The 128,189-nt window shown below is 35.4% G+C and overlaps 4 protein-coding genes across 8 annotated transcripts in view; 2 read left to right on the top strand and 2 right to left on the bottom strand.

The window, feature by feature from the left end:
* Positions 1-22,538: 22,538 nt before the first annotated feature.
* Positions 22,539-47,437, top strand: LOC145684794 (uncharacterized). Its single transcript, XM_081757167.1, has 4 exons — positions 22,539-22,662; positions 25,601-25,706; positions 34,459-34,643; positions 45,910-47,437. Exons 2-4 carry the CDS (start codon positions 25,607-25,609, stop codon positions 46,024-46,026), a joined length of 402 nt encoding a protein of 133 aa, XP_081613293.1. The 5' UTR covers positions 22,539-22,662; positions 25,601-25,606; the 3' UTR covers positions 46,027-47,437.
* A 7,861-nt stretch (positions 47,438-55,298) lies between these two features.
* Positions 55,299-91,018, bottom strand: LOC145684765 (deoxynucleoside kinase-like). Of its 4 annotated transcripts, none has more exons than XM_081757144.1 (7): positions 90,461-91,018; positions 84,600-84,805; positions 75,513-75,646; positions 74,065-74,183; positions 69,421-69,575; positions 67,684-67,892; positions 55,299-62,302 (listed from the first exon to the last, which is right to left on the bottom strand). In XM_081757144.1, the coding sequence occupies exons 1-6, from the start codon at positions 90,492-90,494 to the stop codon at positions 67,722-67,724; spliced, it is 819 nt and encodes a 272-aa protein (XP_081613270.1). In that variant the 5' UTR covers positions 90,495-91,018; the 3' UTR covers positions 55,299-62,302; positions 67,684-67,721. The 4 variants fall into 4 exon arrangements, with proteins under 4 accessions (XP_081613270.1, XP_081613278.1, XP_081613265.1 ...); XM_081757152.1 differs by lacking the exon at positions 55,299-62,302 and adding an exon at positions 62,309-66,195; XM_081757139.1 differs by lacking the exon at positions 55,299-62,302 and having other exon boundaries at positions 66,630-67,892; positions 90,461-91,016.
* Positions 91,019-106,360: 15,342 nt separating this feature from the next.
* Positions 106,361-110,472, top strand: LOC145681624 (protein GVQW3-like). Its single transcript, XM_081753275.1, has 2 exons — positions 106,361-106,947; positions 110,469-110,472. Exons 1-2 carry the CDS (start codon positions 106,361-106,363, stop codon positions 110,470-110,472), a joined length of 591 nt encoding a protein of 196 aa, XP_081609401.1.
* Positions 110,473-119,741: 9,269 nt separating this feature from the next.
* The window catches only part of imd (death domain-containing immune deficiency protein), a 23,082-nt gene continuing 14,634 nt past the window's right edge, over positions 119,742-128,189 (bottom strand). For both annotated transcript variants that reach the window (XM_081757124.1, XM_081757130.1), the window contains exons 4-5: positions 123,883-124,034; positions 119,742-122,418 (exon numbers count right to left, since the gene is read on the bottom strand). In XM_081757124.1, coding sequence (XP_081613250.1) covers positions 122,278-122,418; positions 123,883-124,034 — 293 coding nt within the window. In that variant the 3' untranslated portion in view covers positions 119,742-122,277. The remainder of the gene's footprint in view (positions 122,419-123,882; positions 124,035-128,189) is intronic.

The following is a 128,189-nucleotide window of genomic DNA, read 5'->3' as shown; positions in this document are numbered from 1 at the left end:
TAGAGTGTATTACGATAGAATTGAGGTCATATTAGTATGTTATTATATGTGTATTTTAAAGTGTATTAAATACACTTTACGATAAGGGAAAACTGTAATTAGGCATTTGCCTGTTGTTTTTCGGAAACAAATAAATAAATACACAAATATAAGTCGTTTAATTATACAGAATTTATTGCGTGACAATTGTTTTGAACTTGTTTTCGGACATACTAAATACATCTATTACATGAAATCTAATTATTTCGTTATATGAAGCACACATTCTCCACAGAGAAGACTTAGTTGTAGTGTTTAGTATTTTCTTAAGATCAGTTGAGTTATTTTGTATGTATAAAAAAAGGAAAAAAAGAAAAGAGAATTGAATTAGTGGTATTATATTGTAGTTGGATACACTGAGTGTGAAAAGAGAGTTCAATAAGTCAGTTGGAGAGGTACGACCCTAGTGTTAAGACGTTCGTGCGACATTGTAGCAATTGTAATATCTAATGCTAAAATATAATTATATAATATATTAATGAGCACTCATTTAACATACAAACGAATTAACCCGTCCATGCGAGCTTTTATTATAGTGTGCTATCGGAAGAGATTTATATAAAAGAAGTTTAGTGGAGTCAGATTACAGAAGACATTATCCTTTCGATAAAGAAGAAGACAAAAGGAACATTGCAAATTGGTGACCCCGACGTGATTCAAAAGTACGTGTTGGTTCGGGTGGTATTTTTGACGTTTGTGGCTTGTTCAAAAGTGAGTTATTCCCATTATGTTATTGTGTTTGAGCAATTATAGTGTTTCAGATTTAAGTGGCCACGTTTATTTTGATAACAATGTCGGACACGAGCACGGAAGCCGTTTGTTGTGACGATAGTGGACTTTCTATGGGTTGTGATGTTTGTAATAAATACTATCATTTTAAGTGTTTAAAAATGAGTGCAGAGGAGCAGGACTATTATTCACAACCAGATACTCCATGGAAGTGTGACGAATGTACAAAAGAAGACACACACAATGACAAGTCGGTAAAAGATGACAAACTGGACAAATTATTAAGTTTAATGACAGGACTCGATAGCAGTCTCCAAGAAGTTCGTTCTGAAGTGAAAATCAACCTCCAGGAAGTTCGTTCTGAAGTGAAAAACAACCTCCAAGAAGTTCGTGCTGAAATAAAGGAAGAGATGCAAGGAATGCATAAACGATTAGAAGAGAGTGTATTTGGGTTCCAGCGCCAAGTTAAAGATTTGGAAGTAAGAATAATTTCTAATAGAACTGTTTGCAAAAAGGAAAACGATCAGCTTCAAAAGGAAGTGGAAAAATTAACGGAGAGATTTGATTCCCTGGAAAAACTTGTCAAAAAGCGGCCAGACGACTTGTGTGTTCGTGAAAAGGAGACAGCCATTAAAAGTAGAATCTGTCAAGAAGATGAAGAAGTGGAAGACCAGGGCTCAGAGGTGCGAAATCAGCTCGAAGAAAAGCAGGAAGACGTGTTTTATTTGTGTGCAGATCAAGACTGCCGAAGGAGGAACACTAACCAAGTTGTAAGTACATCTTTTCAAGGCACATTTGGCAAACTACCGCGGTCTAATGATAATACTTTTGTTGCCGACTGTACTAGAAGTTTAAACTCTCATGTTGTGTCTAATAGCAGTAATAAGAATTGTTCTGCTTATGATGAGTCTAATAATAGATTTTATTTTCCATTTAATGAACAAGTTGAAGGGTCTGGTTTGTTGCAAAATTTTCAGAACGATAATTTTAAATCAACTAATTTTGAACAGGTAGAAAGTAATAGTTCTTATTCTGGTTCTGAAACTCACGAAAAATTAACAGAATGTATGAGATCAAGGGAGGAATTGTGCTCAGCTGTTTGTAAGAGACGTGAGGGGGAACATCATTGTTGCTTTCCTACTGACTCACGTGCAAGGGAGAGAAACTTGATACGGCCGGTCGAAGAAAGCAGCAGAATGCGATTGTTTCAAGGTGGAAAGGTCAAAGAAAAAATATAGGTAATTGTTGTCAACCAAGAAAGGGTTGTGACAAGGAAAGGGATTGTATGTGTGTGTGTAACCATACAGTGTTTCCTACTCACTATGTAGATAATGGTCAGTTTAATCCTAATAATGAGGTTTTCGATAACGATAGGATCTTATTTAATAGATGTTTTGGTAATAATGTAGTAGCATCTAGGCCAGTTAAACTCACAGAATTAAATGCTTACCCTTCGTTTTCTGGCGACATCATGACTGAAAGTCCGAGAAAGTTCTTGGAAGAAATGACCTCATATTTTGAGATGGGATGCATTAATGAAAGGGATCGTTTATTAATCCTGGAAAAGAAACTTACTAATAGTGCACAAGGTTGGTTTTTGTCGATGAAGAGTAAAATAAGGTCTTATAACGATTTTGTACACTATTTTCTTCAGAAGTATACTGATAAAAGGATTGTAGCTGCACAACTTCGTGCTTTGTATCAATCTAATTTTAAATCTTCAGGGTATAAATCACTTGTTGATTATGCATGGTCAGTGTATCGAAAGTATGTGAACTTAGTGTCTTGCCCTGACGAATTTGAGACTGTGGATTTATTGTTATCAGTGTTACCATATGATGTACGTAAAATGTTATCACTTGTTAAAATACAGAGTGTGTCTGATCTAATTGAGAGATTAGAACGTTTGGATATTCCAAGCTATAATAGAGTTGTTGATAGTTGTAAGTATTACGATGATGATAAGCGTGGTAAAGAATCAAGTAGCCAAAATGACAGATATGCTAAAACAAACAAATATGATGTAAGGAATGTACAAGTAAATGATAGGGGGACCCAATGTACTGATAATAAGAGTAGGCCTTACGCCAAAAGTAAATTTCGCGAAGGAAAGTATTTTCACAGAAGGAATAGTAGGTTTTCAAACAGAAATGACAGATGGTATTGGAGACGAAGAAATAGGCAAGATTATGAAAAGAACGATGATAATGATGATGAAAGAAGTGTACAGAATGAAACTAGTAGAAGTGGTGCTGAGCATGATAATAGTGTAAGTGCAGAACAAGATGAAAGAGACAGGGTTTCTAGAAGTTTCCCTGATCATCGTGTATTTCACACTAATGAAACTAGAAATGATTGACTAGGCGTAGAGTCAGGTACACAAATTTCTGAATTGAGAAATGGTGAGGTAGAGTGTTATCATGATGAAACAAAAGTACAAACTAGCACCAACTTAAAAATTTGTTTTGTTGTTGACGACGAATTGTTGCTTAGTTCTGAGGGAAGGAATTTTGAGAGATGTAAATTTTCTTCACCGCGATCGAGTTGTAGTATTGTAGGGTTAGAGTTTACATGTATTATTGATACTGGTAGCGAGTGCTCTATTTTATCAAAGAAAGCATGGGATAAAATTGTTGCAATAATGCCTAAAGCAAAACTGAATCCTGCAAAAAATGTGATATTGTCTGGATTTGTAAATAATGTCAAACAGTGTGTAAAAGGTTGCCAGGAACTAAATATAATAATAAATGACAGGGTGTTCAACATTTTTGTATTTGTTGTCGATGGTCTTCATGTAGATTTGTTGATTGGTGCAGATTTTTTGTATAAATACAACGCTGTCCTAGAGCTTCAGAAGAATATAATGTGTTTAAAGGATAAAGTTGGTACTGAAACTCTTGTTAACTTAAATAGTTTTAATGTGAGTAACTGTTTCATAAAGGAAAGTGAGAGTTCAAATTGTATTACTGAACAGAATATAATAGATTCTGTGCAAGCTAGGGATGACTTACCTATGTATGTTAAGCCAAAGTTGATAGATTTATTAATCAAATATAAAGATTTATTCTCAGATGAGCCTAGGTTAGCCAATTTGGAGCCATATAAGATTGTTTTGAAGGATGAAGAGATAGTCAATGTCAAACCTTATTCTATACCAATCAACTTGAAGGATAGCTTTAGAGAACAAATAGAGAAATGGTTAAGACTCGGAATTATCAAAGAGGCTACTAGCCCTTATAGTAACCCCATGTTTTGTGTTAGAAAAAGCGATGGTACAGCTCGCCCTGTTCTTGACTGTAGATTTTTGAATGAGAAAGTGGAAGCACCTAAAGTGCAGGTTGAGCCTATTCAAACTTTGTTACATCGATTATCAGGTAGTAAGATTTACACGTCTTGTGATTTGAAGGACTCGTATTACCAGCAAGCCTTGCATCCAGATTCGTATGCATGTACAGCGTTTCTTTATGAAGGTAGACAATATGTATGGACACGCCTACCCATGGGGTTAAAGAGTAGCGCCTCGATTTTTCAGGCGGCAATGAATCAATTATTTGGGTTAGAGGCTACCAAATTTCTATGTTGTTACTTAGATGACCAATTAATATTTTCTGATAGCTATGAGAAACATCTGGAACATCTTGAGTATGTTTTAAGTGTTTATCGTAAGGCAAATATAACTTTAAACTTTGCTAAGACGAAGTTTATTGTTAGAAGTGTAAAATTCTTGGGTCACATTGTTGATGGTAAAGAGATAAAAATTGATCCGAAAACAAATGATAGTATTTTGAAGTTTTGTGAACCAAGGAATAGGAGAGACGTTCGTAGATTTTTGGGTTTAGCAACCTGGAGAAGGAGACATATAGGTAATTTTGCAGAAATTAGTCAGCCTTTGGTGAATTTGTTACGTAAAGATGTGAAATTTGTATTTGGCGAAAAGGAAAGGAAAGCTTTTAATACTTTGAAAAATGCATTAGTAACAGCACCAGCGTTAGCACAACCTGATTTTTCTAGAGAATTTGAAATTTATGGAGATGCATGTGAGTATCAAATTGCTGGTTATTTGGCGCAGAGAAATGACAATAATGAGATCGAGGTAATATCATATGCTAGTAGGGCTATTAAAAATAGTGAGATGACACTTTCTATTTTTCAGTTGGAACTTTTAGCTTTAGTCTTTCTGTGTGAAAAGTTCGCAGATTATGTATTGGGTAGAAAGATTGTAATATATACGGACAACAAAGCTGTAACGAGAGCCCAAACTATGTTAAACTTAGATGCTAGAACAACCAAACTTCTTATCAGATTGCAAAGATTTGACTACGAATTAAGGCATTTACCTGGGCGTGAGAATATTATTGCTGATACATTGTCACGCTATCCTTGTAACGATTCTGTGGGTAAAAGTGAGGAACTGTTCGTAAACCTGGTATTTAGCGAAATGAAAGAAGAAGATGAAATTAAGTTGTGGAGAGACGAGCAGAATAAAGATAAAGTGTGTACAAAAATAAAAGAGAATATTGTAAATTTGAATGGCTTATATAAGCTCAATTTTGGTGTGCTATTTAAGTTCGAGAGGAATACCGGAAGTTGGTTGTTAGTTGTACCTCAGGAGTTAATTAAAAGAATTTTGGAATGTGAGCATAAGAGAGGGCATTTTGGGATAGCAAAAATGTACAAACATTGTAAAAGATTGTATTTTTGGAAAGGTATGCGCAGAGATATAGCACGATTTGTAAATGACTGTCTGGAGTGTTCAAAAACAAAGGTTGTAGCAAAAAATATTCTCAGTCAGGAAATACATGTAATCGTAAAACATCCTCATGAGCAGCTTTCTATAGACCTGATTGGTAAATTAGTACCTTCTAAGGGTTACCATTACATTTTAAATGTGACTGATGTGTATAGTAAGTTCGTAGTTTTATATCCATTAAAAAGAGCAAGTACTAAAGAGATTGTGACAGTGATGGAAAAGAAATATTTCTATCATTATGCCATTCCGAGGCAGATATCGAGTGACAGGGGGGCACAATTTACATCTAAACTGTGGGACAGTTTTTGTAAAGAACATAGCATCAAACACATTACGACTACTGCTTTCAATCCAAAGTCAAATGTATGTGAACGTGTAAATAAGGAAGTAAACCGGCTTATAAGATTGTATTGTCACGAAGATAATACTAAATGGAGCGAAACGTTACAGGAGATTCAACATTTGTTGAATAATTCTGTCTCATTGGTAACTGGATATGCACCTTGTGAGTTATTTCTTAATGCTAATGCTTTAGATTCGTACAAGAGAAGTATGTATTGGCCTCAGGAATTGTCTCTTATAAATGAAAAGCAACGATATCAATTGGTTGAATCCAACTTGTGTAATAGTAGAAATAAGAACAAATGTAAACCAAGTATTGGTCAGGTAGAATTAAGAGAAGGAGACCTTGTTTTTGTGAAGTCTCATGAGTTGAGTTCAGCAGTGAACAGAAAAATTAAGAAATACCTATTAAAATATATTGGTCCTTTTTCGGTATTAAAAGTCTTTCGAAATTCAGCAGCTTTGGTATCGTTAGATGGTAAAAAGCAATTAGGAACATACAGCTTTTCGAATTTGAAGAAATTTAATTGTTCAGAGGAGAGAAAACTTGAACTTTTGGGTAAAGATTAAAGAAAAGATAAATAGATTATAAGGAAGATATGTATAATAGTATATATAGACTTATATAATTGTTATTGTATCTTATAGTAAAGTTAGTATTGTTTTGAAGTATTTAGAAGTAAAAAAAGAAAAATTAACTACGTTAATTTTCTTCAGGCAGGGAGAGCCTGTAGTGTTTAGTATTTTCTTAAGATCAGTTGAGTTATTTTGTATGTATAAAAAAAAGGAAAAAAAGAAAAGAGAATTGAATTAGTGGTATTATATTGTAGTTGGATACACTGAGTGTGAAAAGAGAGTTCAATAAGTCAGTTGGAGAGGTACGACCCTAGTGTTAAGACGTTCGTGCGACATTGTAGCAATTGTAATATCTAATGCTAAAATATAATTATATAATATATTAATGAGCACTCATTTAACATACAAACGAATTAACCCGTCCATGCGAGCTTTTATTATAGTGTGCTATCGGAAGAGATTTATATAAAAGAAGTTTAGTGGAGTCAGATTACAGAAGACATTATCCTTTCGATAAAGAAGAAGACAAAAGGAACATTGCATAGTAATATGTTAGTTCTTACTTTTCTAAAATAGAATATCCCAGTGTTTGCTGTTCTTGTCTTACCTGTTGGGACACGTAATAGCACTTCTGAAACTAATTCTGGACAGTCAATTTTACCGTTTAATAATGTATGTAAGAACAACAGATCAAACATTTATATATATTTTTTTAATGTTTCAAAACTAAAATTCGTTACTTAGACTTCATAGGGGACACACTTTGGATAGAAACCGGTTTTCTTGTATGAAAGCATTTTTAAAAATTTAAACTATATATTTTCTATTGCATCAGAGTATTTAGTGACATTTGGTGTCCAAAGAGTACAACAGTATTTTAATTTTGACCTCACATACGAAAAATATAACATTATAAATGTTGATTTTTTGTAGAAATCCTGCCCTACCCTGCAAATTAAACCTAGGTTTCTATATGCACTACTCGTTATTGCTTCAACGTGTTAAGCAAAGATAAATTTGCTATCAAATGTAACTCCCAGGTCTTTGATAGTATTTGGAGTAGACAAGGAAGTGACACTTATTGTATAGGTAAAGTTAATTGGATTTTCTTTCCTCATGAAAGATATAGATTTACATTTGGACACATTCAGGACTAACTTTTTACTATCACGCCATATTTGAACTCTGTAGATCTTACGAGGAAGGTCCATAAACCGTGAGAGTTGAATTTGGATGAAAATTTGTGACAAGATTCAATTCGAGTTGCTAAGTGACGTTGTAATAGTCACTCGATGCGCAAATGCTTCGTTGAGCTGCTACACCGACGCCATCTTGAAATCCAGTAAGCAATGTCCAAGAATACCCTTTTGGCACAAAAATGAAAAAGCTTTTGATAGATCTGACTTCAGTATTGTAAACCAAGGTAGAGCATCTATATGTGGGAGTACTTCCAGTGTATGATGGCCATCTTGTAAGGCGCTATATTGAATCGCGATCAAATATGATAAATGGCAAGAGGGTCACGTTGGGTATTAAATAGCACTGGAATTTTACTTCTGAATCCATTTTCGTAATCAAAGTTTACATATCTGTTTTCACTTCCGAGTTAAGAGCTCTCTCGCTCACAGGAACATATAAAAACTGTGCAAGTAAAATTTGTGTTATGAAATGCAGTCGTGCCAGCCCGCGCAGAAATTTAACTAATGCAGTAGTAGTCACTTGATCTACAATAGCCACTATACCAATCAGATCTTGAGACTAGTGAGAGAAATCGTTAATTAAATTGAAATTCCTGTAGCGAAAAATGGAATAGCAGTACTGTAACAAATTATACCTATTTCAAAGTGTGCTATATATATGAGTCTGTGTGTGTTGCGATTATGCATAGCATTTAAATACTGTAATATAAGTTAGGTGCAACGGCACATATGACTTTACAAGAATATGTCTTGAAGTTATTAGAAAATTAATAGAAAAATAATATAAACTGATGCGTATAAGCAAATATTAACCTACTAACCTTTTGCTGTTCAGTTGTGATGATGGAGATCCGAAACGAAGTGATTAGCACACAGTATCGTGGAGCAGTACAAACACTTAACAAATGCACTTTCGTCACAATCTTCATGACCACAGACACTATTTTCTACTAGTCTCCAGAACAGAGCTGGATTTAGGTTTGTTGGGGCCCTTTATGTGTCCAGATAAACGTAGGACCCTATATACAGAAATGAAGAAACTACTGATATTTTAGGAAGCAGACTAGCAGAAAGGGCCCAATTACTTGCATCATAGGGACCTACACAAACGAAGCACTGTTGCTATATGTAGGTGTTATTTTTTGTTTTTCTTATATTTTGGAAATGTACATTCAATTTTTTCCTTGAATTTTTTGGGCTCCCAAAAGTATGGGGCCCTAAGCTATAGCTTGTTTAGCTTATACGTAAATCCGGCACGACTCCAGAACATTTGTAAATGAACCAAATATTGCTCCTGTGACGTATCCACATTTCTGCCATGCATATGCAAGCATGTCCTTTAGGACTGGCGCACAAAATTGATGATACACAACAGAATGCATTTTCATTATGGAAATTCTGCCATATAACTTGTACACCGAACAAGTGAACACCTGCTACAATTAGTTATTTATCACAGTTTTGATATGAAAACTAGTCTTGCCCTTATTATAAGCAAGTGTTTTATCGTTAAAGGTGGAAAGTTCCAGATATTTAATTATTTAATATTGAAGTTAAAAGCAAGAAAGAGGCTTGTTTTATGAATTGCAACTTGGTATTGAATCTTGTAATAATCTTTATTGCCATCTATTCTTAGCAAGTGTGTATGCATTCTCTTATCACTAATAACAGAACAGACACAAGAAAAGTGAATTCTAAGTTTCTAGGTGTATCTTCTTCTAAGAATGGGATGTGAACTGAATTTAAATACCCTTAATTGTTCAATGCGTTAGCAATAAATCTATTGTATTTAGACAAACTGGCCATAAATACATTAAAGTATTTTGACTTCGTAATATGCACGATGTTATCAAGTATGAGTATTGGAAAAGAACGCAATATTCTGCAACAATGGTGGTCTTTGCCTAAGGTGTCAAGACTGGAGGAGAAAACTTATCACACTATAACGGACCACGTAAAATTGCCTAAAATAGATTTTTGGTTTCATTCTGTCCAACATTCCACACTTATGCCTGCTATGCTAAAGGAGACGTGGACCTACTGATTATAGTGGAATCCGAACCATTTTGGTCGTTCAACTAATATTCACCAGTTTATATCATTTTTCTAATATATATCCGAATAATCCGTTTGGTATTCTCTGCTCATCAGTACTATTAGGCATGTATTTCAAGACGAGCAGTCTGTTCCATCGCACTTTGAAATAGGTATAGGCCTAACTTGTTGCATGCTGCTATTCCATTTTTCACTACAGTACTTTCAATTTAATTAACGATTTATCTCACTGGTCTCAAGATCTGATTGGTATAGAGGCTATTGCAGATCAAGAGACTACTACTGCATTAGTTAAAATCCTGTAAGTGCTCGCACGACTGCATTTTATAACACAAGTTTTACTTGCACAGTTTTTATATGTTCCTGTGAGCGAGAGATCTCTTAACTCTGAAGTGAAAACAGATATATAAACTTTGGTTACGGAAATGGATTCAGGAGTAAATCCCAGTGCTATTTAATGCCCAACGTGACCCTCTTGCCATTTATCATATTTGACCGCGATTCAATATGGCGCCTTACAAGATGGCGATCATGCACTGAAAGTACTCCCACATATAGATGCTCTACCTTGGTTTACAATACTGAAGTCAGATCTATCAAAAGCTTTTTCATTTTTGTGCCAAAAGGGTATTCTTGGACATTGTCTACTGGATTTCAAGACGGTGTCGGTGTAGCAGCTCAACGAAGCATTTGCGCATCGAGTGACTATTACAACGTCACTTAGCAACTCGAATTGAATCTTGTCACAAATTTTCATCCAAATTCAACTCTCACGGTTTATGGACCTTCCTCGTTAGTGAAGTTTCACGCAGTCATAAATTGAACTTACTTTGGAGTATAATTTGAGATTGTCGGCAAAATTAAAAACTTGAGAAGTTTTAATGCACAAAGAAATATCGTTAATAACAAGAAGAAACAACAAGGGACCTAGATTAGATCCTTGAAGGACTCCCGATATAGTATTGAACTTGAAAATTGCTGGTGACGTAAAACATCGTCTAGGCCTAGGGTTATTCAACTGGAACTCTCTCCAGCCCTCTGTGAGAAGAGATTTTTTTTTTAAATCTTGGAATGTAATACTTGTATCGTTATTTGTATATCTATGCTATTACTATGTTGGTCTGTATCTGGTTTAAAATAAGCAAGAATAGCACTCGATTTCAATAATTCAAAACCTGTTTTCATTAGCTTTTATGTTTTAACTACAAAAGCCATTCACTTTTTAAAAAATGATATAATAACTTTTTTTATCTTGCATTATCTTGATCTTACATTCCATATTTAAATCTAGGAATACAGAATAAACTCTGGTTGTTTTTCATAACACCCTGGGGGGGGGGGGAGCGCCTTGGAACAGTTATCTTTATTTTGAAACCAGACATTCCTGTTTGGACGGCAGTCTTTATATGACAGCCCATTTCAAGTTGAGATTCCAGTAATTGAATCCAATACATTCATTGCACGCTCAGAAAATTTACTGCTAGCTATAATCACTTATGACACAGAACACAATCGAGAGATTAAGTAGGTTATAGAAGAATTTTAAAAGTAAGATAATGCTCCTCTGGGAAACATGATTAACCAGTTCGTGCCACTAAGAGTCAGTGGCGGATCCAGGGAGGGTCAATCGCCCCACCCAGAAGAGGAAACTTTCTTATTTTATATATATAAAACCCATCCCAGAGTTTGGAGCTCTTAAAAGTAGCTCTAAGTAGCCGTATTACAACCCACCGTCCTGGATCCGCCCCTGCTAAGAGAAACTTTGAAGTTGAAGATTATTCTAAAATTATTTAGTGAAACTACTTGCTAGTTATATCCTCCCATAATGTTACGGGAAGTATGTGGTAATGATATTGAATCTATAATACATTTCGATACAAGATCTTCAGGAACATCATAAATTTTCCCTATCTCACTCAAGCAGATGAGAAATTTGTAAAACTTGTTACCAAGGCTTTAACCACTGTTAATAGGTTTCCGTAAGAAAATTTCCTCCAACTGACTCAAAATTTTCCCTAGTTTGTTGAGATTCCAATTTCTACGATAGAAGTTATGTAATAAAGATTAATTTAGCTATTAAGGGAAGTGTCAACCTCATTTGATTTATTCATTTCCTTTTTGCTTCTATTTTTTAAAAATTTTATCCTTCATTTTTTTCTTCAAAATATACACACAAGTACACTCAGCCAGCAATGGGTGCAGATTATGATACTTTCAACAACAGACACACACACGCGAACAAACTATCGCTAATGTATTGGTTTATTTCTAAAAAGCAATGAAAAATTTAAGCATTTATATCGGTCAATCAAGTTGGCATGATAATTTCCCTTGATTTTCAATGTTTTATCGAAAAATTCCCTTTTTTGCTAAATTAACCCACGAAATTTCCCTAAATTCGACAAATTTCCCTTAAACTACGAACACTGGCCTCAACTGAAGTATTTAGACACGAAGAAACAAACTTGGGGGGAACGGTAGGAATAGTTCCATCTTAGTATACAGTAAATTTTCGTTTCTAAAAAGTCAATTTTTGTGCACACTTTTCGCTTATGATTTAGGTATTTTTAACCTCTCCATAAATTCAAACACCACCCAAGTTTGTTTAGTCAATAAAAAGACGTTACAAATACAATCAAGGTTTTTATAGTGCAAAGAAAAGAGTGAAAGAGGCTACAATAAAACAAGAAATGTCAAATTTATGAAACTTTATCATACTTCCAGCACCTCAAAACATGCTCCGAATACTCTCAAATTTTATTTTTTCTTCTTTTACAGATCAAAAAGGAATTTAACCGCTCTATTAAAAATAGAAACAAAAAGTTCGCATTTCTTTCGTTCCACTATTATGTTCAGTAAATATACATGGTTTTCTCTGTGAATTCACATAACGCAGATGTATTGTGAAAGTATTCATCATCCAACAATGCACAGTCGTGTTTCATTCCTGGTAGAGTCCAGCTACTGACACACGCTTTTCTGATTACAGTTTTCATGAAACCACATGTTGCATTCCACACATCGAACCCAAGGTTTTTTGTCTTGTTGTTGATATTAAAATTCCCTACAATCGTTATAAAAATTGCTTTTCTAATGGTACTTCTTCTTTATAATAGGCCAATTTTCACACATAACTTCATTGACGGACGCCTCTTACGATGGTCTTCTAGCTATATCCATGATTTGCTTTGAAGTTCGTGATTTACCTTTGGAAGATTATCTAAACTCTACCAACAGAATAGCTGTTTTGTTGTTAAATGATAGTCTGTAAAACTTTGGACGCTGAATCGTTAGTATTGACAAAATCTCAGCCATACTCTTTCGATATGGGAAGTTACCATTGTGAGGTTGTAATGATCTCTGACGTTCATCATGGTGTATAGGATTCTGGGCTGGGACTCATCTGTCAGAAATGGACGTTTATCTACTTCTGAAGGGAAATCTGTGGAATCTGTAAGTTCTCTATCAGCTACAGATTTGTTAACATCAGCAAATGAAGTTCCCGGGAACACGTTTGGATCATAGCGACTGATTTTATTTGATTTAAACCCAGAAATGCCGTTTTCAGAAGCTGGAGATTGTTTTTTTCCTTTTTTAAAAAAAATTCCAGATACATACATCGAAATGTGCCTGCGATTTAATTCCAGGCTACTTCGAGAGGTTTGAGCCAGCTCACATCAAGTGGCTACAGTTTGTAACTGCAACGGGAGGGTGGCGACATTGCTAACGAGTGTATATGACACTATTGTCTGCATTACACAATTTTAGTTATTCATTACTGTACCCACAGTAATGAAAGGAAACATATCTTCTTTTTCACTTGCAATGACCTAAAATTTTACGTGACGACAATATATTTGGAGAATTATGTGTATGAAGCAGAACAGGGAAGTACTTACCAAACTGTTTCTGTTAAAATTGAGGATGTGTTTCATTCTTCAAAATATACATCGTATCTTCTTCCACGAATTCTCAGGCGAACTGACGGAAAGAGAATTTCCCGAAAACGCGTCAACGTGCTAACAGAACCAAACTCCACGAAAAGGTTAGTACCTTAGATGTTGGGAGGGCGCTACAGAAATTAGTCGGTATAGTGTTATTTACAGCTATGAATGTCTGTCTTAGAGATGTTTCATATTATGTGGGGAACCATATATGATTTTAACTATGATAGAAGATATAAAGTTGAAATAAAGATACTTCAAACAAAAGCCTGAAGTACATGATTTTTATTTTCATTTAACATTTATAAGAATTAATATCATGAAAACAACCTGACCTTAGAAAAATAAAATCGTTAGAATCAATCTTGAAACAAACTAAAATTTTCAATTTTCAACCTTCAGTGAACTATTCTTAATTTTTTTGGGGGGGAGCAGGAAGAAAATTGAAAAATCTCCTTCTAGAATCTTATACAAATCTTAGGTTTAAAATTTGGTTGAGATACGTTGAATGGTATAGCCTCTAGGTGAGTATACATCTGAACGAAAGGGCGAACAGGAATAGCCAATTGCAGAATAAGTTAAATTAGATTCTGAATTCTCTATTCCTCTTGTGTCTATAATGACAATTTTGTTGATAGTAATCAGTATGTCTCTTTCTGAATTCATCGAAAATAAAGATTCCGGATATTCGTCAGTAAGCCATAAACAAAGACTGATTTTTACGTATTAAGCTTCGCGAAAGATCGCTCACATAATATTTGTTTTACAGGCAATATGAGAACGTGTTTATAAACTGTGAATAATTCTGCGTAGAATATTAAGTTCACATTATTTTCCAGAATCATATCGAAGGAACACTTGAAACACAAATTGCACTTGACGACTATTGAGCATTTTATAGGTTTAAAGAAGTCCTCGGTTTTCTTTTCCCCCAGAAGTTGGGAGTGATTCTGCGAAATCTTCTATTAGTTGGTCTTCTCGAACCTAAAGAAAAAGTATTAGAAAATTGCTACCAGGAAAGTATTAGCGTTAGTATTTTTGGAGACGCATAAGACGTTCTCAACGATATCCTGTCTAAAGGACAGCTATTAATGCAGATTATTTACTCACAAGGAAAGGGTCCAAATGGATGAATCGAGTTGCCGGATGACGCATAGTGTGCCTGATAGAGGATGTGAAAAGATGTATATGTACAAAGTTATAAGAAACGGAGGGGGTTATTGAAGTACATCAAATAAACTGTTGAATCGTGAGAGTAATGAAAGATAGACAATGCAAACGATGGTATTTTGAAAAACCTTACATAAATTTTTTACAAAATAATTAAGTTATTACAAAATAAATAGAAACATTATTTAAAAAGTAGTAAACAAGAAACATAGACAGCATGGTAAGTCATCAATTACCGTTGAGTTCATTTTTCTAGTCGCTGCCTTTACCTAGATTTTTTAGTAATTCAAATTCTGGTTACACTGTAATTTCTATGGATAGCAACACTGAAAATTCTTCCGATTCGTATTTTCGAGTGTAGAATAACATTATCTATTATTGTGGTAAATTACATCTTATTACCTCTTTCCACTTACGAAATACGAGCAAAAGAAAACATATTAGTTTTTCAAAAATATTTAGTAGTCTGCCCCCTTAAGTGATCGTTATTAGTACTTATTTGGAAGATTTAGGATCATCCTTATAGTTATTTACGAAAATCTAGTAGATTGATACCCGTATGTTGAAAGTTTGCATTATCATGAAAACACATGTAAGTTAAACATATCTACAAGCTAAGAAAACAGTGAAATTTGATATATCAAATAAGTAGAACTTGATTCATCCATTTGGACCCTATACTTGTCAGTCTTGTTGTAGTACCTGTGGCAACAGATTCAGTTGAAGGGGGCTGGCGAACTGGAACGTGCTGTTCTTTTCCTTCATGACAACGCGTGCTGCCATACTACTCGTCAGGTCAGCTGCGTACCTTAGCTTATTGGCGCCCAGGGCGGAGTGCAATTTTGCCGCTCACAAAAGTCGTGGTTTACAGCCCTTGCCAGTCACAATCTTAATGCTACCTACTAAATTAGTTATCAGTTAAGGCAAGAAAAGGTCGCTATATACAGTAAGTAAATGCATTTACTTATTTATTTATTTGACATACCGAAGTTCCTTGAAGCTGTACTTAACAAACGTAAAGTTTACATCACTATTAACGAGTTTTACGCGGTTATATATATATATATATATATATATATATATATATATATATATATATATAGCAGAAAGCTCCTAAATCATCACATCTTTTTGCCAATTCTCTTTCAATCGTCAAAATTGTCTAACTACAACAAGTAATTCCTAATTAGCTTTAACTTAGATAAGCTATGTGTACAGCTGGTAACGCTAATTCTAATCACCAAAACAATCCTATTATTATGGCAACATTTCAAACATTTTGAGGTTAAATTGTTGGATAGATCGTAAAATTTCAAGAGAAAACTTGTTCATAATGTTTCCTTGTTGTTCTGATTTGTCAATAAAGGTTTGCAAATGTTACCTTTCCTGTTCCAACTCTTCTTGTTCTGTTCTCTTTTGTTGTGTGAACTCTTCCTGTTCTAACGTGATCACTTACATTATCCAGTTTGCACTTGAAAACAAAATTGACTATCCAGTTCATGGAGTTGCTGGAATAATGTAGAAAATCTCTTTGAGTTGATTTTAAATTTAACATCCCTCTCAGCAGCGAGGCTATATGAGACTGGCCTACTGATTAACGTGGAATCCGAACCACATGAGCTCCTGCCAGGAATCGAACCGAAGTCTCCCACTTCAAAAGGCGCGTACACTAACCGCTTAGCCACAAAGGAGCTCAGCAAATCTCTTTGAGTGGTCTTATCCAGGGAAATAAACATCTGTCTTCTAAGTACCTGCTCATGTCAGAATTTAGCATCTCCGGATCCATCACTTTGAATTCTCTACTTCTTTTCTGTTCGGCGTGGCCTAATCTGAATGCCCAGCTTCTCGCAAAGATTCTTCGCATACGTACTTGAGTTCGTCGTCAATAAGGTTAATTTTGTTCTTCAGTAAGAAAGACTTTAGTGCACGGACAATTGGCTCTAGAGCAGTTAAGTAAGACTAGTGCACGGACATTTGGCACTAGACCAGTTAAGAAATACTAGTGCACGGACATTTGGCTCTACTGCAGTTAAGAAATACTCTGGTGCACCGATATTTGGCATTAGAGCAGTTAAGAAAGACCCTAGTGCACAGAAATTTGGCTCTAGAGCAGTTAAGAAATACTCTAGTGCAATATTTGGCTCTAGAGCAGTTAATACTCTAGTGCACTGATATTTGACTCTAGAGCAGTTAAGTAATACTCTAGTGCACTGATACTTGGCTCTAGAACAGTTAAGTAATATTCTAGTGCACTGATACTTGGCTCTAGAACAGTTAAGACTCTATGGCTCTAGAGCAGTTAAGAAACACTCTATTGCACGGACATTTGACTCTAGAGCAGTTGGGTCATTCCATGTCAAATCACCTAATTTTACAACATGACCGTGCTTCAATGTCTCAAATTCTCTTCAATTTTTTTCATACATTAATACCAATGAAATTACGCTAAATTAATTTTTTCCGATATTTTGGATGAGAAATGGGCCAGGCAGAATATTTTGAAAAATGTGAATTTTGCTTCAATTTCACTTTTAGACACACATGGAACTAAAATTATCATAACGTCCTTATTTTTGAAGTTATTGGACTAATCCAGGTGTCAAATCAAAGCTTAATATTTGCTCTTTCAATAGATTTTAAGTAACCTTGCAAAAAGTTACACTGTCAAACATTAATGGCCATACAAAGCAAATTTTAGGGTTTATCACAAATTGTGAAGTTGCTAAAAAGTTTTGAAGCAACTATGAAACTTTTTTGTACATTCATCTTAACACGTACATGGTATGGTTAAGAAATAAAGAGGATGTTTTTTTGTATTTTTGTAATTATTATTTTTTATGTACGGATATATACAGTTTTATGTTTAGTTATAAATGTGTCATTGCTCGTAAGTTACAACTATGAAACTTTTGAAACTTTTTAATAGAATCATATTAGCACATACATGATATGGTTAAAATAAAAAAAAGGGTGCTTCTGGTATTTTTGTATTCATTATTTTATTTTTTTTTTATTTTTTATTTATTTATTTATTTATTTTTGGTATTTTACATGAATGGAAATATACAGTTTTAAGTTTTGTTACAAATTGTGTCATTGCTCGTAAGTTATAACTATGAACTTTTGAAACTCTATTAAACTCTATAAACTTTTGAAACTCTATTAAAAGAATTATCTTAGCACCTAAATGATATGGTTAAAAAGCAAAAAGGATGCTTTTGGTATTTTATTTATTTATTTATTTATTTTATTTTACGTGTACGGAAATAAACAGTTTTAAGTTTTGTTACAAATTGTGTCATTGCTCATAAGTTATAATTATGACACTCTTGAAGCTTCTTTTTATAGAATCATTTTATCACACACATGATATGATTAAAAAATATAAAGAGTGCTTTTGGTACTTTTGCAATTATTATTATTATTATTATTATTATTATTATTATTATTATTATTATTATTATTATTATTATTATTATTATTATTATTATTACTATTTGTGTTTTAAATGTACAGAAATATACAGACTTACTGTTGTTAACAGATTATGCCTTTCCTGCGAAGTAGAGATTTCCAATTCCAGAATTTTTACTTTCCGGATTCCGGAAAGTAAAATCGGAAGAATTTCGGAATTCGGAAAAATTCCGATTTCGGAAAAAATCTGGAATTCGGAAAAATTCCGGAAAATGAAATTTTCGATTTCGGAAAACTTGTGCCCATCCCTACTCTGAAGTGACAACTGTCACACTTTAAAATTTTTTCAAATAATCATCTTAATAAATATTAGGTATGCTTAAAAATAGAGCTGGTGTAATGTGTAGATTCGGTATTAGCATAATATTATATTTTTGTACTTTAACTATGACTTTCAACTTTCTCCCAATTGTACCACACTTACAACTATCAAACTTTTGTAACTTTTTATAGGATTAGTTTGCAAATACTTGGTATTAAATAACAAAAAAGGGATAGTTTTTTGTAATAATCTTGTGATTTTGTGAATGGAAAATATAGGCCAAGCAATGTAAGAGGTTGAGTGATTATTACAAACCCTATCAACAGAAATAAGAAACAATAAACTAATGTATATAGAGGAAAACAATAAACATACATACCAGTAATATTTCTTAGAATTACATAGATTTACATACGAAATGTTGTGTCCTATTTTTTAAAACTCATTCTTTTCATTGATGAAATAATGTCCTCTTTTAATTTTGCTTTCAGTTTTGTAAGTCCGGGCTGATTGGCTTGTAAGAGATGGAACAGGAACTTCCCATATGATATTTTCAAAAGGTATCCAACAAAAGTCTTCATTTTCTGGCCAGTAGAATATAGAAGGCCCAGAGCGATTCATGAATTGCAGTCTGATGTACAAAAATAATAATTACAAAAATACCAAAAGCGCAATTTTATTTCTTTAACCATATCATGTATGTGCTAAAATGATTCTATTTTAATAGTTTCAAAAGGTTCATAATTGTAACTTATGAGCAATGACACAATTTATAACTAAACTTAAAACTGTATATTTCCGTACATAAAAAATAATAATTACAAAAATACAAAAAACACCCTCTCTATTTTTTAACCATACCATGTACGTGTTAAGATGAATGTACAAAAAAGTTTCAAAAGTTTCATAGCTATAACTTTGAGCAATGGCACAATTTGTAAAAAAAAACCTAAAATTTGATTTGTATGGCCATTAATGTTTGACAGTGTAACCTTTTGTAAGGTTACTTAAGATCTACTGAAAAAGCAAAAATTAAACTTTCATTTGACACCTTGATGAGCCCAATAACTTCAAAAATAAGAAAGTTATGGTAATTTTAGTTCCATGATGCTGTGTGCCGGAAAGTGAAATTGAAGCAAAATTCACATTTTTTCAAAAAAAAAATTCTGCCTGGCCCATTTCTCATCCAAAAAATCGGAAAAAATTAATTTAGCATAATTTCATTGATATTAATGAAAAATTTTGAAGAGCATCTGAAACACAGCACAGATGCACAGATGCACAGTGCTCTAGGTGATTTTACATGGAATGACCCAGTTAAGAAACTCTACAGTATGGATATTTAGCTCTAGAGCAGTTAAGAGATACTCTATTGCAAGGACATTTAGCTCTAGAGCAGTTAAGAAAGTCTCTAGGTTCTGGACATTTGGCTCTAGAGCAGTTAAGAAAGTCTCTAGGTCCTGGACATTTGACTCTAGAGCACTTAAGAAAGACTCTCGTGCATAGACATTTAGCTATGGAGCAGTTAAGAAATACTCTGAGGCATTGACATTTAGCTCTAGAGCAGTTAAGAAAGACTCTAGGGTACGAACATTTGGCTCTGAAGCAGTTAAGAAAGACTCTAGTACACCGACATTTGGCTCTAGAGCAGTTAAGAAATACTCTTGTGCACTGATATTTGGCTCTAGAGCAGTTAAGAAATACTCTTGTGCACTGATATTTGGCTCTAGAGCAGTTAAGAAATACTCTTGTGCACTGATATTTGGCTCTAGAGCAGTTAAGAAATACTCTTGTGCACTGATATTTGGCTCTAGAGCAGTTAAGAAATACTCTTGTGCACTGATATTTGGCTCTAGAGCAGTTAAGAAATACTCTTGTGCACTGATATTTGGCTCTAGAGCAGTTAAGAAATACTCTTGTGCACTGATATTTGGCTCTAGAGCAGTTAAGAAATACTCTAGTATACCGAAATTTGGTTCTAGAGCAGTTAAGAAAAACTAGAGCAGTACAACGGAACGTAAAAGTAGATATTTTATTTCCTTTACAGAATCGAGTGAATTCAATTGAGGAGATATGTTGAATACGGTTCTCAACATCAATTCGACGGTACTTTGCAGCTACCTCATACCCCAAAAACAAAATATAACTTTACAGAAGAACAAAAAGTATGAAAAAGTCGCTGATCTCTAATATCCAACTTTTTTAAACGTTTCTTTTCTTCTCCTGTAAAGTTGTGTTTATTTATTTATTTATTTATTTATTTATTCACTAAGTTTTATGCAGCACAAGGCCATTTGGCTGAAACTGAACAACAACATAAGAAAAAAAGTAACAAATAGAAAAATAAAGAAGGTTCAATTTTTAATTTACAATATTCTCTTCAACTGAGTTCTGAAGTTTCGTTCAGAAGTAAAAATGTTGACATCTTTTGAAACTGTATTGTAATCTTGTGCTAGTCTGTAAAACAGGGAGCACTGAACAACTGATAACCTAAGAGTCTTATAAGTTACTAAATTTAGAAAACGAGTTCGCCTCGGAGGAACACGAATGTTAATCTGCGATAATAAGGATTCGGAATCAATTTTACCATTGAAAATCGTATATAAGTAAAGTAAGTCAGGAGCGCAACGTCGCTTGACATGGGTACTTAAGTTCATTAAATACATTAGTTGCTGTCTCGAGTGATCACGTAACTCGGGAATTCTAAATTTAACTATGGGCGAGAAAAAAAGTTTTAAACCGAGTGAATGCGAGATAAATTAGTAGGTACTGCCATATTCCATACAGGTGAACAATATTCAATAATCGGGGAGATGAGTCTTATAAAACATCGTAAGGGAAGGGATACTTTGTATTTCCGGAAACCTAAAAAGTAGACCAAGTAGTTTATAGCTCTGGGTGAGGTCGATATGATGTGATCCGCGATTGACAGTTTTTTTTTTTTTTTTTTTTATACGAGGTACCGTCGAATTGTTTTTCTCTTTTTAAAATAATTTAAATTCTTTGTGCTGAGTGAAGTAAAAGTTGCATTAAATAATTCTGTGTATATATAAGACAATTTAAAATGGTCGATTTTTAAAAATCATTCCAGCCGTTTGTTTTCCACGCTAATAAGGCGCTCTATGTTAAATGAAAACGCAACGTTGTCAGACCAGTTTGCTCTTCCCTTGGCATTCACCATACCAACAAAACAGCATTGTTGGTAAACACACCTGAGATATTCAAGGTTCCCCTCACATAACAATGTTCATGTTCCCTATGTCATGTTTGCGTTCCCTTAGGATTCCGTTCGACCCAATGTGGAACTCGAATGCCTGATGTAATTGGAAGAAAATTCCAACATTTTAGATTGACATGCATCTATTACCAACAACTTTCTTCTTTTTCCATTTTTTCACATCTTCTACTCATAACGGAGTTAACCTATGACCCTAGCCTTTTGATACACCCTGTATATTGAATATATGATTAAACAATGACACCTAATATCAGAATTTAATGAATGCTTTCAAGGTAAAACATCATTAGAGTTCCCAGAGTCAGGGGATGATTTTACAACGACAGAGGAGGTGCAAAGCCAGTTTCACCGCCATTGCGGATGTGATTTCCTTGTTTTAGAACTCGTGCCGCCACTGTTACCGTGTATCACACACACTTTTTTTTTTTTTTTTTTTTTTTTGCTTCTCATGCTCAGGGAAGCTACGCCACTGCTTCTTCGTTTAGAAGACCGTGATTATAGACTTATCATTAAAATTATTAAATTTTTGGACAAATCAACTCCTTAAAAATTAAAATCAAATATTCAACAACCCTCGCACTTACGAAGGAAAACAAAGGACTCGATTCGACCTTTGAAGGTATGCAAACATGTTAATCTAAAGAGCGCAATAGAAAAAAAAAACAAAACAAAGACAGCATGTACGTTAAGTCAACATTTTGTGATTACAATCAACCACAAACTGAATGTACGATTTTTCCTGTATCTTTTAAAGATAACATTCAAAGATAAAGTTTATCTTGTAACGTCAAATGTGAGCCTTTATGGATTACAGCAAAGGATTGTGCAGTAAACTTCTCAGAAGTTAGCCTAGTTCTGTTGGCAGTGATCAATACAAGTGGCAGGTAAAATATATATATTTATTGTTATTATTACTGTGTTATTATTCTTGCTTTTTCTGAGGATAATTTGGTATTTGTCTTTTGTTAATTGTAAACAAATGACTAGCGAAACTTGATTTGGAATAGATTAAAGAAAAACGTGTTATGTGTATATACAAACCTAGAAACATTATTAAGAATCAGATTACCTTAGAATTTAGCAATTAAGAATAAAACCAGCTTTAATTTGTTAAAAAGCATAGATGGAGCAAAGAATGTTTGGGTGATACTACCATTTCGTACACCAAAACATATGCTTATGTACTCAATTTAATGCAAAAAAGTTTTTATTATTATTATTATTATTATTATTATTATTATTATTATTATTATTATTATTATTATTATTATTATTATTATTATTATTATTATTTGATTTGTTGGGGGGCAGGGCAGCTTTGGGGGGAGGTTCAATACTACAAGCCACTAAGTCTATGTGGTATTGAACGAGTATTATTCGGTATCTGATAAGTATTCCACCTATGTTTCCAGAAAAAACGATTGAACTAGATTCTTTTTATAAGAGGAGTACAGATGAAGTGTTCATGCAACATTAATCATTTCCCTGTTAAACAATTATAATTCTATTGAGAAAGTGTACAAATGCATGTTGAGTTAAGAAGTTTCGGTAAAGTTTCAGATCCGGTGCACCCCCCTTGTCGTAAGTGCCCCCCCCCCTCTGATACACCATATTCCACAGGATATACCTTCATTCCATTCTGGTCGTGAATGTTTCCCTTCAAGATATTACCATATTAACAGGAATTTTATTATGAAATTAAATTAAATCTAAAGTTTTACGTTCTAAAATTAAAGTTTTACGTTCCACGATTATGCCGGCTAGGCTAAAGGAAATAGTGAGAAATTAATGAAATGGTGGAATGAAAAAAAGTAAGATGAAACGGGAGAACTCCGAGAAAACTCACGCACAAGGTGTTTGTAAAGGAGGTTCACTTTGTGCGAGCTGGGACCGAACCAACGATCTCAAGCACCAGAGGTGAACGCTCTACTACTGGGCCACAGCGGCCCAGAAATTTCATTATGTAACTACGTATAAAAAGTAGTTTATACAAATTTGCATTTATGGATCGCAATGGCGGTTCGGTCACCTTCAGCTTGCGCCAAGTGGGTTTTATGGTAGAGAAATGCCATGTGTAGAATTTCTGGTATTCTTCCTTTCCCTCCCACTTTCATCATTCTGCTATTATTATCCATTTCATCTTCAGTCTGCCTTAGCTTTGGTGCATAATCGTGGAACGTTAAATTATAAGTACACTTTGCTTTTATATATATATATATATATATATATATATATATATATATATATATATATATATATATATATGGTGTGGTCCAGAAGTGGGCGTACCTCCCTTTATTTAGTTTCAACAGTATAGTGTTAGTTATGGTAGAATGTCTACGCAGACTTGTTCGGAATATGTCGGCCATACATATTACTTTAGAACAGGGATGCAAATAACCACTGGCCCGGGGCGAGTGATTCATCGGTGCGAACGAGTATTTAACATCGTACCAAAGGTAAATGATTCCTATTGTGGAATCTGAGCTAGTAGCTTTTTTCCTTGGGCTGTAAAATTTTGTTGCTTATTTGCATCCCTGCTTTAGAAAGCCATACATGGGAAATTCTAATACTTTGCTCTCATCGGCCAAAGAAAATCCACATTCTTTTAATTTAGTTCTAACTAAAGGTAAGAGAGAAGGCCTTTTCAAAGAAAAGTGATAGGCCAGGAATTTTTGAATAAGACTATATATATATAGGATTTGAAATGAAATGAAATTTTTTAGTTTATGTCCCACGGTTATGCCGGTTAGGGTAAAGGAGACGGTGATGATGATAGATGAATGAAATGGTGGAATGAAGAAAGTGGGAGGAAACGGGAGAACCCCAAGAAAACCCACGGTGTTTGTCAACCTATATATAGGACTTGTGACTTAAAGTACCATAAAGGATTGTATGGGGGATGGGGAATTCGACGTGGAAGGGGAACTCGACGTGACATTTTGAATTACTATAATGAGATGTCTTTATCTTGAAATCCCTTAAGGCAGGGATGCAAATAACCACTTGCCCGTGGTGAGTGGTTCATCCGTGTGGGCAAGTATTTAATATCATACCAAAGATAAGTAAATGATTTCTAGTGTCGAATGTGGGCTAGTAGCTTTTTTCTTGGGCTAGTAAAATTTTGTTGCTTATTTGCATCCTTGCCTTAAGGCTTAAACAATTAAATTTGGTATTCATTTAAAACAATTAAACATGAAATTCAGAGACTTTTATATTTGACTTGGAAGAGAAGAAAAAGGTAGGAAGAAAAAGACCTGCAATAATAATAATAATAATAATAATAATAATAATAATAATAATAATAATAATAATAATAATAATAATAATAATAATAATAATGACAGTCTCTTTTGCATTTGCTAGAAGAAAGTATTATTTATTTATTTATTTATATACTGTATATTATTTAAATAAGCTGTTAATTACCAGATGCCTCTTGCCCGTGCTTTTTTATATTATTGAATTTCGTAACGTATGATGGTGAAAAATTTAAAAATTGTTTTTAGTAAGTATTTTTGTTTTTATTTTTTTTTTTAGGAAAGTTTATCACGTTACGAGATGTTTGTTTTGGAAAAAGCAACGGGCCGAAAAGCTTATGTAAAGGTTACCTAGCTGTTGTTGTTTTTGATGAAAAAGTTTGTTTTTTTATTTATACAACCTTGACCATGTTGTTACTTTTAATTATTGTGTATGAAAATGTACACTAAAATATAATTTTAATTTAAAAAAAAACTTATGTATTTCCAGGTGCCGAGTATTATATAACAATATAGTGTAAAGTTAACTTACAGTTTAAAAATTTTCTTATTTTTTCTGCAGAAGACCATGGAAGATTTTCAGGTAGTGAAAATGCGGCCCAAATGCAAAAACGCACAACCTAAACTCAAGAGAAATTCTGGAGCATTTAAAAGACGTAGTACACCAGGTAATGACTCGTCTTTCTCTATATTATTATACATTATTATTATTATTAATACCATTATGACTTATGCATAATACCATTATGATCAAATTACACTAGATAAAAATACTACTTTTTAAAAAAAATAGTTTAAAAGTAAGCATACAGCAAGTTTCCAATAAGTTGGTAGATTTTCTAGGTCAGGGTGTACTAGCTATTTCATAGTGCAGATATCTATTTCACGTTCAACCTCGTGACATTCAAGCTTGAACGCCGAAGATAATTAAAATATAAAACCTTTATAATCGAAGATACTTTTATCTGATTTCCTCGTCTCAAATTTCCTCAAGTTATAACTTTTGTCTGGGATTATTCCCTTCATTTTTTCTTTACACCAAGTGGGCTAAAAATGTATATTTAAGAGGCATATATTTTAATAATAGTGCATGTGACTTGTGATCAGATCAAAAAGAGTACTGTAACTTGGAACTTTACATGGGAGGGAAGCAAGCATTAATACTTGGATCCTCTGGGAAAATATGAAATACGTAATCCCCGCCCTAGAATTTAAAAGCTTCATAAGCACTTTTATTACTTCTGTGGAACCCAGTAGGCGTTTAAATGAAGTAAATGGCAGATTATATTTCAGCTTCATCTTAGGGAAATAACATTCCGTTCGTATGATGGGGCAGCAGTAGCATCTTAAATCATTTGCAGTTGTTTTGGAAATTGTATGATGAACCCGTTCCATTCGTCTTTAGTAATTGAGGGGACAATATTTGACACAACTTAAAGCCTTAACAAATATAATATATTGTTTGTTGAGGACGGAATAACTGGAGGGAGTTGTTCCTTGTCTCCACGGCACGAGTACAAACGAATAATCCAATGGAGACCAAAGAAAGAAAATAATGTACTATAAAACAATTTTCGAAGAAAACATTACTAAAAAGACAGATGGGGCAAGGAAGGACAACTAAGACACCAGAGATGGAATGGGTCTGTGAGTCGTGGGTGGTCAAGTGGGTCAAGATTTGTGAGTGGGTCAGTGAGTCGTGGGTCAATAGGACGATTTCTGCGACCCACCACCCACCGTGACCTACTCTGGCCTCACTGACCCACTAGGTATAGAAAGCGTCCAGACGATAGTCAGTCGGGAGACTTTGAATTTAGCACAATGAAGCCGTCATAAAGTTTGTGGTCTCTTTGGAAGAAGAAAAAGCTAAACGTTGTCATAGGTAGTGCTTTCCTTTCTCTTGCCCCCTTTTCTCTAGGACTAGCTCGGGAGAGTAATGCTCCCGGAAGTAGAAACGAGAAACACAGTTCTAATTGGTTGGCGTTATCCACTTCTTGCCACGTTGCATTAAAATAGCAAAAATCAAACACTTACTACTGTCGGCCTTCGTGGCCGAGTGGGCTAGCGCTATATGCTAGTAATAAAATTCTCTTTTGGCGTGAGTTCAAACCCGGCCCGAGGAAGTTTTTTTTTTTTTTTACATTTTTATAACACTTATTAAATTAAAATATGAAAATAATACTTTAAAAAGTTATTTATTTACTTTTGTGCAGATAAATAGTTGTAGTACTTATGTCCTTGTACTCCATGATATAGGGCTCGTTTTGTTCCCCTTGTACTTCATGATATAAATTTTGAGACCAACTTAAAACAACTGGCTAGGATAGCGCGTAAAACAGCTGGCTAGAGTAGCGCGCGGGAAAACGTACTTCCGGAAGTATTACTCTCCCGAGCGGGTCGTTTTTCTCTCTCTCCCTCTCTTTCTCTTCCATCCATGTTTTTAACAGTGTGTGTGCTGGGAGGTGTGTGGGGGGGGGAGGTTGTGTCAAAGAAACAAAATCATTGACAAAGATTTGGCAGCAGTTTGTGTTCAGTTTATTGCCTGTCAGTTATTTTTCAAAGGAGAGGAAAAGCAAACAGGACAATATGAAAAGAAACCGCACACAGGGGCGGCGTAGCTTTGTGAGCAAGTGGTTGTCTTTAGACTGAGGCTACTATATAACTCACTCCGACCCACCGGTCGACTATGCTTAATGCATTGTAGACAGCATCTTCTGAATACTGGTCACTTTGTTTACGTTTTACTTTCAAGACCTCCATTTTCTACCTTTTTCATTTGTTTCTACTTGCTTACCTGAAATGACTATATCTAAGTGAGAAAAGAAGTTTAGGCACTTTTGGATATTGATATACTTCTAATTGTAATACTGTATTAGCGATAGGACTTACTACTTGGCTTTCAAGAGACAGTCGAATTTTACTTTTTTTTTTTTTTTTTTTTTTTTTACGTGGCCTACTTTACTTTTATTTGAGACTTTCAAATTTCATCCTATTTTCCACCGAAAAGTATCTGTAATTCAACAAGGAAATAATAATATGAGTCTTCCAGTTTCAAAACGGCTCTTCTCCATTTACAAAAAATCCCAGAAAACCGAGAAAAACTGTAGGATCGATGAGTTTTGTAGAACTGGAAATATTTGAAGTTTTCCACATGAACACACTGAAGTATTCCCAGTTCTCAAAAACATACAGGGCGGTATTCAGAGAGAATTCGTTAATGAAGGGTTAGTCATGGACTAGTTAGTGGCATACTAGCTCTATACTAAGGAATGTGTACTTTTTGGTATTCAGAGTCTACTTTGAATACAACTAAAAAGTTGATTTGGGTCCGCCTTATGCAGAGTCGTTTTGATCTATGATTAGCGACATACTAAAACTCTGACTACTGCATGAAACACATGTTAGTCGAACAGTTTAGTATGGCACTAATCACACTTCAGAATGACTCTGCATAAGGCCCATTTTGATTAACTAATATAACCTCAAGGGAACCGGATGAGAAAAATAAATGTGGCAACTACGGAAAAGTAGATGTGCGCATGCGTAGTCTGTAAACATGAAAATACATGAAATCCGAAATGTGTTGCACAGGCTAAACCGTGGCTAAAAGAGTACCCTCTGCTCTAGATTATTTAATCACATGTGATTAACTTCGTCAACTACTATGTCCTAATCAGAGACTCTGAATACACTTTTGATAACCATCCGTTAGTCAACCTTGTAGTATGGCGTTAATCAGACTTCAAAACGACTCTGCATAAGGCCCACAGATTCTACATTTTTTCTAAGTTTTGTGGGATTTTCTGTAAATGGCCAAGAAACATTTTGAAACTAGACGACTTGTATATAATTGAAATTCATCGTAATATGGCCCATGACAAACACGTCACCATCTTGTGACGTAAAGGTCGGTTCCACAGCTACTGTAACAGAGCGGTGCTTGAGCAATTAAGAGTATAAACTTAAACTCCGATAAGTGATATTTTCAGAGCCTTGTACTATTATAAGTGTAAACTCTTTAGTCAGTGGAGAGGAGAGCGTGGATCATGGGTCAGAGTTGATGACAATGGGTTTTGGTAGGTGGTGATATAGAGTGGATCATGGGTCCAGTGTGTCGTGGGTCGCGGTAGGTTGTGCATCATGGTGGGTGGTGGATCACCGAGTGGTGGTGGGTCAGTGGATCATGCGTCAAGCTTTCACTGACGCACGCCATCTCTGCAAGACACACTACAAAACAAGAAAAGAAACATCATAAATGGAGGAAATTCAATTGAAGCATACGAGGGCCACTAATTGTAATTTCCGAATTTGGGACACTAATGCTACACGGAATTTTTCAAAAACGACTCTTGGTTAGTATGGACATAAATAAGTTGTGCTACTTTCGCATTGCAAATTTCTCCAAGGAATCCTAAGTTAATTTAGGTTACAGGTTATCCCAAGGCGAAAAAAAAAATCCTGGAGCCTACTCAGTAACATTTTTTATATAATTAAAGATTAAGATGAGCTCCTCCGTGGCTAAACGGTTAGCGTACGCGCCTTTGGCGTGCGAGACCCGGGTTCGATTCCCGGCGGGAGCTCATGTGGTTCGGATTCCATGTTAATCAGTAGGTCCACGTCTCATATAGCCTCGCTGCTGAACGGGACGTTAAGCTCAAACTCAACTCAACTCAATTAAAGATAAAGATGTTATTTTAAAATGTGTTAGCCCCAGGGCCGGCTCTACCGTATGTGCAACACTTGCATTTTCGAGGGGCGGAAAAAATCTATCATAACTATATTATTTAAAATAAATATTTTGTTGGAAACAGATTTCATGATGATAGTAGTTAGATTTACTAAACTCGCCTCCTATTTGAATACTATATTAATAAATCATGGTTAGCTCGCATTAGTTTAAGGTCACATAGTCAGAGCTAAAGCAAATGGTGAAACAAATCCCAGCATGAATTGCTTGATCGTTGTCAAATACAATTACTCAATTCTCGAACAGTAGCGAACACTTGTCCCATTGAGTTAGTTGTTACGGTTTTGACATGAAAACTAATCTTGTCTTTGTCACAAACAAGTTTCTCATTATTGAAGGTAGAAACAAGTTTTTTTTAACAGGTGTAGAAGGAAAATCAAGAAATAAGATAAAAAAAGATAGTTGTACTGGAACTGCAAACTGATATATTGAGATTGATGAAGCTCGATATTGAATTCTATAAAATAAAAAAGGATTATTATCTTTCCTCTGCAGGTGTGTTTGCTTATCTTTCACCAATACAACAGATTATTATTTAGACAAAAACATACAACGAGATTGTATTTTTAGTGTTTAAACCTTTCTGAGTACTAGTGTTTTTACCTCCCCATTCGTTGTTCATGGTGGGGTAGCACAATTAAAATCATGGCATTTAACCCGTTAAGGACCAAGCATATATATTTTTAAAAAAGTTAAGAATTTCTTTCAAATTCCTTTCGTATTAACGACAAGCAGGAATTGCAGTTTGCAGTTTGACAGAATTCATAAGAATCAAGATGAAGCGGGAGCATGAAGGGCCCGTCCTCAAACATCACCAGAACAAAATTAAATTTATAATTAATACATGAGACAGCACTTTGAACAGGCAAAATATGTTTTCGCATTGAGATGAAACGTAACTTTATTTTCGGAGAACATACATTATTTTAATCTCTTTGACTCTTCTTTGAGCATATTAAATATATAAGAGACCTAAAAACGCAGTACAGTTTATGAAATCGTAACTTAAGTAGACTGTCCTCATTTGAGGACAGTGGATCAAACGGGTTAAGATTTGTTCTTTCTGGAGTAAGGGGTCGGCAAATTTCCTAGGGTCGGCTCTGGTTAGCCCATAAGCTTGTATGTACTTTCGTGAGTAAAACACATAAGATTAATGTTTTCTTTACAGGAAGCTATAGTACACCTTATTAATATGACTCATCAAAACAGATTTAGCTGCTGTCAATAGTATATAACTGTTGCCTGGTTGGTCAATATGGCCAGATACATAGTTTACTTAATTCGGAGACATAAGGAGAAACAAAATTATATTTGATATTCTGCCAGACAATAGTCTTGTACTTTAATTACATTTGTTATGATATTCAAGTGAAATCGTCCCAAGAAGGGGCTCACTACTCCAGGGGTAAAAGTGAGGGAGAACGCGGGAAGACGTTGTCCGTCTCGCTTCCATAAAATATCTATTGCATCCCCCTACTTCCTGATAAAAATATAATGGGCATAGATAGGCAAGGGGGACAGTGTGACGTCATGCGTCCCCCTACCTCTTCAAATTCATTTTTACCCCTACACTACCCTATTTTCCAAGAAACTTATAAATTATTTTTTTATATATAATTATTGGCAAATTGGATTCCAGATCAGAAGAGCCCGAATAAAAGGACGAGGACAGAAAATCCCGAATGAAAACGGCCTCGTGACAAAATGGTCCGAACCGAAAGGGCTACGGTCAAAAGAGCCCTGGTAAAAAACGGTCCCACGGCCAAAACTTCTGAGATCAAAGCAGGAGTGGAAATCAGGCAGACATGAGAGGCTGATATTCTCTTAGTAAGCTGCATTGTTAGTCCAAAAGAAGGAAGCATATCAGTGGTCGTTTGGTAAATGTGTTTATAAAATACAGTACTGTATCCACTATGAGTTTTTCAGTATTGTAGAATCAATCGTATTTTTTCCAGTTTTTTCTCCATCAATACACATACACCGTAAATAAATTTGTAGTTTGTGTGATATGTAGTGTGCTTGATTCAGCATACGATATTTCGTTCAACTGAGTGTCACTGGAGCAGCTTTGGTCGAAACGTCTCTTTTTGGTAAAGTAAATTTATTGAATACTGTTTGAAATTTTAACGATTAAAGAGATGCTATACAATTCACGGGCTCTAAAATAGTTATTTCATTTTAAGCGATTTTTTCATTATCTGACACGGTGGCTCAGTGGTAGAGGGTTCACCTCTGGTGCTTGGGGTCCCGGGTTCGAACCCAGCCCTGGACAAACACTGTGTGCGTGGGTTTTCTCGGGGTTCTCCTGTTTCCTCCCACTTTCTTCATTCCACCATTTCACTCATTACTCATAATCACCGTCTCCTTTAGCCTAACCGGCATAACCGCGGGACGTAAAACAAAGATTTCATTTTTTTTTTTCATTATCTGACCAGGTTCCGGGCCATGGTGAACGGTTAACATGGAGTTCACTGTATTACCTCTTCTTTCAAATGATAGTTTGTTGGCGTACACGGTCATCCTTAATTTTCTGGACATGTCCTACGTTTTAATCTTGCGTCCTATTGTTCGGATATAATGCCAAAATGCCATAAATGTATTTATCTATTTACTGTTTCACATTGTTAAACCGGATATTTTATCGAGTGAACTGTAGGAACATGACTAACTTAGTATAGAAGAACTATGTGAAATGTGTGCTATTGTACTAAAACTAGTGATGGGCAAATTCCCGGGAAGATATTTTTCGGGAATATTTCCGGGAAGATTCTCAAAAATTGGAATTTTCCGGCAATTTACGAACAATCACAATGAAAATTGCATTCTGTTACTATATTATGATTTCAAAGTTAAATTCGTTTTTTTTTTATCACAGTATATTATTATTGTTGTCTCCAGAGGATTCTTTAAAATGTATATTCTGAATTGTATTATATTATTTTATTAATATTTTATTTAGAGATTACGCATAAATGTATGTTTACTTACAGTATGTTCTATGCAAGTAAATATGTGGAAAAAATGGTATAGTAAGACCACATACTTTTACACCGCTAAACAGTTTAAATTTATATGTAAGTAGAGTTTCAAAACTTGACTCTACTAGTGATATTATAAACATGTCTCAGCATTTTATCAACATTTGCGCATACATACTTATGTTCACAATATTTGCAAGATACTGAGTTATCTTTATAATTTTGCACATGATATTGCCTCACACGACTTTTCTTCTTACCTATTTCTCCAAATTTCATGCATTAATTCACATGTAAGAGAAGTCCGAGTACCTCTTCAAAAATTCGAGTTAGAGACAGGAGACAGACCGACGTCTGTTACTATCGGTGGTTCGGGATGTATTAATAGTACTTCATTACTATTTCTACATAATTTCTACATTACTTTACAAATTGGTTCCTTTTCATCATTTGTAAATTAGTACTTTTCTACTTTTTAGTACAAATGGAAATGGAACTTTAAAAATCATATTATTAGTTATATAAAGTACAGTCAACGAATTTTAATTTTTTTAAACCTCAAAATGATTTAAAACCTAAAAGTAAATTATAATAAATGAAAATAAAGTAAGTAGTTATATAGTTCTTATAATTTGGAAGATAAAGTAAAGAAATGGATATAAATTCCTTCCCGGGAATTTATATGCCAGGGAAAAACCCAGGAATATTCCCATTTTTATTTTCCTTCCCACCGGGAATATTCCCACTGCCCATCACTAACTAAAACTAGATAACAGTTATTCAACACGTTGCTTACTAAATTTTAAATAGCCCTTTAAATGCAAGAATACAAGATTCTTTCATGACTTGACGATCACTGCAAGCATTAGTTTACTATAGCTAACTTCACTGTTCGTTAATACTTTCTAAGAAAACAGTAAATACATAAATAACTGTTAAAAGACACTGTGCAAAAATATTTCCATATTATTTGTGTTATTTTGAAGATTATGAGGATATGGATATAACAGTACCTGAAGGACAAAGAGACAGGGCTGTAGTAGCTCAGTGGTAGAGTGGTTCTTGATTTGATTGCAGCTCGCACCAAATAAAGTTTTATGCTGGACAAACACCGTGTTCGTGGGTTTCCTAGGTTTCTTTTTCGTTTCCTCCCACTTTGTTCATTCCACTATTTCATTCACTGTCATCATCGCCGTCTCTTTTAGCCTATCCAGCATTACCGTCGGATGTGAAAAAAAAAGATTTCATTTCATTTCTGAAGAGCAAAGAGTTAAATAGAATCTTCATAATTTTGCAAATAAAATTTTTCTTGTTAAAAAGAAAAGGTATTGAATAGGGTTTCTGGGCTAGAAAAATCAACAGCAAAGAATGTGTTCGGTAAAATTGCCTTTCTTTCTTTCTCTTTTTTTTCCCCACAAATCAGACATTAAGATCTTCTATGGTTGTCCTCGATTGTCCTATCGCAAGATTTCGGCAAATCTTTCACCGTATTTGTAATGAGTTTACATGAAAATTCAGTATTACTAATTGGAATGTGTCTGTCTATATGATAGCAATGAAAATGTCAATGCTATCTAAGCGCTCAATTAAAATCTTATAGCCTTACTGGAATGTTCTTACAAAAAAGAAAGAAATGTTGTAAATGCCAGTGAATTATCAAAAGTCTCTCATTTTTTTTTTTTTTTTTTTTTACAGTCTATACAAGCGACTCAGATTCAGTAGATGTTCTCACAAGCTCCCGTCCTCTGACTGAAGACGATGTAAACTTGGTAGCAGAACAGATCGAGGAAAGCTGGAGGATGTTAGGATTAAGACTTGGTTTCTCCGACGAAACTCTTGAAAATCTCGAATTATGCAATCCAAAACAAGGAAAAAAACAGGTAAATTGCATTCGTATAGAATATTATTATAATGGCTGTAATGATTCAAGAACAATTTTCCTGGAGGAAAATAAATAACCGTAGAACTATATACCGTATTGCTCCAAATATAAGCCTCCCCTCTACAACCGAATATAAAACTTTTCAACCAAATGTCTCTACCAAGACTAGAAGCAGGTGTTGCTCGCACCAAAAAAGAGAGTGTTAGCGACTATGCTACGCGTGACCACTCGAAGAAAGAAAAGAAAATACCCGTAATAATTTATCGGCGGATTTAGAGAAATATAATTTAAGTAGGTATACATTTTATCCTAAATACAATATATACAATACAATATATATTGAAAAATTAAGGTTACAATTATGTACTTATAGCTACTATAAAATAGCTTACTAATAACAGGGTGTCTACTAGTCTGGAAAACATGGAAAACCTGGAAAAGTCAGGGAATTTTATAATTTTTGGAAAAGTCAGAGAAATATCAGGGAATTTTTTGTACATTCTAGAAATTTTTGGTAAAGTTAGATTATTTCATTGCTTTTACATGTTATCTGCACAGTGTTCGGAAAACGACTTTTTGCTACAGCAGAAGTCATCATACAATGGACTTTTGAAAGGGGTTGGCAGCCCTTGCGTCTGGAGCTCATGGTTTCTGATCTCCACGTTAAAAAAAAAAAATGATGCTCATGTCCATGGGTGTAGCTAGGCTATTGCAACTGTTGACAACAATAAAGTCCTAAAGAACACTTGTTCTGATCTTGTTGATTTTAATGTATGTTAGGATAAGTTACAGAATAACTATGTACGGTTAACTCAATTTATAACATAATGCGTACTTACATTAGCTAGATTTAAAACTATTCAATTTCCTCCATATTCCATTTTCAGTGTATTTTTGCGTTCCGCATGTCTTTCGTGATTATTATTATTTTGCAAGTATATCTGTGAATATTTTTGGTAACTTTTTAATAAGACCATTTTTTGTAGCGAGTGCTCATATTTTTCTAGAGAACGTGAATGATGTAGACAGCGCTCAGCGATTATTACCACACTTGAAGAAGTATGTCGATTCAGTGTCAGGTACCTAGTAATCGAGAACCATCTTGTGACAGCTTTAAAATTGTTAAAATCATGTATGAAAGATTCTTTGTTTGGAGCTAATTTAGCTTTCAAACAAACCGTTGCTGCAGACACTCAACGTTTTCTTACGAAATTTCAGTCAGACTCACCAATTTCTTTATGGTGAAATACTTAAACTTCTGAAGTTCCTTATGATTAAGTTTGTTTTAAAAATCCATTATGATTGAAGCAGCAAATTCTGAAGACCTGATGAAAGTTTGCCTAGAAGATTGAGGTAAAGATCTGTGTTCGGCTAAGCAGGTTAATATCAGATTTGCAACACGTATACCATTAAAATCAGGTAAGTTATCTGAACTGGATATCTTTCGTTTTCGGATGAATTGTTTGCATATTTTAACAAGTTTTTGTAAGAAGATTCTGTGTAAATTGCCATTGCAATACAGACACTTTTATGGTGCCGCATACCTCTCTCCCGGGAAACAAATAACCGTAGCATCGGAAGTGCTTGTAGAGAATCATCATTTGTCTGGGCCTGCTGCTGATGAAATCAGGATTCAGTTATCACAAGAATGAAGAATTTTGACGTGAGTAAAGATCGTTTATATCACTTGTGGTTCTTCATTCTTTATAACACTAACACCAGTGGCGGCGCACAGTGCGTCGACCAATGGACAAAAATGAGAAAAGAAACAATTTTCTTCGGACTTGCAAATAGCACGGAATGAAGCAGAAACGATTCACAAGACAGAAATCTCTAGCCACAAACTGATTACAACCCGTCAGCCTGCAGAGGGCGCGCTCAAAGTTACCACATTAGACCGACCCGAGTCAAGATGACACTCTTACAGATGTGACGTCACACTATATTAGACCGACTTGAGTCATTATCTCCACAGCGATCGCACTGGTGTTTCAGACCAAAGCAAAAGGTGAGACTTTTTGTCACTAGTGGGCAGTTATAGCACAGGTACGTTCTTTCCTTTACGACGAAAGATTGGTAATCATTTTTTACTGGTATATTTGGAATATCTCCAAAAAGCCTAAACACGTCTTGAGATCTCTGCAGGAATATCTTCCTTTAATGATTTCCTTTGGATTCAGCAATAGTGTGTGTGCAAGTGTTCGCAATATTGACTGTAATTAGTGAAATTGCGAAAGAAAACACCATGCAAAACAAGGACATTTTTGAAAGATGGATAACAACCACCAGTGCTAGTCGGAAGAAAGCGGATACTATGCAGGCTATTTGTAGCCGTTATAAACTTGAAGACTCCACGGAAGATGTGTACAACAGTTTAGAGAAATTTAGTAAGTTATCAATATGACCTTGAGCAAAATAAAATGGAGGATGTCGCACAGAGTTTCGTCGGTTCTCCTAGCTAAAAATAAAGAGTGGTTTGATCGTGCATGTACACTTCCGGACTATGTCTCAACAGTGATAACTGCTCGGTATCACAGCAACGTGAAGACCGATGTAGCTTGCTCTACTCGCGGTAGAACCAGTAAACAGTTTGCAGAGTGTTCAGTAAAATCAAAGGAAAAGAGCTTAGATCCTCTTGTAGCGACTAAATCGGCAGAGGAGCTTGATTTTGCTGCCAAAGAAGCAGCAGTGAAATTAAATACACCAAGAAATGACGAATAGTCCAAAGGATTGTCGGTTATGCGGAAGAAGCTTTAGAAGCCCTCCACAAAGTCTTCCGTCACATTAGGCTACATCTTATACGGAAAACTTCTCTCTTCAATAGTTATTTAGAGTTGATGAAACATATCCTTATTCTATCTGACTCTATTGTCTCCTCCAAGATACAACGCAAAGAAAAGGAGGACAGATACGGATCTGGAAAGTTATTTCAAAACTGATGCCGCTGATGCTGTCCAGCTTCATAATTCTGTCGCTATGGAATTTGATAACTTTGACAGTGATGGTACTGACTGATCTTTAAAAAAAAGAAAAAAAACTCTAGAACTGTTTCAGGCATTTCATGCACTGCTTTTCATTATATTTTAGTGTCATGTAGTTTTGAGTCGTATGGGTTCGTGTTTACGAGTGCCGTAAACAGTAAGGGCCTTATTCATAGTCGTTTTGACGTATGTTTAGCGTCATACTAAAGGCCTGACTCCTGCAGGAAACATATGTTAGTCGAACTCTTTAGTATGACACTGATCACGCGTCAGAACTACTCTTCATAAGGCCTTAAATGTCTAGCTTAATTTTTTTACGTCCCTGAACGGGATATTATTTTCTATATCAGTACATTTGTCAAGTTCGATAACTTCAAGAACAAATTTGCTTCAGTATAAGTGAGCAAAGAACGCCTTGCGACACAATAAACATGTGATAAAAGCTTCAGTATGATTTGTTTTATTTTTGTCCATTACTCCCATATGCTCGACGCACTGTGCGGCGGTTGGACGTTAAAAGTGAGGGGGCAAGACATGATCTGAATATTTGTATATAAATGTTAGTTTTCCTGGTTGTTTCTAACATTTTGTTTGACGAAAGGTTGTATAACTAATAGGATACTATATTTTCAGTTAAAATACCGTATATCGTATATAATAGTTTATTAAGTAAATTGAGAAGAACAACGCAAGTAGATACTAGCCCTTTGTACTCTTAAACAACGAAAGTGTAAGAAGAGATTTGATTCCTTGCTCATGAACATCTTAAAATTCTGTCTGGAAAATTGTGTGATCAGATTATTTAATAAATTTGCAAAACAAATAAATAGAAAGGATAATATTAATCATAGTAATGAATAATGATGCTTGTTTTGCAAAAGTTATATTGAAACTGAGGATTAATGAAAAACTTAATATTTAATTCCACACATGCTATTAAATGTATGTTATTACTCTTAGAAAATGAAAGACAGTAAATACTACAAGCATATGCTACGACATTTAAAGAAATATTTGCTTTTGCAACTTCTTGAAATATGTTCGTTGCCATTAGGTGCAGATTTCACTTTCTTGGAACACATCAAAACACAACAATACTTACAATCCACACTTCAGTTATACAAAATAAACTTAAAACCTAGAATTATGTTCAATTTACTAAATTTTATTGTATATACACTCGTACATCCTTAAACACAACACTTCACTCGTATATTACACAACAAAACAATGGAAAAGGTAGAAGTTGTTTCTTATCACGCTCTTTTTAATCGATATTCCTTACTTTAGAAAGAAGAAAAGACATTTTAGGAACTGTCAATTTTTGTGCAATTAAAGAATAACTTGTGAAATAGGCCCTACTTTTTTGCATAATGTTCTTTCGATTAGCTTCAAAGCGGCTCACTAACATATCGAGCCCTTGTAAGAAGAAATGAAAGTATGCTGAAATTGTGCTCCAATAGGTTATTTTTGGGGGTTATTTTCTGTGGCGATTAAAACGCAATTACTGTAGCTTTCTTTACTCCACGGGAAGACAACCAATACGTATTCACGCAACAGCAAATATTATATGGCAGCATTTTTTCCTATTAATCAGTAACACATACAAAATCGTTACATTTCCAAATGAAACTATATACATTAATTGGTTACTTAAAGAAAAGTGCGGGGGCAACTGCCCCCTTTGCCCCCCCTAATCGCCGCCCATGACTAACACCAACAACTTTTCAACGTTCGTTAAGAAAATTCTAGTTTTATCACACAGAAACGCTTCTGTTGAAGAGGCCGCGGTGGGTCAATGGTAGAGCGTTCCTCTCTGGTGTATGGGGTTCATGATTCGATCCCAGCTCGCGCCAAGTGAGCTTTGTGGTGGACAAACACCGTGTGCGTGGATTTTCTTGGAGTTCTCCCGTTTCATTCCACCATTTCATTCATTTCTCATTACGAGTATCGCCGTCTCATTTAGCTTAGCCGGCATAAGTGTGGAACATAAAACTTAAAGATTAAAAGCTTCTGTTGAACGCATTTTCTCATTGAATAAGAAGTTTCTTGTGGATAATCTACACGAAGAGTCTTTAGTTTAGTAGAGAATAGTACATGACGCTATCACGTCCCACGGAGGTGTTCAGGCAACGCCAATCTCAGAACAATTAATTCATGCAGCAAGAAATGTAAATGCCAAACGGAAAGAGGCTCTCCGAAGGAAGTAGACAACAACTGAGGCAGAGAAAAATCGTTCGAAAGAAAGAAACAGCAGTTGCAGAGTAGAAGAAATGAAGAAAAAGAGGGAAAATGTTCTTGAAAAGGCAGCAAACGAAATCAACGAAGTTGAGCATATGAAAAATCTGGTAGATTTTAGTGTTCTAGATTATAAAAATATTCTGTATTTAGTATTCTACATTGAAATAATAAATATAGAATATTTTTATACCCTAGAAAACTAAACTCCATAATGTTTATCAGTATTTGTATCTCGCAACGATATTCTTGTTAGAATCCATACAGGGTGACCCAAAAGTAGGTAAACAGTATCGTACTGCTCAGCTCATTGGATTTTATATAATTTCTTATTTTTATCCATCATGTAGACTTAGTTTCTTTATTATTTGTTCTTAATGTGTTTTTACTTACGTCTTATGCTCGGAAGAGCCGAAGGAAATAAACCTATAAACAAGAATGTTATACTTGATCAATGTAAGGGTGTATACCTACTTTTGGGCCACTCTATACATCTGTGTGTATTGCTGTGTATGTATTAGCCCTATTTCATGTCCTTGAATAATAAAAAATCTAATAGAAGTAAATCACTTGAATAATCCAGTTTATGTAACTCACTGTGCCTCACAAGTACATTGTATGAACTGTAAAATCCTTATACTCATTTTTGTGTATTATTGTGTTAGTTTTGTCATTTACACTTTTTTGTATTTGGAACGAATATATATTAGTTGTAGTGAAACAAGGAGCAGAGGAGGTAGCTATATGGGGAGATAGGAGGACATCAAAAAATGCATTGTATTAAACAATATTGTTCCTGCCAGGGATCAATAGGTACTTATTTAGGCGTTGTTTATATTTTTATAACAGCTGTCGCAACTAAGAGAACAGATTTTATAAAACTACAAGTGTTTAGAAAATAGGGATACCTAACTTCACTAAAATATAGTCTGGAAAATTTTCTGTCTTGGTCTGGAAAACCTGGAGAAGTTTTGGAATTTTATTTGTCTGAAATAGTAGACACCCTCTAATAACTAGCTGCACAGTATTTGTTAAGTACAAAATTTGACTATTCACCATCATCTTCCCTGTCACTACTACCTTCACTTCTGGTACTTACTCCATCACATTTACTGCATTATCGTTATTTCAAAATGAGAAATTAGCATATTTTTAACAGTATACGATATGATGATTTCTCACAATTTTCGTAAGGGCGCGATTATAAGACGCATCCTACTTTTTCTCACAATTAAAATTTGTATAAAATATGCAACTTATATTCGGGCCAATACGGTAAGCAGTGGCGGCTCGTGGTACTTGTACTTAAGAGGGCTGCATAAAACAAAACACCTTATTTAGAAATTAATTCCACACGATGGTCCATCCTTGTAGTAAACTTTTCGATAACTCTATCATTGAAGTTAGGGATCTTTTCAACCATTTCCTTTTCTATTAATAACATGGCAAATACCGTTAACCATTCTTCTTCCCTTGTATTTCTTAGAAAAGTTTTCACTCTTTTAAGGGTAGAAGAGCATCATTTAGGTTCACTTGTAGTTAGGGGCAGTGTTATGAATATTTTCAAAAGTTTTAGTACTTCAGAAAAAGTGAAAGCAAAACTATTGTTTATAATATACTGGAGGAAATTCACAGCACCATCAAGTTTTCTGATCTCTTCTCTTGCATAAACTACACTAAGTTCAGTATGAAGTTCATCTTTATCAAAAACAGGAAAGAGCTCTGTACATTTATTGAAGATTTCTTCGGGAAAGGAAGCACTAAATTGATCAAAATTGGATTTCTGCAGAAGTGAAGATACATAAGTGGTCTGTAAAATGGAAGCGCAGGTTTACTTACTTTAAAATAACGTCACACTTCTTTGGCTGCGTTTCCTCTTGACTGTGTATTTAAAACAATTCTCTTTTGGTTTTGATTTTATGTTTCGGTATCAACTAGTCCCTGATTTTATTAATTTCAGTAGTGAAAGCAGATAAATATGACTGAACTTTTCCTGCATCTATATGATATCTATGTAGTTGGTTATGTAGAATATCTAGTTGTTACGTAACTAAATTTAAAAAAATAGACAGAAACAAAATTCTTCAACTCAGTAAGCATTCGGGTATATCTCTCTCATTACAAGGCAGACGATTCATTTATTGTTGTAGTGCTTGATTCTGACAAAATTTGAAAGCATTCTTTTAGTTCTTCCTGCTTTTCATACATCACATTAACAGTCCTAGATTTAAAATTTGATCTGGTTGGCCCACGTTGGGTATCCGCGTTGCAAAACAGGAATCTAAAACTGCTGTTCTGTTATGAGAACGAGAAAAAAACCGGGATAGCAGAAAAATTAGAAAATAATATTCTGGCTATAGTGTTTTGTCTGGTGGCTCTTTCCATTACAAAATGCAATTGATGAGCAAAACAGTGCACAAAATAAGCATTAGGATACACCTCTCTCACTTTGGCCTCGACTCCATTTATAGCCCCACTTACTACAGGTGCGCCAATAAGAATGCCATTCATAAAAACGAAACAGATCACTCTAAAAGAACTGCAGAAAAATCTAATTGTATAGTTTCTTTTTCACTTGTCTTTTGGAAACACTGATATAAAAGATAAAAACCACAAGTAACACCACGCAAATACTGAAAGAATTAAATATAATCGCATTTTCAAAGAATTAAATATAATCGAATATTGCACAGAATAAATCAGTTGCCTACTAGAAACACCCCGCCAGCAGACAAACTCCAAACAACATAAGTATACTCAGCGTTGCTAATCAAAGAAAGACGGATTATGCCACTTGAAGCTAAAATCACAAACTAAAGTTTTCTATAGAATTGGCCAGAGGATATTTCGCTGGAGTTGGCAAGCCTGAATATACGTATTCATCCCTGATCAAAGCAGACGAACACAAAATGAGAGGAGCGCGCTTGCGCAAACTGTCAAGCAACCGAAAGGACTGCATGTAAAGCAGTCCACATGTTACCAGTATACACGTGCTGAAAAGAGGAGGAAGTAGAATCACAGCATTGTAAGAAAGGCCAGGCGAGATTGTACTGACAGTCCCAGGGGGTGAAGTGGAACAACAAATGTGCTTCAAGGAGGTGAAAAATTGAACAACAAAACGCGCGTAAAAAGGGCATAAATATAAAGATTGACTATTAAGTTTCGAATCGGAAATATGGAATTACGTTGGTGGGGCTGCAGTCCTGCAGCCTTCCCCCACGGGCCGCCGCTGACGGTAAGTAATAAACACAGAGGAAATCTTCCTGAGCACTAACAATTGGAAACATCATTAGATAAGTTTCTCAATTTAATCGCAATATATTCCATAAATATTGGAGATCCATCATACAAAACTGTATCAAATTACACTCAATTAAAACATACATCTTGGTATTCAATGGTACAAGGTCCAGAAATGTTAATGTAGTACTGTAGAAGTCAATGAATCCATATCGTAACAATAATTTGCAAATGTCTTAGAATGTCATATTGATACGATTGCATAGTCACGAAATAAAGAACTTTTTCTTGCAAGTAACAGAAGAGAGGGAAAATATTTCCAACACTGCTCACGTGATTGAACTCGACCGAAAGAACTGCTGCTTTCACTTGAGATCTGCAAATAAACGGTTTTACCTAAATTCTTTTCGCTTGTCTCTGAAGTAGTACTACCAAGTTGAAAGCGAATTCATCAGAAAAAGTACATTTTTGCTAGGAAATTTTAATACTTCTCTCTCTTATTTAAATGTTTGTGAGAGTATCCAAACTAAAGAAACGTTACTTAATTGTAACTCAAATGAAACGTAACTCGTATTTCTACTTTAATTAGAGTTTGAGTTTTAAGCGTCAAAAGTAAAAGTTTACGATTTTGGCAGAGGAGGAAAATCTTATAAAGGGAACACGTTTCAAATTCAGTTTTCTGTCAAACCAATGGCGGTCGAGTTGCAAAAATTTGGTATGAGCACTTATTTTGACATACTGAATACAATTAAGGAAGAAAAATGGAGTGTCTTCCTGCGTCGTTCGAACGTTTGCTTGTAAGCTATGCTTTTTATTTCTCCCTTGTATATTTGCTACCAAACTCTGAAAACAATCTGTCCAATTTTCCAAATCTAAAATACCATATAAACAACTAATTTGAGGTTTAGCAAGCGTGCGTAACGGATCAGTTTAGAAATGCAACATTCTATGTATTAGAAACAGAAAGACAAAAGATGAATAACAAATAACAAGAATTTTAGGAATGATTCAAAAATGCATCAAATGATTGCGATCTTCGCCAATAACTTGTGGATCAGGGGTCACAAAAGTTTTGAACGGTCCCTAAATAGAGTTTCGTATTTTTTACAGAATAAGCACATCATACTGAGTTAAGTGATAGTTTGGGTTTGGCTACGCTATATATAGTTCTCTAGATATAAGGCCTACAAGAAAATTTATGATTGAAATATATTGGATCTTTTCATGCATTTTTGGATGAGGGGCCACAAAATTTTTCAACGGCCTCTAAATCGAGTTTTCGTATTTTTACGAAATAAGCACTTCATACTGAATTAAGTGATAGTTTAGGTTTGGTTACACTATATGGAGTTCTCCAGATACACGTAAGACCAGAAGAAATTTTTTGCCTGAAATATATTGGATCTTTTGAACTAAAAACGGAAATGATTTAAACTTACGTTGCCTTCAATAACATTCTAATGCATTGTATTATTATTATTATTATTATTATTATTATTATTATTATTATCTATTGCCTACCCATTACCAATCTTTACTTTACTCCAGTGGTTCCTGACTGATGTAGCGCGACAGTGGTATGTCGCGCAGTCGCATAGGGTGTCACGAAATTTTACTCTAAAAGTCATAAAGCATTTAATAATTAGTTATAAACTTTGGGACACACACTATACCTGTGAACGCCTCCAGCAGCAACCACAATGTTCAGTACTACGTAATCACTACTTCATACAGACATAGTGTTATGTTACTATAATCCATATTATTATTAATAAAAATTTAAATAAGTTTATCGTGATGATGTGGATATTCAATAAAGTGTGTTGTCAGTTGTTGGGATGTTAGGAACCTCTCTTCCACTACGCCTTATATCACATCCCTAATAAGAATATTCCTTCCCAAATAATGTCCTAAGCACCTTGGTTTCCTCTTTCTATCACCAACATTGTTCTCTTCATTTGTCCCACATGTTCCATGTAATATGTATCGATTTATTTTTAAGTCGTAGTACAGTAACACTGCTTGTTTGTCTTATGGACTAAAACATTTTCGTTTGGATCTTCATTTCAACCTTGGAGATTATCGTTTTTACATTTTATCTTCATCTTATATTTTGGTTATTCTATTTTTGGCTTCAGCCATGTTCTGTATTAACATTTGACTTCGTATAATACAGATGATGTAAGCAGTTGCAAGATTTATTACAGGTTTCTAATAGTATCCTAGACTTGGCGTAATTACCTGCACGTGTTGGTAAATACGCCACTTTGTGACACTTTTCTCTTTTACCTTGGGTACAAAATAGAAAAAGGCTACACGCGGAAAAGGCTACTCTGCAACGCACATTTGTTGTTCTTTGTGTTTCATGAAAATTAAGACCATAAAAAATCCAACACCCTTAACATGGTGAATTTACCTGCACCTACCTTAGTTTCAGTTGCAGTTTTTCTGTTATATAATGTGTCAAGTAATACTTGAGGTTCATAACGTCAACGTCCAAGCCATAATATCCATCACGAGAGAGTTTAAGTTGAAAAATTGTTTACTTACGCTATACTTATCATAGTCTGGGTTTTGGCTACCTCCTCGCCCCCAGTTTTTATGTTCTAGACTGACTTTTATATTCAATATTTCTTTATTCGTTGTTTTTCGGTGTTTGACATTCGATATTTTGATATTTTTGCATGTCTATATATCGATTATGTTTTGATATACAGATCTGGAATAGTTAAGTAACATGCAGTAATAACATTATTCTAAATAGAATATGAATATAATAAAACAATGTATTCATTTATTTTTCAGATAGCACATCAAATGATGAAAACATGGTCACAACTGCCAACAGCTACCATTGGAAGACTTGCAGTCACCTTATGGGAAATGGGAAAACATAAAATTGCTCAACAACTGCCTCCATAGATGAAAAAGAAAAAGTGTACTTTATAAGACTAAAATTACCACATCACGTCTATTGCTATAAGTTAGATAATGGTACAAATGAACAAAATTCTTTAGCAAACAAACGTTGACACACTTCCTTGCAGCACTCCCTATGTAGGCTAATAGTGAACATGGTTAGGAAATTGCAAAAATAAAATTGAAAAATACGTTGGTCCAACGTAGGTCAAAGTGTGCGTTGACCAACTAATAATTGCCGTCATTTATCCAACACTATCGACCTAACATTCTAATTCCAATTTCACATATTATGTACTGACTACATTGGCAAATGCTCGGCAAAGTGGACAATTATTATGTAGTTACGTTAGTAGTTGGCTATATTATCGTTTCTCACTCTTGGTCCTACTGTTTGCGCTATTGAGCTTGCTTTCAAAATTGAATCATAGTCAACATTAGCTCGTCAGATTCATTTCAAATTTAGTCAGCTTTAAAACCAATAAAACATATTCAGACCTATCGCAAACGGATGTCTATTTTCTATTCTACTCACCTTACTAACCATCCATGTTTAAAACTGCTCTATTAGTATATTTCAAGTATTTTTGTAGTACTAGAGAATGTACAATCTTGATTTTTCTTTTTAAAAAACACTGTCCAATCATCTTTTTAAAGCGATTTTGTCGCACCCATACATTAGAAATTATATTACTTTAACTTGAAGAAATATCTCAATTGACCAAAGGCTTGCAGTAGTCCCATTTGATTCCATGTATAAACAACAATACAAATCTTTTCAGACAGTAGTAGGTGGCCAATTTTTTAACAAGACTGTACATACGAGAGTAAGAATAGTTACATTCCCATATTAAGTGTAAAATCTTTTTGAATTCAGTGTTGGGCAAATTTCAACTGAATTAACAATTGTAAGTAATTGTCAACTGTTAATTGCAGTTGGCTCTTAACTAATGAGAATCAATTGCAATGAACCAATCAATTGAAAGTAATTGATGGAAAGCAATATGGTTTACAAGTAATTGAATTGTAATTACTTTCTACAACAATTACTTTCAATTGGTTGCTTTATTGCAATTTTTTTTTTTTTTTTTACTGATTAATGTCCAATACTGTAGACTGTACATATATTACGTCGTACAGCTCTTTTCATGTAACAGCATAAAAGAACATTCGTCCCCTAAAGTTTTGATTTGATTTTGAGTTCAGTGCCCCTTTCAGCAACGAGGCTATATGAGACGGAACCTACAACTTAACGTGGGATGCACACTACATAAGCTCCCACCTGGAATCGAACTCGGGTCTCCCATGCCAAAGGCGCGTACGCTAACCGCTTAACCACGAGGGAGCTCTCGATCTCTAAAGAAAAAATGGTGTGGGGAAGGGTAGATCTTAGAAAACAAAATAGCAGACAAAAGTACCGGAGTTTTGCCAGAAAGAGAGCCGGGAGTGATAACCACGGGATGGGAGTGAATTGTTGAAATCACTGAGTCAGGATTAGGTGTCAAAAGTACTAATTGAAAAGAAACGCGGAAAATGAAACAAGAAATAATTGTGGTTGTACGAGAATTGATAACGAGTCGCATGCTGCAAAGAGCAAGTCTATGCTTTTAAATAACATGCCACATTTTAGGAATATATAAGTGATAATTGCAAGTACTATTTCCATCATTTTTACAGACGCATGAAAAAGACACTGTCAATGTTTATCTTCCTGTTCTAGACATATACATTATATCAGTTCGGAATTTATTCCTCTCTCATGTATCTTACAATGTTATTTATTACCAACTCCTTTTTACAATAAAACATTTATTTTCATCAGAAACGTTTCGTTTCATTGCTGTCTAGTATTGGTGTCAAAATAAGCAATATTCAGTAATGGAAAGTCATTTAAGATTATTACTTGCACCACATGTTATGTCGCAGGGAATATTTCAACCATTCAGAATGAAATCTCAGCGAAATTAAATTACCCGCTAATTGTATGAATTCTCGTATTGGTAGTCGTTGTTTTGGTCGACAGTCGCTGTTTTAGTAAGTCACTGTTTTTATTCTCGCTGTTTTGGTTAGTCGCTGTTTTAGCAGTCAATGTTTTGTCTATAAGCCGTGTGCATGACAGACAGATAGATGCCTCCTGAGAAGGATTGAACTATAAACATAATAACGGCATTGAGTATATTGAGTAACGGCAAATGGCAAATGGTACAATTAACAAGTTTCAATTTCTCCTTTGCAATTAAACAATTAAATATTTCAATCACTCTTTTGCGGTTAACAACTAACCATTACAAGTTTTGATTCCCGAATGACCAATTAACAATCCACTTTATTTTAATTGCGTATATTAAGATTAAATTCAGTCGCAATCAATATTAATTGCAAAGAACAAATTGAAAATAATTGCAATTGTTTCGTAACTTTAAAATACAGAGATTTCTTTACTAATTTGAATAAATGAGACTCACTGAACAATTGTGAAATGTTTTTACGGTCCTCGGCAAAAGAAAAATACTAATTCAGATAAATCTTAATTACTATTATAACAAGTTACATAAGATTGAAAGGTTACAGGAATTATTAAGCCTGTCCTGGAGGAACACCTCCATGCACGAAACTTCTTGTATGTCGCTTCTTAGCATAATTAAATGAAAGTTACTGAAAGATAATTTGATGGTATCAGCTGAGGTCCATCCTGACAAGGTTTTCCAAATCTAGTGGTCGACTAACTATGCCCATTCTGACTGACTCCCCGTGTTTAGTTTAAATACCTCTGGTTTTTGGCTTTCCACCTGTGTAAGTTCCTTCTTTCGTTTTTGTATTTCTGTCATTTTCACTGTCATCTTTTGATTTCACTTCCTTGAAAGTGAACTTGTTTATGGAAACTCAGCTTGTATATTTTTATTTTTAATTTAAAAAGTTTTTTATATATACATTGATGTGTTTGAAATTACATTACACAATTATAATCAATTGCAATTCATTTCCAGATTAATTACTTCCAATTGATTGATTAATTGCAATTGATTTTAATTAATTAAAAAGTCCCACACTGCTTGGAGCAGGGAATCTAATAGTTCTGCAGTTATGTTCGTCTAGTCACATTGCTTAAAATCGGAATAATATTAAAAGTCAGTCTGATTTTAAGCAATATGACGAACGAAGATAAATGCAGTGTCGGACGTACCCTACATGGATTATATTTTTCAAGTTTTACCCTAAAAGACGAAGAATAGTTTTACTTGTAGTTATTCTTATCTTTTATGTAGTCTTGTTCAAAAAATTCTGGTTACCCACCTGTTTTAAAGGGCATATTGTGTTCTCGCATCATCGGGTAGGAAATTTTTAACACTTTGACTGAATTAGATTTCAAGTGGTCCAGAATTTACATTTCATGAATTAAATTCCATCTATGAATAAGAATACAGATTTTTAAAAAAGAGAGAGGAGTAGGTAGCCAGATTTTTTCAACAGAACTGTGTATTACTTAATGAAACAATATACATATTAAATAATAATAATAATAATAATAATAATAATAATAATAATAATAATAAAAGTGCAACGCTTATCTAAAACACGTATGAATAAACCATCTTACTATCGTCAACATTTGTTTAAAATTCTACGTTGCTCGAAGAATTATAATCGTGACCAATCTTGTTCCCTGTAGAAAAAAATGGTTATGAGTTGATAGAGAATTTTTCCTAAGATATCTTGCTTCATAACTTAAGGTGTCTTCTCATTTCTGGTATTAGACTTGTGAAGTAAACAAACGTCGGAAGTATTTGAAGCTACAAGGAAAATGTTTTCACAAATGATGCAACGTAGGTTCTTCTTAAATAATGACACTCATAGAAATAATGGGACTGACAATGACAAGAGAGTATCGCTGAAACAGTTTGCGGATGGTTTGTTTATACGGATGCTTTAAATAAGTGTTGGATTTTTATTCTTATTATTATTAAGATTGTACATTCCTTAACATACCAGAAAATGAATTCCGGATGAAATTCAAACTAATATGGCAGATTTTGAACACACAGTTAGTGAGTATTGGCTCTTTCTTATTCACATATAAAGAGCAAATCCCGTTTCGTATATAAATACTCTTTGATATATTCATTCTAATTATATCAACGTGTCCGACTTGGACCCGCCAAATATCAAATACCAGGACATTTTTGAATTCATATGCTTCTAGCAAACGTTATCCTGCCCAAAATATCTTAGGAATTTTCATACTTCAAGACTCAATTATGTCTTTGGATAAGTTTTCATCAAAATGTGTGCCTTACGAAAAATGTAAATGATAACTAAAACTTTGTGAGATGTGTTACCTGATTAGCTGCTATGAGTCAAAACTTTAGTTTGATATTGTAAAGAAAGCAGAGTCGTGTCATAAGATCAATCGTGAAATGGTGCTCCAAGTAAATAGATGTAAAATTCTGAAACATCTAATATTAATAAGTTTGTAATTATACCCACCCTTCGGTCTTACGGATTTTGTTTTAACGGATATCGGAAGCAATTTAGAAAACCTGAAGGAGCCAATTCAGTTTCAAACTTCTGATTTTAAAATAAAAATCAGTGGCGTAGCCAGGGAACCTCGCCCGGCTCAAGCTCTCCCTACTTGAGTAGAATTTGAAAATGATCCTGCTTACATATAGCATGTTCCATTTGTGAACTCGATTTGATACGACGTTTTTAAATAATTTATTACCCCCCCCCCAAAAAAAAGTATTGTACAGTCATTTTTCAAAAACTTACGTTACACAAACTCTGTATTTAACACTATATATGATTTTACCAAATTAGTTACATGCTTGACGACGGACAATCAAAAAGTTCTCGCAATGTTGTAGTTTTGGTATTTGTGATGTAATTACAATGAATTTTGCACAGTACACTCCTTAGGTTGCCTAGTTATGAATTGAACAGGTGTGATCAGATCATAAGATGCAGTGTACGGAGTAATGTAACTAAACGGAGGAGTGTGTGTGTGTGTGGTGATCACTTGGTGGAATGTCGCAGTTCGAGCAACGTACAAACATTAAGTTCATGTGCAAATTGGGGAAACCAGCGTCAGAGGCTTTGATTGTCTTTTTAAAAAATATAGTTTATTGTGACAATACTTTAGGAAAAAATGGACCTCAAAGGTACCCGTTTCGCCACCGTAGAAGAGATCAAAAGCACTACAACAGCTGAAATTAGGAAGATACCAAAAGAGGTTTTTTATTGGTGTTTTCCAGCAATGACAGGAGCAGGGGAACTAGTGTGTGTGTGTGTGTTCCGAAAGTGAATACTTTGATGGCAATTGAGTAAATGTGTGCTTATATTGTGGTAATAAAGAACTAAACAAAATAACAGGAACTTTTTGACTGCTCGTATTCTTGTGAGCGTATGCTTCTAAATTTATCTGCGAATGCGAATAGAAACCATTGAAAAGAAAAATATACAGGGTGGTAGGTAACTCCACCGACAAACTTTGGGAGGTGATTCCTTATATGAAATGAAAGAAAAAAGTTCGAATAAACATGGGACGAAAAACGTCTCCTTTCAGAGTTATGAACCCTCGAAAATTCACGTTTCGAAACGCTCTGCCTTAGAAACTACAAGACCGATCCCAAGCAGTTTAAGAAATTACAAAGGAACTAGTATGCGAACTATCTAAATATCCATGTTTTACCATCCTCCGTTATCGCCGAAACGAACTGCAAAAAGAGGATTCAGGTATAGGGATACTCCTTTAAGTACTAATAACGCGTTCGTTTCGCCCATAACGGAGGATGGTAAAACATGGATATTTAGATAGTTCACATACTAGTTCCTGTGTAATTCCTTAAACGCTTGTTAGAGGTCCTATAGTTTCTAAGGCAAGGGGTTTCGAAACATGATTTTTCGAATTTTCGGCGGTTCATAACTCTGAAATGGGACGTTTTTCGACCTATGTTTATAAGAACTTTTTTCTTTCATTTCATATAAGGAATCACCTCCCAAAGTTTGTCGGTGGAGTTACCTACCACCCTGAATACTTATTATTATTATTATTATTATTATTATTATTAAAATTTCATAACTTCTGCTTAACTGAATTATTAACTTATGCGCGACTTCTGTGTACGGATCACTTATTGTTGCGTTTATGTTTGATTTTCTTTTTCTTTTTACGATTAAGTCATGTCTTTGTATGGTTGCAAAAAGGCCTCGATGTTGACGCACTCAGAAAATCTCTTACTCTTCTTTACTCTTATTACCGGTATGATCACTAAACTTTTCCAGTGTTCATCGAGCATCATAAGGTAATCGGAGGAACAATCTTTCCATGCCGTAAACGTCGCCAACACCTAGTGGACCACTTGCCGGTAAATGTCGATTGCCGCTATAGCGACGCGTAGAATGATTGCCACTAGTGTGCCACTGGCAGCAGGGTTTCGTCGAGTTGAAAGATATCTAGAGTCGGGGTGTTGAAGTTACCACCGCGTAGCAGCGGGGACTTCATTTTGGTCCGCGCTCCTTCGATTCATCGCGGACAATCGCGAAGGGACCAACACGAACTATGTGCAGGCGGTTATTATTATATATTACTTTTTTTCCTGATGAATTAATCCTAAAGTGAGCTCCAGCGGTCAAGGGTAACCCCTGCCTCTACATCTTGAAGTCAAAGATCTTGAGACGAGTGCGTATAATTGTGTGAATTTAGATGTCAACTGTCGCCGATCATTTGAAAGTGAATATGGGAGAACCATGAAATAAAATAAATAGATGCGCGTCATTTTGTTAAAAATTACATGACGAGCGGATTTTATCTGATCCCAAACGATTATCGTCGAATATACACGGTTACAGGAGCACTCTGATTAGCTAAATTAAAAAGATCTCAACGATTTATCCCTCTACAAGCAATGTTTTCTTGACGGCCTCCGTGGCCAAGTCGGAAGAGCATACGCCTACTGATCACAAGGTTGGTGGTTCGCGCCCAGCCCGGGATTTATTATTATTATTTTGCTTTTACTGTTTCTAAGACTCAACTTAATGTAAACAAATTATGCATATAGGTGATTTAACATATCTTGGGAGTTTTTTTTTTTCTTTTTTTCAGATGAGAAACGACATGGCCTTGAGTTTGCTTCACACGGCATCCAATTTGCATTGAGCGGTGTTGACAGTTCGCGACAAGCAGTTCTGCACGCTGTCTTCTCGCGCTACTGCGAATCTTGACAATATCACAGGCGCTACTTAGAAATATTGTACTAATTATGCATATAGGTGATTTAACATATCTTGGGAGTTTTTTTTTTTTTTTTTCAGATGAGAAACGACATGGCCTTGAGTTTGCTTCACACGGCATCCAATTTGCATTGAGCGGTGTTGACAGTTCGCGACAAGCAGTTCTGCACGCTGTCTTCTCGCGCTACTGCGAATCTTGACAATATCACAGGCGCTACTTAGAAATATTGTACTAGCACATTAACTGCTCACTTTACCGAGTAGAGAAAAGAATTACAAACAAATACGTGAAAACTACATCTTTCTCTGTCAACTGGTTGCCATGATAGACGCTTTGAAAGGTTTCCATATAAAACAATTAGTAAAACGAGCGTTGAGTCCCGCGTCTAATTTCCAGTGGATTTTGTTTCGATTTGCAAATAGAACTTTTATTACAGGATAATCAGGGGTGTACCCAGCAGGTTGTTCTAGGAGAACATTACTTTCATGGGGAGGCAAGCTTTTCACATATTAAAAGCAGAACAAATTACCTCTTTCACAACATGAAAGCATTTTAACTCACCATACATACATACATACTATGCGCATATTATATTTTCACAATGCTTCCTTATCAAAAGACGAATCTTGACAGTACTGAAGTTAAAAACCGGAGTGTAAAAGATGAATCAATAAGCTATTCATAAGAAAATAAATACTGTTTACAGCAGTCTGTTTATCTGACTTTGTGTTTATGTAGGTTAAAATACTAAAGGGGGAAAAAAAACTCGAAAAAATATTAACTCCGATATTATTATGCAACAATATAGTAGTGAGTTCACAGTGCACCCAGTTAGGGAAATGAGAATATAAAGCATATAATTAATTTTAGTTGTTTCAATTAGGTATAGAAACTGTATTGATGATGATTGATTTTTTTTTTTTTTTTTTTCATATTTTATTATAAAGTCCTTCATTTGCATTAAGTGTTAAATAAGTTTATTAAACATATACGAGACGAACCTCATTTTGGAGCTGGAAATAGTTCGGATGGACAGAACCCCCTTTTTCCCAGTGGCTACATACTTTTGCAATCTTTGCAATCATCGTAAGAATAAAGCATGGGAAGTTTGTAATTTGTTTTGAAATTTACTTCAAGATAGACCCTTTCTTATTCGACAGAAGGAACGCAGTATGTTTTTCTGTTTCTTTTCTTTCACGTTCCACTACCTTATTGTGTGCGACTTTTAACACCCTCTTTTCTCCTCTATAAGGGAATCAAAAGCATCAGGCGTCTGAATGGTGTCATAAATTATCGTAACCCAAAACAAACTCGAGCATATCGAGTTGCTTAGGAATCAGATGGATTACTTTCGTGGCACCTACACGAAGCCAAAGCGTGCTACTTGTTATGAAAACGGAGAAGGAAACAAAGGGGCTAGTTGTGTAGAATTCATCAGTGTCTCGTTGCTTTCTTTCGTGGTAGTTCGTTTATTCTCCAAAATTATAGTTGACAATGTCTTTAAGCAAACCGAGTACAGCAGAAGTTTTATTTTCTGTCTTCCTTTTTTTCTTTCAAGTGCTACGAAGTCAAGCTCGAAGAATTATTTTTTGTGTTTACGGTTTTTGGAACCCATAAAAATAAATTTACAAGTCAGATTCAGACAAAGACGAAATATTAACTGACATAGATGATAGTGAAAGTAGTGTTGAAGACAAGTGTTTAGCATTTTCACTGGAAAAGTTAACATGTAAGTAATTTAATGCTATATACTTCCAGGATGCACAGTCAAAATTCTTGAATTTGCTGGAATAGTACTTTACATTGTGAATAATGTTGCCAATGTATGTGTCAATCTCAACTGGAGGAAGAGCGAGAAGGGAAAGGGGAGTCCGAAATCCGGCAACACCGCGCGGAATATCGTGCTCCATTGGCCACTGGCCGTGATGCTTTACATCTGAAACACACAGTAAGGATTGTCAGTACTTTATAAAATAAAAAATTTGCAAAGGCAAAGTTTTACTAGACACTGCGCATGGTAAGTAAGGAAAATAACTTACAACATAAATTCATTTCCATTTTTAATTAATTTCTTTTACATATCAAAATCTAAAAATTAACAACTCACTATGATATCAAAGAAATGGTACTATGTACCTGGTTTCTATAATTCATAATTTTCAACAGATGACACGCCCATTACATAGCTGTCATTGTTCATAATCATCACAATAATAATTTTCATTTACAAGGAAATTAATTGCTCATAAAGAATATCGGTCTTGGACATCATTCATAAAGAATTACATATGAAATATCTTTTGCTCATTATTTACTTCTTGTTTATTGGTCTACAAATAAAATGAATTATTCACTAAACATATAAATAAATTAAGAAAGAAATTCCAGTGTATAAGCTTGGTAAGTTATTTATGACAAAGCAGTCAAACAAAACAATATTTATAAACACTTTTGACTGCTATGAACATATTCAGAAACAAAATACAGTTCTGACCCGAGCAGAATGAAATATATTAAAAACTATACTTACAATGTGTTACAGTTTCAAGGACCTAACATCCTCTTCATCAGACACAAACACTGAGAAAAGACAGGTGACAGCAGATCTTATATACACGAGAAAGTGAAAGGCCACGCCCTTTTCTTCTCTCATTGGTCGGAGGGAACCAATAAGGATAAAGGCAATTCCGCGCCAACAGAAAAATATAATTGAGCCCTTTCACTTTTTCTAACAATTGTTTAAACAGATGACATATAAAGAAAGGTAAATAACAAGTAGAAAATATTAAATAAGAAAAATAAATAACTATATATACACATATATATATATATATATATACTGTATATATAAATTTAAATAAATAAATAAATATAAATAGCCTATATGCACTTTTCTTGTTCCTTTTCTATCACATCCAACAATTTCTCCCATTGCTCGTGTATATTCATACCGCTTGTCCAATTCATTAAGTTCTCCTCTTGTTCTCTGACCAACTGGTAGTCACTTTCTCACCTTGCTTCTCTATCTTCATATCCATGAAATTGATAGTTATTTTCTTCAACTTCTAATTCACACCTTATGCCTTTCCCTTGGTCTTCTATACTTTCAACATATTTCTCCAGTTGATTTCTATTCCCTGTTCATATGCCTAAACAATCATCAACATACCTGCAAAAGAACAGTAACTTTCCTCCTGCTTGTTCTGTCACTTTTTTTCTCCCACTTGGTCATTACTATTTCCGCTAGAACTGGACTCAGCTTGGATCCAATGCTTAAACCTTCTTTTATCTTAACTAGTCTTTCTCCAATTATGCAATAGCTATTTTCCCACAAAGTCTTAGTTATTAAGAAGGTGTGAAGACTTATAGAAAAGGAGGAGAAACTTTGTTGAAGTGCATAAGGAAGAAAAGGAAAAGGAAGGAAAATCATATAGAGGAGCAGGAAGAAGGAGTGATATATGAAGTGAAGTGTAGTGAGTGTGACATGAAATACATAGGGGAGACGGGGAAAAGGCTTATGGACAGATTAAAACAACATAAGGATGATGTTAGACTGAAAAGAGATAATAACGCTATATACAAACATGTGAAGAAAACGGGACATAAAATAGACTGGGAGGGGTCTAGGGGTTTAGAGAGAGAGAACAGGAAGATTATTAGAAAGTGGAAAGAGGCTAGAAGAATAAAGAGAGAACAAGAGAAGAACTTAATGAATTGGACAAGCGGTATGAATATACACGAGCAATGGGAGAAATTGTTGGATGTGATAGAAAAGGAACAAGTGCATATACGCTATTTATATTTATTTATTTAAATTTATATATACAGTATATATATTGAAAGTGAAATTGTTAGAAAAAGTGAAAGGGCTCAATTATATTTTTCTGTTGGCGCGGAATTGCCTTTATCCTCATTGGTTCCCTCCGACCAATGAGAGAAGAAAAGGGCGTGGCCTCTCACTTTCTCGTGTATATAAGATCTGCTGTCACCTGTCTTTTCTCAGTGTTTGTGTCTGATGAAGAGGATGTTAGGTCCTAGAAACTGTAACGCATTGTAAGTATAGTTTTTAATATATTTCATTCTGCTCTGGTCAGAACTGTGTTTTATTTGTTACTCTACTTATACAGAGCCATGGAGTTTGTTCAATATTCAGAAAGAAAGAAAGAAAAGGGACATTGAACTTTCTACGTGAATTCTTTCCTGTACCACGAGTTTACTCTATTACATTTTTGCTTTAACTCTATAAAGGTAACCAAGAACGTTCTGTCGCTTTATGTGGAGGGGTGTGTTCAATTGGCCCTCACACCGTGAGATGAGGCGAAGGTCAGTTGTTGGTGTGGGTATACTCAACATACTACCTGGTTGTGGCAGTTCAGTTACACCGTGAACTTGCGTAAGGACAGAGTGAACATGGGACCTCCACAGCGCATCATAAGGACGTGTATGTCGTACGAGTTCAAACTGGGGTCGAACGCCCCTGCAGTGGTGCGGAAGATATGCCAGGACTTTGGTGAGGGTGTCGTTATTACGCGGACAGTGCAGCGGTGGTTTAACAAGTTTAAGGACGGACACAAAACACTCGAACAAACCACGTGCCAGAAGACCAACACATGTTCAAAATGGAGATATTCAGGCAGCAATTGAGGAGAATAGCGCGGCCAGACATGTGAGGAGCGGGACTACAATTCAGTGTGAGTGGAGAAACCATTCGGCAGCACCTCCAACTTAGAAGCACTACAAATTGGGTCGATGCGTTCCACATGATTTGACTCCGGGCCAGAAGGCAACGAAAGCAGACATCTGTGTTTCTTTGCTGTCTCGTCTGAGGAAAGAGCCATTTCTGGACAGGGTGTTGACATATGGTAAGAAGTGGGTCCTGTACGGAGCCCCATGGCGCCGTCATCATTGGTTAGCATCCATGAACCAGTTATAATAATAATTAAAAGCCGAAACCAGCACTGCTCCTGTGTGTTTGTGGACTGCTCGCGGCATCGTGCATCTAGAACTCTACGAGTTGGTCAGATCATCAATACAACTGTGTACTGTCAGCAGTTGAGCCCGGTTCAAGAAAAACTCAAAACTCTGGAAACAGCACTTTTGAATTGCAAAGAGGTTCTCCTGTTACAAGACAATGCTAAGCCCCACGTGGCTAGGATGATCCGGGACACCATTCTACGCATTGGTTGGGAAACACTATTGCATCCACCATACTGCCTGGACATTGGACCGCCCGATTATGACCTGTTCCATTCCTTGGACAGTCACCTTAGAGGACGCCAGTTCAAATCCCTAGTAGAGGTGCAAAATGTACTTGATATTTCTTCGCTTCACGGCCCACCAAGTTCTACCGTGATGAAATCCATGGCCTTCCAGTACGTTGCCAGAAGGTGTCGATGCTAATGGGTACTATTTTTGATCTTCGAGGTACGTCTTAGGTGACATACCGATGTTCGAAGGTGGTGGGTGAAAAAGCGATAAAACGTTCTTGGTTATCTTTATATACTTGAATACCAAAAGTGATCAAGCCTTTTGTAATCGATGAAATTTTTTACGGAAAATAAATGAAGTACGTAAATAAAAGAATAGTCACAGTAAGCTTGCTTGTTTTGTTCTCCTATTCAAGCAGAATAGTTACGGTTCAAAATTTACGTGTATAAAGTGCAAAAGCAAGCAAAGCAAAACATTAAATTCTGTAAATAAAACACAGCACAATAAAGATCCAAGAAATAATTTTCATGTTGACCAGTGTGGAATTATTCCGGTTGAGCTGACTTAGCAGATAGAAATTGTATTCCCATCTGTTAATATCTACGTATGTTGTATGCAGCGATTTAGTGGAAGTGTATGTGGTTTCACGTGGATGTCGCAATTATTCTACATATCACACACACCCACCATATGTTCTAATCCTAACATTTTTGAAGACAAAAAGAGCGTAAATAAATCAGCTATACGTTTATGAAACAAGGGACTACACTCCGCGTTACCCGAACTGGCGTATACCATCAGCGAATAAGCTCGCAGTGCGCTGTTACCAAACCTTCAGTGACGAATCTAATCATAACTGCAAATACGAACAAAATCAATTATGAATGATTAGATTCCTCCCTGAAAGTTTAGTAACAGCGCATTGCGAGCTTATTGGCTGAAACCATACGCCAATTCGGGTGACGCGGAGCATAACTACATAATACAATGAAAAACAAACAAGTTCTTTATATCTGTTACTTTTAGTTCTCTTATCTAGAAGCCCACACTAGAATATTTTTGATTACACCTACTTAAGATATCGTGAATGTCCATTCTAAAATACTTATCAATGCTGTGTCGCGTAATACGTAACTTAAAATGATAATACTCTACAAGATATAAAATAAATGCATTAATATTTTATATAAGAGCACAGAAAATACCTGAAATATGAAATTATCATAGCACATTCTTCTTGTACTTGTATAACAAAAGAATATATATTACACCGGAAACATGGATATTTACGAATAATAAATAATAAAAAAAAAAAAAAGGCTGTACAAAACACATCCATACTGTTCGCATTCACTTTTATTTCCAATTCCAGAATAATCCTTTCACCTGTTCCGCAAAGCATGGATCATGAAATATCAAAAAAAGGAGTGAAAAGATAAAACTATCAATTCCACTCATACTTTTTCCCTCTATCATCAAGACTAGGCAAATGCGAAAAGCTTACAAGCAAATATAAGGGTTATTCATGAAAATTCGACGTGAGATGATTAAAAGTATCCTCCATACCAGGGCACAGTGGTCCAGAAACCCTCAAAACCTGGCCAAAATTACCTTTTCGTGCTAAAAATTGAAATCTTGTGTTTTTCGTTGCAGAAGTGTTATGTTATGCTAAAAGTAAGACAAAATGATGGACGAACATGTATAATAATGTATTTGCACATATTTGTACAACGAGAATAGTATTTTTCCACATGAAATAAAACATAACAACAGCTTATGATTTTTAGACATAAAGGCTATTCTGATTCATCCTCAGATGACTGCTGTTAATGAATGTGAAACAAGACGATAAAATGTTTTACTAACAATATTAATAATATATTTGCACACATTTGCACAATGAGAATAATATTTTTGCACTGAAATAAAGAATAACTGAACAGTTTATTATTTTTACACATTAACACTATTTTGATTCATCCTCAGATGACAGCTGCTCTGGAGCCTCCATCTCTTTCAAATGGTTCAGTACAGCTGAAGATAAGTTTCTTTTCTTGTGCTTCTGTGCCATGGGATTCCGAAGCGTGAATATCATTGAGTCGCTTGTTACGAGGAGCCGCAACAACACATCCTTCATTGTTTCTTTGCGTGAGCACTTTCGGAAATGATGCTCCCGATAATGTTTAATATGCTTATGTTGGGCTTTATGGGCCTCCCCCAACATCTGCCTAATGGGTAATAGGCCGTGCGAGATTATTGAGAACCCATGAGCGAGAATTTTGTGAATGAAGGCGGGCATGTAGAACCACGAATAATGCTTGATGTAGATATCCCTGATATCGTTTGCCCAAGCTTCAAATTTGTTTGGGTTGATAGCCAGTCCACAAGTCAAGACCTGCAGCAAGACGCCACACTGCTCAACAAGCTTTCCATTCAGATCTGTTATTGCTGCAACTTGATAGATTCAAAAAAATCGTCTGGCTCTATTGCCGTCGTTGGAAGTGCCACTGCCGTCTTGCCTCGGTTCGTCAATATTGAGGCCTAACTCAGCTTTCATGGCCTCTTGGATCTTTTTTTCTTCTTTATCATCGGTTGGTCGCCTTTCCTCACCTGTCATTTCTTAATGTCGAAACGGTATGCTACATGCAGCAACCAGTTCATAAATCTAATCCAGGCACGTAGCGTGGACAATCCGAATCGGAAAGTTTCCGGTTTTTCAGCTCTGGATCTCGTAACAGCGGAATAGTGATGCAGCTTGGAGTCAGGCACCTAATTTGCTCTTCCATTAGGCTAGCTTCTTGCCTTCAAAGTTCTTCAGTTTCTTTCCTGAATTGTAACTTTATCGGCCGACAATATTTTGTGGATGAGGGACGTTGATTTTGCCACACTACAAGTCTGACCCCTTTTTTTCTCATAATAAAGTTGCAGAGGCACAGCTGACGTGAAAAAATGTCGCTGTCTTGAAAGCCCTCCTCCCGAGCTGTCTGTTTATATTGGGCTTGCCCGGAGGTGAGGTCGCATCCCCATTTGGTAATCAGCTGCAGAGTTTTGTGATACTTTTCTGAGATGGTTTCGAGCACAGGTTCCTGTACTTGCAGAATTATTGTAGTTGTATGGTCGAGGAGAGATTGTAGAGCTACTTCAGCTACAGATTCTGTGACGTTAATGATTTCATATTAGCATTCTTTCCTTGCGTCTAGAACATGGTTGTAAGCAGGATATATATTGTGATCCAAGTCCTTCGTCCCGTTTCTTAGCAGCTGGTAATGGTGGCGTGTCATATCCTCCTCGAGTATCAGTGCTAAAGCCTCCTCTGGGTTGTAACATTTGGGATTCTGTTTTTGGGTATGTGCCCAGGCAATTCTTCCATTTCCTGAAGACGTTTCGTTTTTTTCAATTCTCTTTCCTCTCTATATTTAATTTGAGTAGCATAAGCAAGGGTAGTACCGCTGAATGAGGAGTGCGATGTTTCTGTTTTTCTCCTCTTCGAGCGCTCGCTGCTCACAGAGAAAGCCACCCCTGGTCGTTCAGGTCCAGCTACACCTGCTGAAGTCGATGGTCCCCACTCGTCTTCACTGACAGGTACAGTCATCATTAATAACTCACCGTCCAGCCAATCCGCTTTCTTCTCTTCCAATTTTTGGTAATTCCTGTTGCGCTTGTCAAGCATGTGAAACAATTTCGAGCAAAACACGTGCTCACTCTGCTTGGCTTTCTTTGACAATTCAGCAGATGCTTTATCTTTGAGGTACGTAAACATGTGCTTCTTTTTCAGAGTTCTGTCTACTTTCGCCCTCCGAAGGACTTCCAATAGCCGTCTTCTTGATGTTTGATAGGACATGGCTGAAAAATAGAAGACAAAAATACAAATAATTTGGCACTTTGTATAATGAATCTTATCTACAACAAAAAATATTTCACAGACGAGCAAAAATGAGCAAGTTTGGTTTACGGTTTCTGAAAGAGGAAGAGTTGAACTACTTCCAGAGTGCGACATCAAAGTGGAAGTACGTGGAAGTCAAAAGATAACTCTACAAGAACAAAAAAATACACATAACATTTCTTGCTCCAACTTACTTGCATTTCATCCCCTGTAAATCGATAAATTTAATAGCTACACTGTAATTTAAACTCATCATCATAAATAATAATCTTTATAGATGTGACAAAAGTACTTTATTCCACCTGGCTACAGGAAGGTTAGGTAGAAAACATTCTCACACTTTGTTGGCGCTAACTTAGAAATCTTCAGTAATTAATGCACAAGGTCAAACTCTCACTTCGGAAGTCAATTTCTGACTAAGGGGTGACAATTTCTTTAAGACCCAGGTAGGTTTGAATACCCCAGGTCATTGACTTTCAAACATATTTGGTTGTTTGCTATTTTTAAAGAGTTGGTTTTTGGCCAGGTTTTGGGGGTTTCTGGACCACTGTGCAGGGGGGTAAAAGTGAAGAGGGAACGCGGGGTGGACGCAGTTTCTCCACTTCCAGGGAACATCTATGACGTCCTACTTTCTAAAAAATTATAATGAGCAAAGATAGGCACGGGGGACGGCGTGCCGTCATGCCTCCCTCTATCTTTCAGATCCACTTTTACCTTGCTCAAAACTCTGAACTCCATTATCTATCCCTCCATACTATATATATACCAATCTGTCATAAAATAATATACGATGACAGTTCAGTAAATGAGAACAAATTGCCTGGATTGGATTAAATGTAGACTTATGACATACCACAGCGTAGAAACACCGTATGCTGACAGCAAGACAAGCGTCATTCAAACGACAAGACGACAAACATAAGTGGTCTTATTAGAAAATTACACTTAAAAGGAATGGTCTGTGATAAACTTGTGGTTGGAAATGCGGAACAAAAGTATTAGTTGTTTCAGTTTAGCGTCCCATTTCAGCACCAAGACTATATGGGACGTGGTTCCAGTTTAAGATCAAATGTTAAAGCTCTCTCACCGGGAATTTAACCCATGTACCAAAGGCCACGCACTAGAATCGCGGTGAGGGCGTCAAACCGAGGGATATTTACAGAAGAATGATGAAGTAATATGAAGCAAGCCAAACGAGTGAAATCGTAGAAGTGGACTGAAACATTTGATGATCAAACTTCGTTGTTAGGAAACAGAACTTGCAACATTTCTGGCTTCACATTATATCATCATTATTACTTTTAATACAGAAACTTGTCGAATAACAGAGTAAGGGTGTTGAAACAGTCCGTGTCATGAAGAAAAATAGCATCATATGTGAATATGTATGTGTGGATTGTGTCTTATAAAATACAATTTGTCCTTCATTCACGAATTGATAGAGTATGTCATACTGTTACACAAGGGTAGTTCAATGATAAACAAAAATTAACCCTACTCTATTTTATAAATATATCCTTAGCATTGGCTAGATACAGTAACTTTAAGTACGAATTGTAGAACTATTAAATATGTTGATTTTCCATTTCTCTCATGTATCCACCAATCATATCTGTCTCAACAAAGTTGCAGTACAATGAGTATTGAGCACCAGTTTTACCTTGAAACGAAAATGAAATAAAATCTGTTTTACGTCCCACGTTTACTGGCTAGGCTAAAGAAGACGGTAATCATGAGAAATGAATAAATTGGTGGAATGAATAAAGTGGGAGAACCCCGAGAAAACCCACGCGCACGGTGTCTGTGCACCACAAAATCCACTTGACGCGAGCTAAGATAGACCCAGGGTCCCCACGCACCGGAGGTGAACGCTCTACCACTGAGCCATCGCGGCCAATATTTGAAACCAGAATAAGCATGCTTCCCATTCAACTCAATATGCATGTATGTATGCGTTTTCCATGATAACTTTCGCAAAATTTATCCGATTTTAATTAGAGGGAGTGTTATCATTGCCTAAGAATAAGGGGGTAAAAATGAGGGGAGAATTAAATTCAGCCCCTTACACTTGGAACTTTATGCACATTTATAATTAGAGAACAAAATAATTTTCCTTGATAACTTTCAATGGTATATATTTTCTTTAAGATTACAAACCTATCAGCCTTACTTCGAGTTCTAATTAGCTAATAATAAGAGAAAGGATTTATCTCCACTTTAGAAAATATATGATTTTTTTTTAAATCGCTGATATGATATCTCTGTGATTTAACAATTATTCCTGCTGATTAGAATTGAAATCAGTCATGGGAAAAAGCGATAAAGTAACTCGATTTAATAAATAAATAAATAAATAAATAAATATCTTCCTGAAAGGAAGAAAAAAGTTCAATTTTTAAAATACACGGAGTGTGCTTCTTTGGCAATTTCTCCATGACGTACTCCTACAGTTTGGGGTTGAACTCGATTACGGATAAGAAATGAATTCATCTCCAATAAAGACATAGTTCAGAACAACTTCAGAAACTTCAGATTTTCAAGACACAAGGCATGCGTTTCCTCCGAAGTTTAAGAATTACTCCTATATTCTGCCCCCACACCCAGAACTTCAAAGCAGCCTTCACCCACTTCTGTTGTGCACGACATCTAACAGCACTTTATTTTAACCACATGGCACTGTGTATATATATATGTAACCAGATCAGGTAAGAGATCAACTTAACCGATTTTTACCTTCCTTGAGTCATAATATACGGATTTTTAAAAATAGAACTCAAGTAACAGTACTTATGTGAAGTCTTACAACACAATAGTGCACACAGAAATCCACACATGTTGAAATAACGGTAAACTACCCCGTGATAGGTTAAATGTATATGCAAATTATACATTTATTTCCAATCAAGAAGAAAATTATACTCACAACTGTGTCCAGTTCATCTTTACTTAAAGTTGATTTTGAGTTTAAGTCCCGTTCAGCAGCGAAGCTATATGAGACGTGTACCTACTGATTAACGTGGAATCCGAACCATATAAGATCCCGACAGGAATCGAACCAGGGTCTCCCACGCCGACGGCGAGTACGCTAACCGCTTAGCCACGAAGGAGTTCTCATCTTTACTTGGAGGATGCAGAAACCGTTATCCAATTAAAGGTAGAGTGAACGCAGTAGTAAGTACAATTTTGTTCTAGATAATTATTTCATAAGTTACAAGCAATAATAATAGGTTTTTTTTTTTTTTTTTTTTGTAATCTGTGAACACGCTGAACACTCGAATGTAGAAAAAGACAAATTCAGACAATATACTGTATATACATGCACATCGATAACTGTTTCTTTGAATACCAGCGTCCTCATACGAGATTACTTGGAACCATTTCTGTAGATAATAGTTCAAAGCAGAGACACACACACACACATTGTTACTGTAGCCTTCTCTGCCTTACAATTATTGCTAAAGAAGGAAAGCAAAATTCGACGGTTGTTCAGTTCGGAACACAGCACTGAGAGTAAGATTTGTAGTTTCTGGTTAATATTTGAAAAACATATTTTTTTAAGCATTCAATCAGTTTTGAAAAAAAACAAAAAATATGTCTGCTTTATGATTGTAACAAATTCAACAAATCTCGTATGAGAACCCTGGAACCAAAATATTTGTCTTTTTAAAGGAGTAGATAAAACTATATGATATAACAATATGACACACACGCAAAGAACAATGCCTCACACATGTGGTTATCAGCAAAAGTTTAAAGCGGACACTTCTACATAAAATACTGTAGGCAATTAATCAGTTTACTATTTAGGTAATTGTCTTACAGTATGAACTCCTTGTTCCCATTATTTTAGAATCTGAAAGTATGAAAAAAAAAAAAAAAAAAAAAAAAAAAAGTTTCTCAATATATTCACAGGGTTTTCTTATATTATTTGCATACCACTTTGTTACAATAGTTTCTAACCTCCGTGACGAGAACTGGTAGAAGGCAGACATACAGAACTGCTCATACGAAGATACAATGCCTGTAAGAATGGACTCGACTGCCACAGCTTAATATAGGTTTAGAAAGTACATGTCAATATATTTACCATACAATTTCATAGATAGTAGCAACTCTTTTGGATAAATAGATATACTATGGATATAGGTATAGAAAAAAAAAAAGAATCAACAACTACAAAAGCTGATCTAATCAAATTACTAAGTAGTTAACAGTTTGATTAAAGAGTATACTTTAATAAGGGGTTCTATTTTATATTTTCTCTAAGCATATTCTAGAAATATACACTTTTTATATAAAAATTATTTTTGTTTTTAATTTTTTTCTTTCGTTATACATGTTTTCAATATTTGATAATCTTATATTTTCAGCAACTAACTATGGCTGAATTCTAACACTGGATGAAGTATCCAATAACAGTGTAATGCGATGACAGATGTAGATTGACTATAAAATCCGTTCTAAATGCCAAAATGAATATGTTGAGTAAAAAGACCAGATTTTACTTCAGAACTGATAGGACATATACCTATGCGAATTCTTCTGGGGATTATTTGAACTAGTTCCACAGTGAGTAATAGAGAGCCCGTTGTTTACTGAGCAATGTTAGGCACATACACCACATTTTCACATTAAACCGAACTTCTCCATTTTTGGCACTTAGCAGGAATTTTATATTCAGTCTACAAATATTCACTTTTAACTGACTGCACATAACAGAGACGTAAAGTGCGAGTTTACTACACTTTCGTCACGACTCGGTTTTCATAAGTACTAACAACATTCAAATACTTTACCATTTGATATGCTTGTGCAACAGAAATTAGATTCATTTATCCATCTATAGTTTCAATCACTGATCATCTTCAGGAAATCCAGACGAGATCTATGAGTGTAGGTCTTGATGAGATGTTAAGGCTCCCTTCTAATTAACTTTAGTGAAACCTCACTATTAGTTAAAAAGGTGTGTGTATAAATGCACTTAGAACAAACAATAATTTTTTACTCAAGTTAGAGAGACATTAAAAGGTAGAAAGATATTGTGTGTTTCAAAATCATCATCTGGATACTATGAGCAAGACCGACAAATACCGACTGAAATTATTGATGGTTAAAAGTCTAATTTCCATTGTACGAACACATCAAGTGGTAACTATATACAATACGTCTGCTCCCTGCCTATGATTTAAATAAACATAAATCTTGTTTTATTTCTCAGAATTTATATTAAAATTACTTTGTAAACTGCTCTAATTAATTTAATTAATTAGAACATGCTTTGGAACATTGGCGGTACCTTTGATAGACTTCATATGATCCATTGCTCTAAAATAATACTTACACTATCTCGTTATTATTATTATTATAAGAGCTGTAATTCTATTGCGTAGTAGGTGCGGTGTGAAATATTCCACCGTTTGCTGTCGATTCACCATTAAGTTTATTTACACCTTTAGAAGGAGACAATGGAGTCCTTTGGAAAAGAAACTCACACTTCTTGTATTCTTCTTCTATCTGACAAATATCACTATTAGCGTCCAGCACAATAACCTGCAACAAGATAATATATTGGCATATTCCAATGTATTAAGAGTAACAAGTACAATCTTAAACGCAAATTTAATGCAATTTCCTTTGACTGTTTTCATCTATTGCACTAAATTAATCTTTCGCAACCGCTGTGTCGCTCACTCCCACAGGGTGTCGCGAAATTTTATACTTTAAAAATCATGAGACAATCATTAATAGAAATCAATTCTGAAATAGTGCATCAGTCAACGCCTCCAGTGGCACCAACTATGTTCAATGCTACATACGTCATGAAAACTTAAGTTTTAAACTATTACCATTTATATTATTATCAATAAAAAATCAAGCAAGCGTTTCACCATGTCGCGAGCTTTCAGAAAGTGTGTCGTTAGTCACGAAAAGTTGGGAACAACTCTACTAAACAATCACGTCTAACAGTTGAGTTGTAAATACGCAAAATATTCTTATAGCAATATATAACTTCTCAGCAATGATAAATAATAAAAAATAATCGATGATATATTTCAAGAGAAAAGTTTCCAGCCATCAGAAGTATTGAAATGGCCTCCAGGAATGGACTCCAGACTATTCGTTTATATTTCCTTGATGTTTTTATTACTCTTGCTTTTATCCTTTGTAAACAAGGCTCTAGGGAAAAGCAAGGATTATTTAGGAATCAGAATTTGAAATAAGTGAGATGATACGTTAAAATTAGTAAGGGTCTTGTTAGCACACTATCTTCACTTATTATTACTCTATTCCCTCCTGTTCCCAAGCCTCTGCACTTATCATTGCTCTATTCCCTCCTGTTCCCAAGCCTCTGCACTTATCATTGCTCTATTCCCTCCCGTTCCCAGACCTCTGCCCTTACTATTGCTCCACTGCCTCCCGCTTCGAAGACCTCTGCACTTATTACCCCCCCCCCCTCTGCTCTAACCCCCATTTGTAGGCCTCTGCACTTATTATTTCTTTACCTCCCGTTCCCAGACCTCTGCACTTTTTATTGCTTTATTACCTACCGTTCCCAGGCCTACTAGTACAAATACTTGTTAGGGGCCTTCTCAGATACCTGAAGAATGACTCCATTGCCTTCGAAATTATCAGCATTTATTAAAAGCTTTCAACATTCTTGAAACTTCTTGAAGGGTCCCGGGATAGCCAAAAGAATAGTACAAATACGAACAGATCTGGTAATGGTGTTTAATTCGTACTTATTCTGACCAGCTGATCCTACGCAACCTTTGAGATACGCATTTACAACAACTGAAACACAAGGAACACAGCATCAGTTAGAACTGTACTTCTATCTGAACTGAAAATTCCAGCGAAAATATTTAGCTACTAGATCCCCCTATACAGATCCAAATGGTGTAGGACCTAAGCAAAATATGTCATCAAGATCATACACGGCACTATAGTCCTTTCAAGTACATATGCAAAACAGTACTCTCTTTTTCATTTAATTCTCATAATTTTTCGTTTATAAGTCTACTAGTCTGCACTAAGATAAAAAAAAATATGTTATTCCGAAAATACAGTAGGAATTTACCTCTGCTGAAACAGGAAATGATTTCTTATAATACAACCAGTTTTCATGGAGATCATGAAGCTTCTGCAAGTACTCCAAAGGAATGAAATTTTCTTCTTTGCGGCCTCTTGCTTTTATTCGTTCGTAGACAACTTCAGGACTGGATCGCAAGTAGACTGTTAACAGAAAATTGTAAGTTATTTTAAATTTGTATACAAAAAAAAGTCAAGTAACTTAAACACTAAGTAAATTTTATCCAATCTCTTTTAGATTATTAGTGTGTCCTCTGCTTTCTCTCAGATCACTAGTGCTGCTTGCTCCTTCTTGAGTTTTTCATTTATTTATTTATTTATCTATTAACTTATTCCTTGATTTCTTTTTCATTACTTTATGTCGTTATCAATGCTAAGGAAACAACAGTTTGATAGCACATGGATTTAAAATCAAGAAAGACATATTTACTAAGTTTAAGACTGTTAAAATATCAATCCTGTAGCGCATTCAGAATACGAGCGGAAAAAATCTTCCTAGCTCCTGCGGTGTTTCATATACGAATTGTATGTGTGTGTGTTTCGTATACATTACAATAATCTTTATCAAAGATCGAAGATTAAGCGAAAAACTGTTACTGCAATAACAATTAAAGCAGCGTATTTTGATTTCCTAGTTAAGCGAAAAACTGTTACTGCAATAACAATTATAGCAGCGTATTTTCATTTCCTAGTTAAGCGAAAAACTGTTACTGCAATAACAATTAAAGCAGCGTATTTTCATTTCCTAGTTAAGCGAAAAACTGTTACTGCAATAACAATTAAAGCAGCGTATTTTCATTTCATAGTTAAGCGAAAAACTGTTACTGCAATAACAATTAAAGCAGCGTATTTTCATTTCCTAGTTAAGCGAAAAACTGTTACTGCAATAACAATTAAAGCAGCGTATTTTCATTTCCTAGTTAACTTTCAGCACCAAGGCTATATACAATGTAGACCGATAGCTTAACGTGAGATCCGAACTGCACATTTTGTAAAAAAAAAAAAAAAAAAAAAAAAAAAAATATTGTCTATAGGTAGATACCCCATTTGCAAAGAACTGCGCATGGAGTATCATAGAACAGCAGCTATGGAATTTTAAGAGGAGAAAGATATAATCTGAGTTCAGGGTTCCTCTTTCAGCAGTGAGGCTATACGAGACGCACCTACAGCTTAACGAGAAATCCCAACCATATGAGCTCTCGCCGGGAATCGAATCCAAGTCTCCAATGCCAAAAGTGCACACGGTATTCCCATAGCCACAAGGGAGATCTAGAAGAATAAACATGATAGCTGTACTGGCAAAGGCTACTGAGCCACAAGTGACATGACCGGTTTTCCTGTTATTGATGCAAGTCCCGTATAAGCAACCATCTGGTGGCAATTTGCATTGTGGGAAGAATAAAAAAAGTGAAATGAAATCTTTTTAACGTCCCACGGGTGGGAAGAATAAGCTAAAACATCCTGAAATACAAAATCAAAACGCCCATTTTGTGGGAGTAACTGCACAAGTAACTTAAAAACACGGTAAACCGGTAGCTCCGTTGGTAGAACATCCACCTGGTAATCTGGAGATTGAGATTCGACTTCCCGGTAGTCCAACTATCAGATTTTTCCGTGTCATTTTTTGCAGTAAGAGGAAAGATTTTCTTCTGACTTAATAGCCACTTTTGAAAACTAGGCGCCATAATAATTGCAAATCTAACTCGGTCTAAATGGTTTGACCTTAAATTATTAATACTGGTATAAAAAGTACTATTCAATGTAATTTTGTCAGATTCTGAAATTTTACCCCCTCGCTTCACACGGTTCCGACTTAATACCTGATTCTTATACTGATAAATTATACTTGAACACGATTTTTTTTTTTCCTGTCGCCATGCTAAAACAATTCCTCAGTCGCGATTCCTACAAACCCTTCTTCTCGTATATGATACGGTTAATCTGGAAGCAACAAACTTTTGTTACCTAAAAAGCTAATCGCAAAGCAATATACTATAATAGATATTCGTAATTCAAGGAAATTAAATATATTTAAGATTTAAGATAATTTGAAAATTTTGAACTTTATAACGAAATTATGATAATTTGTTTCTAATTCGTCCAAGAATATAAACATCGGTACTGAAATTTAATTCTAATTTAACGTCTCACGGTTATACGGTTACGCCCTTTAGAATACAGGCGACAGATGATTAATGAAAAGTAAATGTTCGTAAAATTAAACTTTTTGCTCTCCCACTAGGAATCGAACTCAGCAAAACGAACACCAAAAGCACCTGCGCTAACCACTGGGCCAGTGGGATGGACTATCAAAATCAGTACTACTGGCAGTTGGAGATGCAAGGGCTTCGCCACAGTTTTTTTTGTCTGAGAAAGATTGGGCTTTTTTGAACTTTTCAATTTTATTAAAGAATTAACAGTGCATACGTTCGAAAGGTTTTTGCCATTATAAATAAATAGATAAATAAGGAAAGAAAGAAATTAAATAAAGACAGACCTACCTGCTTAACTAACTAACTACAAACACAAAAATAAAACCATTTAATTATTATATTCTAATGAAAAAAACAGGAGAACTTCAAGAATCCAATAAACCCTTTAAAAAAAGAATAGACTTGTGGGTTTTCTAGTTTCATTGAACTGTTTGTAGAGTTAACAGGGTAATGTTTAACGACAAAAATGTTTTAGTACGAAATTTAATTAGTGCTCGCAACAACTATTCTAAAAATATAACAATTTCGTGGAACTTTATCGTTTACAACTAAAACATCACTTAGTAGCGTTTTAGGAGCTAATGATACTTTACGTACAAGATTATGCAGAACAAGTGTATCTGTCTATATACACAGCTTTTATTGAGATTGTTTGATTTAATTTCATTTGAGTTCTTGCGTCCTTTTCAGCAGCATGACTATACGACACGTAGATCTACAGCTTCACATGGAATCCGAACCAAATGACTTCCAGACTGGAATCGAACCCGGATCTCCCGAACTAAAAGCACATACGTTACCCACACAATTAGGAAAGAGCTCAATTGATGTCATCAAAATTCGAGGGAGACATGGTTGAAAACACAATACCCGAATTTTCTATTTCAAACATATTGACACGATGACAGTAAGAAAGTACAGTAATACTGTTAATAATGAAGTTTAGCTACCGTCAAACTCTGCCGTTAATAATTTAGATTTTATAAAGTGAATTTATGTTATACGTTCTAATAGAATATCTGAAGCTCACAATAGTATTTCCAAACGAAGAACGAAATGTAAGCGAAAAAAATGAAATCTTTGAGTTTTACGTCCCACGGTTATGCCGGTTAGGCTAAAGGAGACGGTGATGATGAGTAATGAATGAAATGGTGGAATGAAGGAAGTGGGAGGAAACGGAAGAACCCCGAGAAAACCCACGCACGCGGTGTTTGAAATGTAAGCGAAATTTTATACAAAATTAAATTGTTTCTATATCTGTTTCTTAGTTTATGATAGATTTTTTGTTAGTAAGACTATTCATGGCTTTGGATTGATTATTTTAACAAAAGAGAGACTGACCAAAGCTTAAAACTCACTTTATTTTAAATTATAATTTGTAACTGTTTCGGATATCTAGCATATCCTTCTTCAGACACTATCGAAAATAAATGAAAATACAGACATATATATAAATATTGTTATGACAAAGTTTCTATTTTGTCATAACAATATTTATATATATGTCTGTATTTTCATTTATTTTCAATAGTGTCTGAAGAAGGATATGCTAGATATCCGAAACAGTTACAAATTATAATTTAAAATAAAGTGAGTTTTAAGCTTTGGTCAGTCTCTCTTTTGTTAAGATTTTTTGTGTGTGCCAGTTTGACTTTAGGCAACTCGTACCACACATACAAGATGTATAACTTTCAGGCAGTGGTTAGGCAATTAAAGTGTCAGTTTGAAAATCAATCAATACAGCCTGTCCCGGAATGAAAATAGGATTCACAAGTAGTGAATATTGTGAGAATACTCTTCTAATTGTAGAATTTACTACAGGAAAACAAAGGTGGTACTTGAATAGGAAAGTAACAAAAAGCAAAAATAAGCGAAAATTTTCATTTTTTTCCCAAAATTTCGGCTTTTTGTGAAAAAAGTTTAATCCCAAAAAAGTATTTTTTCCCTCTCTTCTGGCAGGTAAATCCTGAGAATAGTAACATAAAAAAAATGGCGAATACTAAAATTTCCAGTCGCCATGGCGACCGGTGCCAGGAATTTTTCGATTTGGTTTGATTTGATTGTTTTAGTTTAGCGTCTCTTTTAGTATCTATGACATATGAGACGTGAACCTACAGCTTAACGTTGAATCTGAACTCGGGGCTCCCGCCCGAAATCGAACCCGTCTCTCACTAAGCCTGGCCAACGATACACTAACCGCTTAGCCACAAGGTAGCTTAGGAACTTCTCGAGTCCTGGGTAAGAGAGCTCTACGATTTAATTAACTGAAAGCGTTTCACGTATATTTTTTGAAATTTTGAAAAATGAGACTAATGATGTTTGCACAACAAATTAAAACAATGATGTAATAGAAAGAAGAATTTAAATGACGGGAAGTTTTCATGCTTCACTAATTATACGAAACAAATTACACCACTTACCAAACACATCTACTCCTACATCCAAATTGCTTGTGATCCATTTGAACCATTCATCCAATACACTGTACTCGGCACCGCTCATTAAACCATTCTTGTGCAAATTTTCAACAAAACAGTACCTAAAATTTTAATTGAAAATTCAAATGTCAACAGATTATTTTTAATAATCATGCATTATTGTCTCCATTTTTATGTTTTCAATATCAATTTAAAATTTGTGCCTACAAGTGCAGTTACGTGTGATTTTTTTTGTCAATATTGGATGAATATTATTCGTAATAAACAGAATTTATCACTGATAACGCAAAATTACTTAAATTAAACTAAGGTAAAAAAGTTATTACCTGCACATTATGTATATGGTAAAATTAATTCGGGTATTTATGAGGTGGTTTGCAACTAACCAGACATAAACAGAGATGACAAAAAGGAATCTCGACAGTAAGATAAAGTTTAACATATAAGAAATTCCAAAGACAAAAATTAGCAATTACAAAATTGTTCAAACACTTTGTTTAACATGACCATCCCATTAAGAAGTAATCACTTCATATAAAGCATCCTACTTATTTGAAGCAGGATGTGGATTGTATTTTATTAGGAAAGGTGACCACAAATTGTACTTAGATAAAGCCAGCTTTGATTTAAAAAAAAAAAAAAAAAGAATTATATCATTATTTTAAAAAATTCTCTGATTATCTACACCCAATAAATCTAACTTATTTTTCTTCTTCTTAGCATTTGAATTATTTAATCCAAATTATTGTTGTTCTTTCAAAGGTTGAAGTTTTAACGCATTTCGGTGCTGCTCAAGCTTCTTTATTTCTTCCTTCAGTCTTTTTTTTATCATTGTCTTGTCCTGGTTTTTACAGGCATGCTTCATATCTTCTGTGAATGATTAAAAACAATTCCCTGACTCTTCTGTTAAATACAGCAAATTTCCCTGACTTTCGATATACTTTGAAACATTTCTTTGACCTTCAGGGTCAGTGTGAAGTCTGTAATACTTAATTCCTACAAGGAAAGATTTTAGTTTATCAGTACAGGGTTTAAGCACGGTAAAAATTAAAATTAGTAAAATAGATATAAAAGAATTAATCCCTGCAAGCGCTATGCTTATCTAAATCTGAATGTTCCTTAGCCCAGAATATACTAAGCAACAATTAGCATAGTTGATCTTCGGAACAAAAATAAATATAACCATTTTCAACAAGAACATACTAAAGAGATACTAAAAAGCGACACGATCAAAAATGAATGTGTTTTTAGTACACTTACTCTAATGGAACACACAGTTATTTATTTAAATTTGACTTACCTATTTCCACAGTATGAGCGTTCTGTAATTACAGTCCTTAGTAGGTGTTTTTTTTTTTTTTTTTTTAACTTTACCTTGGATTAAAAATGGCGTTATATAACCAAAACCAGTTATTCTTTTGTAACTTTACCTTGCACTAAAAATGGATCTTTCCATCATTTTGATTGGTTGCGTTGTTTTCGCGAGATGGAGCTCAGTCATTGAAAGTTGTACATAGCTTTGGAATGTCATGCTCCATCGAGCAGGATCCTCGTACATGAGATTCTGTGCGGAAGGAAAAAAAAAAATAATAAACATAAAAATGACAAAAACACAGTAATTTCACAAAAAAAAAAAAAAAAAAATTTCAATAGGTTTTTACTCAAACCAATTTTATTTTTAATAAATGATCTGGCAATGCTGACATCAGACAAGCACAACATAAAGCTATAGTAACAGTAGAAAATATGCAAAGAGTATTCTGTAAATGTTTAATTGTATAGTATCTAATATTTAAAATTTCGCAAAGTAGATCATCATATTCACCTTATTATCAACAAAAAATTATAATAGAAGTGAAATATCAAACGCACAAGGTGAAAAAAAAATCACGATTTTTTTTAAAAAAATAATTTTTGTTGATTTTTTTTTTATTTAAATCACATTTTTCTCCTTGTATAACACAAGTCACGAACTGAAGAAAAAACATTAGGAATTAGTATTAAATGTTAATTATACCATTTAAGTGAAAGTATTGTGGTTGAATTTTGAATCAATCTCCAATTGTTACTCTATTGCAATCCCAAATAATGTTTCTTAAGCATTGAGGATAAAGTACAGCAATGTTTATCAACATGGCACTTTTCTTTCGCAAGTTCCATATTTGACAGGGACATATTAAAAAAAAAAAACGGGTGATCCAGAACTAGATTACGGCACGAAATATGTCTAAAAATCATAAATTTTACCTAAAGTTATAAAATCTACAAAATTTTAAGTTTCGGAGAGGGGATCGGATCCCTCCTAAATACGCCCCTATTATCGAAGTACAAACAACCAGACATGCATACAAAAGAATTTTCCTCTTAAATGTTGATGGTGATTTCCTTGGTAAAATAGTTAACGATTTACAAACCCTGTTTCGAAGAGAAGAAAGCAGAATTGTTCCGTCACCCGTTCAGAAAACGGGATTTTTTCCTAATCATCCTCCGCATGGAACACTCGTTTTCATACTGTGCTATACACCTATTTGAGTCTTATTGTATTATGATTATTACCTTCCATAATCAAAATAACAGAACTGAAACGGGATTTCACTTATTTTCACTTGAAGTTAATTTATGTCGGAATTCGATTTAAATCAATCCACCCTGCAAATGCGTGAGTTAGAAGGTTGTGAATAATTTACTCAACTTACTGTGTCTTATATTTATTGATACAATTCTACACACTTAGCAGGATGTGAATATTTGGCGATTAACATGGTCAAGTTCACTGAAAACCTTCTCAATACAGAGTAAAGGTAATGACTCATTAACATAAGCATTAGTTGTGTTACAATGAACATAAAAGTTTTAAATCAAGAAGCTCGGCCCAATGCTTTCAAAAGTTTCGTGGGAATTTTACACATTTCATGGCCATTACATGAATCATCGTTTAAGACTGTAGCGAACAAAGAACAGACAATGGAAAATGAATTTAAAAAAATAAACAATCATACACTTTATGTTACCCATTTACTCCTTTGTTTCTAAGTCCCTGAAAAGCGGCTTATGGATTGATATAAAACATTAAGATTTCACACAGACTTTCTGTGGCTCTGAGTGGATTTTTTCCTTCGTTCTTCTGGAACCCTAGTCAGGAGTCCTTCATGACATGTTTAGTGTGCTATACCATGCTGTACCCAATACTGAAAAAGAACGCCAAAATTCCGTTTGGGTATTCTAAAAAGAAAACAGTAATTTATATAATTCGTGTGTTTTATTTTGAATATGCATATACAAGTGTGTTGGAATTACATACAATGTTAAAATCAGCAGTTAGTGCCTATCACTTATTTTGTAATAACAAAATTCGGAATAATCTGAAAAACTGAACTATTCAGTTAAATCTATTTTACGTTACGATTTCTGTTACTACAGAACAGCTGACAGGTCACAGATTATGTCAAGGTCAGGCCACGACCGAATTAAGAAATTGATGAGATAAACAGGCACACTTTTGCTGTACAGTTTTGGTCACAAAAAAGGGGAGGGGGACTGCCTTACACAGACTAAGCCAAGAGCTTGAACCTAGATCCTCACATCCCTCGGATCTCCCTTCCCTCCATTCTGTTACAGAGCGATGTGCATATTCTCATGCCTCCAAGTAAATATTCAGGTGGCATGTAGAAAACAATCATAAAATATCCACCCCTCTTCAAAATAAATATCATGACAAAAGTAAAAACGGGCATATTACATGATACGAGATTAAAGCCTGTGGAAAGTACACCGTCAACAGAACAGTAACACAAACAAACGAAATAGGTTAACAGTCATGCGCTCTTTGTCTAGTGGATAACGTAATGGATTCGCGTGCTAATGTTTATTTTTAACTTAGTTCGAATCCTGGCTAGGCAAGCTTCTTTTTTAATAATATGCATTTTGTTTGTTTGATTGTAAGAAATTTATAAATATACATCACAGCTATGAAATATAGTACATTAGAACATATATATTAAGCAAAATCACAATACCTCCTCTTGTCTCTAACATTCACTCAGGTGTGAGAGATCCATACTAGACTCCTGGTGGAAAATCATATGGTTCGGATTCCACGTTAAACAATATGCCCATTTCTTATATAACCTCGATGTTAATGTTTAATCCTAAACAGAAATCAATATGGATGAACTTTTATCCTAGAAACTAACTCTATAGTAATTCGCGCAAGCAAGGGAGTCATTTCTGGGGAAAGAGGGGCTGGCAATTGCCCCTTCCCCCCTGAGTTCTAGATGTGTATATATAATTTTAATCAATAGTATAATAATATATTACCGACAAACGTTAAACGGAGTTTTACCTCCTCCCCCACAAAGCTAAACCTGAAATGATTACTGCGGGCAAGGGGAATCACTGTATAATAAATAGTAGCTAAATGTTATCAATACTGACAAGAGTCCTTTCTGCGTACAGGAAGATGTAACAAATATAAAACCGTAAACATGAATATTGTAGATATATATTTTTTTTAATGCTGAATCACGTATTTTTAACGAATATATTGTGTAACGCAGAACACACCTCCAACTTCAGCAAATTTCAATATTGAACCTAAATTTCTCCCTTTTCTTTCTTAGAGAGGAGCTTCCGGAAAGTACCTCCAACTTAAGCATGCTTAGATTGGTCATTTTCTGAATAAAGAAAAGTAATTTGGAAATTACAGAATCCTTATAAGCGGAATTTTTAGAAACACTACTTGTTTTTAATTTTAAAAAACTTACTTATCAAATTTCACACCTCTATGTTAAACGAATCCTTACATTTGGCACTTTGTAAGGAAGGGGAAATTTGGGTATAGAAATGACCTCCTTAGAAGCGGAATTTCTTGAAACGCTGAAACATATTTCATTACTTTTAATTAAAAGCCTATATGGCAAATTCCACACCTCCAAATTAAGCGAGCGATTCTTTACACTCGGCATTTTCTGAATCAAGAAAAAATTGAATATTCGAGAAACGATATTCCTTTGCTCCTTAGAAGCGAAGTTTCGAAAACGCAGAAATACATATTTCCTTATTTTTCATGAAGAGTCTTTCGTATTGATTACAAGCAATAGAATACAATACAATACAAATAAAACAAACAATACAAACAATTGATGATTGCAAACAATAGCACGTGTTTTATAAATGTAACATGTGCTCGATGAAATACTACACACTAAAATGTGGGGATACTTACAATTTATATGAGATTTATTTTTAAAGCGTGCGGTATCTATATAACGGATTATAGAAGAGGAAGTTATGTAATAGTTTGGAAGCCTTCTGATACCGGTAGATCTAATATTAGTTATGAAACTACAGAATGGTTAACAAGCACAAACATTTAAATAAACCCGGCATTAGTTTTCACTTCTAGAATCACTTAAGATGACCTAGATGTCATTGAAGTGAGAGTAGGACGCTATAAAACCTCACTTTTCGTAATTTAGGCAGATTAGAGCTTTCAAAGAATACGTTTCTCGACCAGTACTTCTCGGAATATTATTCTTTCATTTGATTCAAAGAATCTACTACTGAGTTAGTTTTCCGCTATCTGTATAAATATTCAAGTTTGGTTTAATTATTGATTAAACAACTCATGTAGCGATAGCTTCAACACTGAAGTAATTCTGGTGAGCCAAAACTCGCGATTTATAAATTATTAAACATCTTTTTCTTTTTTTAAAAAAAGAAAAAGAAAAAAAGGGAATCAGCCCAAATAAGCAGTAATACATTTTGTATATTAAATTTACATAAAATATTCCAGTCTATCACGCTATAAGACTATTTTTATGTGTTACTACTGCCCCGGTAATGTATATATATAAGAACACGTTCAACTTTTATACTATCAATGAAAAACTTAACAACGCTTTTCCTTGATCAGTTTGTCAAAGTTGGCGTCAATGGTAGAAATCGTTACATGCAGAGTATTACGATGTTGGTCTGTAATCTGACTTCTTGTCTTAGACTTTAGATGCTTCACTCTTGAGAAGAATTGCTCACATAAGTATGCGCTTCGTAATAAAGCATACATTTTCAAAGCATATCAGCAAAGGTTAGGGAATGTGTCTTCAGAAATGTACTTTTGGTATAAAATATAAGCAAGGGCACAATGAAGAAAGTTCCTCTCAATTAGAGACCTGTTATGAGGTTCGAAGTAGCTTTATTTGTGTTAATCCTGATATGTCGGGAGCAATGACACTGAATGGTTTCGAAAATAAATTTAAAGATTGCTGGTTACGAGAATCACTAAAATTCTCTTCAAATTTACTTCGCGATACAGCCAATTTTTTTTTAGCGTGTTCACCAAGGGATTAAGAGTTGCACTCGACAAGATGTTGAAAACGAGTTAGATCTTCCCAAAGTCTGAATCTGGCCAAAAAATCTTAATGATGAAACAGAGTATGAATCAGTTGATCTCTGGATTGTAGCAGTGCATTTAGGTTATTCATATGCAACGAGATATCCTAACTACACGTATATATAAAACTACATGAACTGACATAAATTAAAGGGGTACTTCCGGTTGACGTGGAAAGTTGAAATTTGGCATGATTGTAGCTTTCCGGGACTAACCGATAGGAAAATTACCAAAACTGAGTATTTTTAACTTTTAGGGGGTCTAAATGGGGAAGGAAGAATTTCTCCATGTTATTTAAATGAGTCTTTTTCCCCTATAACCTCATGTTTTAGGAATTAGGATAAAAACTTGACATTCAGTATGCGTGTACGTTTACGTTAACATTACCTAAGTAAATCAGTATAAAAATAAAAATTTTCAACTTTAAAGTGATTTTATGGGGAACTAAAAAACCTTTTCCATGTTATTTATATGGGACACCTTTTACACTCCAAAATTATTGGGCACTTCCTGTAGGGATACAATTACTAAATTTGACATGATTTTAGCTTTTCGGGACTAACTGACAGAAAAATTGCCAAAAGTGAATATTTTTAATTTTTAGGGGGGTCTAAATGGGGAAGGAAGAATTTCTCCATGTTATTTAAATGAGTCTTTTTTTCCTATAATCTCATGTTTTAGGAATTAGGATAAAAATTTGACATTCAGTATGCTTGTACGTTGTCGTTAGCGTTACCTAAGTAAATCAGTAAAAGTTATAATTAGCTTCGATTGGAATTTCAGTCTTAATTTTATTGAATGATATCTACATATTAAGTTTGTAATTTAATACCTCAGTTTTAATGTACTGATTATGATACGTTTACTTTAAAATTTTACATACCAAGCAATAACGAGATTTTTCCCAATAGCTAAGGCAGGAATTTCCCGATTTATATATAACGGTAACGTGTGAAACTATCTTCTTTGTCCTTTTGAAATGACTCTTGACGATTACATTACAAGTATGTAAAGATCAGTATAACGTATTTTTATCAGGAGTGCTTCATGAGTGAGTCGGCAGACTCATAGTATTTGTGGCCAATTAGTCCCGGTGTCGAGTCCAAATGGAAGACAATTTCTCTTGGATGTAAGCCGAGAAGCAGCTTGGATTCCGCTTTAAGCTTATGTGACTCCTTCCAGCATAACCCCGTTGCTGCATAATAACATCAAGGCATAACAAACTTATTTCTGTCCATATGTAATATGAATACATACAGCAAATCATTTAAACCAAAAAAACGGGTTTAACCCCCTACCCCACAAAAAAGGTTTTTTTTTTCGAAAAAAAAAGATGTTTTTTGTTAACTGTTTTACGGGGAACTGAAAAATCTTTCCCATGTTATTTATATGTGACGCCTTCAACACTCCAAAATGTTTAGGCACTTCCAGTAGGATTAGAATGATGAAACTTGGCATGATTGTAGCCTTCCGAGACTAACCGACAGGAAAAGTGCCAAAAGTGAATATTTTTAATTTTTAAGGGGTCTAAAGGGGAATGAAGAAATTCCCATAATTTTTTTAAAAAAAATAGGCGTATTCTTGAATACAAAATCTTACCTTTTAAATAGTTGAAATACGAACAGAAATTTGAAAATCAGTAGAATTGTGGATTTTAGAGGTGCGAGGTCATAAGCCGAGAAAATGCGGGGTTGTGGGGGCAAAGCCTCCAGCTCGGCAAATGCAGGAAATATGAAGAGCAAATGCACGAAATTCACTGCTGATGCAAAGGCTGATACATAAGAGATGCGAGACTGTAGGCCGAGCAAACGCGGTGCTCTGGGAGCGAAGCCTTCAGTTAGCCAAAGGCTAGTTAATTATAAACGTCAAGTCTGTCATCCACTTCGGATTGATAAATTCCACAATCGATGTCGCCTTGCTTTGCATGAACTGTTGTATTTTGGTTCTTAAGTCAAAGGCACTTTTGAGAACCTTCCCTCTATTCAACCAACGCACATCATTATAATAAACCACATCACCATTATAAAAAAAAACTCTTCAGTAATTCAATTCTTTCGATGTAATAGAATTGAAGACAATCATAATAACTTTCATAACATTCTCAAGTCCAATAATTCTTTCACACAACTTTTCCTAGTAGAGTGAACATTAATAATGAACAAAATCCTTTCCTTCTAGTTCCGTAGCTCTTTCTCTAGTAGGCTACAAATCATCTTTCTTCAAGAATGTCAGTGTATTTGTACTTCTCTTCACAGATACGAGTTAACATTTTTCTTACATAGAATTATTGAACAATGCCACGGATAAAAATAGCCAGCTGTTTGCTCTAATTTAAAGTAGGTGAATATGACGTAAATTCGAATGACCGTTAAAGTTCTTTCAATGTAAATGGCAAGTTCTTCGACACGTCGTGCAACAGCCATCCCGAACCCAGTTTTCTAAACACTTCTTTCTTATCTGGGCACAGAATTTCCCCAGCAGGATGAGACACTCACGAACTTCCCCTCCATGAATGCTTTGGGTTTTTGCCATTTTTTTTCAGCTAGTATATAACTCATTTTTACGCGAGCTTCGGTCTGTCCCTTGCCTTTGTAGCAAGTCTTGCAGGAACTCTAAATGACTTTGCAGAGGGTTCACTTTTAGACATAAAGCTGTCTCTGATTGTGAACAACACTGGATGCATGTCTCAAGTGTCTTTCTATTGTATTGTTTTACACTGACATTGACTCATGACAGATTAAATACACTAGCACGAATCGGCACACAAAACTATAAAGTGTTCCACTTTTCATTAAAAACTGGGCACGAATTACTTGTCTTACGCTTTTAATCGTAGAAGCCATAATGATAAGCTTAATAATAATATTGGGTCGATGCATAAGTTCGTGCGGTTTTCTTTTGGGTTGGCAACAATGCGGCGTGAAGCGATTGCTTATTGTTTTACCGTAGTTCGGAGTTCGTGTATTGTGAAACACGGGTTTTCTTGATTGTGAACGTATTATTGTATATATTTCAGACAAACTAATATGGCATGTCAAGCTGAGAAAATTGATCATTTCCGTCACATTTTACTTACTTTTCGAGTTTAACCGAGAATCCAGTGCAGCAGAAGCTGCTAGAACAATTTGTGCAGTGTACGGGAATGAAGCAATTGCTGAAAGAACAGCACAGAAATGTTTTTCTTGCTTTCGAGCAGGACAGTTTAACTTGTCTGATGATCCACGGTCTGGGAAACCTTCAGTTTTTTATGAAAATCGCTTGAATGAGTTGCTTCATGTGAATTCTCGTCAAATAACGCAGGGAAATGGCGCAAGTTTTTGAATGTATATGCAATTTATGCAATGTATTGTTACACTCGTAGAATATGTTAATGTTATGTCTATATTGTATTTATAATTGAATTTGGACAGAACAGCAGAAATGAAATATAAAATATAAGAACCGCATGAACTTATGCATCGACCCAATAAAAAGCGCTGATAATGTAAAATAGTCTACGGTTGTCGCGGTGGAGATGTTTGCGCTATAGATGGATGTGTTTACAATTGAGTTATACGGAACAAAGAATTCGAACGAATTCGAATACGGTGTAATGATAAGTACCTAACTACGTTGTTAAGTGCACTCCTACCTTAGTATCACTTGGTGCTGGTAAATGATAGCAGCATCATACAGTTTTATACTTCTACGAGTAAGTACAATCCATTCTCCATTCGAAAATGTCACGGTCAATGAAGAAGCAGAAACAAATGATTAGCTACTCAAGGTGTACGAAACAATTCCCAGATATTCCCAAAATGTCTGTTATGTCATTACTCAAATAAGTTCCACTCATTCGGGTTGAGTTGATTTTGAGTTTCACGTCCTTTCAGCAGCGAGGCTATATGAGACGGGACCTACTGATTAACGTGGAATCCGAACCACATGAGCTCCCTCCGGGAATCGAACCCGGGTTCCACTTATTCTGCTTTTAAATACCGTAATATACTTCAGTGGCCCACGAAACATTCTAATTCTTAATGTGGACGGCACTATCTGATGAGTTGAAGACCACTGATCTAAAGGCATACTATCGATTGAAAGAGGTAAAAGTTTTATTATTATTAAAACGAAAGGTATTTCTTACCAATAAATTATGCCCCTTCACATCCCTCCAGAGTTCCACAGGTTCTGCTAAAATATGCACATTATTTTGTTTGGAGCAGTGATTGAGAAATGTAGTTTTGCCACTACCAATGTTTCCTTCAACGGCTATCGTTAACGGTCGGGAAGAACCAGGCCTCATTTTCGAACTTTTACTTGATGGGTAAGCAAGGTTTTCACCGACTTTACCTGCAAAACAAATACATCATTATTACAAAATGGAAACATCTATATGGTTATACTGAAATATACAAAACATTTTATCAACACTCTTTACCATGCTTTTTACCCAAAATTTCCAGTTTTCTTTTCAGGCCTCTACAACACTATCTTGTAGTATGCAAGTAAAATCTCTCTGAGTAATGAACGGAGAACGCAGGGCTTAATAATAGACGAGATGAAACATGAATGATGAAATCACAAATGTACGTCCATCAAGATTTTACGAACACTTACACATTTACAAACATTTTTCGCTTTAAACTTTTTCTTTTAAACCAGCTGGTTTAAACCAGCCAATCCTGTAATAGGGTATTTTTTTACTTTGGCCACTTCATTCATTTTTTCAATTCTTCGCCTCAGAGATCTTATCTTTCGGTTCCAGTTTTGAGAACTTACCTGTCAGCCCATATATATAGGTAGTAGCTAGGTTGGTTCCTTTCTGTGACAAAGTTTAATATTATATTCACATAGTATTGCAGAGCGAGCATCAGCGAGTGAAGGCGGGTTAGAGCTCCGCAGGGCACGTTCTCTGGCTTTCTCACGAATCGGTTCATTGAAAAGAATTCCCTGACTGTTCCCGGACATCTCAAATTCCCTGGCTTTTTTCGGTTTTCCACGCTTTTCACCACCCTGATACGCTCCGTATGATGGATACATTTAAATGAAACAAATTTCTACAGGCAGCTGAATTAAATAGTAAGTAATACAGCTGTATTTTATAACTGTACGATTACTAGTGTACAACTACTACGAGCATTATACGATGGTAAAAACAAGGGCATTAGTGCTGTATGGCCGGACCAGCTTGAAAATCGAACAAAAGCACCAAAATATACTGCATTCGATTAGATTAAGTTATGTTAGATTACATTACTTTAGATTAGCAGCATTAAAACTAGAGCACAAATAACAAAACCAACCTGTGCCAGGTGACTACTAAAAAGCACGAATGCTACCTAACTGAGTGAGGGCAGGGCGAAGCTGGTAGGCCCGCGTTGTAGCGTATCCTAAGGGAGCAAGCGCATCAACGACGGTGGGTATACATGTAAGACAGGGTAGTGAAAATATACGGGCTTTGGCAATCACACAAATTCCAATAGCATTTTTCACGGTTTCATACTAGTAACGCTTCAATTGTCAACAAAGTACACTGTACACTGTGCAGAAATACATTGCCGTTAAGTTAGAAGTCACTTACCTTCAAAACTGAGGCCTGTAAACTTTTGCAATTTCAAGATGGAAATCGTGTACAACAATTTCTTAACTGTCGCTCGTTATTTTCAAATAGTTCTATGTAACTCACACATGATATGTCACACCCCTGAAATACACGCACTATTTCCACACTGGCTCATGCACCACTATACCAAAACAAGTGTAGATCTCCGCGAAATGTTTGGATCCCCTACAGAGTTCGGCGGGGTTGAGCTGTACAACAACAACAACAAAAATTACATAGTGCTCCGCCCCAATTCAGAGTTCCTTGTAATAGGAATCGTCTTGCTCATGGTCACATGCGACATTTTTTTCTATTTCGGCAATTGTGGAAATAAGCACTTCAGTTCTAAGTTATGAATACTCAAGCGAAAATAAATCCGTAATATCCGCTTGAATTTCAATAACAATAAAGAACTGTCCGGGCTCGAAACATTTACCTTCCATCATACATTCTAGGTATTTCATTACGTATTTCGAATACTAAAATTTACTTTATAATTCTTAGAATTAATAAGCCTGAGGGATAATAACTTCCCAATATGACAAAATAATAATAATAATAATAATAATAAATAACGAGCATTCTCTTTTCCCACGGGAAGAAATCTGAGGCCTATCAAAACAGTGAATTATCAGCATAATTAGGTTAGATAAAACAAATAAACCTTCTTTTAAGCTGATTATTATAATAATTACACAAACGAAACTTACGTTTATTGAATATACACTACAAGCTTCACAGCACCAACAGTCTTCACTGAGCACTAACACTTAATGCCGCCAAATTGTTAGTATCTCATGTAAATATTATTCAAATTACGCGGGAGATTTTACCATTGGTCTACTTGTGTTTTATTTAATCTTCTGCTCATATATTTTCGTAGGCTGGAGTTGAATGAACGACAAAAGTCTTTGCGATAAGATTCAAGAAGAAACATAGAGGTGAATAATAGTTTAATGTAAATATCTCCTTGTGCTTTATTGCAGTCTATACGTTTGAATTTTTTAAAATCCATAAAATTTTGTGGTTGATTTCTAGTGAACTAAATAATATTAAATTCGTTAAATAATTTGCATTGTTGCTGGAATTTTTTCCATTTTCATTTTAGTCTACGTTCGGCGACTATCAATCAAAGACGCTCTAAATTGAAATGGCAAATTTTGGTAATCAGCATGGGCGTACCCACCGGGGAATGAGGAGAACACGTCCCCACACTGGCTCATGCACCACTATACCAAAACAAGTGTAGATCTCCGCGAAATAGTCCATCTGACTCCACATATAGTACCGCTTACATCAAAAACAACCACTTTCTTAACTTTTACTATTCCCCTTACCTAACTTTCACTCATTCTTCCTAACAAACTTAAATAAATTTTCCAATTGACCCGGTAAATTTCCTAAAATTTGACCGGCGATACAGCACTTAACCCAAACTAAATAATATTAAATTCGTTAAATAATTTGCATTATTGCTGGAATTTTTTCCATTTTCATTTTAGTCTACGTTCGGCGACTATCAATCAAAGACGCTCTAAATTGAAATGGCAAATTTTGGTAATCAGCATGGGCGTACCCACCGGGGAATGAGGAGGACACGTCCCCACACTGGCTCATGCACCACTATACCAAAACAAGTGTAGATCTCCGCGAAATAGTCCATCTGACTCCACATATAGTACCGCTTACATCAAAAACAACCACTTTCTTAACTTTTACTATTCCCCTTACCTAACTTTCACTCATTCTTCCTAACAAACTTAAATAAATTTTCCAATTGACCCGGTAAATTTCCTAAAATTTGACCGGCGATACAGCACTTAACCCAAACTAAATAATATTAAATTCGTTAAATAATTTGCATTATTGCTGGAATTTTTTCCATTTTCATTTTAGTCTACGTTCGGCGACTATCAATCAAAGACGCTCTAAATTGAAATGGCAAATTTTGGTAATCAGCATGGGCGTACCCACCGGGGAATGAGGAGGACACGTCCCCACACTGGCTCATGCACCACTATACCAAAACAAGTGTAGATCTCCGCGAAATAGTCCATCTGACTCCACATATAGTACCGCTTACATCAAAAACAACCACTTTCTTAACTTTTACTATTCCCCTTACCTAACTTTCACTCATTCTTCCTAACAAACTTAAATAAATTTTCCAATTGACCCGGTAAATTTCCTAAAATTTGACCGGCGATACAGCACTTAACCCAAAATAAGGAAGTGCATATGAAAAAACGCTGTTAGATTTTATTTTCTCTGCCACATTTCTACAATGTACAAAAGCTGTATTTTATTTTATAGCGTTCCTAGTATGAAACCATTGAGCCAAATTTACCTTACCAACTCAGATTGTCATGAAATTTTGCACAGGGGTACTATTCATATAGACTAAGAAAATACCAAATTTCAACTCTATATATCGACCGGTGTTGAAGATAGGGCTACGTAAAATTTGGAAAAAATGCCCAAAATAGCATATTTAATGTATTTTGAAATTGGAATTGCAGCTGTCCTAGCGAGCTTGTTGAGGTGTCATTTTACAGCATATTTCATTCCCTTTCCTATGGTATACAACATCATATATGGTGGCTTCCATTTCAATTCAGGCAGAGCATGTACTATCACCATTTCAGATATTGTTGAAACTTTTTTTTTTATAGCAACTAGACATGTTTATAAGAGACCCATATTTTTTTATTTTGTCAAAAAAAAATCCCGCCAAATAATGGGCCATCAAAGACGGGGAGTACAATTTATGAAATGTAGACGATGTGGAAAATGGTCAAATTCCGAGACCTACCATTCAGTTATGGAGACAGGTAGTTATAATTCTTGTTGTGGCATGTACATGGGTATGTTGTGATTTAAATAAAGTATATTTTATTATAGTTTGGTTTGCGCATGCGTATCTTTTTGTACAGTCCGCAGCAAAAGACCTGCAACATGAGCATGTACGTTTATTGGGAAACGACGAAGTCTTTTGCTCCAAAATAAGTGTGCAGTGGAGGACGCTTAAGTTTCTCCTGGCGTGATTCGTGCCACTTACACGTTATGTTGATTCCCTGCGCTATTAGGCGTAGTTTCACAATAAACTTACATGCTCATGTTGCAGGTTTTTTACTGTGGACTGTACATAAGTTAACAAATAAACGTCAGTTTATCTGAAAAGTCGAAGTTTGCGAATTTTTTCGAGCACTTCCGGTTTGAATTTTAAAATTGCTTTCACGGTCGGTAACCTAGTTACCCGCTTTCGGAATATATATATATATTGCTTCTGTGTGCAACCGTTTCGTCGCAAAAAATTCGAAAAGTTGTGAAATTTTCAAAAATCGCCATATCCGTAATACTCCATAAGAAAGACATGACGAAGTGAAGTGCTATGTGAAAGCAGTGTACAGTCAGAATGGAAGTATCACAATGCTGTGCCACACGTAAGACAAGTGTTCTTATGCCATATGAAATGTTCTTCCACTATCTTCATCTTATGTGTATACTCACCGTCATTGATGCGGCTGCTTTATACGGATGCACCCCTGCGAGGACCCCACTGCTGCGCTCCTTCACTGATTCGGTTAGATGGCATTTGTACTTTTTTTATAGTCACATAGCATAAGCTGGCTTGTGTTTTCAAGTTGGTTCGCGTTTAATGCACTGTAATATTTATGCTATACGTCCACTTCTTGTACTGACTTAGCCCTCCTGAAGACAATCTGCACCATCTTTTAAGAAACATATTCTAAGGCAGTAAAGTACATTTCCTGCTAGAAATCAATATTTCATGAATGTAAGTATACCTCCATGAGTGCACCAAACCTGACACACCTGCTCGTTACAGACGCACACTGCCTACACAAGCTTCGCACTGCCCTGACTCGATTACATAGTTTTCGTGCTTTTCTAGTGCCTACTTACCATAAAATGACTTGGGATTTTTGCACTAGCTTTCATGGCGTATGTCTGGACGCTGATTTATACGCAAATCATGGAAGAATTAGGATTTTTCAACAATTATTTCTGATGGCTCCATTGAACTTCACCTATGCTAAGTGGAGTATTGTTGCGTTTCCTGGTGCAATATTTTGGAGTACACTACACAGAAAATTAGGGCCTTAAACTTATAATTTTTGAACCATTATTTAAAGTGGTGTACCTAAACTAGACCTGCACGCTAAAACGTACCCAATTATCTCCAGCTGGCTAGATATTATGCACTCTTAAGTACTATAGTATAAGTGCACAAGAAAGCTGTCATCAGCCTTGAATAGCCGTATTGAAGTTACGTAGTTTACACACGAGCTTGAAGTTATACAACAAGAACGAAGTCAAAGTGTTCTACAGTTGAGAAATTAAATATATTTATTGGAAAATAAACAAAATATTACACAACTTACCTGCAACATTCATTATCAACTTTAGAAATCTCATTTTTAAAGTTTTCCTGAATTTCCTTCAAATATCTTACAATGCTAAATCCCAATTCTTCTCCATAGTCCAACACAAAATGTATTATTTAAAATATGAAGGCGAAGAGCTCATTATGTCACTCCTTCATTATTATTTCAATTTCACTCTACTGAAACACGCAATATTAATAAGTGTGTCACTTAAATGTAACAGTGATGTATATATTTCAGTTGTTTACCGCTAATAGAATGTTAAAATTTCGCGCAAGCGCTAGTTCTTAATTACGCTCACTCAGAACTTGGAAAAAGTGCTGCGCACGCTGAGTATTGATGATAAAGTACAGTGCATCGACATGTTCAAACATGATCTGACATGATTAAATTTATAACTATAAGAATTGTTCGCTGAGAGAAGGCTGCTTTTCTCATGTTTGGATCCCCTACAGAGTTCGGCGGGGTTGAGCTGTACAACAACAACAACAAAAATTACATAGTGCTCCGTCCCAATTCAGAGTTCCTTGTAATAGGAATCGTCTTGCTCATGGTCACATGCGACATTTTTTTCTATTTCGGCAATTGTGGAAATAAGCACTTCAGTTCTAAGTTATGAATACTCAAGCGAAAATAAATCCGTAATATCCGCTTGAATTTCAATAACAATAAAGAACTGTCCGGGCTCGAAACATTTACCTTCCATCATACATTCTAGGTATTTCATTACGTATTTCGAATACTAAAATTTACTTTATAATTCTTAGAATTAATAAGCCTGAGGGATAATAACTTCCCAATATGACAAAATAATAATAATAATAATAATAATAATAATAATAATAATAATAATAATAATAATAATAATAATAATAATAAAATAACGAGCATTCTCTTTTCCCACGGGAAGAAATCTGAGGCCTATCAAAACAGTGAATTATCAGCATAATTAGGTTAGATAAAACAAATAAACCTTCTTTTAAGCTGATTATTATAATAATTACACAAACGAAACTTACGTTTATTGAATATACACTACAAGCTTCACAGCACCAACAGTCTTCACTGAGCACTAACACTTAATGCCGCCAAATTGTTAGTATCTCATGTAAATATTATTCAAATTACGCGGGAGATTTTACCATTGGTCTACTTGTGTTTTATTTAATCTTCTGCTCATATATTTTCGTAGGCTGGAGTTGAATGAACGACAAAAGTCTTTGCGATAAGATTCAAGAAGAAACATAGAGGTGAATAATAGTTTAATGTAAATATCTCCTTGTGCTTTATTGCAGTCTATACGTTTGAATTTTTTAAAATCCATAAAATTTTGTGGTTGATTTCTAGTGAACTAAATAATATTAAATTCGTTAAATAATTTGCATTGTTGCTGGAATTTTTTCCATTTTCATTTTAGTCTACGTTCGGCGACTATCAATCAAAGACGCTCTAAATTGAAATGGCAAATTTTGGTAATCAGCATGGGCGTACCCACCGGGAAATGAGGAGGACACGTCCCCAGAAATTTTCTAGAGGAGATTGATCCTCCCAGAAAATTATATAGGAGGGATTCTTCCCCAAACATTTCGGCAAAAATGAAATATCGGAACGGGAACTTCAATTTTCAAAGATTTACTATTTTGTTGAAGAAAATTCTGCAACAATTACAAGGTATAAAATTGTGTGTACCACTAGTCTTAAGCGACAGTCAGGGAAAAATTGTGCATGTACACTCCAAAACCTCAGTAACAATATATCGGTAAGTTCCATTGTAAAGCCAAATGCCAAACTTGAACAAGTGTGTGAAGATAGTTTAAGCACTTTCCGATTGCAAAAGAAAGCGATTAGAATAATTTTTGGGTTACCCACAAAATCGTCATGTAAAAAGGTTTTCATAAAAGCAAAAATTTTAACACTCCCTAGCTTATACATCTATAAATCTATTCTTTTTACTGTGAAAAACAAGCATCTTTTTATCTTTAATAAAAATGTTCATAGCCATAATACAAGACAAGGTAGTGACATATTTGTGATGCATCAAAAATATGCTAATATAAGCAAAACCGTGTACATGAATTGTGTCAGATTGTATAATAAACTTCCTCTGTACTTGAAAAATATGACCAATGTTTCCATTCTTGGTAAGACTTTATATAATCTACTCACTGAAAAGTGCTATTACACAATTAAAGAATATTTAAATGACTCATTAACTGAAGAGTTGGAAACAGATACTTACCCGTGAGTACATGCCTGGTGTGGTAGAAACAGTTACCTAATTATGTGGTTTTGTATTTTTAGAAAGATTGCATGATGTATACTTCGTGTACTTGACAATATTGTATGTTTTTTTCTTTCTTTTTGACAACTGTAATGCTTACATGAGAATTTTCTCATGCTTTGTAAGCTAATGAAACAGGCAAATAAATGAAATGAAATGAAATGATATAAACAAACTATCTGCAAATTTAACCGATTATGATTTCGTCGTTCTCCTTGCTGGTACAAATAATTTTCCACAATCCCCCACAAATAATCCCCCACAAACAGAAACACTATGTGCCCTCGAATCTACTTTAGCATGTCTGAATAAGAAAAAGATAAACTCGGTTGTGGTCACCGTTCCCTATAGATACGATTTTCCGCATCGTCCAAATGGAACCTTGAATAGGCAAATTTTTGAATTCAATAACAATGCTGAATGCATAGGTAAAAATTTCAAAAATGTGGAATTTATAAACACTAGTCGTTTTCCAAGGTATCATTTTACACACCATGGATTACATTTAAATAACGCAGGTAAAAATGTACTTTGTCGCATGATACTACATACTGTACAATCAAAGAGGCTTCAAAAAAACTGAATGGTATCGAAATTGAAATTCAGGAATGCAATTCTTTTACTTTAGCTGACGGCAAAAATAAAAGTCATTATTTCAATACGAAATTGACCTCTACAAATGATACTATGATTGCGGACAAGGGTATTAATAACCTCACCGGCACTCAAGAAAGGTCAAAAAATCCAAAAACTATTATTCGCGTTGCTAATCCTGAATTCCAATTTCCTAAACAAAAGAATAATAATACTGTCACTCCTTCATATGAGACTCATGTTTCCTCTATAGCACATTATAATGATCCCGATCATTCTTTTATGGCGAAACAAAAGTCCAATAGTGTCTTAACCTCTACTCAACATAGTCAACTAGAGATTTTTCATCAAAATGTACAAGGACTTAGCTCAACAAAGAAAATTATGCTGGAAATTTTATTTAAAAATTAGCAGGAACCTAGTCTAATTTGCTTAACAGAACATTGGAGAAAACAAAATGAACTTGGTATTATTAATATTCCTAATTATAACCTATCTGCAAGTTACTGTAGAACAAATATGAAACAGGGAGGATCCTGTATATTTTCACGATCAGATGTATTAATTAAAAAGGTAACGAAATTTGAAAACCTAAACATAGATAAACATTTTGAGGCATCCATTGTTGAATTATTATCTTATAAGGTAGTAGTTATATGTATATATAGAACCCCAGAGAGTGATGTAAATATTTTTATCAGAAATTTAGAAAATATTCTTTCATATTATGAAACAAAGACGAAGGATGTAGTTGTAGTGGGTGATATAAATATTGATTTTTTAGACCATAATTCTATTGATGGTCAATTGAAAATATTACTACTTAGCCATAATCTAGAAGCAATAGTTAATGAACCAACGCGAATAACGGAAAATTCACAAACTGCCATCGATCAGGTGATTATAAACAAAAGGAAATTCTATTGCTTCGTTAATGTTTTCAATAGCGGGTTTTCTGATCATAGGGCACAAATAGCCACTGTGAACTCTTACAATGCAAATGTGTTAGTTAATCCACAAAACAAAAAAACTGGCTGTTCAAAAATAATAAAAATGAGAAAAAGAAATTTCAGTGAAGACAATATTTTACAATTTAATAAGTATCTTGAATCCGAGGACTGGTCAAGTGTAATGTCAAAATCATCTTATTCGGTGAACGATAAGTTTAGTATATTTTTCAGTAAATTTAAGCTGATATTTGATCAGTGTTTCCCATACGCAACGTTTACAATCAAGAACAATAAACAAAAGAAATGGGTGACGCAAGGTATAATCATCAATGGGTATAATAGTGAGTAGTAAAAAGATGAAGTCACTAAATCATCTTAGCAAAACTACTAAGGATAATAGTATTAAGATTTACTGTAAAAATTATAAAAACATATATAAAAAGGTAATAAAACAAGCCAAAATGTCCTATTAAATATAATTTCTAATGCAGGAAACAAAACCAAAATGGCCTGGAAAATAATTAAAGAAGAAACAAATCAAAAACCACAACATCTTCAAAATACTGAAATAAAACTCGCGAACGCAAAAACTGTAAAGACCCTCATGTTATTGTTGAGCTTTTCAACTCTTACTTCAGCAATATAGTTACTAACCTACTTAAATCGCAAACACCATCGAATGATATTAAGAATAACCCTAATCGAATTAATCAAATAAGTAGTTCTTTATTTATAATTCCAACAAATCCTTCTGAAATAATATCAGTAGTAAGGAATTTTAAATACGGATCATCAAGGGGTCCAGATGACATCCCGGGATTTATAATCAAAAGATGTATCCACGCAATTGCACAGCCTCTGTCTCACGTAATTAATGACTCATTCTTACAAGGTATATTCCCAGACAGCCTGAAATGGGCCCTTATAAAACCATTACACAAAAAGGGTGACAAAAAGAAATGCGAAAATTACAGACCAATAGCTCTCTCCTCTAAATTTTCGAAAATTATAGAATCCATAATGAAAAATAGATTAATTACGCATTTGGAACGTAACAATGTTTTATCTGACTCGCAACATGGTTTTCTTAAAAATAGATCCACATCTACAGCTGCCCTTCACTTCTTGCAAGAAGTAGTAGACTCAATAGAAAGTAAATCATACCCACTATCTATATTTTGTGACTTAAGTAAAGCTTTCGACTGTGTCAACCATTCGTTACTCTTAAGTAAATTAAATGCATATGGAATAAGGGGTGTTGCTAACCAATGGTTTCAAACTTACCTTACAAATAGACAACAATTTGTAGAGATAAATTTCATTAATGAAGACAACTTGTATATCGAAACTCACAGATCAACACCTTCTATGGTTAACATAAGAGTTCCTCAAGAATCAGTCTTAGGACCAATATTATTTCTTTTATATGTTAATGATCTACCACTTTATATCACTCATGGTAAGTTATTTCTGTATGCAGATGACACAAATATACTTGTAAAAGGAAGTAATTTAACTGAGCTGCAAAATAATGTAAATATAACAGCAAGAGAGCTCGAAACTTGATTACACCACAATAACTTAATTATTAACACCGAAAAAACCAAATGTTTACATTTTTTCCCAACTAATTCATCACCGATTAAACCTTCGTTTACAATTAATAATAATAATGTGGAATGTGCTTCAAATACTAAATTCTTAGGATTAAACCTAGACGACAAACTTAAATGGAAACATCATATAAACAATTTATGCCAAAATTTATCTTCTATTGTTTATATGGCTTATACACTTTCCTCTGTTCTTAACCTAGACACTTTAATTTCATTATATTATGCGTCATTTTATTCCCGAGTACAGTATGGTATTGCCTTCTGGGGTGTCACTAATGATTTGTTTACAATATTTAGATTACAAAAGAAAATAATCCGTATCATTACACATTCCCATTTTCGTAGTAGTTGGTAGAAGTAAATTTCGTGAACTCAGATTGCTTACGATACCGAGTTTGTATATATATGAGGTATTAAAATTAGTGAGAAAAAACATAGATAACTACTTAACGCATGCCGACGTACATGAATATAGAACTAGAAACTGTGATAAATTTGTAATACCGTCACACAGAACAAGTATGTTTGAAAAAACTACATTTTATAGAGGTGCGGTGCTATATAATAAGAGAATTGAAATACATAAAAGATGATATAAAGTTTTTGAGAGAGGTTAAAAATATGCTAATTTGTAAATCTTATTATTCTGTAGATGAGTATATAGGTGAATAATTCTTTATTATTTCTGAAAGCAATAAAACTTAGTACGTAGATATATTTTAACAATTAGATTAAATAACAAATCTTTATTTTTTCCTTCTTTTATTGTAAAAAAATTTAGTTTTATATTCGTATGCTTATAGTTTATTTGTATGTGTTTATTAACTCTGTATTTAACCAATGTATTATTGTGAAATGACATGTTCTATACCATATGTACAAATATGTGTACTCTGTATGGTCAAATGAACGTAAATAAATCAAATCAAATCAAATCAAAGCCCCTCACCGGTAATCAGCCATGTACGCATTGTCGAAACAAAAATAAGAAAACGATACGTTTAAACTAGTGGTGGGCACAAAAACCGTTTTTGAAAATGTAAAAAAAAACTGTTTCGGTTTTCTCCAAAACCGGTTTCGGTTTTCTTCAAAAGCGTTTCAGTTTTCTCCAAAACCGGTTCGGTATTTCAACGGATTCGGTTTCGGTTTTCTTCAAAACCGGTTCAGTTTTTTTAATTTGTTCTATTTCTGACAAGAATAGTGTTTCGTTGTTCTCCGGAAACCGAATCCGTTTCCACAGAAATAGTTTTATGTGTTTTTCAAAAGTTTTCACCGAAACCAGTTTCGGTGAAAACCAACCATTTTTTAAGAAAACTGAAACCGGTTTTGGAGAAAACCGAAACTGGGTTCCATGAAAAACCGAATCGGTTTTTGGAGAAAAAGAAACCGGTTTCGATGAAAAACCAAAATGTCGGTATTCTAGAAACCGGTTTCCGGATTTTACAGAAACCGGTTTCCGGCTTTTATGAAAAAAAACGGTTTTGCGCATCCCTAGTTTTAACCTTCATCAACATGAAGCTTAGCTCTGTACCATGGTAAATTTCAATCCTTGTTAAGTTATGGAATAATTTTCTGGGGAGCTTTTTATTCCAGTGTTACCTGTACTACTATTCGTCTACAGAAAAAGGCAATAAGGTCTATTTTTAATCTATCGCCAAGAGCCTCACGCAAAAAGGTCGTTCAGTAAAATAAAATTTTAACCACTGGCGCAAATTCCATAGGGGTGAGGGGGACATGTCCCCTCCAATCTTGAAACTGAGGGGGAATGTCCCCCCAATAATCCGATTTGAAATGTTTTGGGATAGAAAATTGCTGATTTGTGTCCGATTCCACAAAGGAAAGAGATGAAATCGATGTCTTCCCAGAATAAGTCTGAAATTTGCCTGCCTCCCAATGTTGAAGACAACTCTGCTCCCCTGATTCCCCACAACATTGTTTTTCAACTTCATAAAAATTTTGAACATTGCTGTAGAATATATATAGGTCTAATATAAAGATTATGGGAATGGTCTTATCCGTCCCCCAAATGTTGAAGACAGATTTTAACTGCACCTTGCCTGTATTGTCTGTCAAATAAATAAATGAATGTTTTCTGCGGGATAGTATCTCGCCCCTTGTTGCTATGAAAATAAAATACTACACATTACCCCATATCATTTCGCCAGTAACTTCTTATTTGCTGATCAGTTAAAACAGTATTCCTGGGCATCGTAGCGAAAAATGTATTTGCCTTTTCGTGCATTCTACAAAAACAGAGTGAACGCAATACAAAAGAAACAAGGAAAAAATGCAATGCGATGTAAAATGCTTGGACTCTTGCGACAAATCACTCAACCAGTCCAGTCATCCGAGAAAAGAAAATTATGTAGAAATACAACATTTCACTTTTGTATTCACATTATCACGAAGAAATATGATCATTTCTTGCAATTCAAACCGTAGACAATAACTTAGTGAATAATGTTTTCCGGTCTTTTTATAACAATGTCCAGTGTGTTGTCGTCAGCAGAGCTCTACATTATAGACCATAAAGTCGCAAGTTTCTAAGGAAAACAGAGTCCATTTATTATTATTATTATTATTATTATTATTATTATTATTATTATTATTATTATTACTAGAATGACAAAAGAAGGAAAGAAAAAGGCATAGTCTAAGCTATTAATAGGAACAGAAGAGATATACTTTATGTCAGATTCTTTTTAGGTTTACACATGAACAAAATAATATTATTACATTTATGGATTGACAGATAGAGTTATTATTTTATGAGAACAAGAAGTGGAGTATAAATATTTGTTAGCTGGTAGCAGTAATGAATTTTGTTTCACCCTTCTTCTAGATAGGTTGAGTTGATTTTGAGTTTAATGCCCCTTTCAGCAGCAAGGCTATATGAGACGGGACCTACTGATAAACGTGGAATCTGAAACACATGAGCTCCTGCCGGGAATCGAACCCGGGTCTTTTTCTAGATAGGAAGGTGAGGTGACACATTGAATAGAATCGTTCTTGTGACTACTGTTGTAAGTTCGATCACTATTTGTAATTTGTGATATTCCTTTAATGCTTTATCAACGTTGCATGTAGCGTTAAATTTAATAATAACTTGTTGGAGAAATCACGTGTAAAATTTCAAGTTCGAGTTACTTGTGTAAATTCGCACACAGATCGAGGTAACGAACCTAGAGTAATGTGCATATGTCTCTTGAACAAAGAAATCGGTTTCTGTGCTCTGGCCATCCTCCCTCGTAGAGTATTCGATAGCAAGGTGGTCTGAAGACCTTGTAGTCCACGGATCGATTCCCGCACAGAACCATTTTTAATTCTTGATCACAAGTAGAAAAGGCAAAAAAGAAAAAGAAACCGAATCTAGAACCATGAAGTTTAGAGTTAACAAGTAAGACCGAACCAAAGGTATGAAATCCATGCTATGGATCATTACGTGATTTCTTTAAGAACAATAAAATGAAGGAAAGTTGTTTTGTCTGTGTCTAAGAATGGAGTATAAATGAAAGAAGAAACTACACTTCTGTCCAGAATTTCTGTCGCATGTCTTTCAAAATTACATAAATATAAATAACTCTCTTTGTTATGATAGAAAATGTTAAATGTCTTCTTAGAAATATACAGAAAAAGGAAACCACTTATTTCCAAAAAATAAGAAATTAAGAAGTTATAATTAATAAAAGAAATCTCCGAAACTAATCTCCAAATTCTAAGTTCCATTTTCGTAAGCGTGACAAACGCGTGGCGAAATTTACAGAGAGGGAATTTTATGCTTTATTAGAAATACAACGTAAAACTTTCATAATGTTAGTTACTATACATATTGCATAGCTCTAATAATAATATATATTAAACATCTTATACGTAAACAAACAAATAAAAGGAAATCAGCCACAAAATACGCGAAGCGATCAAGCAGTTTGTGGTAGTGATTTTCCAATACGCGTTTACTACGAGAATGAACCTTAACATACCTTCGTAGAGTAGACGGTTATCGCACGCTTCCCGAATATTTTGTTTTTATCCACGATCATCAATTCCAATCAAATATCCTACGCTACTTTTTTCTTGTAGAAAAGCTCGATTCTGTCAATTTCTTAAACAGCAATGTTTTATTCTAATAATGTTGCTTAGTATTATCGTCTTCATTCTAGTTTATTTGAATATCTCCAAATAATCCAGAATTACGGCCTTTAAACAAAGTATTACAATTATCAAGAATTTTATAAAAAGAGGAAACTTCATTTCTAATCCTTGTCCTAACCGGAAGGGAAAACGTATAAATATTTGAAATAGTAATTAACATATGACTAAACTTTAACGTAACATTACTAAAATAAAACATTTACTCCGAATAGTCTCTGCAAGTAATTTGTAGAAAATGGACAGAAATAGTGAACATAAACTACTAGTTGTCAAGTAAAAGTGTAGTAGCGATAGCTCTAAACCCAAGTAGAATATTCACTCTTTGCTTCATGAAAATAATGAACATTTTACAAAAATAATGATCTTTCGGCTGTATCGTAAATCTTTTAGTAAATAAATAAGTAAATAAAATACATATTATGTATCATTTAATCACCGTGACTCGATAGCTGATTGCGAGGGTAAAGATAACTAATATTACTACAAACTGTTGCAAAGCTAGAGGCCGCAAGTGGCCCAGTGAAAGCCAGTGGGTGTAGCTGAGCAGCCTGAGATGTTAGACTGTAGTGCTGTTAACGGCTCGGCTCACGGCTCAGTCACCACCGAGCCGAACCGAGAAGTGAGCCGAGCCCACACCTCACCCTACCGAGCTGGCTCCAGTCCTCGGCTCAGTTGGACCAAACCGAGCCGAGCCATTGGCTCGGCCCAACGTAGCCGCCTCGAACCGACGGATCACCTGAGCCGAACCGAACCGAGCCGATGGATTATTCCAAACGAGCCGGCTCGAGCCAATGGCTCACCTGAGCCGAGCCGAACGGAGCCAATGGCTCATCTCAACCGAACCGGCTCGAGCCGATGGCTCCTGAGAAGATCCGAACCAAGCCGGTGACTTATCGCAACCGAGCCAGCTCAAGCCGATGGCTCACTTAAGCTGAGCTGAACCGAACCTGCTTGAGCTGCTGGCTCAGTTGTACCGAGCCGAGCGGGTTGACATCATTATTAAACTGACGATCATGAGGTTTTCAAGTCCCTCTGTAGTAGGAAGGGAAGAATTTTAATCATCCTCGATATTTCTGAATTCATGTCCCTGTCGATTCTAGGAGTCCTGAAATGTGATTGAAATAGAGAATAAGTCAGGAAGTTAAAAAAATGTATAGCGGTCACCTCTGGTGCATAGAGTCTCTGGTTCAATCCCACCTCGCGCAAGTGAACTTTGTAGTGGACACGGCGTATGCGTGTGGGGTTTCTCGGGATTCTCGGGGTCACTTGATAACTTAACGCGTTGTATCGTATATGCTGCGAGTCAAAACTTTAAGACGTTTTTTATCTGCTATCACTGGCTATTGCGCTCTCCTAGTTTATAATATTAACACTTTAAATGTGCACTACTGACTCGCGAAAGATGACCTCGAAGTTCGTTCACCAAAATCTGCTTTCCCCTTACTAGTTTTCATCAGTTCACTTGAATTGAAATACCCACTCTACGGGGAGAAAGGAGGTTTTAATGAGTCTTCCAAATATTTCTAAAATAAACCTCTTCCAAATCATTAGAAAGTGCATTCGGGAGAACTCTGAAATAAAGTAAATGTACGAGCATTATTTTGTTATAAAATTTCAATTACTGTTTCAATGCACTAACTGCTGGTGTTAGTTCCACTTTTGTGGCACAATTACTATAGAATTGTGCGAAAGTTTAAAAATCTAAACTTAGAACTGCCCGAGTTATTCATTAATAACTTTTAAAGTATCATGGTACTAAGGTAAGTATTAGTGCACTAATGGCACTAAAGAAGCTCTAAATATGTAAAAGGTTTTGGTAGCATTTTAGAACCGCGCGGAGCTAACTTTAGGGACGTAGCATTTTTCATTTTGTAAAATTAAGGCCAAATTTAAAAGCACTAATGACTACTTGTATTGTAATGGTTACTATTTCGTTAATAGGTCTTATTGCAGAACTCAAAACATTAGTGCTTCAACAGTATGGACGCTATAGAATAAAATAAAACTTAGGGGATGCAAACTACACGCTAGCTCTTCCCCACAAAAACATTCACGATGAGAAGTTCTAATGTTCAGACTTGGTGCACTAGCAACCACTAACGATGCACTAACGATTGCACTAAAAGAGATCATTACAGCTTTTGAACTTGGCGAGAATTTGAGCAGTAGAAAAATTAACATCTTCTTCTTTTGGGAGTTTCGTAACATATAAATGGCTATATTTACAACAATAACGAAACACTAACGAAACTATTAGCGTTTTTAGAAGCACTAACGATGCACTAAGAAATTCCACTATTTTTTCGTTAGTGCTTAAAGTGGGGTAATTAGTGCTTATAGGGTAATTACTCCCTATCATTGGTTTTGTTATAGAGAATACAATAATGAAGCACTAACGTCATTGGTTGGCGCACCAAGAAGCAATAACGATGCACTAATGAAGGCACTGATTTTTCGTTACTGTTTGAAGTGGAGGCAGCGTGAACTTAGCTCCCGAAAGGTTTTTTACTTGTAGCATCTACACTGAAAAAGTACTTACGTTATTGGTTGGTTCACGAAGAAGCACTAACGATGCACTAACGATTACAATAGAAGATATCATTAGTGCTTTTGAATTTGGTGGGAATTTGACGCAATGAGAAAATTCTCCATGCATTTTATATGGGAGTTTTGGAACTTATAATTTGGTATATCCACACTAATAGTGAAGCATTCACGAAACAATCACTAGCACTAACGATACACTGACGAAAAGCACTAATTTCTTCGTTAGTGCTTAAAGAGGGATCAAGATCACGCTGACCACAACGGTTTTCCACATGTTCCATCGACACTGATGAAGAACAAACGTTAGGGGATGGTGCACTAAGAAGCACTAACGATGCAATAGAAGAGGTCATTAGCGCTTTTGAATTTGCCGGGAATTTCACGCAATGAAATTTCCCATGTATTTCTTAAGGGAGTTTCGTGACATATAATTGGCTATATCTACACGAATAGTAAAGCATTTACGAAACTATTACTATTTTCTAAAAGCACTAACGATGTACAAACGAATGGCACGATTTTTTCATTAGTGCATAGTGCAGAGAGATCAGCGAGAACCATTGCTTTGGCTCTGAAACCTACACTAATGAAACACTAACGTTAGTGGTTAGTGCAGTAAGAAGCACTGAGGATGCACTAACGAATTGCACTAATTATCTCGTTAGTCCTTAAAGTGGGGCCCAGAGCCAATTTGAAACCCTAAAAGTTTTTTACTTGTAGCATGTATACTGACGAAGAACTAACGTTAGAAGTTGCTGCACTAAGTAGCACTAATGATGCAATAATGATTGACACTAATTTTATCGTTAATGCGTTAAGTGGAAATGCAAAGTTCGTGGACGTGTAATTTCAACAGCACTAACGGACAAATTGAAGCACGACCAAGCACAAACTGTTAGCATTAAATATAAAATTCTACCTCAATTAGGGAAAAAAGCGGGGACAACATGAAACTAATTAATTTCATTATAACGGTGTTATTTGAACAGCACTAACGCTCAAATTTGGGCACGAACCAGCACTAACATTTGACATTAGAAAATCAATTCTATCTTAATTAGTGAAAAAGCGGGGCCAACTTGCCGCTAATTAATTCGTTATAACGGCGTTATTTCAAGAGCACTAACAGTGAAATTTGGCCATAAACAAGCACTAGCGTAGCACAAACGTTTGGCGTTAGAAAATACATTCTATCTCAATTAGGGAAAAAGATGGGGCCAACTTGACGCTAATTAATTCGTTATAATGGCGTTATTTGAAGAGCACTAACGGCGAAATTTGGGCACTAACCAGCACTAATGTAGCGCAAACGGTTGGCATTAGAAAATCCATTATATCTCAATTAGGGAAAAAAGCGGGGCCAACTTGACGCTAATTAATTCGTTATAACGGCGTTATTTGAATAGCACTAACAGTGAATTTGGGCATTAAGCAGCTCTAATGTTTGGCGTTAGAAAATCCATTCTATCTCAATTAGGGAAAAAAGCGGGGCCAACAGCTTAACGTATGATCCGAACGGCGGATCTCCCACGCCATCCCGTTTAAAAAAAAAAAAAAAAAGCTATGCGCTCCTATGTACACTTTGAAATATCAGAAAGAGCTTCCTTTTCGATCACCAGTTTTAAAACATATTTGCCTTCCCGAGGAGTCTCTTATCCGATATTAAACCTCGGTCGGTGCAACCGAGCATGAATGATAGTGTTGAAATGTTCAATAATTTGAAAATGATAAAGGTAACCATGAAAGTTCTGTCGCTTTTTGTGGAGGTCTGTGTTCCATTGGAACTCACACTGTGAGTTGAATGCGAACGGAGATAATGCGAAGGTCAGTTTTTAGTGTGGGTATATCTGGTTGTGGCAGTTAAGTTACACCGTGAACTTGCGTAAGGACAGAGTGAACATGGGACCTGCACAGAGCCTCATAAGGGCGCATATGCCATACTAGTTTAAATTTGGATCAAACGCCGCTGCAGCCCTCAAAGGAAGAAGCATGCACAACCTCTTCCAATCCAGCGTCCAGGAAACGTCTGATTCGTGTAATTGCGCACGTGAATCGCAAAGCGCGCTGGTGCTCCATCCTGCTGTATCATAACGTTGTCTTTGATACTATTTTCTTCCAGTTGAGGCACCAACCACTCATTAAGCATCTCTAGGCAAGAATGTCAAGCCCCAGAAATGTGTGTTGCACTCATTCCAGCCTACACCATCACGTGTGGTGGGTTTCTTTCCGGAATCAATCTCTTTGTAAAACTGGGGGTTTTCCTTACACCACATTACAACGTTCCGAGAATGCATACTCCGGTAGATAACACACTCGTCTGTGAAGAAAACTGCACCACGGGATCGTTTGGAAGGGAACGCCTTAAGAAGAGTTCTGCATGATTCTTTCCGCGCATCCATGTTGGCGTCATCAGTCCATTTACATGCATTGAATGGTAAACCTTCAATTTTAGATCTTCTTTCATGTCCCTTATCATGGTGGTCCGAGGAATACCAAGCTCCAAAGACCTTCCACGTGTTGATTTTGAAGGCGACTGCTGCACTGATGCGTCCACTTCACGGCACGTTTCCCTCCGTTTTATCGGTCGACCCCCTCGGGAAAGGTCTTTCACACTGCCCATAACAAATGCACGTTTTCCCCACCCCAACATTGTTGCTTTTCTTGATGGATTAATACCAAAACGGCCTGTAAATTTCGTTTTAACACTTTCCATGGTGTCACCTGTCTAACGCCTTTCGTGAAGGCAAACCGCAACAACTAATGTTTGTTCAATGCTATCTGGATAGGATTGCCATAATTTTTTGAACCAAAATATGGACAAGCCTTGAAATGACGATCCGTCAAAGATACGGTGCCCAAACACAGAATAAATATTTTGAAATTTCTTACCTAAAAATCACCTTTTTATGTTGTCACACAATTGTTTACTGCAGTTTCTCAACCTAGGTGTCTCGACCCATAGGGGGTCGCGAGAGGGTTTCATGGAAGTCGCAAAGATAAGCGGAAGATATAAATATAATCTAATACCGGAAAATATTTTTAAGTATTTTGAATTTTGTTCTGATAGGCATATTTTTATTTTTATACATATTGTTAAGAACGACAAAAATAGATCTACTAAATATTTTCAACAGGTAAACATTTTTAACGGGTTTTCTATCATAAAACCCAAAATTAAGGGAGTTATGAAGTTTCAAAATTTTCAAGACATGCAGAGAGAGAGAGAGAGAGAAACGTACGTTCATCGGGTACATCACAAATGTTCAAAGTGTCTGGCATAGACACTAATGCATGAATGACAACGCCGGATCACAGCTTGGTGAACCCGTTCAAAGATACCCTGATCATGGCGAATAGTTACAAAAGTGTTATTCATACGTTGCTCCAAGTTGTTGACAAGAGTAGCGTACCTCACATAAAAATCCAGTGGTTTCTGGTCAGGAAACCGGTACACTGGACTACCACGCACGATGCAATGTCTTGGGAACGTGTTGTTCAACCACCGGTGGGCATTCACACTGAAGTACGCGCGGGAGGCCCATCATACACGTACCTGGTGTGATTGGAAAGTTTTAAGACAGTTGGCAACACTGCTCAGGAGGAGTAGATATAATCGCCCGTTAGCATGGAAGCGGTGGCTTGGTGTTCTTGAGTCATGTTGAAACATGCACCGAGATATCTTTACTCAGTACGGCGTAGCAACCAGTTGAGTGCGGCCGTGTGTGTGTGTGTCTTGGCGGATTTTTAAGTGCGCAAAATGGATGAAAAGTTGGAACAACGCGTTTGTGTGCAATTTTGTTTTAAAACTGGGAAATCTGCTTCGGAGATTTACGAACTCTTAAAAACAGCTTTTGGAGACAAATGTCTGAGCCAGTCAAACGTGTTTATCTGGTTTCACAGATTCAAAGATGGCCGCGAGTCAGTAGAGGATAACCCCAGGTATGACCGGCCTTCAACATCAAAAACTAATGAAAACATTGCAAAAGTTGGCGGTATAGTGCGCTCGAATCGTAGACTTAAAATTAGGGAGATGACTGAAGACCTGAATTTATGTTTCTATGCGGTGCAGTCAATTTTAACTGATTTGAACATGCGTCGAGTGTCCTCGAAATTCATTCCAGAAGTGTTGTCATACGAGCAGAAACAACATAGATTTGAAGTATCACAAGAAATGTTTAATCGAGCCGAAATGGACTCAGATTTCTTGAATAGAGTAATAACAGGTGATGAATCATGGGTTTATGGGTATGACCCAGAAACAAAGACCCAATCTTCTCAGTGGAAGAGCCCACATTCACCAAGACCAAAGAAAGCGCGACAAAGTCGGTCGAATGTGAAGACAATGTTGGTGTTTTTTTTTTTTTTTTTTTCGATTCTAAGATCATCGTGCATCATGAATTTGCTCCTAGGAGGCAGATAGTCAACCAGGAATACTACAAAAGTATCCTTCAGCGTCTGCGCGAAAATGTGAGGCGGAAAAGGCCTGCCCTCTGGAAAGAAAAGAATTGGATTCTCCACCACTACAATGCACCAGGGCATTGTGCTTTCTCGATCCAGGAATTCAACATTCCTGTGCTTCCGCAACCCCCGTTAACCCAGATTTGGCCCCGGCCGATTTCTACCTCTTTCCTAAATTAAAATTGTCATTGAAAGGGAAGAGATTTGAGTCAATTGAGGACATTCGAGCAAATACGGATAGAGTGCTTACACCATCACGGAAAAAAAGAAGTGGAAATACCGTTGGAATCAGTGTGTTCATTCAGCAGGGGGACTACTTTGAAGAAGATCCATCACAATAGCCTGTAAGTACTGCCATTTTTAAATTACAAGCCCAGTCTTAAAACTTTCCAATCACACCTCGTACCACATATAACGTCGAATCGCTACGGGAATATTTTCCAATAATTTGGGCAGTGTATCCTGCAGGAAGGTTAAACACTGTGCTCCATTCATTCTTTGGAGTAGAACGTATGCACTGATCAGTTGATCATGGGCAATACCAGTGGCGGCGATTGGACGTTAAAAGTGGGGGGCAAAACATGATCTGAATATTTTTATATCAATAGTAGTTTCCCTGGTTGTTTCTAACATTTTGTTTAACGAAAGGTTGTATAACTAATAGGATACTATCTTTTTCAGTTAAAATACCGTATATCGTATTTCATATTTTATTAAGTAAATTTACAAGAAGAACGCGAGTAGGTCGGTAGTAGCCCTTTTTACTCGTAAACAACGAAGGTATAAGAAGAGATTTGGTTCCTCGCTTATGAACATCTTAAAATTCTGTCTGGAAAATTGTGTGATCAGATTATTTAATAACAAATTTGCAAAACAAATAGATGGAGAGGATAATATTAAACATAGTAATGAATAATGAGGCTTGTTTTGCAAGTTATATTGAAACTGGGGATTAATGAAACAGCTTATATTTTTAATACCACACATGCCATTAAATGCATGTTATTACTTTTAGAAAGACAGTAAATACTACAAGCATATGCTACGACATTTAAAGAAATACTTCTGCAGCTTCCCGAAACATGTTCGTTGTATTAGGTACAGTTTTTAATTTCTTGGAACACATCATACCACAACAATACTTAGAATCACTCCACGCTCCAGTTGTACAAAATAGTCCAAACACCTAGAATTATGTCGAATTCATAAATTTAATTGTATATACACTCGTACAACCCTAAATACACCACTTCACTCGTGTATTACACTGCAAAACAATGGAAAAAGGTAGAAGTTATTTCTTATTACTCTCTTTTTAAACAATATTCTTTACTTTAGAAAGAAGAAAAGACATTTAAAGAACTTTCAGTTTTTGTGCAATTAAAGAATAAATTGTGAAAGACGACTTCTTCTTCTTCTTCTTCTTCTTCTTCTTCTTCTTCTTCTTTTTTTTTTTTTTTGAAATGTTCTTTCAATCAGTTTCAAAGCGGCTGACTAACATATCAAGCCCATGTAAGAAGAAATGAAAGTACGCTGGAATTGTTGGGCTCCAATGGGTTAATTTTTGGACCATTTTCCGTGGCAGTTGAAATGCAATTCCTATAGTTTTCTTAACTCCACGGGAAGACAACCAATACGTACTCACGCAACGACAGAAATAATATATGGCACCATTTTTTCTACGAACCAGTAATACACACAAAACTTTACATTTCCAAATGAAACTATATACATTAATGGGTAACTTCAAAAAACTAGGGGGGAAACTGCCCCCCTTTGCCCCCCCCAATCGCCGCCCATGGTCAATACCACACTATACATTGAGTCTGAATTGGTATTCATGATGAGTGACAACCGTATCATGTGCCCACGTACTGATCACTGGTACAGCATGATGGTAGTGGTCTGTTGAATGAATCACTGGTAGAATGCTTCACTATGCCAGTTTTTACTTTTGTCATTTTTTTTAGAGGAGGGAGACACATTTTATGATTGTTTTCTACATGCCACCTGAATATCCAGACTTGGAGGCAATATCCAGACTTTTTATTACAGAATACACACATCGCTCTGTAACAGAATGGAGGGAAATCCGAGGGATCTGAGCAGTGATCGAAGTGAGACGGTATGCGGTGGTATGCCATACCGCCTGTTTTTTCAGTGATGAAGGCATATTGCCGCTGGTTTTTCAGTGATCAAGACATACCGTCACTGGAGAGTAGATGCTAAATGCAGGGTGTCAACTAAAATTCCCAAATGAAATTTCGTGACCTTTTCTTTACCAAACCATAAAATTTCGTACCATCCTCAAGAGCGAATTTGGGTCCAAATTAGGCCGAATTTTCATGCATGCGATAGAAGCGGGCTTTGCTTGCGATTTGGTAGTGTCTAAAGCCGACCACCAACATTTTTGGTGGTGAATTTTGACGTTTTATAAAGCAAAATTTTCCAGTCTGTACTTACACTTCTACGAATAAAAAATCGTGACCCAAAAGCTAAATTTCGTGACTTTTTCTTGACTTTCATGACCGTTTTCTGATTTCGTGACTTTTTCATGACTTTCGTGACCGATAGACACGACCTTTAAAAAATCAATTTTTATACACAGTAATTGACGAATAGCTTTGCACGTAAAAAGATTTTGTTTCTTATGCAGAAATAATTTCTAAGTTGACAACACCAACATTTTTATCTTCTTATCTTTTGTTTTTAAAATGGGACTTCGTCTAGTTTATATTTTGATGTGCCATATTGAATTGTTTCTTTCTTATGTGTGTGTGTGTATTCTTGCCTGAATACATGTAAATGTCGTGTTTTGAGCACATGCAGATTTAGAGGTTGTCTGCTGAGAGGGAGGGATCTTACGAGGTTTTGGAATACCCCTCAGTCGAGTGGAGGATCCGGAGTTTTTCCGCACGAAATTGTGAATATAAAAACTCGGTTTTTGAGCATTTTCGTTTATAATTTTCTACAATACAACATAGTGGGATATATTTCTTTTCAGAAAGATATTAGTAAGAAATCTCTCCATGCCCCCGTAACTACAGAGAAGCTTTACAATGGTCTTCAGTCATTATATAAATAGAAATGCAATCTTTTAGGCAACATACCTTCACTGTATTTCAATATTTAGATAGCTGGTATGCCGAGTCCAAATCATCTCCGCTTGTTTTCCACTTCAAAACACTGGATCTGAGGATCTAGGTTCAACCTCTTGGATTAGTCTCTGGAAGGCAGTCTCACATTTTGTGGCCAGAAATGTACAAAGGGCATTTAAAAAGTTTTGCACAGTGGTCTCTATTTTTTTTTTTTTTTATTTGTTGCAGGAAGAAAATGAAATTTTTGTGAACATACTTGGAACATTTAGCTATAATTTGGTATATAAAAGAATTTTCTTTTATTTACAGGTGAGCCATAATGGACCGTGAAGTAGATGTCAGGTTGCGACAACGGTCGGTGATGGAGTTCATCTTCAAGATTGGCGATGACTCTGCCACATCGATTCACAGGAAGTTGCTTCCTGTTTATGGGGAGGACACATTGGATCGCAGCAGTATCCAGAGATGATTCAGAGGTTTAAAGGTGATTTCTCTCTACTGGACAATGCACGATGCGGTAGACCATCGACGGTAGTGAGCAGAGATGGTCATCCTCCCTCATTTTGCCCTCATGAGGGCCGCCCTCACCCTCATTTTAGTAGTTGAAAATGAGGGCGGTAAAGTAATTGAGGGTGAGGGAAGGTGAGTGTGAGGGCGTCAATGGAGAGTGTGTGAGGGCGTCAATGGAGGGTGAGTGTGAGAGAGGGTGAGGGCGTCAATTGAGGGTGAGGGTTCATAAAATTAATTATCTTGCAATTCTTCATTTCTGGAAAATATGTTAGAAAATGTAATGTAGTTTTTTTCTTAGAATTAATCGTCGTTCACAGAAAATCGTCATATCAATATTCCATCAGTTTCATACGCTTTTCATGAGCGAAGACAAGATGTTTCTCATAGCTTTATTACTTTTCTATATTTATATATTTTCACTTTATAGAAATAATAATTACGAAATATATAAAAATATCTACTACAAGTTTTTGGCTACCGAAAATTTCAAAGTTTAATGAAAGTAACCCATTAAAAATACTAGAAGTTCTCAGGAAATAATGTTATATATATATATATATATATATATATATATATATATATATATATATATATATATATATATATATTCGTTCAGAAGAGAAACTAATACATATTCATATATTCATTCATTCTGAAATTGTAACTAAGAAAAAGCTTTATTTCTTCTAAGTAAGAGAAAAATATATATAAGAAAAGTACAAAGCTACAAGCCGCAATAAATAACTTTAATTATCAAATAAAAACATATTTCCTGCTTTTGGCTATATACGTACTTTTAGACTTTCAAACTACGCTATGCATATGAAAGGGAAGTCTTATAGAACGGCTGTGTCCGTCTGTGTGTCTGTCTGTCAACAGGTATCACATCAAAATCGGTAAGAGCTATTGACAAGCGGTTTTCGGGAATCGATCCAGCATTCCAATAGTAGGTTGCATCTCCTTCAACAACCTCCTACTTACCAGGTACCCTCAAATCACCTTGGCAGTCAATCTGTTAAACCGGAAGTGGTAGAAATCGGAAATTTCCGGTTTCAAATTAAAGACCACGAGTAAAAAACGGTAATAGCGATCGGCAACAAACGGTTTTCGGAAATAAGAGGATATGAAAGAACCACCTTACTCCTGCATTTCTACTAAAACTGGAAGTGGTAGGATCCACTACTACTTCAGGTTTCAATATTTACTTTCATAAACTTAAAAGGGTAAGAGCTATCGACAAACGGTTTTCGGGAATTAATTCTGCATTGCCAGAATAGGTTCCATCTCTTTCAACAACCGTACTTAAACGGGAAGTGGTAGAAGTCGACCATATCTGGTTTCAACAAACATATTCCTAACTCATAAACGAATATAAAACATAGCTAGCGATAAAGAGTTTTCAGAAATCGATATAAGGTCTTAAGGGGACAAACAACCTGTACTCCTGTATTTCCACTAAAATCGGAACTGGTATAAATTCACTACTACTTCTGGTTTCAATATTGATTTTCCTAGACCTAAAACGGTAAGTGCTATCGACTAGCAGTTTTCGGGAATCGATTCAGCATCCCAAGAATAGGTTCCATCTCTTTCACCAATCTTCGAGTTAAACCAGAAGCTATGTTTAACCACTTCTGGTTTCAACAATATTGATAATAACTCAAAAACGATAAGAGCTATTGAGAAACGGTTTTCGGGAAACGATTCGTCGTTCCAATAATAGGTTCCATCTCCTTCGACAACCTAATATTTAAACCGTAAGTGGTAGAAATCAACTACTTCCGGTTTCTACTATTTCCAGTTTTACTATTGAATTTGTATAGTTTGGAAGTTTACCGTAGTTTCATACTGTAGAACGATACTCGCTTGTTCAATCATATAATTCTTGTGTTATCAAATACTAGGTTTATTACCAGGTACTTAATAATATTAATATATTTTCATGGGAGGGTGAGTGTGAGGGAGAGGAGGGCGCCAATGGAGGGTGATGTGTGATGGAGGGTGAGAGGAGGGCATCAATGGAGGGTGAGGGGAGGGCGTCAATGGAGGGTGAGGGGCTTCAATTGAGGGTGAGGGTGAGGGAGGGTTAGGAAAAATGACCATCTCTGGAGTGATGTGAATCAAATTATCCAAAATGACAGATGTGTGACGACACGACAGTTTGCTGAAATGACTGGTTTGTCATTGGGTAGTGTGGTATTAGTGGTACAGTCACTAGGTACAGAAAAATCTATGCACGTTGGGTGCCTAGATTATTGACAAGAGAAATGAAAATGATGAGGAAGGATGTGTGCGAGGGTCTCATGACGACCTTTACTGAAGAATGGAAACAGTGTTTTGATGGTGTCATTACCCAGGATGAAACATGGTTGAGTTTTACGTCCCACGGTTATGCCGGTTAGGCTAAAGGAGAGGTGATGATGAGAAATGAATGAAATGGTGGAATGAAGAAAGTCAGAACCCCAAGAAAACCCACGAGCACGGTGTTTGTCCACCACAAAGTCCACACGGCGCGAGCTTGGACCGAACCAGAACCCCAAGCACCGGAGGTGAACGCTCTGCCACTGAGCCACTGCCCCCCCCCCCACACACACAGCTGATGGAGGCTACATTGAGTAGGCTCAGTGTATAGCTAAATGTTCCAAGTATGTTCACAAACAAAATTCATTCTCCTCCTGCAACAAATAAATAGTAAAAAAAAAAAAAAAAAAAAAAAAAAAAATAGAGACCACTGTGCAAAACTTTTTGAACACCCTTGGTACCATGTGCATAATAATCATCACTATGCGACAGACTTCAATATTTCTAATAAAGTATAACACTTTTTTTTTTCTCTAAATTTCGCTCCGTATTTGCCACGATTATGAAAAGGGAACTCCGTAGGAGAGAGTCTAAAGACATACGACTAAAATTTTGAACATAGGGTACATAGTGCGATCTCGAAACTGGGATTTTATGTGACTAAATACAATGTGTATCCTAAAGGAAGAGGAGTTTAGCATTTATGTTAAAAATAAAGTGCTCACGACTTCCTCAAGTTAGAGAGATGGTAGTCGAAATACATAGTTCTCATTATAGAATATGCAAACATGTATCCCAGTTTTCGAAGCTTCCGCTTTAAGGGAACCTTTACATTCAAATCGATGTTCTGTTTCATAACCACGGAACAACTGCTAAAACTTTTAACATGAAATAACATGAGTATCCTAAGCTGAAGCGGGTTTAAAACTCTGCCAAATGTTTCCTTATTTTGTATTTCAACCAAAATGACGAAACGTTTCAACCCTATAAAATTATTATTATTATTATTATTAATTTGGATCGACCTGTAATTTTGCAATTTCACTTCTTTGGTTAAAACGCGTACTATAAAAGGGAGAACGGGATTTAATTTTCTACCGAAGAAGGGAGACTGTGTCATTTGAAATCCATCTTAGAACACAACACTTAAAGCTGAGAATTTTCATTCTACTTCGATTTAAATAGGTATTGTAAGGGGGAGGTGGTGGTGGTGTGAGGGGGTTCAAATACACCTTTCAAATATTTTACATAAATCTATTCTTCCCATGTGAAAAACGGGCAGTATAGATATAGTAGTATACATAAACAATCTACTATCCTAGTATTACGGAAATCTGGACAGCTTCCGATTTAGTGCACGAAATTATATATATATATATATATATATATATACAGGGTCGTATCCAGAAGTAGTGGGACTGATTTTTTTTTTTTTTTTTTTTTTTTAAATTATTGAACATTTTGGTACATCGACTTCATACTCTTAAAAATAGACCCCTTGGGAAGTCACACACTTCTGGTAGCGAGCCTTCCAGGTCGCGAAGGCCTTGTGGAAGTCGTCCTCCGGGATGCTGTTCAGCACCCTCGTCGTCGCCGCTTGGACTGCTTCCATCGAGTCGAAACAATGCCTCTTGATACGGGGGAACAGGAAGAAATCCGTCGGTGCCACATTAGGGCTACAGGGGGATGAGGCAACGTGGAAACGCCGAATTTGGTCAGGAAATCCCTCACAATCCACGCGCCGTGGCACGGCGAGTTCACATGGTGGAGCTTCCATTTCCCCACCAGGTCTGGTCGCACGCGTGTAACACAATTTCGCAGCCGTGTGAGCACTTCCACGTAAAATCTTGCATTTACACTCTGTCCAGGAGGTACAAACTCCTTATGGACAATGCCACGACGGTCAAAAAATTCAATTAACATCGATTTCACTTTCGATTTCGACATTCTGGCCTTCTTTTTACGGGGTGATTGTGCGGCTCATGGAATCCTCCTTGTAGGCCTGCGTAAGCATGTCCTTGGTTTTGGTCGCTGATTTTCCCAGTTTGTCGCAAAACTTCTTGGCGTACCGCTGCTCCAAATTTCGCTCCATCGCAACTGACGACGAGGCGTCACAACAGGTCACTAACACAGTGGTCCACACTCAACTAATGCACGCAAGCGACTGCCGCCGGTCGACACCTGTTCCCAAGGCTCCCCTCCATAAAATTCGGCCTTGCAGCCCCCCCGCCCCCTATATTGCTCCGCGCGCGCGGGAAAAAAATCAGTCCTACTACTTCTGGATAAGACCCTGTATATATATATATAGTAGGATCAGAAACTAAGGTATTTCCGTATTCCGATATTTCTGGAGTTTCGTCTGTTATAGAGGAATGAGAAATGTGCGGTAATTTGAATACATGGAGTTGGCAATTGGTACAGTTTCCGTCACCCACCACCTAAAGCGCTAGTTGTAGGTAAACAAAGATAACAACTCGATTGGAAAACTGGTCTCGCTAAGAAGTCCACTCAGTTACTCGGTTTCCGTGGGTGAAACATACCGGCAGCTGGTAAAGGTTTACGGAGAGGCTGGAATGTCTCATCAGCATGTCGCAGAATGGTGTAGAAAGTTTGCAGTTGGTAGAGACAATGTCACCCCGCTGTTGAAGTAGTTCCGCTGGGATATCATCTACTAGCCTCCCTTCAGCCTGAACCTCGCTCCAAGTGACCTTCACCCTGTTCCGCACTTGAAGGAGCATCTCGGAAGCAGTCGATTCGCTTCAGACGAGGAGATGAAACACTTCATGATAACGTGGCTGAAGACACAAGGTTATGATTTTTACAGAAGGAAATCTTCAAACTCATTCTACAATGCGATAAATGCCTCAAACAATATGGGAACTATGTCAAAAAAACAACTTATCTGTTGTATTATATGTTGACTGTATTGGTTGTATGAAACATATACACGTTCCATTGCAAGCTTTCTAACCTTACCTTCTTATCACCCCACGTAACATGTACTTCACCAATTCATGTTGGATAATTTAGATTTTTTTCTCTTCTATTTCCAACACTGACAATCAGGGACGTTAAATAAATAAATAAATAAAATACTAACAAAATCCTCAAGATTATATCAGGACTCTTGGCAATGAGAGAAAAAGAAACTGATTTTTTCTTGTTTATTGGATCAAAAAAATAATATAAATTTGACAATAACACTTTATTATAGAAATATATGTATATATTATAACAATGCAAATATTGGTTTCAACAGACAACACAAAGCATTAAAATTCGTTCTTACAATTAACGGTCCCATAAAAGTACTCTTATAGAAAATTATTTTAAAATTGTTTTATTACAATTTCCTTCTAAAATTTCAAGTTATAAACAGTGTACGAAGTACAATAATATACACACATGGAAGATTATTTGGAATGCAACCCTGTCGGACTTTCTTATTTATTTGTTATTATTATAATTTTAAGCTTTTACTCGATTTTTTGAATACATAAATAACTCCATACAATCACTGAACATTCGTTGTCGCGATCTGTTGAAATTATCTATATTTTCTTATCTGGCACTTCTTGAGTGGACGTAATATTTGTGCGTACAAAATATATTACATTGTATTTATACACAAAGATATATCTACACGTTTACTATTAACCTATTTTCTTCCAATATTATAGACTATTGAGGCAAGACTAGTAGCTTCATGCAGGATATAACATGGAAGTTAGATGCAATATATCTGAAGTAGTAAAAAAAATCAGGTTAATTTTAGCATGTTTTATCTTTTACTGGCACATTCATGTATATATCAATAATAATCACAAACAGGACAATACAACAATACACTTTAATGTCAAAAATATCTTGATGTATTACAGCCAAGGGCGCCGATCCTGGGGGGGGGGCCGCCGTGGGCCCCCTATTGTATTTATGAATACACAATATTTGACATAATTTGAGTGCAATTTGTCTTAAAATGTTAATATATATACCTTCTGCATCTGAATGGGCCCCCTAAATTTACAGAGAAATGGCGCCCTTGATTACAGAACTAGTCGATCAGTCATAGGGACTCCCTATTATAATGAAATAATAGACATGTCTGAACGAACTACATATAATATGTAAAAGCTTTCATTTTACGCAATTTGTAAAAATATGTACCAGAATGAAAGCTTTATTTCGTTATTGTCTTAATTTATTAATTGATTCACAATATACTTCGCCCAACCTTTAGACATCATCGAGGATTCAGCCTTTCTTTCTTCAAGTAAGTGCGTTTCGGTACACTTTCTTTAATTAAGTACCGACAACTTTATCACATGAATTTCTGAGAAAGCACTGAATCTATTAGGTAAACCGCAACTAGAAGAACCTGCTTATCATTTGAGTTTATGGGTCACTGACCTATGGTACCTTGTAACAGTGAATATAGCAGACATAAGATAACAACAACATTCTTACTAGTCGTGGTTACCTATTCAATTCCATGTCATCTCACAAATTTATGGTATAAAGTTTTAAGTACATAAGAAAATATAGCAAAATGCACTTACTGTAAAAAATAAATTAGAAGAACAAAATATTATAATTTGTTTTTCTTGGTCGCAAATTCCTCTGAAATGTTTCAATATTACCCATATTTAGTATTTTATTACTTTTTCATTACGTTCTCTACAGTTTCCGAGACTCACTCAATGTTTTTTAGACGGCTTTTCATGTACACTGTATACATGATCAGGTTTTGAAAAAAATAAAAAAAAAGTTTACATTTTAAAGTACATCCGAAAAGGTGTAATTTTTGTAAAATACCTTTTCGTCCGTAAAAGATTTGTATATTAAGTCGTAAAGAAAACTTCATTTTTTATGTACATAATCGAGTAGAAACAGTTTTTTACATCAGTCTGTGTGCGTTAATGCACTCTATTGTTCTATAGTAGCCCTTCGTACAATTCCCTTTTAGGAGGATTTCTAGCTTATTTCCGCCAGTTTTTTTTAACTATATGTATAAAAGCAGATCAGCAAGATTGATTTAACACAAATTTACATCCTATCCTTTCCTGGGCCACACTTTTTATTTCTTTTTAGCTTCTCTTCCCTATATCGTATTACTTAGTCCGAATATTTCAATCGGCCTTCCTCAAGCTATTTTTTCCTTCTGCAATTCCCTTCATGGCCATTATCATGATTCCTCTAAGTCCCATAAATGTATGCAAATCATTCTATTTCGTCTTTTCAAAATATTCTCCAGTGTACTCTTTTTTTTCTCTCTCCTATTTGCAACACTCTCTTATGATACCTTGTCCAACCATTCAATTTCTATCATTCTTTTCTAGCACCACATTTCAAGGACTTCCATTCTGTTTTCCCTCTCCTTCTAGTGTCCATGTCTCGCATCTAGACAATGCCGCACTCCATACATATGTTTTCATCAACCTTTTCTTCAGTTCTATGCCAAAACTGTAAGTTAGAAACTTCTGTTCTTCAAATCCCTTCTTTGTTTATGTTCTTCTGGATTTTTCATCTTATTTGCACCCGTTATCAATCGTTATTTTACACCCTAAGGAGCAAAATACCTGTACTTCTTCCACAAGGTGATCCCTTACTTTGATCTTTTTTTTTTTAATTTCTTTCTTTTCTACCGTACTTAACATTTGTTTTGCTCTTGATGATCTTCATGTTGAATTTGCTGCTAAGTACCTGTTGCAAACCGCTTAGACCTGTTTCTTTTAACTTTTTCTCATTGTCTGCCAGCATTATGATATCATCCGCAAATCTAAGCGTATTTTCTGACCATGAACAGTTATTCCTAGGCTGTGAGTGTCCTGAACTTCTTTTATTGTTTCTTCAATGTAGATATTCAGCAAAATTAGCGACAATGAACATCCTTGTCTAACGTCTTTCTGAACTGGTCTAACCCCTTTCTCCTGGCAAATCTGGCATATCTGGTCACCTTATACTTCACCTACGAAAATATCTTAAGTTATTTTGTCATGCTGAAGAAAGTGTCAGTTTTTAACCGGAATCTCCAAATTTTAATTTCTACTTAACAGTTACATTTTTCCAATGCAATTTTTTAACTTCGGAAAATTAAAAACTTTTTATATACACTATATAAGCGGTCTTCATAATTTAATGCCAAGAGAATTTAAAAAGTCAAAATTTTCTCTTACAACCGCAGAATTGGTTGTAACTGGAGAATAATACCTACTTCATATGTTTCTTACTGGCCATATGTATATACATAACATATAAATATATAACTTGCGGTTAAACGGTTAGCCTAAACAGTCGTAGAGGCTTACATGTTAAGTAGAAAAGGTCTATACCGTCAAAGCTTTGTCTTCTCAGAATATCTTCTTAAAAAGCGTGTATTTTTAACCTGGTAACTTCTTTTAATAGCTAACTTTATTTATTTATTAGTGGAGGGGTCGGGGAGAGTTTTACAAGCTGCATCTTTTTATGAATTAAGCTTAATGTAAGCGCACTTGACACTATAAGATCATACCTATTACAGTATAACTTTTCTTTTACAGGTAAACGGGAAGTATTTTGTCCAATTCTCACAAACTCTTCGGTCTCCCATGTCACGCACCATAGAATCCAAACTAGTACAATGTTGCCATATCCTGTATCCATGTGCATCTATAATTATTAGTTCCTCAATACTTCTACACAAAAAAATAGGTGTAACCAACAAATTTGTAATTTAATGAATCATTGTTTCAAACAATAAATAAATGTGAAACCAAAATTTAGCTACTTAACTTTTGTTGATATAATATGAAATGATATCCCATAATTTGAGATTGTATCCCATTTCCTATTTAGATTCCCTTTATTGGTGTTAATTTTCGATTTTTCGTCCTAATGAACAATGTTTCAAATATATTCCTTTCAGTGAGTGTTTTAGTCTTTCGTAAGATTTACCCTTTTTGATGAACATGTTGAAAGCATCTACGATCCTTGATAATGGAAACTCGATGAAATCTGAGAAAATTTTTGAAGTTATTCTCTTTACAAATGAACTATTATACTAAGTTTATTTGTAATATGTATTCCATTTACTGCATTAGTAATTTCATTTGATACACAACACATAACAATAAATATATTAGCCCTTCAAAAAAAAAAAAAAAATGTAAAAACGGGCTTCAAAGCTATCAAATCACGAAACTGCGGAAAGATGAATTTTAAAGCGATCTAGTTTTAAAATATTGAGACCTTGCTAAACAGATCATGGAAATAAATTTTATTTAAAAGCTTTACGTACAGCTCTCTTCTATTTCCAGGAATACAATGAAATATATATTCCCATACATTCCATTAGTCAATATAGTTCTATATTCATTTCGGAATTGTGTAATATCTCCATGACGAACTAAGCAAGGCACATTGAGTCAGTGATGACACCCGTTCAATACACACTCTTGCTACAATTCGTTACACAAATACAGCATAATTCTCAAACATGAATATTTAAGTTTATGACTGTTTATACAATTTTTAAAATAGTTCTGGTAGAGTTCAGACGTTTCTTTTAATATATTTCATAAAAATAATTTCTTTCCGCAATTTCCTCATCTTATAGCTCTGAAATATCATTGACGATTTATCTTGATCAATACACTTTATCATTTCTGTTGATAAGGCTCTACATCTATGCCATGATGGCCCCGAAACTATGCATACATGCAAACATTCTAACCTTTGTTGACACTTCACCATTTAGCAGAGTACTGACCTCAAAGATGGTGCTACCAATGCATGAATTCATATAATCAGGAATCTTGGAGTAACAACGTGTGGACGAGAAGCTCCTAAAGGGCAGTCGAGCATGTGGATGAAATGCAAGTAGATACGGAATGACATGAGATATTGCTTTATTCTTTGGATTCGGGGTAAGTGCGGTCACCGTAAAATTCGACAAGTATATGGGACAGATGCCTCCATGACAGCACATATCGTCACTGGTTTTCAAAATTCAGGAATGAAGGCAGAAGCGGCCAAAAATCAACCACGACAGGCACTTCCAAAAATGTTTTCTAAGAAAGAAAAAAACAAATGTCCGAAGCCAACCGTGGGAAAATTAGCGGAAATCTTCCAGGTATACAGGACAATGGTCGAAAGACGTATCAAAGCCATAGATTGTACATCAGTAGAGTGAAAATCAACGAGTCGGGCGAGTCACGACCTGTTTCTCTGCTTTTCAGGTACAAGAGTGATCAGTTTTTGCTATGCACTGTCGCTGAAAGTAAGTGGTTTATGTACTGGAACGCGAAGTGTTGCGGGACAGAGCATAGCTCTTTTAACTCACCACCATTTATGTTCCAACCACAATATCATCACAAGAAAGTGTTAAATATACGGTTGCATATCAAAGGAATAACTCATTGAGAAATCCTGAATTCTAATCAATCCACTAATTTAACTTTCTACTGTAAACAATTGGACAGATTCCGATCGAGGTTAGGTCACATACTGTTCTCATTACAAATTAAAATTAATGAATTTTAGATGAACAGTTTTACTCCACTCGCACTATTCTCCAATTATTATTGGCGACAGATTAATCTACTACTAACAAGATGGCATGAGATCAACTACTGTGACGATCACCGATTGTACTAGACGAATTACAGATTGTATTGTTCGCACTTCTAACATACACCATAACAAAGAGTAGAACTTTTGCACGTATCCGATACAAGAGTAAGGAAGAAAACTTGCACACATCAAAATAAGCTACTTACTTATTTTTTTTTTTTTTTTTTTTTTAAAAGTAAACATATATGTTCTCTACATGCTAGCGTTTTTCTCATTGTCTTATTTTTAGAGAAACTATATTATCATACAGTGTCTCGATGATAAGGCGTTTTGAAAACGTCACCCAGTAAAATTCAAAACAATGTCAAAATCAAAAAGTTCTCGAACAATTACACATATATTTTGTAAAATGCAAACTCAGATCTCCCTTATTCTATGTTCAACTTACCATTTCCATTAGAATCAATATTCAATATTCATGTGTCATTTCAGTTTGACAAACTGTAACGGTTTCAATTGCACGAAATGAGAAATAAGATCTACACACTTTATACACACTGACACACACTTAACGAAACAAAATGTTACAGAAAGTTCTTTCTTTTCACGGTCACGTAAACTTTACACGTCATTATCTCTTTCCAACATGGTGGTGAGCGCAGCTTATCATACATTTAAATTCAGTCTACGGAAATTCTGTTGCAAGCTATGTTTATTAGCACGCCCGAAAGAGTTACACACAATAATAGCACAAACACTACACAGATTTAGCCTTGTGCTCAGCCAACTTTTCTACAACCACGTATTCTTTGCACTTCCACAGAGCTGAACAAATTGTTCCTATCGTAGCCTTTTTAGGCTCTGCTTGCTTCCAATCCACCAGCATCTTCATTATAGTCTGTGAAAGCAAAAGTAATGAACAAATAAATATGTGATTGTTACTTAACATCTAGAGAAGAAACCAAGTAAATAACAGTAATATAGTATTTGTTAAATTACTGAATTTACTTCTGAGTCTCTACTTTGATAGAAGGGAGAAAGTAATGAAAGACTAAGACAGTAACAGTATATTCAACCTTTAAGTAAGTAGTTAGTATTATTTTAATTTGTAATGGAGTCTTCAGAAATATCTTAACTACTGAATAAGTATGATTACTAGTTGATGCTCTTGGGTTCATGTTCAGTGAAAAAAGAATCATTCACTTTGCACCCGCAGCTATTGCATTTTGTCTTGAACTCCTTATCTTCAATATTTCAGTTCGCTCTGGAACTTTGGTCGCGAACAATCGCTTCAAAAGCTAGAGCAAGGAACTTTGTTACTTGAATTCATTTAATTATGTCTGTATCATTGTCTAAGGCATCATTGTAACACAAAGGAGTCATCCGAACGACCAGACATTCACAGTGTGTATAGATAAACTGATAAACTGACAGAACTAGTGGTGCTGCTCCATTGTGCATCACGTATAATGACAACGGTCCCTGGAAATAATAATCGAAATAAGGACAGAGCCGTAGTAGAAGTGCATTTGCTCGACATTACTGTACCCCTATTGAAATATGATTCGTTATCGAGTGCTGAGATCATATTAACAGGTTTCAGCCTTTGAGGCCTGGAGGATTTTAACATATCGAGACTGAGTATTATCCTCCCACGAAATTAGGGGCCCATGCTGGATGAGATGAAATCACAATGAAGAAAATATGGATTCGATGACTCCATGAAGAGAGAATAGATGGATTTGAAAGGTTCCAACAGTTCCATTGTACCAAGGGCACAACCATCTTTCTTATACAGTTATTGCAAATCGTAGAGGAAGAATTCGGGAGTGTCCTTCATACACAGTTCGATGTTGCCTGGAGTGCCCGGGCACTCTGTTTCTGGTGCTTGACGCTGTGAAAGAAAAAAGTGCTGGAACATTTGACTCTTTTTTCAAAGGTAGCTTACGTCAGTTACAGTTCATCTACAGTATCTTACAATATAGAGAAGAAAGAGGGAAGAAAGAAGGTACTATCATCCGATGTCACTGTGTGCAATAATAAATAAATAAATAACCCGAAGTCGAATAACTAGAATATGATCTTTGTCTTATGACTGTCGATTGTGTCACTATGAACTATTGGTGCACAAAAGAAACTGGTTTTTCGGTTTTGAAACTGGTTCAGTTCTCTATCAAAAACCAATTTTACAGAAAGTGAAATGTCAGTTTTTCTAGAAACTGATTTTGCCTATCCGTACAATGAAGAAATGTAGTGGTGTGGAATAACTCATCTACTTCTTACTACTCGAATAACAGTTCAGATCAGTTCCAATTTGTAAATGAAGCAATATTTAAAAGGAAGAAAAGAAGTAACACCCTACCTCACCAAGGATGCGTCCATCGGCTTCAAAGTGGTCTAACTGCCCATCAGTGAAATTTAGTCTCCGGCCAACGTCCCTCCATTTCTGTCCTAGATGTTCCTTTATTACCATCATGTCCTTTGTTTCAAGTTTTTCATCGCTGTTTAACAGAGCTGCAATAATTTTAACGTATTATATAAATCTCAACATATGATAATACATAATAGAAATTACAACGCATTAGGTCCTTACACATTAATAACCTTTCTAATATAAACAGAACGTTGTGTTCGGAGATACAACGAAAAAATTGTGTAAATAGCCCCTGTTAACATTCTTCCTTTCCCTTGCAGTGCAGAGTGATTTATTTCTTTGTTTGGCAAGTGTGTGTAGAAAGATACTTTTCAACTTTTATCAACCACTACTATGTTAGGATACTTAACGAGGTTTCCATAAGACCAAATTATAACTTGATTTGTTTACTTTTTTAAGTTTAACATTTCTGTTCGGCATGGACCCGTTTGTTGGACTGCGTTTTACCGTCCTTTCACCAGCGAGGCTATGAGATGTGAACCTACAGTTTAACGTGAGATGCGAAGCACATGAGCTCCAACTGGGAATCAAAAATCCTTTCATATACAGGGTGGCCCAACTGATCAGCTCACGGTATTTTGAATCATTTCTTATTGCTATCAAACAGGTAGACCCAGTTTCTTTAATATTTGTTCTTAACGCCTCTTTATTTATAACTTAATCCCGGAACAGTCGAAGCAAATAAATACATAAACTAAAATGTTATATTTGATCAATGCAGCCGTGTATACCTACTTTTGGGCCACCCTGTATATAAATGAAAGGACTATGTTTATAACTTAATAACTCTTGAATCACTCGACTGATCTCGTTGAAATTTTCAACATATATTAGGTTCGAGCCCGGGATTGTTATCAGTTGACTTTGATGATGCAACTTAGGTGATTGGAGGGGGGGGGGGGGGCTATATATAAAAATGATCTATATTAGTGTCGAATCCATAATTTTCGGGGTCGCTGAGACTAATAGTGAAACTTCCAATGCCGTTTTAATCCAAATTCAGTCCCCATCAGTATTCCTAAGGTGGATTGGTGACATGTAAAAATAATTGAAAATGACCGATATCAGTGTCGAATTCATAGTTTTTGGGGTCCCTAAGTTGATTGGTGACAGTTTTGGTGCCGCTTATGTCTGAAATGAAATGTATTCTCCCCATGCGAACAACGAGCATTCTGCTAGAAATTTTCACGGATATGACCAATTCGTAGCGATAATCATAGGCTGGAGATTTTCGAATTGAGAACAAAAGCCGTCTTGAGAAAAATGTAAGTTGCATAGACCTGGACAAACTGGGGAATGCTCAAAATTACATAACGTGAAACGTAATGGGGTTAATTAAGCGTATGGTGCAAAAATAACGAATAACCAGTGAATAAAAGAAGTTAAATGAAGCAATAAATACCATAAATATGTATTTGACAGTTGATATAATGCGGTTAATTAACTGTATGGCGCAATACAAAATGAATAAACTGGTAGAAGGATAAAGTTAAGCAATGGGAAACGCCACAGCATGCAATTATCATTGAAAACAATATAGATAATTAAATCAAATATACAAGATAAGTCACTATAATGGAGAAATATGAGCGGGATACATAGTTAGAAATTACGATGGCCAAACTAACGCTGACAGGATAATAATCCTGACTCGCTCAATTCGTACAAGATACGGTCTACACGCTAGCTTTTGTTTCAGCAACAATGAACTTTTGTGTTTACTTACTGAACTGATAGGATGCATATTTAATACAGAACAAAATTTAGCACTCATCGACGCATCCAAAAAAAGCATTAGGTCACACAGACGTTCCAACGGTAATTTTTTGCTTCGTCTGAAAAGAATTATCCGCTGTTTGAAAACCACTTTACTGATGATTCTTTTTTCACCGTAGAGTGTTATTTATATTTCTTGGTTGTGACCTGAACTGTTTTCTTCACGGAAGAGTATTATTTATTATCTTATTCAATTATCAATTATCAATTTCTGACCGGTCATTAAAAATATATGCAGTTTGGTGTTGTCATCGCAGTATAGACTCCCTTTCTATTGACTAGTTCCGGTCGTTTCTTTTGAATTGCTAGATACACTCATACGTTCGTCTATCGTCCTGTCCGGCGGCCGCACCTCCTGATGTACCATACCCTTCCAATCTAATCAAACACGCTGCATTACCTTCCTGGGTGTAAGTGTAGGCTTTGCCACAGACTGCTCATTTTAACCACGATTCTTTTTGCACATTGTTGTAGTAGGTTATCCACCTTTTATCAGTCGTTCGTTAGCAGGGTTGGCTGGTTTAAACCAAGGTGGTTTAAACCATGGTTTAAACCAAGATTTAAACCATGGTTTAAACCAAGATTTAAACCAGCTGGTTTTTTTAAAAAAAACAACTGGTTTAAACCAAAAAAACGAAAAATGATCGTAAAAGTGTAAGTGTTTGTAAAATCTTGATGAACACACATTTGTTGGTTATCACGTTTCACTCCCGTTTATTATTCGTATCACATTCAGAACTAAATTCCCCATTCAATACTCAAAAAGATTATATTACAAAAGCAGCTCTTTTTATATGTTTATAAATGTTTGTTTTGTGATTTTTTTGTAGTTATTATTGTTGTGTAATTGCAATCAAAGAAAAATTCTAAATATTGTTTCGTTTGAATGTTTACTATTGATAAAATACATCGAAATGTCGTACTTTTTGTGTGGGGGGGAGGGGTCATACAGACCCCACGAGAGGCATTTAGTGAAATGAGAAGTATCTTTGGTATCTACTTATGTATAAATGAGTCTGAGCCAAAGTGGACTCAAATAATTCGTACCTTTTATTCACTTTTCTTACTGATATGCAAATTAAGTCGTTGTATTTCTTTAATTTGGACCAATAAAAGTCGTTGTTAACTAACTTGAACTAAATTAGTTCTTCTGTACTCCGTAGTACTTTGAAATTGTCCATATGTAATTCTGTATAATGGTTTCACTTGTGCAACTGTTTATCTTTTTGTACTCCTGAAATGACTCTTGACAGTTATATTAAGAAGCATGTAAAGATCAGTACAACGTATTTTTATCAGGATTCCTTCGTTAGTGAGTCGGCAGACGTATCGCATTTGTGGCCAATTAGTCCTGGTTCCGAGTTCAAATGGAGGACAATTTCTCTCGGATGTAACTCGAGAAGCAGTTTTTATTCCGCTTTAAGCTTATGTGACCCCTTGCAGCATAACCCGGCTGTTGCATAATAACATCAAGGCGAAGCAAACTTATTTCTGTCCATATATGATATGAATATATAGAGCAAATTATTTAAACCAAATAAACCTGGTTTAAACCAAAAAAACCGGTTTTTTGGTTTTTTTAATAAAAACCATGGTTTTTGCCAACCCTGTTCGTTAGTTAATTTGAGCTTAGCGTCCCGTTCAGCATTAACGCTATATGAGAAGTGAACCTACAACAGCTTAACGTGAAATCCGAACCACATAAGCTCAAACTGGAAATGGAAATTGTGTCTCCCATGCCAAAGGCGTGAATGTTATCCACATAGCCACGAAGGAGCTCTTTTATCACTTGTGATCAACCGCTTCAAAAATGAGTCGAGTTCATTAAGTTTCGCAGACGAAATTCGATCGAGTAAATGTTATTGCGTAAGATCACGTTTGTACCCACACTTCGAACTAGTTTTTGTAGCTAGTTTTCTCCAAATGGTTTAGCACTGTTTGGTGATGCATGGTCAAGTTAACTAGCGATGTCATGATGCTTGCATGTCAGTCATGCTTAATTATTGCCAGAAAATTATTCATTTTTGCTGTGACTGGTCGACTACTGCAGGGAGTTATTTAGACATCGAAATTTCCAGAACGAAAGCGAATGCACCATCTTTTCCCTGATGTTTTTGATAAGTATTTTATCCTTAAATTCCAAAAATTTCTTCACAAGCCTGCGCAGCATTTGCATCTTCATTGGAATGAAACTCTAAAATGTAACCGTTTTGAGGGAAGTTCACTCATTTTCGGGGTGCAACCTTACATCTCATATAAGAATTCCAACATTTTTTGCACATCGTACCGGCTTCAATGTTAGCTGTCAAATGACGTTAGACTTGACCTGCTGCGATTCACATGACCTGAGATTTGGGACACTTAACGCCATCTTGTTCGCAAAAGGATCAATACTTTTTGGAGTACCTGAAATTGCCTTAAAAAAAAAAAAAAAAAAAAAAACTTTTCCTCAGCATAAT

Source organism: Thermobia domestica, chromosome 1, assembly GCF_964235325.1.
Source record: "Thermobia domestica chromosome 1, izTheDome1.hap1.1, whole genome shotgun sequence".
Lineage (NCBI taxonomy): Eukaryota > Metazoa > Arthropoda > Insecta > Zygentoma > Lepismatidae > Thermobia > Thermobia domestica.
Note: the sequence above shows the minus strand (reverse complement) of the source record. Positions and strands in the feature narration are given on the sequence as shown.

Excerpts from the sequence above, each read along its gene's own strand:
- LOC145684765 (XM_081757144.1), bottom strand. The coding sequence starts at position 90,494 with ATGAGATTTCTAAAGTTGATAATGAATGTTGCAG. Across the intron at positions 75,647-84,599 it reads TGAAGGGGCATAATTTATTG|AATCTCATGTACGAGGATCC; the intron begins GTAAGAAATACC and ends CCTTCCGCACAG. Across the intron at positions 67,893-69,420 it reads CATTTCCTGTTTCAGCAGAG|GTTATTGTGCTGGACGCTAA; the intron begins GTAAATTCCTAC and ends ATCTTGTTGCAG.
- LOC145684794 (XM_081757167.1), top strand. The coding sequence starts at position 25,607 with ATGGAAGATTTTCAGGTAGTGAAAATGCGGCCCAAATGCAAAAACGCA. Across the intron at positions 25,707-34,458 it reads TAAAAGACGTAGTACACCAG|TCTATACAAGCGACTCAGAT; the intron begins GTAATGACTCGT and ends TTTTTTTTACAG. Across the intron at positions 34,644-45,909 it reads CAAAACAAGGAAAAAAACAG|ATAGCACATCAAATGATGAA; the intron begins GTAAATTGCATT and ends TTTATTTTTCAG.
- LOC145681624 (XM_081753275.1), top strand. The coding sequence starts at position 106,361 with ATGGATGAAAAGTTGGAACAACGCGTTTGTGTGCAATTTTGTTTTAAA.